The sequence below is a fragment of the Pithys albifrons genome, chromosome 13 (assembly GCF_047495875.1).
Source record: "Pithys albifrons albifrons isolate INPA30051 chromosome 13, PitAlb_v1, whole genome shotgun sequence".
NCBI classification, from domain to species: domain Eukaryota; kingdom Metazoa; phylum Chordata; class Aves; order Passeriformes; family Thamnophilidae; genus Pithys; species Pithys albifrons.
In genome coordinates this window covers 8,962,784-9,106,962 of record NC_092470.1, presented here as the reverse complement: position 1 = coordinate 9,106,962, position 144,179 = coordinate 8,962,784, and the positions used below count along the sequence as shown (strand labels likewise).

The 144,179-nt window shown below is 37.7% G+C and overlaps 1 protein-coding gene across 3 annotated transcripts; it reads right to left on the bottom strand.

The window, feature by feature from the left end:
• Nucleotides 1-43,128: 43,128 nt before the first annotated feature.
• WDR72 (WD repeat domain 72) lies at nucleotides 43,129-139,355 on the bottom strand. Of its 3 annotated transcripts, XM_071568734.1 has the most exons (21): nucleotides 139,256-139,265; nucleotides 139,053-139,131; nucleotides 131,454-131,615; nucleotides 130,322-130,428; nucleotides 127,267-127,345; nucleotides 124,507-124,681; nucleotides 123,931-124,007; nucleotides 122,102-122,221; nucleotides 120,047-120,192; nucleotides 119,600-119,696; nucleotides 116,982-117,123; nucleotides 116,444-116,689; nucleotides 115,688-115,908; nucleotides 114,911-115,106; nucleotides 104,013-104,218; nucleotides 89,749-90,569; nucleotides 86,542-86,633; nucleotides 86,317-86,399; nucleotides 81,273-81,384; nucleotides 49,424-49,522; nucleotides 43,129-44,675 (listed from the first exon to the last, which is right to left on the bottom strand). In XM_071568734.1, the coding sequence occupies exons 3-21, from the start codon at nucleotides 131,604-131,606 to the stop codon at nucleotides 44,620-44,622; spliced, it is 3,228 nt and encodes a 1,075-aa protein (XP_071424835.1). In that variant the 5' UTR covers nucleotides 131,607-131,615; nucleotides 139,053-139,131; nucleotides 139,256-139,265; the 3' UTR covers nucleotides 43,129-44,619. The 3 variants fall into 3 exon arrangements, with proteins under 3 accessions (XP_071424835.1, XP_071424834.1, XP_071424836.1); XM_071568733.1 differs by having other exon boundaries at nucleotides 139,053-139,355; XM_071568735.1 differs by having other exon boundaries at nucleotides 123,931-123,989; nucleotides 139,053-139,355.
• Nucleotides 139,356-144,179: the final 4,824 nt, after the last annotated feature.

Here is a 144,179-nt window from a genome sequence, read left to right as displayed (position 1 = left end):
TAATAAATCATCACACACGGCTCCTTTAAGGTGAGTCATAAGTATGGTAACCTAGGGCTGTATTCTGAATAATGGTAGTGAACCAGGAAGCAGAAATACTGGTTACACAGCTTGAATTAGTGCATCCCTTTCTGTAATCAAAAGTGCACTACGATAATTCTTCAGAAGCATGAATATTTCTTCTTATTGTTTTCCTGCTGCAACTATAAAAATGAGTACTAATGTCCAAGGGCTGTTCCCATGGGAAGTTATTTATTCATATCCCACTGAAAAACATTGTAGGCCATTCATTATCAGTTAATCAAATGAGCTTTTGTAAATCTCCTGTAACTTCATCCCCACCTAAAAAAAGAAGTGTTCTATTTTCAGCTTTCTTTTGACTTCACTAAAAAGCAGAGGGAGATTTCAAGCATTATCAAGTGTAGATCCCTAGCTGTAACAAATTACAACCAAGAAAACTATTTTTATACATCAGGCAGAGGACTAGAGGTGTTTTTTCCATTTTGTATAGGTTATACATTGCCTTCATTACCATAGCATCTAGGCAGCTCTCATTAATACATTAGGTGACATTAACTTGCCACATGCAGTTGGCTCCTCTGAGCATCTCCGAGGAGAAAATTGTGTATTCAACACGTGCATGAAACATGCGTTTTTCTTGGTTAATTACTGACTCTTTACCAAGATGGTAACAATAATCTATTCATAATAAAGCATTTCACGAAGTTTACATCACACCCTAGTTTTAGAAACAGACAGAAAATCCAATCATTTTCTAATTGAGCCCACTTTTTACAGAAATTCCCCAAAAATGTAGCTTGCTGCTCAGAGTCAGCTGACACACCTTAGATTCATCTTTAGATGTTTCTTGCACTGCAATAATTGCAGTAACAATCTCTACAGAGAGGAGAACCCATTATTCACATTTACAGGCTATTTAAACATTGTCAGCATTAGATAAATGACAGCATGTGCTCACTGCTGTACATGAGCCCCAACCCCACTCAAGGGGCCCAAGTCTCACTGTCTAACTCTGCTTCAAGTCAGAGCACTGTGGCACTGACTTAATCCAGCAAAATATTCAAAACATACATTTCAATTTTGGGAACTTTATTCAAATCTGAAGGCAACTGGTGACAGAAACACCCCAGAAGATTGATACGGTTTGAAGCATGTTATGTATGGCTTTGCTGTTCAACTTGCAAGTAATTTGTAAAGCGGGTCTGTCCTGACTATGAAACATTGTATCAGTGTGATTGGAATCAATAGTTCCTGCACTGTCATTTGTCACATATTTACAAGCCTGAAAAATAGTTCATTTTGTCCTGATCCTATAACTCAAAAGATTGAATCAGAACCCTGGAGGGATCTTGGAGTGCGACACATTCATTACTGGTCACTAGTCTTTGGTGACGCTACGATCATCGCAGCACCAGCAAGGGAACATGACTTAGAATTAAGCCAGGATGCTCCTGTATGTGTTATCTGCTTTAGCATATCAAAACCTTATTGTTAAGTGGCATCTGTACTGTTTTATTGTAGTTAACTTAAAACACCATACTCACTTGTCTTGTAATTTGCTTTTCAGTTTTAATTTCCCTTTTTAGAGTAGCTTCCGGAATTTTTGCCTCAGCTTTTTAACATATTCCAGCTACTGCAATGGTTTTAAAGACCAAACCTGAGTCACAGAATAGTCAATTTCATTTACATTTTGTCTTTAACTTCCTTTGTATCCTTCAAATCAGCTTTTATGTAAAAATTTTAATTTAAAACTTTCTTTCTAGAAAGATTTTTACTGCAGACTCTACATCTCCCCATAATGCTGTACTCTGAAAGCTTGGCCCAGTATCTGTTCCTCCCCTTGAGTCTCAAAGGCTAAAAATCATTTATAGCCTTAAAGCAGTCTGTGGTCCAAGTTAGCAGTTCATTGCCACGAGGTAACAGTTTCCCATAGGAACAATCTCAGATTCACTTTCATGTACTATCTCCATGTTCTGTGAACTGCCAGGATCTCTACACTAACTGAACAGCCAGCAGAGACATTCTGTACCAACCTCAGGTTAAAAAGTGAAGCCTGCTATCTCCCGGGATGTCTTTGTCCATCTCCTGCTGCTCAGCCTGGAAGCCACTCTCTGCCCTCTTCTAGTCCCCAGAACAGGAGGGAACAGTAAAAGTGCCCCTTACAGAAGGCATAGCTTCCCACATTTATTCAGCTAAACCAGCAACCACAAAGGAGGACTCCATTTCCCCCAGTCCTCTCTCACTCTGCATATTTGGGTAAGTATTGCTTATTTGACAAAAAAAAAAAAGCCTGTAGCATGGTCAATAATGTGAATATCAAGGTTATCAAAGTATGAAAGGCAATACTGAGAGCCTGTGCTCAATCACTGGATATACATATGGTCTCCAAACACACACATGGCCTTGGGTGAAAACATTTCACTGTTATATAGTTTCTGGCAAACCACAATTTCTGATAAAACAGTAATTTTAAAACATTCAATCAGATTTAGTGACTTAAGTATAATGCAACAAGCCAAAGTGACAAACACAGAAAAAATGCAGAGTATTACCTCTTGGATCAGATCTAAAATAAAAGTCCAGCTCTCTGTACCAACAAAGTACTCAGTTATCATTTCAGAGAGAAGTTACATGGAATCCACTCTCTCTACGAATTAACAAAACCATCAGGGTCAGTTTTCAGACTATGTAGCTTAAGAATGAGACCCTCGGTTACAGTAATTTTTCTTCCCAGAGTATGAGAAACATGTGCCACGGAGGCAATAGAAGAGGCAAAACCTGAAGAGTGGATTAATAGAACCTAAAATACAATTTCAGTAGAAAAAAAATCACCAAAAATACAGCTTCAGAAAAGCATTGCTTCACTTCTGACTGTTCTTCAAAACTGAAGCAACATTTCCAATGGTGCCTCAGGAGAAAAACCCCTCTGATCAGAACTGTGAGCCAGGACTCCCTAGGCAGACACTGCTGTGGCCCTGCTCAAGTTCAGTTACACCAGGGCAGAAACTAGCCCTTTATTTTTCTGGTTCTAACTGTTAAAACACATCTAAACACTGCCTTAAAAAGGTTTGTGAATTCAGTTGTGACAATCACCTTGGTTTTCAACTTTTACTGGTTGTAATCAAGAGGTACATAAGGCTGTATAACTTTTTTTTTAACAGCATTCTATAACCCTGTAGTAGTATTTTGAGTGCAAAAAGGAAAAAAATAAGCAGAAGTTTACACATGAAAGCTACAAGTGAACAACCCCTTTTCCTGCTCCCACAAATTTTATTCACTTTGCATTGTCACAGACATAAAAAGACTCTTCAGGGATGGTAGGGGCAATGAATAAAAATAAATGAGTCAGAAGAAATGTACTCATAAATAAGAAAAGAGCAGAGAGAAGCTAGTGCAATACCTAGACTCTTATCAAGCAAGGCAAACTTCCCGCACTTGGAATGGAGTAGAAAAAAGAAACCATCATGAAAACAAGGTCTGCCATTTCACCCCATTTTCCCTCCCATAAGGATAGAGGAGAGTGGTCCCACCTTGCCTCCTACCTCAGCATTTCACTCTGCCTTTGCATTGTTCATTCATTCTCAAAACACCCCCCTAATAGTCCAGGGTTTACTGCACTCCAGCCCTGCCATGGGGCTTCCCCCTTTCCTTCTCAGCAATGTTACCCACCCAGTGCCAGTCCTACACTGGCACCGACTCCTTCCCACCTTCTTTACAATACTTACCAGCTGACTACTTGCAGCTGCCTCTTCTTGTACGTTTACAGACTTTAACTTCTGTCTTGGTAGGCAGTACATAAAATTCTTCTTACCACATATCTTCTGTCTCTCTCCTTTCCTTTATTTCAGACTTTTAATCTCCAAGCACATGCGCTCACCCATCTCCCTGCCCCCAAACTTCTGGAACTCTTTTTTCCTTATACCCCCTTGTATTTTTTGATGGATGTCAGACATACTCCTCTTAGCATCTCCACCACCCCTTGAGGCCATCTGTATGGTTTTGCCTTCTCCTTTTGCTTTCTCCAGAAGCAACAGAGCAAGTCCCAGAAAATATACAAGGTGACTGTTACCAAATATTAATCGTAAGAGTTCTCAGGTGCTAAAATGCTTCTAGCTCAATAGGTAAAAGTGCCACTTGCAAACATAGAACTCCTTGTGTTTCTGCTAATTCTGTAAAGCTCCTGCCATACTTTTGTATTTTACAGTGATAACAATGATTTCCTCAAAACCCCATTATGTCCACATTAAGTCCTTTCTCTTGCAGCTGTAGTAAGAATGGAGTGCCAAGATAAGGTCTATTTGTTATGCAGGAACCAGATGACCCAGGTTTCCCTTTCTGGTCTAACTTAGGGAGTCTTAGGCAAACTGGTAGTAACCTACAGGCCACAACATGCTTCTCAATACTGTGCAACCAGTGCTAGACATATAATGAAAAAATTCAGAGCTAATAGGTCACAGAAACAGAAGAGGGTAAATTAAAGGTATCTAAAGAGCTGTGAGTTTGTCAAAGTTGATTTTATTCATGCAGTGATGTTCAGGACTCAAAATCAAAGCAAGTAGTCCTTGCTTTGCCTGTTTCCAGGGTCTCCCTTACCCGTTCAAAGCACATTTACGCATATCCTTCTTGTATCACTTATCATTTGTCAGAAACATTAACAGGGTTTAGAGCCTGTAAGCTTTTCTTAATCATCACTCGTGTTAATCTGCACACTTCCTAATTCTTCATCTGTTAGCCTTAAACATCTGATGCAGTTTAAGTAAATCTCCACCATCTTCATTTGCCTAACCAGATGCAAAACAGTTAATAACTCTTCTGTTTAATATCTTATCCCTTAATCTGTACTACAGCATCAACCTCTAAGAAGATCAGGTTTTTTAATATTTGTCTCCTGACTTTACAGTGAGCAAGAACTCCAGCAACAGGTGAAATGCTTGACTTTAATTATACCCCACTGCTTCTCAATCTCCTTGTCTTTGCTTTTCATTGGAAACATCTGAGAAAGTAAAAGAAGGAAACCAAAGCATGAGAATGGTACTGCAGCTCAGGAAGCGCTCCCTGTATCTCCAGTACATTCTCCAGGTTCTTAAATATTTTCCAGCATCAATTTCCTCACTGTTTTTCATCATGGAGTTGCACACTCCTTCATTTTGGGAGGATTCAATTATATGAAGCAAGGCAAGGGTGAGCACCCACAGCACCCAAAAGATCTCTTACCTGGGTCTCAACTGCTCTCCCCAGACAGCCCAGCAGGCACCACACACCACTCCGACTCTCAAGTGTCCTTATGTAGTCAGCCGTGGAAAGGGATAAGATGCCTTTTATCCATCCTCTTTTGTCAGTGCAGCTCCTTGAAGTATTCCATTTTCTGTCTTAGAGTCATTATAGTCACTAAGCTCATAAGTTATGCAGAGAGAGCTCTGTCTGAAGGACCAAGGAGCTGAAAGGCAGCTGCTCAGTTGTGTCACGATGGCCTGGCAGGGAGATGAATAGCCTGGGTCAGCCCCATGGCCTGGCAGGAGCAGACAGGGCTTACACAGCCCTCCAGAACAAGCCCTTTGGCTGCTTCATGTAAAGGCTTCTGGGAAGCACTGGGGCAGGACCCACACGGCTGCAGCAGCCCTGGGTCATGAGGCACTGAGCGCTGCACACACAAACCATCTTCCCACAGTAAAAAACAGCTCCCCAAGGCCACTGCCAGCCATGTCCACCCTCAGGGGGTTTGGCAGCCCCAGGGGCACACAGACTCCCTCACCCCACTGCCAGGGCTCAGCCTAGGCCCCCTGCCAGGGCTCCTCCTTATAGCCTCCCTCAGGTGCTGAGGAAGGGGGAAGACCCATGGAGGCCAATTAGCTCATTGGCACCTCCTGACAAGGTCTGCAGGTGCAGGATGTTACCCCAGAGCCACCTGAGGGGAAGGAAAGGTTCCTGTCACAGTTCACACAAGATTTAATGCTGTGGCTACAGAATCTGAAAATCAGCATACGGACCCCACACCAGACAGACATGCTGTAGTGCATTGGGGTGGGAACGGGGTCACCGAGACCCAATAGTACCCTGACACTGCTGAGCCCAAAGCCCAGTCCCAAGGCAGCCCTCAGGGCCTCATAATGTGTTCTGGGGTGGCCACGGGCCTGGCCGTGCCCCCGGCACGCTCTGGTGGCGCCATGTTTGTGCCAGGTACCGATACAACACTTAAGCTCTGTCTTAGATGAAGTGGAGATTTGATCAAACTACCAGTCCATTCACCAGGGACACTGTATGTGTAATAGTGACAACATATTGAGCTAACTTTAATAATTGCTCTTCTTTAAAAAATCTTCACTTTTAAGATATTAGTCTTTTGAAAATACTTGAAAATGTAGAAATGTGTTGGTGGGGGGACTTCAGCTCTGCCAAGAATTGAGGCTGATCAGGACACAGCAAGTGCTGGCTGTCTCTGAAAGATATATTTTATCCAGCACACAGCTTTCAGGAGGCAAAACTCTGTTCCACCTTCCTTGAGAAGGAGAACTTTTTAAGGCACCCTTTGTCATCTTTATGGGACAATAGGAGCAGTTATTGCAAAACCATTCTAAAAATTGCTGAAGATGGCTTCTTATATTCTCTTTGCACATTCAGAAATATTTTTTCCATAGACCGTTGTCTCTTATTTGGTATCAAATCATTCAATAATAAACTAAGCAAGTAGGAAAGAACATTAGTTTTGTCTGAAATTGCCAAGAAACATGGAGATTCTTGACATGAGAAGTAATCTAATAGAGATACACATACAACACACAATCCTCCATAGGAAAATGTCATCAATTCTTGACACAGAAAATATTAATACTTTTAGTTACAAATAGATTCTCAGAGTTACTGCAGACATAGAAATCACCTACTAAATTTTTTTCCAATTGAAAATTTGTTTTCTGTAATGTCTGATGTGATGTTTTGGATAGGAGATGCTTGCACCAGAGGAAAAACCTAGAAATGATCTCCCATGGCAATGATGTATCTGCATAAAACTTCATTTTATGGAGAAGTAGAGCACTCACATAATTCATCAAATCACAAATCATTGACAGGTCTTAACAATGGCAATCATAGAGCCAGACAGCCAGAAATTCAACACCCCCAAGCTAGTTAACACCAACCTGTGAGGAAGATGTATTACTTCCATCGGTGCTTTCTCTCAGTGGGAACCATTTTCTTTTACTAGCTTTAACCATGATTTCCTGTTCTTCACATCTGAGGAAGGTTTTACAAAATATTTAAGGAAATCAGAAGCAGGGGCACTGCTGTGCCCTGCCCACACTCAGTCTGGGTGCAGCGGGGGTTTTGACTAGCCTGGGATGATGGGAAGAGGCTGTGACCACTCCACCAGTCCACTGCAGTTCTTCCTGACTTTAGATTCTGGTCACAAGCAGCCCCTCAAGGGTGCCAGCAAGGGGTATTTTGCTTGCTTCTGCACCTCCATTATCTTCTTATGACCACAGTGATAAAGCTGTGATCACTGTCATCATGGTATAATTACAAATGGCATGATACATGCTATGGGATGTCTAGTATTCGCAGAGGTAAAGAAAGGGCTTTCTTGAGATGACCAGATAGGCTAAAATCAGTCAGGTATTTTTTCTTTCTTTGCAACATCAATAAAAGCACAGCCAATGGCATTCAAAAGGTAGATTGTATAATGTGTCCCAACAGAATGAGTAAAGGTCATTTTCACTAAGAAAGGCCAATGTGATTGAGTGGCCTGTGGTCACCTGGGCAGATAAGAAGCTGTGGTCAAGGGCTGTGGCCATAGTGCTAAACACTAGGGTAAACCTTGAGGTTTGGGAAAAGGAATGGGCAGCTCCATGCCCGTGTTCATCCACGGTCAGAAAATGCTACAAGGCTCTCAGTTCAACCAGCCTACTGAGCAGAGGTACCTGCTGAACTATGAGCTGCACTTTCTACATGTATATGACTTGCAGACAAGGCCAAGTGTCATGGCAAACCCGCTCCCTACGTAATGCATTTGACGAATTCTCAAACACCGTTTTCAAAGTGTGGATTTAGATAGAAAATTCAGTAAGTCCAGTGGAGGGGACATTTTCCTCTTAGCAGAAGAGGAGGTGATTTGGTGTAGCAAAGCCAGGACTCAGAAATTTTTTTTTTCGTAAGTAGTAAACTAGAGGGGAAAAAAACCCCAGAGAACAAAGCAAGCTGCAGTTTATTCTACAGCATGAACATATTTTATGATGAGGAATCCACCAGACTTTGGAAAGCAAAACAGGCATGCCCCCTCCTGATCATCACTCAGTCACACAAAAACTCTCTGTGAGACAGGTAATAGACTTGAGCCAACAGGACACTGAGCACTAATGGAGAAAGGGAGAGAGGAGCCTGCCACAGAGAGGGTACCACAAAGAATTCCACAGGGTGTTTTTGAGACCAGTGTATATATAACACCACCCAGCCTCCAGTTAGCTATTAGTAAAATAGAACTTTCAGAGCGTAAACAGCACCTTCTCAGAAAGTTTTTTGGTTGTTTTTGTTTGTTTGTTTGTTTTTCTTTCCATACCACAAGCTCTCCAAAGGAAGTAAACAGATAAGATAAGAAGATAAATAAAAACAGGGGTTCATGCCAAGCTCCAATACAGGTGTTGAATGAAAGCTGGAAAAAGCTTTGATAACTAAAACAATTACTGCTACTCATGTGGCCATTGTTTCTGTATTATCTAAGCATTGCTTGCTTCATTGTAGCTTGAATTAGGGAAAAGTAACTCCCTGTGGTAGGTAGGTTTATTAACTCCAAGACCTCAGGAGTAAGTTGTGACAGAGCCAGCATTCACATCAAGGCTTGCATAGCTCCCAGCAATGGCTTTTTCTTAAGATTATGTTTCTAGTGCCAGTGGAGGAAGCAAATCTGATCCTTATGTTCCTGTTTCCCTCTGCTTTGCAGCCTTCTTTGGGAGTTTGCCTTTCTCATGTACTCGTATCAGTTGCACAGTAGCTTGCATTTTATAGAGCAAGGAGAGATTCAAACTTTTTACAGTGCTGACAGTCTGTTAGTCAAACTGCCTCTTTCAGTCAGAACTTTTGAAAATGTTATGTCTGATGCTGATGAGACTCTTTTCCCCACCTCTAGATCAATGATGAAGGTGAGAGAGATCCTTGGATTGTCAAGTCAGTAATGTGAAAGAAGTCTTAGATGCAGGAGTTCATGCATTAGTTTTTATGTAGAGTTCATGCATCTGCAGTACTGAGTTGTTTATTAATAACACACTTTATTAGGCCTCATCTGAGTAAATAACATAGGGGAAAGCTGAGATATATCTTCCCCTCCAGGAGGTATATCTTCCCCCTCCACTCCATTTAACATTCTCCTAACACAAAGGGGCTTAGCACTCCTGTTTATACATGGTTCCTCACTTTAATATTTGTCACTTGACTATTCACAGTGGGGATTTTGATACAAATCGCAATGCTAAACAACACACGTGTTTTAAATAGAGACGTGCTCCCAACAGAGTTGCAGCCAGGAAACTACAGAGAGCATGTTCACTGAATTTTTATAAGCACATATCTCAGTCAAACAAAAATACAAGGTCAGTTATCTACTGTTTCTGAATGTCCTCAGTTTTCAAGTTAACCACTTATTGCTCAGATCACAATGCAGTTTCAGCATCTCTATGTACCATAGTCCTCTCTCTCCTCATATGTATCAGACTTCACACGTTGTTACTCAGCCAACTATATTTTTCCACTTGAGAGCAGACTAAACATTCTAATGCTTTCATGCATTCCTTCTCATGAAGTAGGCCAAGCATTTAATGAATTTATGATAATTATAGTGAATTAATTGAAAGAAATAGTTTTTGAAAGACTGAAAATGCTAAACCCCCCTCTCACCTCCCCTGAAAGACAAATACTTGAGTTTATATCAAAATAGAAATCTTCAACATACAGGCAAAACTGTAAATCTCTTGAATAAAAAAGTGCTTCCAATATTTTCCCTGAAAAAAGCAATGTCCAAACCAGTATATATTTTTCATCCCAATTCTTGTTTTGTTGTCTCCAGTCTGCAATGATGTAACGCTTCAGTGTGCTGGCTCAGTCCTGGGCCTCTCCTAATAGGAACTGCCAAATATGCCAAATAGTGGCAATTACATGATGGCTTTGTGATGTGGACCATTGCCCATTAGGGACTCATCTTTGACAACCAAGCTGATTTAACTTAGGATCTGAGGATGGATTATACAGACCTTCCAAATACAAAGGTCTCTGCTGTTAACACAGTTTAATTGCTGTTATAAACATAAACACAGGCTTAAAATTGATTGTATTTTCTTATGGTTGATATACAGGATGCAAAATAGCTGGATTATCATGACTACTGGCTTAAACTTGCAAAAACTCCCAACTGACATTTAATGTTAAATTTTTATTATATTTAGTATCCAGTGGAAAATTTATTTAAAAAGATATTTACTACTTTCTCTCTTTATTCAATGTGTTATTTAGACTATAGACATATTATCTGCTCACTTTCAGAATGCCTGAACATCCCAGTACTCAGCCATGGACTGCCAGACCAACATTCCTCACAGAATGCACCCTGGGTTTTCTAGTTGTCGCATATGTTTAATTTAATTACAATTAATGAGTTACAATTTACCCTAAGGGAAAACTAGCTTTTGTTGACAAAGAGGTGTTTAGTGAATGGCATTCAAATTCTTGACCTAGACCTCAAATTAACAGGCTGTCCATTAAGAATGCATGAGTAGCTTAAAAGACTGCATTTATCTGTCATAGTCCTTTAAGTCCTCTGTGATGTCTTAAAAAAGACAATCGTAACTGCACAATACTATTAAAATAGATTCAAACATTACTTTTGATGGTATTTGTTTTCACTGCAAACATTATTGAGTTCTACTGGACTACCATCCATAAAGACACCCAAATGAATTAAGTTCTTGCTTTTAAACCCTGTTCTACTTCTATTGCTGCACACCTAAACACTGATGCCACTTTCCTTCATGCAAGGAATAAAATTCCAGGACTCCAATGATGCAAATTATCAGATACTTTCTTCTCTATTACCTAAGCAGAAGGGATCTGCACTGATGTATTTAGAAGAGGAAGTGTGGGCTCAAGTGCAATAAAAAGGCAAGTCAAATTTCATAGCTAAGTTAAGCAAACAACCAAGATAACATATCCTTGGAGATTCTCATTCTAACTACTGTACCACAAAACTGTTTTTTCAAATCTATTTTTTTAGTTGTTAACAGGGTATAAAAGTTAAGAATACCAATTCCAAATGAAAATGGTTTTTTATGGCATTTCAGAAATCTATATGGTCAAATAACAATATCCAAGTGTCTTTATGTGATGCAGTAAAAGACACAGCCTAGTTCAGCTTACATTTAGCTAAATAATACCAGTGTCATTCATGTATTATTTTCTTACTTCAGGACTGGGTGAAACAACTTGGAGGCTCACATTCTACGGAAAGCAAGCACAGCAGGAGGTACTCTATGACTGTGTAGATAACTTTGCAAAATCTTTAGGGTTAAACTGTAATAAGCACTAGAGTAAGATATTAAAATGTAGATTTATACAGTTTAACAGTAACTGCTAAATCAGTGCAAAATGGCCACACATGGGACCATTTGACAAAACTGATGTTTCTGTCTCTAACCTGTGCCTAGGGCTGCCAAATAGTGTCAAGTTTCTCAGAAATATGGGTTTCTGATTTAAAAAAAAATACTAGTATTTTAGATCACGCTATTAAGTGGATTCTCAGAGCCACAATTTCTGACACATTTCTCCCTCATTCTGCATCTTATTGCTCAGTCAAATACACTAGAAATATATAAAAATAAAATGATAAACATCTACGTAGATTCAGGCTGCTCATGTGCTATGGAAAAGTGTTGCTGAATTGTCCAAATTTGCCCACATTTCTCTGAGAGAATATGTGACCCTGCTGGTGGGGTTTTCTGCTATTTGATTAGTAGGAAACAAGGAAGTTAAATATTGTCATAAGTGAAGGCTTGCAGGGAACAACCATTATTTGCACAATTGGGCAGAACTCCTTTCCTGCAGGATGCTACAAAAGTGCCACAGGAACAGTTCCTGCCTGACTGAACTGAGAAAGGCTTGGCATGCTGGTTGTGCTCTTTCAAAAGACTGAGGTGTGCCTGGTGCTGGTACCTGTGTGTGCACTCTGGCTGGGGCAGGTGTGAGCCCAGTGAGGGCAGTTGGCATCACAGGGAGCTGTGTGCCAACATCATCTCTCTCAGTGGGGTTCTGCATGGGCACAGCTTATCATCTGGACAGAGATGATCACAGAGTCTTGACACGCAAGTTATTTATTCATCCTGGATCAGGGGTATTTCTGCAATTCAGTGACAATAGATGTACATGTGGCACAATCTGCTTGACTGTGTCAGGTATACAGTTGATCCTGTTTTTCAGAAAAGGAAAAGGGACTTTATACAGCAGATGGATCTTTCACCAGTATTGAAGTTCCTTTCAACTTCAGTAATTTCAAAGGATTTTATAATTTAGAAAGTTATCATGAAACTCAGATATATTCAAGTCAAATTTTCCAAATAAGGAAATCTGATGTGCTTTCATATCAAGTGCTCAACCAATAGTATTTTCCCCCCAGTATTTATCCATATATATCCACAATTTTCCTTTAATTTTAATCAGCCTAATGATGGATGAAATTAAGAATCCAAAAATGGGGGCATTTTTGAAAAATATAGCAAAGTGTAAAACTTCAACAGGTAATACAGATCTGTCAATTTGTAGACTGACAAGTACTCTGCTAAGCCTGTGTGAATGGCAAGAAATAATGCAGGAAAATGAAATAATAATCACTTTAGCTAACTGAAAAGAGCCAGATAAGAAAACAGCAAATTGTGATGCACAGGATACAGGAATTTATTTTCAGCAAACTCTTATGCCTAAGGTATATCAAATCTTTCTCACATTTGTTAACTGGAAATTACCTCATTTTTCATTGGCATGTTAAAATACATTATCTCATTAGGATATTGCAGAGTATTTGGGAAAGGAGACCTATGGAACAAAATTCCATCCCTTCACTTCTATTTTCTACATAGTCTTGCTTAGAGTACCACAAATTAAAGAGGAAGTTCAGACATTCTTCAGTGTGAATTCAACGATCTGTAGGAGTGCATTGTGTTTTAAGCTCACACAAAACTGCCGTCTACATTGGGGAACCATTCCAAGAAATCTCAGGTTAACTGTTCTCTCAGGATATCCACTAAGAATCTGTAAGTGTCTGAATGGGAGCCCTTTGCTATTTAGATAGCAAGAGATAAGATTCTTTCTTTAAATATTAGCTGTCAAACTGTGTTATGTCTTATTATGTTTCATCAGATTGGCATTCAGCATGATGAGGTTTAACAGCACATGCTGATAACGCACAAAGTGTAACATAACTTAGGAATAAAATTAAAGGGCAGAAGACTATTTTCAGCTCAGATACCTGCTTATCATTGGTTTGAGAGAGAACACAATTCAACCACAACAAGAAATTTAATTTATGTTTGCAAAACTGCCAAGTTCTCTCTCACCAGCCAGCGAGATTTGAACAGCACCTGCACAGACTAGAGTAGAGTTTGTGAATATTTTCAATCAGTGTATTTGCACAGTACTGTCAAGGTAGGTATGTCCTGTAGTTCCCAGAAGAAAAAAACTGCCATTTGAGAAGGATTCTTTACATTACAAGTTTTGAATGGGTATATAAGGAACATGTGTTTTGTGTCCAGTACAAATAATGACAGTTTGAGAAGAAGCAAAGAGCAGTTTCTAAACTGTTCAACCAGTCTACAGAATCTCTCTTTTATTCTCCATTCTAAGCATCACAGATTATACATACATAAACCCTTTTCACAAAGAAGAAAGGTTAACAGTCCACAGAGACAACTTTTGAAAGTGAAAGAGACTGACAGCTGATTTTAAGTCTGTAGTCACATTCTCCTCCTTAACCTGGGTTCCAGAGTTGTAAGAACTCAGTTGGACCCAATTTCTGGTACACTTCCATGCTAAATTTTATTTTATCCTCATTTTGACTGCTAATTTATTAATGTCAGATTTTTTTTATTGCCCTCCCATTCTCCCCTAAACCTCAATTACAGGTTGCATTCCAAAAGATGAATATTTGTGCATGGCTGGGAATTAAAATGCTGACCTTCAGTATACTTTTTCCCTCAGTGTTTTTCCGACTATCTGCTCTGCACCTGACAAATGAGGCAGTGAGGACCCTCCATATTCTGTTTGGGGTCTATTGGCTGAGGAACTCTTGGTCATCCTACCTGCCTGACGTCTAGGATCATGATGAATTGTCTCCAACTCTAGCCTCAGATTGTTTTTTAACATTTAATTTAGTTTCTTCCTGTGCTTGGATGAACATGGCCATGTTATGGATTTCTGCTCTAATGTACACCAGCAGGTTGGAAGAACAAGCCTCAGCAAGCTGTGGAAATAAGAGAGGCTGGATCAATAGTCAAGGTCACGACCCTGGCTCTGATTCTGTACACTGTCCTGAGATTTTCCCCCCTTAAAAGCCTCCGACTGCTTCTAATGTGGATTCAAGTGCATATTGAGAGAGAAATTCTTAAAAATCAACCCTCCAAAAGGGTAGGTACAGCAGGATCCTCTTACCTTTTGCATCTTACATACAGAGCTGACAAGGAGTCATTTGGTCGAAAAATAATGACTCATTTTAAACATCATCCCATGCAATCTTTTTGATAAAGAGATAAGTCATGGCAAATTTTGTCATCTAGTGCTGTAAAAACATTCATTCGTTCACTCACTCATGCATTCATTCATTCATAGAGTGATTCTGACACAACTATAAAAATTTCAGATGGATATTAACCACAATATACCATTTTAATGAAGATGCATAATTGTTATGTAAGCTAGAGAGCAAAAAAACACTGATTTTACAAGCATACCTTCATTATAACAAATACAAAATGCTGTCATGAAATGTTGTGATAAAGGAACAAAGATGCTAAGTCATTTATTGAGCCTGCCTTTGTGCTGCAGACAGAGCTTTGAGTCTTCAAATATACAACTGTAATGCAACAAGGGACATTACTGAATGGGTAGTAATTTTCCACTGCAGGATACAGTCATGCTGAGATTTAGTGCTTAAAAAAAAAAAAGGGAGTGAGAGAGAGAGAAAGACAGAAAGAAAAAAAATGATTGCAAAGGTATTTAATGTATCAAAACAGCACGCCTCCCCCAATCCCTGATACAGATAAATTGTCATATCTGTTAAAACCCAGCCCACAATGATGTGCAGTCAATACAATAAACAATTCAGTCTCCAGTAGAGACGAGCAAAAGAATTTCTCACATAAAGAAGCAACCTTTTTGTTGTTTCTGCAAAAGAGGGAAAAGAATTACTTTTCACTTGGCCCTGTTTCTGACTTTCACTTAGCAGAACAGAAAGCTGTATATTGCCACAGAGGGAGAAAGCTGAAGGTCACTCAAGAATTCAGCTTGTTGCATCACACTGCCTTGGCCTGAATCTGATCCGCATGCTCAGCAGCAGGGTGACTGCGGAGCACAGCAACAAATACTAAAAAAATAAACAAGTTTCTTCCAAAGGCTCCCCAGAGCAGTTGAAAATTGTTTACATGTAAACTTGGCCTCCTAATCAAAGGAATGGGAATTTGTAGTGTTTCACATGGTATAAATCAGAAGTTTGTGCAATGTGAGAAAGAGGAAGATAAGTGAGCTTTATGAATTGACATAGTAAGGTTGTCCAGAGGTATTTAGGTGTCTCATGGGACCTTCAGTCAATGTAAATTAGATGTGTAATGGTTTTGAAAAATCTCACTCTATGCCTATTGCATGTTGCAGTGCCAAATCTTTTCTAATAATAGTCAGTGAGGCCTTTACCCATTTAAAAAGAAAGATAGAGGACTCTGCTTTAGCTTTTGGATTTTCCTTTTGGTTCCAACCTCCAACCTTGAATTTAGGAATTTCTCTTCTACATGATGAGAACTAAGCAATGACTCTTCTCTTGCATAAGACTTTGCCCCTATATCCCTGATGGTAGGACCACCCCTTCACACTCCTTAAGCAATAATTTGATATTTTACTTGCCCCAAATGCACCACTGTCTATCTGCAATGTGTAGTAAAAGTATGCAATAATATTTCACCAAATCTGATTTTACAGAATGATGAGATATGACTGGATGAGATGAATGAGAAGAAAAAAATAGAAGTCAATTAAAAATCCTGAAAGAAATAAAGCCTTATTCTTACAAAAGGGGCCAAAATCTGCACTATTTAAAATAGATAAACAAGAAACAATATAGACTGTGCAATACTACAGCAGGATACAGAGACAGAGGTATAACATTATTACTGCTGTTGGATTAAAGTTTCTCTTTCATTATGTCCCATTTATGCTGCCCCATTAGCAGCCAGGCCTTAGTAACCTCACAGATGTGATAGGAACTAATTTACATGGATTGACATGGATATGGACTGCAGTCTACTGCACTGGAGCTGGTCACATTACTACAGTCCAGGACACCCCTGTGAGAGACCTGCAAAAGGCTTTGCTCCCGATTTTTGAACATTTTCTAAGGCTTTCCCTTGATTTCCCTTGGCAGTGCCACCCACTTCCCCACCATCTTTCAGGGCAGCTGCTGTGCCTGGTGGCTTGTTTCTCATTTGCCAGTGTATTTTGTTTCAGTGATTCACTCGGCTGCTAAGAGAAACAATGTTTTCTGATAACATCCCAGGGTGGCAAACTGCCCATGAAGAAATATATCTGGAAGAACAGGATATAAAATACGAAAAGTTTTAGTCCTTGATTCTGGCTGGGATGTTTTAGTCAGCCTCAAATTTTCAGAAGCAACCCTGCTGGGTTGGTCTTTTGCATGTGCTGTGCTTGACTTTCAAGGCTTAATTTCCTAACGGAGTGCGTGCCTTGGTAACAGCCACGGCCACATACTTGGAAATGATGTACTATTCCCTTTTTCTAAATATACTATTTCTCATTATATCACTTTCATTTAGGGAAGTGACCCTTGCAAACAGAAAGACTTGGGAAAAAATTCTGTCACCCCAGCTGAAATTTTGATCTGCAAAAAAGTTATCTAACACATAGAACTTCCAGGTTATCAAATTTATATGAGAAAAGGGTGGGTTTTACCAATATCTGTGATTAACATTCACTTATCGAAACTTTCTGGGTAAAATCCACATCTGTATGGAGAACTGCAAGGGCCTAAGAATTACCTGCACACTAAACAGACTTTTTTCTCTTTGGGATGTTGTCTAGCTGGGCTTTTAGTGAAAAGCAGTTAAGATCTGCTATTTTCTGCCAGTCTTAAAAACTTGAAAATATCTGCAGATGTTAGTAAGGCAGCAGCATCTCTGTCTCCTCATGGGATTCTCAAACTATCACCATGTAGGTGTGGATTCGATCCTTAATAAATAGAATTTTTGATGATGGAAAAATATCTGAGAAAAACTGGAATTGAACAAATTCTAAATCTGCACAGATAGGGAAATATAAAGGAAAAGGAAGAAGAAATAACCTTAGTTTAGTTGAAACAATCCAGGATTAAAGAATGCAGATCCCCCGAGGGAAAAAACAGGCAAATATTAAGGATGGGAATGGCAAATATTTTTACTTTCCTTTATGGACATAGCATAGGATGTGAAGTGAAGCATTGTAAAGCAGCACTTTCACAAGTATTTTTTGCATCAGTATGTACCAAAATGGTTTTTACTTTTCCAGAATGTCAGTTTCTTACCCTTTCAGTTCAGAGTTTTCAAAGCATTTGTCCCATTTCGACTGTGAATAGCAGTTATTTATATCTCAGTTATGTACAAAGAAACAATGCCTTTTGTAAAACATTTGCTAGTTGAAATTTACCTCCTGTAAGGGCTGTTGAAACTAGGTTAGAGAGATCTGGGATCTAGATGACTTATGGTGGTAAATTTGAGCTGAATTAGAAAGAGTCAATAAGATTATTATTTAATAAGGTACATATTCATCAGTGGGGTTTGTTTTGTTTTGGTTTGGTTTGTTTTTTGGGTTTTTTTTTAATTTTTCTGTTGGGGAAAACTGGGTAGTTTCCAGCGCTCCCAGGAACTCTGAAGAGTTGCACTTTGACAACTGCATTCCCTGTCTTTTGGGAAACTCCCTAGGAAATTGTTTGATGTGGAAATGTTCTGCTGAAGAGCCAGAGTCCAACTGGGTCACAAACACAGTTATCGATCTGGAGGCACGAGGCCACCCAGGGCCCTTCCTCAGTGACATGTGAGTGACTCACTGAGGGGAACAGGATTGCTCAGATGCAGCTGGTGGTGCAACCTGCCCTGCTCACAACTGGAAACAATTGCACAACACCACACACTGTCCCAGAATGGCTTTGCATTTACACAACATGCTAAGGGTTAGCAGTAGTCTCCCTTAAGGAACCTGGGGAACATCAGGTAGGAGTGTGTACTATTCTTAACCCTAAGGCTTCCAAGCATATGGAGCTCCCCTGTACTCTTTTCCTTGTAATTTCAGCATCCCAGCAGACTGCTCCCCTTTGCCATCCATTCCCCATCCTTCACTCTCAGCTGTTATGGATGTTTGTTCCCAGTGTATCATAAACTCCAATTCACATTTCCAAACAGTTAACAAAGAGTGGCAAAACACAGCCCATGTTAAACATGGTTGTCAGTCCCTGAGATCAAATTAGGCTGCTATTGGCTGGCCAGGGATATTTCAGTGTTTTTTGGTTCCTCCTTTCTCTGAAAGAGGACAGCAAGAAGCACCAATAATGGCACTGCTGGTATCAGTGTCACCTCTGAGCCAAACTTTTTCATTCTTATACTTTTTTCTGAAGTAATAGTTAAGAGGAGAGCTCAAGAGTGTGCCCGTTCTAGGAAGAAAAGGGAAAACCTAACTCTAGAATCTGTTTCTGACTCTCCAGTACCTTCTCTTTATGCTACAGAGCTTGCTCCATCTGATGAGGCACAGTCATATTAAACAAGTCTGCCTCTCTCTTGCTTACTCCGCCAGAAAGTGGTTCTTGCTTTTTCACTGCACATGTCCTTTCCACTTTTATTGGCAAGTCTTTCCCAACACTTTTAAGCACAGTGCAGAATTCCTTTTGTCCTTAAGGTGCACTTCCCTTGACACTAATTCTGCATGTGAATATTGTGCACAGGGGAACCTGTGTGCTGTACTTCAATAAAAGAGCAAAAATCAGCAGCAACCTCAGAAAACTGAGCCTGTCTATTGTCTGATCTACTATGCAGAGAACACAAAATGCAAAAGTCCTCTAATACAACTCTAGTTGTGTAGAAGGCATGGCCTTGCTTCTTTTTGCACCAATCTAATCTACTGAAGTAAAAAAAAAAGTAAATATGAGAACTACGGTTTTATTAATATGATATTAATAAAAAGTATTTTCCAAGTTAAAAGGAAATAATTACTTTTCTTGGCTTTGTCAAAATTACTGTCTCAAAAAAAGCTCTTGTGATTTTATTTCCACATTATTCTTGTTTCATGACTTTTTGCCTCCTGTTTGTGTCCCTGGTGAAACAATCACAATTTCTCCATCTGAACTGACCTCCGTCTTTCTCCTGAGTACACAGGAACTAAGCAAAGAGATCACAAGATTAACTCTCCTGACAAATGCACAACTTCTGGATGTTGTGAACAATACATACATAACATGCAAGGACGGCCAGACTTCTAAATCATTGTTCTCTTTAGATGGTAACATCATCTCAGCATCTTAGTTAAACTTTGTTCTCCTGTATTCCTTACATGCTGGTTTCTTACATATATTTCCCTATTTATAAGCAAAGGAAAGTCTGAAAAATGACCTGATTTAAAGGATAGCAACCAGCTCTAGCAACCAGTATCCACCAGCTTTTGAAGACATGGAGGGTATCATAAATATATGAAGAAATGCAGCCAAGCAGAAACCATCATTAAGCCATTAAACTGAGTAAACGCTGTCTCACTTCTATGAAAGCAAGAGAAAACTTCTTATTTACCTGATACGCTGTTGCCATCAAGACAATGGCTGTTCTTTATGTCTGTCTTTAGGCATCAGACTTAGATCAGACTCACAGGGAAAAAATGTTCACGTTTTGTCTTTAGTTCCTTGTCTTCCTCACTGTAAATTCTAGAGACACAACTTTGACTGGGCACAATTCCCTCGTCACTCCACAGGCAAACTGAGATGAGGCCAATTATGGGAATCTTTCATCTTATGGAAGTGAGATATCAAAGAGTGTAGTTTTGTAGAAGCAAAAATTTCTAGTGAGGCATTATCACATGCATTACACTCACACCTGGGACTGGGGACATAAAAGATCAATGCAGAAGGTATCAAAAGGTCGGTTTTCAAGATTTCCTGAATATTCAAGGATTCAGCACAGATTTTCTTCTGACTATTGAACAAAATTAATTTAAATGAAAAACTCTGCTTTTGGACTGGCTGGTCAACTTCCTAGACCTCTACTTGCCACTCTAGAGAGCCAAAGAAGAAACTAACATTAAAAAAATGCCTATTACACATTTAAATAATTTTTAGACAGAAGAATTAGCCTTAAGTAACTTCTAGTCTCATCAACCAGTAACGCCTGTATGTCCCTTGAAACGGTAGTTTAATAAAAAACCTACAGGATCATAGAAGGATAGAAGAGATTCTCCTTCAGAAAAAAAAAAGAGTTGTGTTAGGCAATCACGCCTAAAAGAGTTGATTGAGAAGTAGGGCTTTAACTAGAGCAATTTTTGAAAAGGAGAAGCTTGACTGAAAGCTACCGATAGAGTCCTGAATGTCCCCCAGTAAAACAAACAGTATGTCCAGGAAGAATCTGTACTTTTGCAGAACTTCCTAAAGCAACTTCAGGCTTTCCAAAAGCTGGTTTTTGCCTCCTTTCCCTCTCCTTCTCTCACCCCAGAAACACACACAGAGACACACAGAACAGACAGGAGAGATGTTTGTGAAAACTGCAGTTTCCGCAATCAAAAGTACAACATTTACTGCGGCTTTTATCAAAGATTTCAATTCCCTCATCTTAAGGAAAATGACCCTTTTATTTTGTTGTGGACATAAAATTATGGCTCAGGGAAAATTGGAAGCATTTCTGTTGAGGGAAATCAATTTTCTCACTGCCATATATGATCAACATGTCACAGCCATCACCTAGATAATAATAGTAAAGTACAAGTAAAATGGCTGGTAATACTGGCTTCAGAAAAAAAAAAACCAAAAAAAAGAGCAAGGTAACACCTTTTTCCCCCACATGTTTACCAAAAAAAAAAAAAAAAAAAAAAAGAAGAAAGAACGCACAGCCTTTCACCTGTGATCATAGCCTTTCAGAACAAGAGTGTTTTATTTGGGACATTGATAGTCTGAAGTGTTGATGAAGCCAATGAGAAATTTGGTCTTCCTGGAAAATAGTCAGCACTTTGTGTAAGCAGTGCTGGGTCCTTTTCAATCAGCTTGTTAATGGGTGGCTAATAGTGAGCAGAAGTGACCAGCGTGAGATACCCAGGAGTATGCTTATGTAGAGGCAACACTCAGAGCACAGAAGCATCTTCTTAATTTGGATACTACAAACAAAGAAAACATCCAATTTGACCTTGCTGGGGAAATGTTAATGGCTTCTGCTCATCCTCCCTCTGCCACTTAGCATCTCTCATGCCCCACCTTGGGAAGCTTCCCGGCACAGTGTGCATTAGCAGAACTCTACCCTTACAAAGCCCCGGCCCAGACAAGGAAAAAACATTACAAGTGATTAAATGGTCTTTTGATGTTCACTTCAACAGACGTAACAGGTCACCACAGTTAAGCACATCTCCAGTTATGCCATAGTGGGATCTACAAGGTAAATCAGAACTCTATAAACAAAGGAAATCGTTGGGTATTTCAAGTTAAATTTTAAATGGTGTCAAGCAAAAATCAAGAAACTACATCTGCAAATCCTGGGAACTGCAACCCTGGAAATGAGAACAGATACCAATGCTAATTTAATTCATAATAGTAATGTAAACATGACAGAATCCTTCAAATCCTGGTGACAACTGATAGTAAATAATTTCTAGGACTTAAAACAATAATCTTCTCTGCTCTTCTACCTATGCTGTACTTTAAACTTTGCAAAATCTGGAGATGATGTCATTCATATCTTGCAGCAAGAATGGCAGGGGGCTTACAGAACAAGCGGAAAAATCAGTATAATAAGGTTTGTCTTAAGACTGAAATGGAACAGAAAAGAAAATTAGGGTTAATTCACCTCCCACAGTTTTTGTTGATGATTTTGGACTTTGTTACTGTTCCTACTGCTAGATCTGGAAAGATCATTTTTATTAGCTGGTTGCTCTAACATCCTCAACTGGATATAACAGCTTTTAGCTTTGGAAATCTAGCAGGTTGTGCATTCCTTTGAGTTTATGTGAGATCCAAGAGCAAAATCAGTGATATCAGATTGTCAAATGGGTTGGGCTCCTTGAAGGAAGATACCATCAAACTGGCCTCTAGGTTTTTAGAACCAGTTAAGCACTGTTTGATGTAGCGCACAGATGAATAATGAGAGAAGATTTTCCTTGGTTGTGCCTGACCCATGCCCTCAAACCACCCCCTCCAAATATGTCTCAAGCAGCAAGACTATGTAAGGTGATGTAAACTGGCATTATTGTATAACAGGAGATGAGAGAGAAATGACAGCACCAGATTGTGGTCACTTTAAAGTATATCTTTTCCTGACATGTCTGTGTCAATAATTTCTTTTGGAGAAGCCTCCATTCACAAACACTCAACACAAGTGAAACTTGTGCTTTGACTGTCACATTCCCATGAGAATTCCTGTGAGTCATAATCAGAGAAAGGACCTGATTTGTATTCTTATTAATGACAAAAGAGATTTGCTACTTAGGTTTTCAGGCAGCAAAACTGTCTAAATAAGACACTCTGGTAGTTACATTCTTTACTAAACTGCATAAAACAAAGCACGTATTTATATTTTTTGCAGGACTTATTATGAATTTTATGAAAGTCTACTATTGTCCTCAGTTTGGCAAAGGATTCAAAAATAGAATGTGTGACTCCTAAAATGCTTAAAATCAAGCATCTGCTTACTTAGATGAAGAGCTCTGTGTAATAATTGATGAAGGTTAAACATTAAATCTTCCAAGCCTATCTATTCATTCTAAGAATATGCAATGTCATGACATGCTTCAAATTTAAATACAGTCTGGAAGTGTATTTCTAAGGAGTAAAAAGTATAACTGAAATGTGCTAAAAATACGGTGAAGACCTTTCAAATCCTTTTTTAGCCTTTAATCCATTATTTAGCACTTCATTCTTTAAAAGAAACCTGCAGAGCTATATCCTCTGAAGCACAACCTTGAAACAAAGTGTTTTTGGACACGCACAGAAAGCATTAGCAGTTTTCATTGCAAAATGACTCCTGTGTGCCCATATGTCCTGATCCCCCAAGCCATACTTCAGGGTATAGACTTATTCATTCAAAAGCACTTCATCTGATTTATATCAAAGTACCTGCTCCTGTCTACACAGACTAAGTAAATGTCCAGCTCAGACAGCAAACACTGTTGTCTTGAAATCTCTCATTCTGGTGTATTATCATACATTTATCATTATGGCGTTTCATACCCACATACCCATAAATATTTGGTTTTGGTTGTAGGCAGACCTGAGTGTCATGGAAAGCTGACCTACAAGTAAGTAAGAGGAAAATCTTATCTGTGGCCTTGGAGAAAAGGAGATAAAAATGAAGGGAAAGTTTGAGTAGTGTGAACAAACCTTTTTTTAAAGGTAAATTAAGTAAATGTCCTGTAGTCAGTTATTAACTTCACATGGTTAATGTGGCTGTTTGGTCTAGAAAGGTTATCTGCTGCAACATTTCTTAACATTTTCATAATGTTATCAAGAATTAAAAAGGTAACATTTATCAAACGTTCACAGTGTCTGTGAGCGAGAACAAAGAGCAGCCACACAGTTGTGATAATGCCCAGGCTGTCAGTTAGAAGCCAGTCCAAATACCTTGGAGGTATTTGCTCTTGGATGATGCATTCTTTGTCATGTAAAAAGGTAACTTTTCAAGGTACACATGTTACTGATTAAGTTAAAGTCAGAAAATCTTATTTCCTTCTAATTATTTCTAAAGCCATATGCAAAAGATGGAGAAGGATAATCAACAGGATGATCCAGATAAAAAGAGCCTTAACATGAAGAGAAATCCAAGGGCCCAATCCTCCAAATCCTTCTATGATTAGTCCTTAATCTGCAGTGAGATTGCTCATGAGAAACAGAATTTAGAGGACCAGATCTTATATCTCCCAACTGCATTTTTCTAAGAAAAGAAGTGGATTAAAATCCAGACCTAAAGGCTCATTGTGTCTGGCAATGTCATAGAGACAATGGCAACAGCCATTGAGTCTAAAAGACTCGTCCCTTTCCAGTAGGTTCTGATTTGGGCAGATAGGACTAATCCTCACTGCAGTGAAGGGGCAATTTTGATGATAGCACTTTGTGTTAAAACCCTTACCCCAAAGCAAGTGAAGCCATGCAAGTGAACCCATACATGTGATCATGCTAAAGGCAGCCAGAAGGTGGGATTCCCAAACCTTTTCTTTACACCAAATAGCACAATCTCTGATTGAAAAACTTGCTATCATTTCAAAATAAGAGAAGGAAAAAATAAAAGCTGGTTGCTCTGCCTTTTCTTTCTAACATTTCCATCAATGGCTATCAGTACTGGCAGAGTGTTGGCAGTGGCTTAGGGCCAAGGCTGACATTGTGTTCTGATTTACATTTTACATTACATTACATTTTACACTTACATTAACAATTATCCTTAAGTGGGGACTATTCCAAGAAACTGCAATGTGCAAGTTAGAAAATGGAGAGGCTTGGAAAACATGGAATTAAAACAGCCTTGACTTGACAACTCAGATCTCTCTTAGGTTCACCTCCAGCCATTCGTTCCCCCATTCAGGTCTGGGCAGTACCTGGTATGCCTGTACTAACAGCTCCCGTCCAGACCTATTGCTGGTCAATAATAAATAACTTGGGAAGAGTAAATAGGTGCACAGAATTGCTGGTTACAATCTCTAACAAATTAAAAGGCATCAAATCAATATGATGTTTCAGTGGGACTCCACACTTTCCAATTCACTCAATACTTCCTAAAATTATAATTTCACTAGTTAATCAGGGATTACTTAAATTATGTGTTAATGGTGGCTTTACAGTCAGTGTATATCCCAATAAATCCAGTAAATCCTGCATCAGGAAGTGGGACTAGAAGGATGAGAGGCACCTGTTCATATTCCTGGGTGTGCAGGTACATACAAAGGCCACAGGGTGGATTCTGCCCATCTGTCCTCGGCCTGCAGCTCCTGTGATGGGAGGACTGAGCAAACAGTTTGGCTTTGCCTCTGCAGCAGGGACAAGAGGCATGGACAAACTTACTTCTACTTGCAGAGATCCCTAGGACTCACCAATCCCCTCATTTCTCAGGAAGGAAAACATATCTCTGCTGTACATTTTTTTCATTTCCCAGATTTGCTGGTATTTTAACATAAAATACATCAAAATTATAGATGTCACATTGTTTTCTTTCTGCTTTGGAGAACATGTTACTTTGCTTTCTGATGTCCTGACTCCTTTGCAGACTATAACACATTTTGGAATAAACCTATTAATGAGACCTGTACACATTACCAATTGTTCTCAATTGTCCATCCCACATGGACTATGAATAATGCCACTTAAAAATCCATTAAAAAGGAACTTCTGAATTTTCCCCACTTTTCTGCACTATTCCTCTATTTTTATTTCCATTGAGTTAACAAATAAAATAAAATCTTTCTTCTTTTGGACCATGAGGGAGCAATTAATACTACTCTTTTTTTCCACTGCACTTTGACTATGTCTTTTCATTATTTCATCAAGGCTAAGTAATCAATACTTTCATTTAGAAATAAAGACAAAAATATTATCAACAACACAAATGTCATTTTCAGACCTGCTGTATCACACTTGCTCAGGAAAAGTGGAAGGAGAAACCAACAGCAGCTCCAACTCTCTCCTCTGCTATTTAAACTTCCAGGGGAAAAGGCACTGAGTTAGCAGCATGCAAGGACACTGTTCCAATATTGGAAATCTCCCAACCAGAAAGGTGTATTTGGGGCCTGTTTCCCAGACCTCTGCATTAGCAAAGTCCCTCAGTGCTGTTAGATGGCAATTACACCTTAAGCAAAAAGATATTGCAGATCATTGATTCCTGCAAATCTCCTCTCCCTTGAAGTAGCAGCACTTGCTTATGAATGAAGATACACACACTTTCACCTTGAAATCACATCAACCTGTTTTGTCTATTTAGTCCTGGAAGGACATGAATTAGATGTTCCAAATTGGATGCATCTCATTGAAGAAAAGCGGTTTGTTCCTGAGCGCCGCGTTCCAGCAGGCGCGACACGCGTGTGAGGAGCTCGGCAACATGGCCAAGAGAGACCATTTGTGGGAGCAAGAACCAAGCACAGAGCTCTGTGGGGCAGGTCCTGTGTGTCACGGATGTGACCACTCCCAGCCCCACCCTGGTGGGTGAGACCCAAGTCATGCCAATGCTTCCCATCTGGATTTTGTGTGGGAAGGATTCCTTTGGGGAGGACGCTCACAGCACCCTGTGCTGCGAAACTGCACCCCGACTGACAGGGAAAAAAAGTTGAATTAAGCTCTTCTTTGATTTTACAGAACATTGACTTCTGCAAATGTGACCTTAAATTCAAATTGATTTGATCTTAAATGCAGGAGATTTCATCTACCTTCCAGGCAAATATGCTCCATATGTTAAATACCAGTAAATATATTTAAGTTCTCCATTGTCTATGAATGGAATACAGAGCAGCTTTTCTGTAAAGACCAGATTCTCCCTTAGCAGCAGAAGATTTAAAAGGTCAGAACTGGTAATGATCACCTGAAAACAAGGGCTTCCCTGAAAGCTGTTATAGTTTGCATTTCCAGTAGGTCCTAAAGCCCAGGGCTTTTACAGAAAAAATCAGGTGAAACACTACTTTGGGGGTGGGGTGGGGTGTGTGTTTGCGGTGGTGTGTTTTGAGGGTTTTGTTTTTTGTGGGATTTTTTTTGGGGGGTGGGCTGTGGGGGTGGTGGGTGGTTGTGTGTGTTGTTGTTTTTGTGGTTTTGTTTTTTGTTTTGCCTTGTGGTTTTTTTTGTACTGGTGATGCTTCTTTTTTTACCTTCTGAAACTCAAATGTTATTTTTAGGAAATAAAAATTAAGCTATTTCCTCAGAGTTATCTTTGAAAACTGCCACAGGTTCAGCATTTAAACTGACTACTACTGCAAGTAACGGTAAGGAAATAACTCTTCATTAATTATCTTATAATTACTCACTGTCAGGTTTTGTGTTTTTTCTTAAGGGTATTGTACTGCTTGCCACCTGAAGATGATTTCTTCAATAATTTTGGCTACTTATTCATTATGCAGCCCTCTGATACTGTTCTGGATAGCCTCTGTTTTTAGTTCTTGGATCATATATCCTGGGGAAGGAAAGTGATTCCATTCTCTCTTCCAAAGATAGATTGCCCTTGAATGCCAAAAGTTGGCAATGGAAAAAACCAACAACAAACAAACCAAAAACAAAACCCCAAACAAAAACAGCAGCAAAGTGCTCATGGCAGAAGGCTTGATGGAAGCTTTAGGGGACTAATTCTGATATGTTTACTTTATTTTCTTTTTAATGGGTTGTCAGCTGAGGAGAACAAACAGCTCTTCCTGCATCCAGAAGCATAAGCATTTACTGGTCCAGATAAAGCACAGAGAAGAAATATTGTTCAGGGTGTACTATAAGTCATCACCATGCCTCTTCAGGTAAAATGCTGAAGTATTTCTGTTGTACAGTTTTCACTATGCTGCTTTGTGCTGTGCTGCTTGGTACTGGAATGTACCATGGTCATTGGAACAATGCAGAGTTTAATATGAACATGTCCTCTCAATCTTACCCTGGAACAGCCTCTCGGGTAAAACTATTCCTGATACCATTAACAGAAAAAGCACTTCCCTTGGGAATAAGATGTTTGTACTTCCAGTGGAAGGGCACACACTCACATGCATGTTCTGAGCCCTCCAGAATCTAGGAGGGTTTGGGGAATGTTTGAAGAGTCAAGGATTGCAGTGTCCCAACTAACAAACACACACTGGGAAGCCCTGCTGTCTCTCTCTGCCTAACCTGTCCTTCCTGCACTAAAGAAACTTGCTGTATTTTCCCCTTCATGATCCATATCACAAGTAAACCCTTGTGTTTTGACACTGGCATTGGATTAAGCAAATGGTACACGTGGTAATTACTTTCCCAACTTTTCAGGATATGTTCATATGTTCCCCTAGTACCAACATAGGGGATTATTTTCAAAATTTCTGGGAAAGGAAAACACATTGATACTGTTTATCTGTGTTTCGTAAGGTTGTCAGTAAAAGTGCAAAATTACATTTCCCCATGCCCACACTGAAGCTGTCTGGTAAATGTACAGCTGAGCTGACATTCGGTGTCCTTGTCATGAATCAAGTCTATGCCTTTACAGAACGTGGGGTTTACAGCAGTGCTCTGAGTTCATAGCTGAAAGTAGTCTTACAGATCCATGTTTCCTTTATGTATTTCAGATTGATTTAAACCATAAGCCTTTCTTTGCAAAGAATTCTCTAGAAAGTAAACCTCCTAATCATCTTGTATGTTCTGGATTAGCTCCTCAGCTCCTGCAGCAGGTTCCACTATGATTGTGTGTGCGTTGCTGTGTAAAACTGCAGAGAGGGAAACCAGAATGGCAAATAAATCTCAGTCCCCAAAATGACTATTCTTCTGGTCAGCTTTTGTGGGACTCTTGAATTGGTCAGGGAGGAAAGTTGTGGGCACTGCTTCTTTTTATGACCTCCAATACCTATTTATTTGGCAATTCAGTGGGTCAAACACTCTGAGCAGCCTTTGGTTGTCTGATGTGCCTTTGTGGTGACAATGGCATTACCCTCAAAGGCAACCCAAGGACAGTCCTAGATTGCCACTGGTTGAGCACATAGGTTTTGATGGTAGCCTAAGCACATGCTGGTGCCAGGCACTGAGCAGGAACAATAGAGATGCCAGGTGTCAGCATACAGGGAATACAGGGAATTTCTGGAACCCTGTCAGACACAGCGAAAATACAGCCAACAGCAACCAGGGAAACCAAAAACCAGCTGGGTAACTCTGGTTTTCCACTGTTCTATGGATGTGAGAAAGGTAAGGTTGCCATTTTACCAACAGCATGTCCAATAATTCCAATCCCAGATTCTGCTCAGACATAATCATACATCTATATCTGTTAATGATGTTTTAATTGCATATCCTTATCTCATAAATACTGAAATATTTGTATATAGTAATAGGTGCTAAAGAACACATTGAATTTCAGTTTGCCATCAATTTCAGTTTGCTATTTATATACAGCATATGGATTTCAAGTTTTCCCTTGACACTGGCATTGTTGAAACAACCACTTGATCTATTAAATTTTTTGAGTAGCTCTTTAAATTATAAATAGTGCCCAGTTGTTTATTTCAAGTGCTTTCAGTACTCCAAATGTGGTTTAATTGTATTTGAAAACTGCCAAATATCAATGCTGATCAATCCCATCCCATTGATCTGTTTATGCAGTTAAACATGTAGAATATCAGATTCAGGCTCTAACATATTTAAATACTCCTCTATTGATCAGCTGCTGCCATGATCCAGCACAGATGATGGCATAGATGATTACAGGAAACTGCCTGCTCTGGTTTGCTCAACCAATACCTCTGTCTTTCTAAAGGCACCACAGAAAAACTGCTCCAGAGCTCAAAACCAGTTGGTGACTCAGATGGACACAAACTTGCCATAAAAAAATGTTCAATTCATGGCAAGATTTTGGCATCTGATGTGAGAAAGCACAAAAACACATAATGAACAGCATGGGACAGTACATTAAAATCCTGCACCTTGATGCCTGAATGGGACAAGAGATGAGTTATGGAGCTCAGACAATCGTCCAGGGCTGTTTGTTCAGCTGAGGGCTAAAGATCTGAACTTATGGCATGGAACTCTCTTCCATAGAAGATACAGGAGGAAAACGCAGTAATTCCAGATCTTGCAATGATGTTACTTCAATGTTTTGGATTAGTATGTGATCCTGATTAAAGAGCTCTACCAGCAAGTAAAAGTACTTTGCTTCAACTCAAAACACTTAGGAACAGATTTTCCAGACCTAAATAAATGTCCCTTTTATTTTTTAGATATTTTGAATATCCACAAAGAAGCTGATCAGGAAACAATGACCTCCTGTATTTGTAGTTCAGAACTAATGGAGCACAAAGACAGAGTGCATGGGGAAGGATGAAGTGTTTGTTCCCAATGCCACGTACAGATCAAGAGCAGATATCAGAGCAAAATCACACTCTGGCAAGTGAGGATGTTTCAAGGGAGCAGTTAGTTCTGTGTTGGTACCTTACTGAGCAGAGGGGAAAGAACCTTCCCTCAGACAGTCACAGCTAAGTGAAGGCAGCAAAAGGCAGAAGGAGATGAGGGTTTAGATCTTGGGAAAAGAGGAGGAGTGGGATGGATTAAAGAGCAAAATTGCTTTAGAGAATTGGCAGAGCCTGTCTAGGTCAGACATGTATCGTTCCATAAAGTGCCTGATGCACACGACAATATTGCAGAGAGAGAGGAGTGATGCAAGGAGGAGTCAGGAGCACAGGCCTCAGAAAAAACCCCAGCATTGCTGTGGGTTTATGAGCACACTTAGGCAGCTCAGTAAATCCTTCTGAGAGCTGAATGCTTTATTTCTTGGGCTCCTTTGGAGATCCCAGCTAGCTGTGTAATACTATGGTGAAAGCAAAAAACAAATACTTATAAATTGCTCTGTGGTGTTTCAGGTGAGTGAAATGCTTGGAATGCAACCACCCATCATAATTATTATTGTTCTTTGTCAGCTAGTAAAGGTGAGTAAGAAATTGTCCTTGTCAAGTTTTCTTCAAAACTGACCCTTGCTTCAGGCCTTAAGTAAACAGCCTTCTCTGGGAACAGGTGCACGTGGTACTGTCGTTATCAGATATGTCCATTTTCCTGAACTATACACAAGACAGTGTTTGAACAAAGTTAACTTTCCAACTTTTCCTCATATGCCAAAATAAGACTCAAACTATAAAGGTAACCTACATACACGTTATAAGATTATATTAACTGCTTCTGAAATTAGTTCATATGGCCCAGAGATGAAATAAAATACGTTTTCATTATTAGTGATAATTATTGTATTGTTTACAATAATTTTGGAAGAGAATACTGCACCTGCTTTAGACTCAGGACTATATAGCTGATGACAGTCTTTGGCAGGATTTAAATATTTCAGTAGCTGCTGAAAATGAATTTTGACAAAGGTATAATAACAACAGCATTTTGCAAATTAAGAAATATGAAATAAGGAACAGTAAGGTCATGTTGAGTGTAGACAACTTCCTTCTTATCAGAAGTCAGGCATTGCAAGTAATACACTGCTGGTAGCAGCAACTTGAACTCATCAATATTCCTAAATTACTAAGAAGGATCTAGTTAATCATTAGTTTCTTTACGCCTTCTGGCAACCTTGTAAAGATTGCTATGAGTTAATATAAATCTCATCAAGTTCACAAAATGTCCTATGACTACTGGAACTTTGTGGGAAACACTAATAACCAACCTAGAGGTTACAGTACAAAAGGTTGTTGAAGGTACCTTGGTATCTGAGTGTGACTGACAGCGTGATGAATGATGATGGCTGGGCCCGCTTTGAACAAGTGTTCTTCCTCCAGCAAAGTCAAACAGACCTTGCAGAGGAAGTTATGGAATTTCCTTTCTGTTAAGGCAAGTCAGAGACTACAATCCATATGCCAAAACTTTAAAACTCAGAATCCAGCCTTGGAAGTGGATGATTCTTCTCAAAAGAATCTCCCTGGAGCTCTCATGTCATTGCTAAAATCCGGGCTAAAGACTGTGATACCCCTTTGCTCATGAGCAGAGCGTCGCCAGCAAAGCCTAGTGCAGCATTCAGAGAACATCCCGCCCTATCCTGTCTGCCAGGTAAATGCAAAGTGTCTCCCCAGGACTGGTATAAAGAATATTTTACTGGGTGTGCTCAGCAGATTCTTTGCAAAGAGCTTCAAAGCAAGCAGAGAGCAGTAAATGTTGTCTTTGTATGTGGGAATTTGAAAGCCTCAGTTAAACTTCACCATCTATGTTTAAAGGCTTAACATTCATAGGATTTCTCTTATTACAGACAATACACACCCAAGCATTCCTCAAGAAATGTAAGCAGTGTCTCATATAAAATGGGAAAAATAAGGATGGAAGTGGGTAAAATATGCAGGAAGCCATCCTATCCCCCTATGGCCTGAAATTTGCTCAGGGTATTATACACGTGATTAGCAACTGTCTGTCAACTAAAGGAAAAAAATTGGAAAATTTAAGGAGGATACAGCTTTTACTGTAGATGCAGTAGTCCAATAATAATGAAATATAAAAAGCAACATTATAAATTTCAGCCTGAAAGATGAAGTATTTGAAGACAAGGAAAATAAGGGGTAAGATTCTCCTATTTTTAATGTCTTGGCATGTTTGCTAAGACCTGCCTTGTAATGGGTTAACATTTCAAATGCGAAGCCAAATCTGTCAATTGTATTGTTGTGGTCTGATTGTCAGGACCAAAATTAGACACATTTATCTTTAAGATACCTCTAAGAGTGCTAAAATACATGTATATAAAAGTATAGAAGACTTTGGTAAGGTGGTATTATTGATTATGACTGGACATGGGCTAATACACATAAAGATTGGTGAGGAATGCACACATGCAGTGGGAAGAGTTAAGCATTGCCACAACCATCCTTCCTGCACTCCCACAGCTGGCATTTCCTAATATAACTGCTGTCTTCCCAGTCACTTTTAAAATAGGATTCAATATGGAATATACAATAGTGGATATAAATAAATACCTATACAGACACACACTATGCATACACACAAGACTTGACTCAAAATCCTTTAAAATCAGTAAGCCTGTTTTAGCGGGGTCACAGCAAATGTGTTTTTTAATTTAAATCTACAATCTTAAATTTTAATGCCTTTAAAAACCCCACTAAATATTTGAATTGAGCATCTCTAATAGGAGATGTTTTACACCTTCACATACAAGTTTCAGAAACCAAACATTCATCATAAACATATATAATTTTATCTCTCTGGCAGTTGACTTTTCTGGATTTATGTTCAAGATAAACTCTGATGGTCTGTTTGCACTCTGGATTCTTAAGATGCCACTCAGAAAATCTCATAGTAGATTCACAGTTATTGCAGTTTCTTTAGGCTTCACTCTCCAATTTATCCCTATTTCAAAATTACAGTGAAGATTCTTAAGAGAAGAAAAAATACATTTAAGCTCTTAATATAATGACAACTTACATGAATCAGTTCTAGTAAAGAAATATAACAACAAAAAAATGTAACAGCTTGGTTTTCAAGGTCAGTAACTTCTGAAACACTTGTGATTCTCTTACTTGTCTGTAGCTGTGGAAGAGCAGAGCCCACTGTATTCTCAGCAGTAAAGTGGTTCTGTCTACTGAGCTGATTTCCCCACACATTCTGTAGTTCAGTGGTGACAGATGTCCAACGTTTCCCCAGGTTTAAAAGAAAACAAACTCACATTCTGCCGGAGAAGAGTCAAGATCACGGAGGGGATGAAATACAAGAAAAAATAATAATACTGCAGTGGAATAGACCCAGATGGGATCTTGACTTTTTTAAAGTGACGTATTACAAACATAAACCTGAGTTGGAGAGATCAAATCTGTACCAGCAGCAAGAGCGGAACTCTCCAAAAATTCAGCAGGGTTCAGATCTCCTGACTGGGCTTGCTCCCATCCTTCTGTGAGATGAAAATGTAATAGGAAACTCCAGAAAGAACATGTATTTTCAGCTCCTTGATTTGATTAATATTGGTAGGGCACTTTCAAGATTACTCACATTGCATACCATGCATTTCTCTTGAAGAGGATTCAACCCACTTCTATACTGACTATTATCACATCCAGGAATGCACAAATACTATGCTTAACATACACTCCATCATTCTGTGCATACCCTTTTCATGGAGACTGTCCCATCATTTTATCAATATATGTAATTTCCCATACCTGGGAATGTTACCTTACTCTAATTTACCAGTACAGACCTGTCTCTACAGTCACCTTACACTGAGGGTCCAGTAACACCTGCTCATTGAAATGCACAGATACAGTACTAAGACCATGAAAAAGAACAGAAATACTTCACTCATAAGGAAACACAGGTTAGTATTCAGTTTCACAGTGTTGGGCTCAGTAGACCAAGGCTGTCAGATAAGCACAGTTGCAGATTAGTTAAGCCCATTTTTTCCTGTAAAATTTTAACCATTTGTTTTCCCATATTACTTACTTTCTCAGAATAACTCCAGACACAATAGTGTGATTTCATTAGTAGAATTTCATTCATTGATAGTATTTAACTGATAATTCTGAGAAGAGAAAGAGAACAGAAGTGGGCTTTCTGGGAAGAGAGTGTCCAATGGCAAAAGAGGATGAAGTATCTGCTGTTTTTTGCTCTAGATGCCACTGCAAGGCTTTACCCATGGGCTGTCACAGAGGATCCTACAATAGCTTTCACAAGAAGAGTTCAATGCATTTCACTTAGTTGTCACTTTTCTCAAAAACAGTGTTGTGCAATGGCATTGGTGTGGAATAGAAGCTGAATTTCACTGTGGAGAGAGCTACATTTGAGTGGTGGGTGAAGCGATCCCAGCAGACTTTGTAAAGTACTTTGGGATTCTTACAGATGAAAGGTGCTATATAAATGTTGGGTATTGTTATACCCCACTTGGGAAAAATGTTTCCATTTATTCCTTTGGATTTACTGTTGAGCATTTAGAGATAATCGTCATTGCAGACAATACCAGTAAGAGCAGTATTTTGACCACTGCAGACTGTGCAGATTGCTCCGTATTCCACCTGGCTGTAGCAGGAGGGCACATACTGATAAAAAGGAGGAATTTTTTGACAATGTGATTACAGAGAACTAGCTATTTTTCATATTATATGGTCAAAGTGCAACTGTCAGAGTTATTTACATGGGTGCATCATTTACAGCCCAGGATTATTGAAAAGGCTCAGCTGAAAGGTAAGCTGCTTGCATGAGGATATGCCAAACAGCACAGTACAACAGCGCCCTGCAGTAGGGCCATTTGTTTTACTGTGTTACCTCTCTATACTTGTCTAAGTTCTACTCATTCATTTTATTAGTAGATTTTATTTAAATGCATGACAGATATTTCTAACAATGCTTACCAAAGCACTGGTTAGAATTTGTTAGAGAGATACCAGTGTTTATCCTAACATGAGTGCCTTTGGAATTTGGTGTTTTGATTGGGTTTTGGGAAGGGGGGGTGGGGGGGTGGTGTGGGCATTTCTTTTTAGCATAACAGAGTTCTGCATGTAGTTCAGTATTGATTTTAACAGGAGCGTAAAAGGCAGAGGCTTTTGCCAGGTAGATGAATAATGTCAGCTGTGCTGTAACAGATCAAATGGTCTTTATAGTACTGGAAAACAATCCTGCCCCAGCAATTCTCTCAACTGAGTAACACCTACATATAAAGACCCTCATATTTCCTCTTCCTCTTCTGCTTCCCAGGTCTCTCCTCTCAGATATCTGTCTTCCATTTGGGGTATCTCATTAACCTGCAGGCTCTATCCGTGCCTCATTATCTTCTCCTGAACATCTGAGAGAGGCAGAAGCCAGGCTATATTAACCCACTGATTGCTGCTGCCCAAGTGGTGTCCCTGAGCCCTTCTGGAAATGGCTTTGGCTGAGTAAAAGCTGCTGGAGGATGTGATCCAGGGCAAAATACTGAGTAAATACATAGGAGGAGTAATCACTGTGGAGATTCAGTTTGTTAAAACCTTGACAACACCTTTGTGTGGAAGGGAGTAGATTGTACCTGTAAGGAACCTGTGCAAGCTTCCCTCCTACCCCCAATGTCTTAGTACAGAAGATGTAAAAGCAGTTTAAAATGTACAGAACTACCTCCTCCTCTTCCTGCTTGACAGCAAGTGCACTTTCCTGGCTAATCCAGAAAAAATTACCCCGCCCCCAAAAGGCTAAATGCTTAAGAAAACTCAGTATTGCTGATGTTCCTTTTATAGTCTCATAGCCCACTCAAAAATACCACACATGTGGGCTCAGTGCAGTGGGTACTGTATCCAACACCTGCAAGATTGTACTTAAGATTATATGTATCCTATGGAACTTCCCAGAAATTCCCAGTCCTCCCAGAGTATTGACTTTTACATCTACCTTCAGTGCACTGTTCAGAATTATCATAAAAAGACCAAAGTGCAGCTTGAAGGTCAGTCTGATCATAATTTGGCCATGCCTGGTGTATTTACTCTAGCTAATAGAGTTTATTTCTTCTTATTTTTCTCTGTTGCTGCTTTTACCTTGTTCTTTCCCTGTGGAACTTTAACCACTGGCTATTACAGGAGGAGGAAAAACTTCAAAATTCTAGGAAAGGTGTGACAGATTTTTCACACACAGAAGGAGAAAAACAAACAGCCAAATAGCAGAAACAGAGTTGAGCATCTATAGATTTAGGGATTGCAAAAAAGTGGAGTAACACTGTGTGCTACATGTTCCATGTGCTAAGCCAAACATTAATACCAATAATATCTGCTTAAAGGAATTAAATAAAAGAAGGTATTTTTAAATTATACACTCATGTAGTTAGTCAGAGATGTGGATTAAGATATGAGAAAAGATATTTCTAAAACCTCCTACAAAACCCTACATAAAGCTAAAGGTTTACCCCAAGAATATCACCAATTCTCCTCATGCACAGAGTCTGTACAGAAGTAACCAAAAGCACAGAATATCTTTCAAATATCAAGTGACAGTCTTAACTATTTACTCGAATAAACATGTATGCATAGTAAGAGACATGTTTGTCATATGATAGATGGTAGATCCATCTAACTCTTCCCAGAGATTTCTTTATGGAAACCACCAAAGAACCTCTGTAATTTAATCACTAGCTACTGCAACTGGCTGGCTGCCTGTTAATTGCTTGGACAATACCCAAATTGTCAGACCAAAAGACCACCCTGTGATTCATTGGGCTGTCACTTCGTATAACTAAAGCAACAAATATAAGAAAGAGTGCCTGGAATGAGTCTTCACTTGTGATGTCTTCTCTGATATTTTCTCAGTATCCAATCCATTAAAATTGTTCATCACCTTATTTAAAAGCTTGAAATGTTGTTGCTGCAAGTCTCAAGTTCCTAAGGAGCAGTTATACTCCAAGGTGATTCTGCAAAAATATCTCTAAGGAGAGCCATATTTGGTAGTTCTCAAATTTTCTGTATCATATTACTCAGGGGATTTTCCTGCTTCAGACTAACAAGTTTGGGCAGGGATAACAAAACCCCACCAATATTTTTGTTACGCAATTTTGGTTGTGCATTTTACTTACAAAATGCTCTGATCATCCACACAGCCGTTTATATATCATTACAAAATTTCTGTGAGGTAGGGCCTGGCATGTATTGCCATTTCGCAGAAAAAATACTAACACAGACATAGTTCTTTTAAGTTTCCAAGAGCTTTGAAATAACTTTTCTTTATAGGTCATGAATAATCAGCACTAATATATATTCTGAATGTAAATGCACGTTTGATTGCAAGGCACAGAGCTCTCCCATAACTACAGTGAGTGTCTTACCAGTGAGACAGAGGAATGCTGCAAAGGTATTTTCTATTACTTGAGTGATGACATAATTTTGAAAATATAGGGAAAAAATGTGGATTTGAGAGAACTTGAATCAGCTTTCTGAAAAATACTTGCTCACTTGAACAGAATCTAAGACTGATTTAATGGATGCTATGAAGTGAGAAGAAAAACCCATCAAATCTCCAAAACATATCCTGTAAGCAGCTAAAATACATTTGCTCTCCTCACGCCTTAATCTGGAAGGCACTTAAGAAGGGAAGTGCTTTCCCCATTACCAATGTCCTATGAATCCTACCCAACAACATGTAGAAGGGAGAAAAGCTCTCTATCCCAATGCTTGGATGTAATGCAGATCCTGTCGCTGCTCTTTCTCATCACCATTGAATCTACTTTTACTGTTGTCACAAATTTTATCAGCCAAGAATTCAAACTTTCCCTTTCCTTTTTTTTTCCTTTGCCTGAAGCAGTAGTTAAGGTGAAGGAATGCTGTCACTCCAGGACAAGTATCATGACACCTGTAATGCAGTTTTGGTCACAGCCCCATTAGGCATCAGGAGCCTGTTTGGTCACAACCCACCCACTGAGAACAGCTTGGAACTGTGATAAACAGTGTGGAATTCTGTCCTCTGCAGGTCCCCTGCCTGACTGATGACTGGACACTATACTGGGCCAAGGGTTTCTACTTCACAGCACACGGCAAGGGCATCAGAAAGACACTGGTTCCTGTTTCTCTCCCAGCTTCTGCAGAAGGCTTGAACAGAGGAATAGAGGAGGACCGAATATAGAGGAACAGGAGGAATGGGTTCCTCTAGGAGAGAATATAGAGGAATAGTAGGAAGAGAGGAATAGAGAGCTGTCCAAGTCTGCAGCTGTGGCAGTTGAATAAGGATGGTTAAGTGCCACAGTCTGCCCACTTTCCCAGTTCCCTTAGTCAATTCCATACGCAGTGTGGATTAAACTTCCACCAAATGCATCCTCAGACAGGATCCTTTGGAATGTGAAATGCTGTCCATCAGATATTTAATCTCCTTCTTACTTCAGCTGCTACTGGTTAAGAAGCACTGAGAGAGCTAGTGCTAATCTGCTTTGTATGACAGTTTACTAAAGCACTGCCATTTGTCTCCAGCATTTAAACAGTATTTTCTAGTTCAAGGCACTACCATCATTATGCTTTTTATGCTAGTTTTGCCATCTGTGCACAGTCACATATGTAACACCAGCTTTTATCTCTGAGAGCCTGGAGATGATCCCACAAAGTCTCCCTGAGGTTTCAGCTGTGCAGACACTAAAGCTGCCAGGCACCTTTGATTCTGGGGCTCAGTTTTGTGGCTTCTCTTTCAAAATCTCTCTCTACTTTTTAGCCAAAGTAAATGTCAGTGCAGGCAATTCTACACTATGACAAGGTGAAGATATTTGGACCTTCAAAATGTTATTTTCCAGGATAATTCATGACATTTTCTATAAAGCACTATTATTACCAGAGTCTGCAGCACAAAATTCTACACTGTGTATCCCACTATCTATCCTTACTCTTTGTATCATCAAAAAGGTTGCCCACAGTCAACAGCTTTCCTGCCCAAGTACCTGCTGGCTGCTTCTCATTCTGCAGGAAATTACACATGGGGACTGCTGTTGGAAATTCTGAACTTTCAGAAACATCCTGTGTGTCTTGCAACCTAGTGCATGGAAAGAACACAAAAAATAGTTTATAGAAAAGAAATGTGTTAAAATGTACAAAACCCCCACAAAATGACTATATTAATATAGACAGATATGTCTTATTGTCTTTTAAACACCAGTATTATGAAGTTAAAAGCTTCTTTAGAGGTACATATTACTATACTGATATTCATCTTGAAAGTAATCATGCTTTCAGTTCATTCTCAGCAATAATATTCTAAGCGTGGTTTTTCAAATAAACTCAAGGAAAGCTGGAGTGAATTTCAAGGCTTGAGTGCTGCTGCCATCTACATGGCAGGAAGACTATAAACCAAAACAAACAACAAAAATATGGATGCTACATTCACTGGGCAGAGCTGTAAGTCTGCAGGTCAGTGTGATTATAAAAAATAATGTTCTGAAACTGAACAGAATGCTTTATTAACCTGAGTTTCTGTCTGGAAAATTTCTAGTGACTTGGGTACAAATTCCCCAGCTCCTTATCAAAAAGATAACATGATATTTTGATAAAATTTGAAAATAAGTAAGAAAAATATTTACTCATGTTGGATATTGTTAACATTTTTTCCTGATGCATATTTTGCTTTCAAATGCTTAAAAAAAAACAAAAACAAAAAACCAAGGAGGGAGTAATGTACTTAATGAAACTACTTACGTATACTACTTATTCCAGTGAAGTTATTTTTCACAATTGTCTTATTGAGACTGTTGCAGAGGAAGAATAACAGTTTTCATTGCTTTATTTGCAAGACAGAATGTAAATTCAGTCTGCAAAACTCTGTATTCTCAAGTTAAGTCTTCCAGAAATACATGAAACAAATATATAAGTGCAATAAACTTGTACTGTGTAAGAATTTTTGTCAAATGCACACTCTAACAAACTCTGCAGATGTTTGCTAAGCTGCATAACTTTCAAGATTGTTCAGCAACTCGCACTGCTCCCCCTTGCCACGTTGCTTCACCTTTGTACTCACCACCAGAGCAGAGCCAGGACACTCAGGTTCAACAGAAGACACAGAATGTACCCTCGATGTGACGTGCACAGCTCCAGGGCACACTTTAGACCTTCCAGCAGGTGTCATTCAAGAAACAAACTTCTCATGGACCCCAATAAGACAATCGTGGGTTATTATGTAAATTTTATGTTGAATTTGGGTTCAGAATTACTTCTTCATAAATAAGATTGATGAATTTTCAATTTGGGGATTTATGAAATCAAATGATTACACAACTCAAATGCTAATAATAATGCTGGGATTTTTGTTCAGCAGTTCAGACTGCGTATCCTATGAGGAAATAAAAAGGGGAAGACCAGCCCTTGAAATTCCTCAGCATCCCTTCCTCACGCAAGAATGGCCTGTGAAATCCAGCAGAAATATCCATCACGGGAGGCAGACTTTGCCTTCCCACCAGGAATGTGCATGCGATGCTACTGAGCACTGGCACGACTCTGAGCACTGTGCCAGAGCTCCCTGCCCATCTGCCTGCAGAGAACATGCTCTTGAAAAAGGAGTGAAATCCTGGCGAGAGAGGCAATGTTGCTTCCTGAACCTGTCCCGTTCTTTTCTGAATTTTCAACACCTTGGCTCATTCAGACTTATAAAATCATTTCCCTTGCTAGATTGCTTGTGTTGCCTTCTAGCTCTGTGGCACAGGAGTTTTGTTAAAGTGTCTATTTTAAAGCAACACAGCATCTCTTATATATATTTCAAGGCCCATGTCAATATGCTTTCAGAACATCTTTCACTGGACTGGGGAAGGGCATTCTCAACAAAACACGACCCATAAATGGAAACAGTTTATTACAATGATCAAACTAAAAATATGTAGCACAACAGATTTCAAAACATAATGTTTGGATTTAAAGCCATAAATTAACAGTTCAAACTTCAGGGAGGTTTCCAGGCAGAAATCTAAGCCAGTGACCACTAAGCAAGTATGAATTATTTGGAAAACTCAGAATCTCTCAAATATGAGAGACATCAATGAGTTTTGACTTGGGATAATACTAAAACAGTAAGTGCATTTTAACTTTTTTTTAATAATACAATGAATTATGCACATAATGTAAAAAATGTGTACAGGATTTGAAAGGTGAAAACATATGTTCAAGAAAGACTCCTGCATATAGCACCCTAAACCTCCAATTTTCTGCTGATGTATGTGTGACTGTCGCCCATTTCCACCCTGGACTGCCTGTTCCTCCTCTGCTCTTTGCACCAAGGCCAGTACTTGTCTTGGCACAGCCTGGTCACACAAGCACTAAAGTGCAAACACAAGTGAGGAGTCATAGAAGGATGTGGCTGGAGCAGGGAAAAACCCCAGCTTGAGCCATACAGGCCATTGGAGCCCATGAATTCTGGATGGAAAAAAAAATCCAAACCAAACCAAGACACCACGCTCCTTAAGCAGTTTAGGTATTTGTGAATTTTTTATCCTATATCTAAAATTTAACAACTGCTCTAAAATATCAGCATATTACTCCTTTTGGTAGGATTCCTTCAGCAAAAGCACATATTCCTAATTACCTATTTCCACAACAGAAAAATATATTCCTAATTACCTTGCAACCTCGTTGTAGAATCAATCTCCACAGGCATGAGTGCAGTGGCACATCACACCACATCAGTATAGAAACATTCCTTCACTCCTGCTTAGAAACTGCTGCAAGTTCATACCTGGTTTTGTATTCAGCTCTGAAATTGTAACTTTGTTGCAAAAAGATTTTTCTAAGTGAGAGTTCATTGTGAGCACATATTATAAAGTTGGTTGTTTGAAAGACATCCAGAAGACGTGGGAAATATATTTGCTTTACTGGGAAATAAATGCACCTAATAAAAAAAGTTCCTGCCTTACCTTACTTCTACTGTAATTATAATTAGCACAAAGCACGCATAAGCATGTGCCAAACACCAATCAGCTCCCCACAAACCATTCCAGAGGGCTGGCTGTATTGGCAGTGTGCTGATGTGCACTGCTTTGCAGAATTAGAGACAAGCAATCAAATATTGTGTTGCACAAATGTAATTGCTACTACAGCCGTACTGGGTGTTATGACAATGCCAATTCCTTGAGCTATGAGACCTCTTGGAACACATCCCTTTTTAAACTATCTGGCTGAAAGAGTTTTAAAAAGATTTGTTGCCTTGGCACTGAGAGCAGAGCTGGCCCAAGTGAGCAGATGCTGATGCAAAGCAGTGATGCTTGTTGAGAAGGGACTTCAATGGCCATGGCAGATGCTGCGACAAAGTGGAGGGTGGTGCTTACACGGATGTGGAGCAAAGGAGAGAGCCAGGTCCGTCCTCTGTTATTTGTTTCACTATCTGCAAAGCTCCTGCAGGGTTACTAAGTTCCTGTAGATATATTTGCAATTTTATTTTTACCTTCTGATTTAGCCATAAAAGTTAAGAGGAGGAGAAATGTCAGCTGCAGAAATGTTCTGCTCTCAGTTGTGTTGTACAAGCACAAACACATCAATGATATTATTCCACATGGCCAGCACAAGAAGTGGAAGAATGAAGCCACAACACTCCACATTCAGACTGTTTAATTCAAATACAACCATATATGAACTAAAGATACATTTTAGGGAGGAAAATGCCTTATAATAATAAGGCAAGTTGTTACTGAAAATACCAAATCTGTGAAAACCATTGACTTTTCTGTTGAAGGATGCAATTTTTCTGCGTGGTATTTACAGTTAAAGAAAAATAATGTTAAACATCTTTATCTTCTCTAGATTGCATCCAATTTTAATGACATATTCTTTAGCTGAATAAAATATGAGATCCAACCTCTCATAAGGCCCTTCCACTCAAAGTTTCTGAAGACTTCACTGTCATAAACCACATGTGGGGACATGGACTCATGCAATCTAAGAAAGTAGAAGTAAGAAGGTTTCATATTGAACCAAATGCAAGCCATAGTGTGGCAACAGAAACCTGGTTTTATCACTTCTGCATGAAGAAAGAGGTTCATTACCAGAGAATCTTTCCACACTGAAGAAATCTCCACTCTCCCAGTTAAGGCAGCTTATGGCTAAGGTGACAATTAGGAAGGATAACATCAGACCAGGATTTCCACCATAAGGGGCAGATCCAGGAAGGCACAGCCTTGAGTCCTTTTGACTTCAGTAGCATCCCAAGCATTGGCACTACAGAGAGGCCTCTTGCTGCTCAGAGCAGCCACTATCTGTCAAACCAGCCGAAATCCCCCAGAACATGAGGTGATAAATTAATCTAATCAGCTGCACATATTCTATAAACATAATGATATATTTTTTTAAAGAGGAAAAAAATGTATAGCTGCTTTCCCCACTGAGCACAAATATACACTCAATGAAGTGTATCATTTCAGAAGAGGACTCCAATGGGCTTCTTCAACTTCATATTGGTCCTGTATTTCTACAGATGGTGATGGCAGTATTTATATAAAAGGGAAACTTACATCCTAGACATGTCAAGATTTGCTATTAATTTCCCATCCTCTCCTGTGCATGGAACATTCTTTGTATTTTAGTTATTTCTATATATTCCATGTTTAATTTAAAATAAGCACTTTGCCTTTAAATGGAAACATATTTTCTAATTATTTGAAATGCATTTGGTTGCTCTCGGTGCTAAAATGCTATTGGTAATAAAAATCAGAAGCAAGGAGAGAGAAAGGTTTAAATTTGATGGATGTAAAACAATAGTGAAATTGATACAATTGTTTAATGGTCCATCAAAGTTGTAAGATTTGGGATCACTACATAAACAAGTGAAATCTGAAAATGAAGAGTTGGTATTCTCTATGATAAAACTACCTCAATTTAGTTGAATACAAGTAAATCCATTAGTGATGGAAGTGTGAATTAAAACAATAAATCAGTCAAAAAAAGCTGAACTTATGGAAGATATTTCTTCTGAAAATTAATTGTTAAAGGTGTACCATAATAGTTACAAGAAGGCAGTTCATGTCCATGTCACATAGGCCCCGTTTCTTGGCTGTCCTTGTACATCTTCTTTCGGCTCAGCGGGTTTTTCTAACACACCTTACAGGAGCACACTTTAGATATCCAGGGGTGTGGCTTTGTGTCATCTGGAAAAAAAATGTATTCAGCTGGCTTAATGATTTTACAATTTGAAGTAATAGTCAACACTTTTTTTACTAAAATATAAGTTATTTTGCAACCTTTTCATAGAGTAACAAAACCTATAATTTTGGTAATGGAATAAAAATTGTCAGCACCCTCGCACTACTGTTAAAAGAGACCACAAATCTACCTCCAGAAGACTGTTAACATTACAGAGGTGACACTGTGCTGATTTGAAGAACACTCTGCAGTGGATGGAACTTGGAGATGGTAAGTGATTACTCAATAATTATAATTTGCCTGATAACAACACAGTCCTACTTTTGGTGCTGTCTTTTTTGGGACACTGTGGCTAATAAGAATGTGCTGTTCTTTGTACATTTTCATTTCTATTTGCTGCAGTTCTGCCTCTCACAGACTCTGTTTCAAGAGCAGTGACAGATCCTACCCATCTCTATGCCAAGGTCTGTCTAGGAAAAGCAATTAAGCAAGAATGCAAAAACTGCTTGGACTTCCCCTATTACCTGTTATGCACCCAGAGTCACATTCCGTCCTGAAAAGTGAAAAATTGGAGAGGGAAAAATTTAATAAGTGCAATGTTTTCAAAGGAAGGGATGGGAGAGATCACGAGCTGACTCAAGCAGAGACTGCCTGGCTACTGAAGACAGAAGCATATGGGGTTTAACCATTTACATGATTTCTATCTAAAAGATGGAAAATGCTCTAGACTTTCCATCTACAGCTTCCATTTCTATCTTCCGTCAGGAAGAGTCATTTTACCCCTAATACCAAGTGAACTAATAGTCTCTTTCCTACTCTACTACAGTATCTCAGGGGAAGTAAGAGGCAAAGGGGCATCTGTGTCTGCCTTTGTCTACACTGTTTCATAGGGCTTGAACTCAAATCTATTACTCTTCCTCATAACAGCTGCACTTGCAGAACTCTCCTTAGCAGGACTGCACCACATATGAAAGCTGAGACACCTCAAGGTGTGCCCAGTCATGCTACAATCCTCTTAGATTTTGACTGACACAATTCAGAAAGGGCACTTTCATCCCCCTTCAAACGCATCTCAAACAACTCCCTTCGGACAAGATGATCTGACTCTGGAGGTGAAAATTTTCCACCGTTTGTGCAAGAAAACTCAGGTGAACAGCTCAGACCTAGAAATCTAATATACACATTCATGTACACCCACTTTCAGACTCTTTTTCAGTTTCCCTAAATGTGGAAAATTTGCCTGCTAAAATAGAAAACTGCTGGTAATATTTATGTATATAAAGATGCACTCCAAGGGATAGTGAATTCTTTATGGTGGGGTTGATATGATTAAAAGTCAAGTTCTAGAAAAAGCTGTTGCAATTCTTATCTGATTATTATGCTCAAGGCCAGAGCAGATACAAGTTTGGAAAGCCAAGGCTTTGCATGGCAAACAGAAGTAGTCCTCAGCATGTGGGGAAAAATGGCAGTGATAAACCTACTATTAGGCATCTGGGAGAGAAGCCCAGCATCTCCTCTGTGTGGGGGCTAAAATACACATGAGCCACTATCACAGATAATGGCAGCCTGTAGGCACATGAAGGGAGCAACTAAAATCCATTTCACTTAGACAAGAAACTGCAGTCTGATATTTACCTGTGTCCATCACATGTGAAAAGTGTTTACTGTGAAATATCCAAGAGAAAAGTGTAGGTTGAGGGGTTTCATTACCTATCTGAGAGTAGTTCAGATCACACTGAACTCAAGAAATCACAGGCAAATCTTAGATTGGTGTCGTGGGTAGTCAAATGGATTCCTGCTATTTGTCTGAGTATGTGTCTTTTCTGCAATTGCTGGAGGCCACATCCAGAGCAGTGAGAACATGAGCAGACACACAGAAAATGTGAAAGTAAAAGAAACAGAGTAAGATTGATGGGATTTTAGAAAATAAAGATCATGGTGGAAACAAAGCTCAGCTTAAGGCCAAGGGTAGATACTGCACCTTTCCCCACTGAAAAACAGAACGCACAGACAGACGTGTTAGCAGCTGCTCTGCAGCCTTCCTGAGTCTCGAAGAAGATATAATGAAGAACCTTTCTAGGAACAGTTGGAATTCCTGGCAGGTATATTGTCATATTTTCACCTTTTCCTCACCAGAAGAGCTAATCAAATAAATATATTTGTTAACATCCCTTTTGCATCTGTGACAACATCCTGTAAGTGAAGTACAAGAGACTCTGAAAAACACATATACAGATTTATTAATAAAAACTCATAAATTAAGTTTTTCAGTTTGCCCAGACTTTGAGTATGTGTAAGAAAGACTCTAAAGTCACAAGTTTCAGCAAACCAAATCCTGACTTCTCAGGCATTCTCAGGTTCCATGATTCAAAGTCAAAGCACCTGAGAAAATCATAGCCAACTGAATGTCATATTATTGTTTCAATGTTTGCTGCTAAAAGTAAATGTTAAGCTTTAAGTAAATGTATTGTGTTACCAAATCTTTCCTTTCAAACAAGCACTTCTGTCAGAAGTGTCTTAATTTCTTATCACAGAATTTCATCCGCACAAGGAGCAATAAATAATTCATGTTCCCGGCTCTTTGTTGTGTGTCCCTGAACTGCACAGAGCTGGAAGGCTGACAGCTGTGTCAGGACAAGCACCAAAGATCTGACATGACAAGTGACTAACAAGTTTCTTTCAGTCTATAGTGAAAGAAGACAATGGCATAAAGTGCAAAAACGAAATCCTGAAACAAAATGAAACTGTTTCTTTCTCTTTACCTAAGTGTTTGCTATGAGCTTATTTCCGACCCATAACCTCTGGTCATTTTCTAGTACTGCCCAACCCCCTTTACTCCTCACATTCGCCTGGCCATTTACGCCTGTCCACGGATCAATATGAGCAATTCTTGGAGAAATACGATGTCTCCATGACAACCAAGCCACAAATTCTCAGTGGAAAGCAGTGAGACCAGTAGTGAAATCTCCTGAGGTTTTCAGACCTATAAGACAAGATGTCTTAAAATGCAGGAATGGACAGAAACAAAAGCCAGAGTAATTCATTGTTTATTACTAGTTTAATGATGTCAGATGGACCGACTGGAACTCAGTTTTTAAGTTTAGATGCTTTATCAACATGTATTTTTGCCAGTCAATATTCAACTCTTGACAGGCTTTTATTCCTTCCATTACTTCGTATAGATATGCAGAGTGCAGACTTGGATATACAAGTCCCCATCCAAACAGGTACACTTGGCCAGACAAACAATTTAAGCTTAAAATTAATGTTATCTTTAAGGTACAGTAATTCTCCCCTGACCACTTTGGTGCCACCTGCTTTCATTCTTTCTCACTTCAGAACTGATGAAATCTTGGACAATCTGCATTTTGGGCCATAGCTGTTACTGAGGGGACTATGGACAGATTCTGAAGGAGGTGCCATACACCACAGATTGTTGCAGTGAAACTTGGCTCCTTCCTGAGCAGATCATCTGTTTCTTTCCAAATCTCATGCTGGTTTCCACTGGACAACACTGAGTCCAAGTCTATGTGGCCTTAAAATGAATACAGATTTACAATTCATTGGCTTCAATTATTGTACCATATACTGGTGTTCATTTCTGTGGAAGAGATGAAAAGGGAATGTGGTTCAAATCAGGTATGTGACAGCAGTTGAACTCCCAAGGAATCTTGGAGGAGTGGAGTGTGCTGAAATATAATCCCCCAGCCATGGGTCCTATCTGGGTTCTGAGATGACTTTGGGGACCTGACATGGATTTCAGACTGCACCCTTTGACTGAAAATTAAATCTCAGCAGTGCTCCTTGGGGAAGGATCAGGGGACTGTTGGCAGCTGCCCCCTGTCAGCACAGGCTGCAAGATTTGGAAATCTCTTAACTAAGCTGACAGGCCGCAGAGACGATGAATCAAAAATATGATACACGGATCAGCACACAAAGATGCAGGAGGTACAGAGAAACCAGATAATGCAGGCAAGGAAAATACCAAGTGAAAAAAGGTGTTTAACTCTTTCCCTAATGAGGATTATGTACAGGTTATGTGCATGGTGGATGTGGGTCAAGCTCTCAGTTTGCTTAAAAGATCTTAGTATTTAGTCACACAATGTTTTTAATCAGCTGTGACTCGATACAATTTATATTTAATTGTTTCCTTTTGGGATTCATTTAATAAATTTTGTAGATGTTCCATAACGAGAAAGATAATGAAACTACATGAAGATAAATCTTTCGGTCACCAAAAAGGATGCACTTTATGGATGTTCCTGTATTTAGCTGAATCAATGTTAAGAGTCATTAAAATGAAATAATGATTGTGAACTGATTTAAAGGGAAGAATCAAGCTATTTAATGCCACCAATTTGCTTTCCTCCAGAGATGCAGTGTTTGGCTATCCACTGCTACATTCAGCTGCAGTATATACAGTACTTCTAATTTTTCATAATCTCAGGCTACCTTCAAAGGGTCAGACACTGTACATATATTAAGTAAGCAGTGTAGTCCAAAAGTAATTATAATGAACTAGTAGTGTCAGCTTTCTTTTTGGTCATAAAGCCTTTATCCTTTCTAAGACCTGAATTCCTGATGAAAGAGGAAAGGATAACAGCTCCACACTGTGACCCCTGGAGGTGACCATTAATTTGACATTGCAGCTGCTAAAAAGGAAACAGCATTACAATGTGCTTTTTTTACAGACCCAAAAGCTGTGTCAGATTTATCGCTTGATACTTGGTGACTGTCTTTAAATGCCTCTCACCTGGACTCTCAGACTCTTCCAAGACACATCTGTCAGGCGGATCCTCCACATCTTGGAAGTTTGCCGAGCTGGAGCTCTTGTCATGCTTCAACACGCTGACTGCAGCAGTAAAGAATGAGAACACAGGGAGGGAGAAATGGAATGTATGCAGAAACCAACACTTCCTGATTTTCTGCAGAGCTTTTGATGCAGAAGACATAATTTGTAAACACAAATAATAGATTGAAGAAAACCCAGAAACTCAAATCACTTATATGCAACCACAGGGCAGCTGAAAAATCTCCAGACAAGAACTCATGCAGGGTGAAGTTTGAGGCATCAGCCTCAATGAGATTCCTTTGAGGGAGAAAACCAGTTTTACTTATAGAATCCTAAAATAGTAAAATAAATTAGAAGTCATTAAAAAATGCTTGTCTGTTTCACCAAAGAAGCCAGTAAACAACATAGAAGATCAATTAGGTGGTTTTGTAATTACTGGAGTCATTCACCGGGGAGAGAAGTGATGTTCCTTTTAAGATGAAAATATGTTGAATGCAACAAGCTGGAATGGGTAAGAAAGTAGTGATAATTCTGAAGTGCAGCAAAACCCATGCTGAGTTGTGGTTTAGAGATTACCAAATTTAATGATGTGTTTCATTTAATTGCTAAAAACATTTTCATTTCAGAGCAGAAAAATATTTTCAGAGAAACAATTATTTGTCTATATGACTTTTGAATTCATTTAGCATTTGAACAAATCCCACATAACTTTTTCTGAGCAGAAGAGCTATTTCTCCTGTCAATGTCCATTTCCCACTCTTCTTCATACCTCCATATGGAGCCACAAATGCAGCTTGAAGAAGAAGTATAATTATTAAAAAATATATTCTAGAATAGCACAGCAAAGACTAGATCTCCATTTTTGTCCCAATAGAGCTCTTAGTTGATCTTATTTCCTAGAACAATAGCAGTGACTAAAAGCCACTACTTTTTTTTTCTAGTGCCTAGAAAACTAAGCAAGGTTCCAAACTTCCATGTGGATGTGGATACCAATGACTCTGTGCAATCTCAGTGTACTTTTGTCCCTTTTTCAAAACTTCAAAATTTTTGTGGGTTTTTTTAAACCAAATGAATATTTGCTGAAGGATCATGTAATTTAAACCTCTATTTACATTTTCCCAAACTATGAGTGAATCAACAAGGCCTCAGGGCATTATGCAGACATGAGGAGCTCAAAAGACACATATTCCACTTCAGCACCCTGCGCTTTCCATGGGTTTGCAGCTATTGATCCCAGGTCACCAAAAGGTTCCATCATTCTTGACTCTCGCATCTGCACAGAGTCTGTTTGAAGCAATCAAGGCTTCAATAAAATTGTGGAATTAGATCCTTGAAAATGTAATATTAAAACATAATAAATAATGAACTCTATTATAGTGACACCACGCATTTCACCTGGAAAAACAAAAAGCCACTAAATTTTGCTTAAAAGATCTGTCCTGGATTGCAACGAGCCAGTACCTAAAACCCTGCCCAGGTAAAGCAGGAAGTGTTGACACGATAATCTGCATGAGGTGAGTTGACAGTGAACTAATACAATAACAAATAACAAATGTTCTTGTTCACACATGAAAGCACTATGACATGTACAGAAAGAATGTATTCAAGATATCTGTTCTTTTCTCTGATTTTAACAACACTGCAATGATTTTCAAATATACTAATTGAAGGCCAAAGTTGCCACAGCAAAAAAATTAAAACTGGAATATACAAATAAATGTATTATATTTTAAAAACATATTTTTTGTCAAACTTGTTAGAACTTTTCTTTTTTCTAAAACAGTTCTTAGCACAGTGGAGTCAGCTCTGGTGTGCTGAGTGATAGACTGAGTCATTCCAGCTGCATGAATTTAAAAGTCAGAACTACTCTGAAGTAGAGCAATAGGAAAATTTCCAGCAGAGCATCTTGTGATAAAAGACAGAAAAACAAAAAGTACAGCTTTGCCTTTGCAAAGAAAGCAAAACATCACAAGAGCTGTCTGTTTTGGTCACATAGCAGTGACCAAAAATCAGAATCACCCTTTCAAAAGTAATTGTATATTTTCAAAACTCACAGTGAACGGAGGAGGGTTGGCACTTCCACAGCCCCAGCATCAGTCCCAGATAGGATCTGGCAGGGACTTCCCTTGCTGGAAGTCTGTGGTGCCACAGGGCTAGAGGAACCTGCTCAAGTGCTCTCTTCCTGCCCCAGCCCATGTCACTGTAAGTCACATAATTTCAGGGAACATGGTGATTTTACAACAAAGCAGCACTAAGCAGTGCTTTAGGGAAGGCATCAGATCCAGCTGAGAAGTAACAAATAAAATACAGTTAGAAGCAGGTCCGTACACAGATGAGGCACACCAGCAGGAAAGTGGGAAGTGAACAAGATAGAAACCAAGACAGGACAGAAACTAAGACAGGACAGCAAGATCCTTGGACAAAGCAGGAGCATTTCCAGTATCTGAGTAGAGATTGGAGAGATTTGGGGAATTTTGAAGACCAAAGAAAAGACCAAAATGAGAGAAAAAGAGATCACAGGTCACAAGCAGAGCTGATACAGCTGAAAAATACCACAAAGCACCAAACACAGTAATAGATGGAATTGAGGGGTCATTAGGAACAGTTTGAAAGGAACGGAAAGCATGGATGGAAGGGGTTCTCATGGGGGCAGATGGAGACTTCTAGACAATTTGTGTAAAATCTGCCAAGAGAAGTTGTGTAAAAGCTGTCAGAGAAGGCAGTTCAGCAGGTGTAAGAGAAGGGAGGGAAGTAAATGTTTCATAAAACCAGGACAGAGTAGGATCAGGTCACTGGTGCAAGCAAGGGACGTCTATCTTAGCACTGCCACTTAGAAACACACAAACCTCTCTAGACAAAACCCAGGCAAATAAACTTCACAAGACCCTGCCTTAGGAAGTTACATAATGAATGTATGCAGTGAGCAAGAAAGGGACCAAGGCAGAGACCTTCAAATCTCTTTTTTAAAACATCACATTATATGCTCAATTTGAAAAGGAAGGTTTCTTAAAAATATCATCAAAGAACAAAGGGAATTGAAAAGTTAAAACCAGGAAAGTACAGTCTGGCCTAAATAAAGAGTGAAAGTAATAAATGCCATTATGTAATCAAGACAAAAGAGAAAAAAAATCTCAACACTAACACCTACTTTACTCTATGTTCCCTTAGGGGAATAGGATTTTATGTACAAATATCAATAGGAGAAATATTGTTCTGACTTGCTTATACTAAGGATGTTGATGGAATTTAAGCTGTTTAAACATAAACAGTGTGATTTTTATTCAGAAGACACTCTGTCCTACTTTGGTTTTAAATGGACCTTAAAATTACTTTTGGTTCCTTTGGAAGATAACCTCTGCAGCCAAAGTGACACAAATGGAGTATAAATGAGGCTCAAATCTGCAAGTCAGAGGAAAAGTTAAGAAACAACCATTGCTGATATTTTAACTCCAATAACATTTTCTTTCTATTCAGTGCAAGGTGATTTCAATTATTCCACAGGCAGTAGGGATTACCTTTGTTAGCATGGCAGTAAGGTAAAAGGACACATTTCATTGAGGCAAATGACCTTGAATTTAGCATATAAAGATGACATAAATCTTCATTGTACAGGATCAATCTTGAGAATTGTAGTATTTTTTTGTGATGCATCTTAATAAGGTGTTAGAAGTTGTCTACTGAATTCAATACCTATTCTCTTACATTACTGAAGCAAAAAAAGTCACTAAAATATGTATAGGATTTAGAATAGTAAATGATTGTATAACATCATAATATTTTGTGAAACATTTATCCACTTACTTTCAAAGCATTTCAAACAATTCCACAAAATAAAACCAAATTATTTCTGAAAAAATACCACAGACTGATTATTGATCAGTCTTTAAAGAATAGTCTTTGTGCAAACAAACTGTTGGATGATCAGCCTTGGTGGCACCAGTGCTGAGCACAGCACAGGGATCCTTCTCACGTTTCAAGGTGGCACTCCCTGGCATGAGTGTTTGCCCAGAGCCTGGTATGGTGCCTGCCTCTGTTGCCACACCACAAATGCTGGTGACTCATGTTCAGCTTGTGATCCAGATTCTTTCCTGAGAAACTCTTACCTTGCTTTTTCTTCCTCATCCTGTCTCTTGGCAGAAGATTAATCCTACCTCAGTCTAGATCCTTGTTTTCATCCTTATTGAATTGAACCCTATTTTTTCCCCGACCATTTCTCAGGCCATTTAAACCACTAATTCATCTCACTGACAGAAGACATCAGTTGCTGGTCATTTCATAATTTTTAGTGTCGTTTAAAAAACCCCTGCACTGATGTATGTAGTTGTCATTTAACTGAGGATGGCTGGTTGATATCTTCTGATGATTAAATATCACACTGGCCCAGTTTTCATTACATTTTGATTTCAAAAAGAAAGATTAAGAAATTAACCCGGAGCAACATGTTATTATTCTGCAGCGAATGCTGAAGCCTATGGAAGCTGGAACTGTCCTTGAACTAAGCCAGGATGGAAAGAGTCAAATGGGAAGGTGCTGTGTCTGAAATCCATGACAGTGAATGCAGAAGTAGGACCCAAAGTGACACTGCAGAGCTCAGTTTGCAGAAGTCCCAACCCATGTGCCTGGGGAAGCCTGAGCAAGCTCTTGCACTCTGAACTCATACATAGAGTTCATACCACTCACTAAGTGAATTGCTACTAAAGAAATTTCCTCCTGTATATGTGAAAGGTTTTAATATATCAAAAAAATCCCCTGAAATTCCATTTTCCTCTCTCCCTATGTCTGTGAGGGCAGCATTGCTCCAGACAGAAAAACTGAAATTTTTAGTGATTCTTTTCCCATAATACCTTGAAGTTTTATTCACCCAAAGGGACTTCCTTACTTCTCTCAACTAAAATATAACGGCATGTAACAAATTATGCTCTCAAAGGACATCCCATTTTTGTTTCATTAGTGAAATGAAACATTCACTCAATTTTAAAGCAGTTGTCCCACTCTTAGTTGTGATTTATACCAGATTCTGTCCATGTATTCTGTGTGGTATATATTATAAAACACCTAACTAGTTGAATTTGTCTCACTGGGTTCTGCTGCAAGAAATAAAATACTTTCCCATAAAATCCTACACAGCATTTACTGCACAGCTCTGAAGCACAAGCTTCTGTAAAACTGAGGAAGATTTAAAAAAAGGAAAAAGTAACCCCAAACTCTCTTTAAATAATTCTTCTATTGTTATACACTGTTTCTTCTTCTTGATGTCCTCTCTGGCTAGAAAGGCTAATTTTCTCTTCTAAATGTGGGATGTTGTGCTCTAACTTTAAACCAAACATGATGTTAGACTGAATTATTTGATCAACACTATTTATGCCTCTCTCAAATTTTTTCAACCAGTAATTGGGAGACAATGGGGGAAAACAAGGTTACGGAATTAGTAAAGAAGTCCAGTTTTCGAATCTGTTAGTTACTAGATAATTAGTCTCTTTTTAGAGAATACAGCATCTCCTCAGCTGTCCAACTTTCTGAAAATATCTCAGAATCACAGAATATGCTGAGTTGGAAGAGACGCACAACAATCCTCGAGTACAGCTCTTGGCCCTGCCTGGGACATCCCCAAGAGTCACACCAAGTGCCTGAGAGCATTGTCCGAAATGCTTCTTTAGCTCTGGCAGCCTTGGTGCTGTGCCCACTGCCTTGGGGACCCTGTTCAGTGCCTGAGCACCCTCTGGATAAAGAATCTTTTTCCAAAAAAATACAGCAAAACTCCCTCTGGTTTCTGTACATTAGACCAGTGGTGTGGAAGAGCACACACTGCAGATGGGATTGCCTATCAGTGTATCAGTAGCACCTACAAAACCAACAAACAAAGAAATACTTCCTATTTAAAAAATCACATTATTGACAATATTGACATTATTATTTTCATGATAGTAGATTGATTTGGAATGCAAGAGTAAAATCGTTAGTTAGGCAATTTTCAGAGGCCTCTGGTTCAGCCCCTTTCTTCAGAGAAATTCTCTCTGTAGATTGTCTCAATTTGCTTTCTAAACCAAAATGAAACAAAAGCAGCACAGTTATGGCACTGACACATCCCTGTGCATAATATGAGTGTTATAGTTCCATACTCTCCCCATCTCTTGATCGAAGCTGTACAAATAGCTTAATCCATGGGAAAAAACTATACACAGAACCTCTTTATTAACCTCTTCTGGCCAGATTATTGTTATTCTTTTGCATTATGGTCTTGAAGACGTATTACTGATAGGGAGGTAAAGCCAAGTGCAGCACAGCATGACTCTGCTGAATGGCTGCTGTAGGAGAGTGGAAGTGCTTATTTCCAAGATATTTCTGTGATGCTCCCTACTGTTAAAATGTTATCTGACTTTAAAAGATTTTCAGTTCAATTGTAAGCAGTAAGTAAACTCAAGCAGCACAGTAGTGTATACTGAAGAGTTTCACTGGCTGCTCAAACAGGCATTATTCCAAGAAACTAATGTTGTATAGGACTGCTTCCTGGTGGCTGAGACCTCTGATTGGCAAAAGACAGTGGACTTTTCAGTCAGCAAGCTAGTTACCCATGGATGTGGCTCAAGGCTGACACACAGATTGACTGGTTCACACTAATTTACTTCACACAGATTCCATTTATCTCCTAGAAGATCCCCTGGCAGCAGCTTATAATGGCATATCCTAGGATGCCTGCCTGCATGAGTTTTAAAGCGGCAGAGCTTGATGAATCTAAGTCCAGAAAACAGTTCACAGATTGAGGACTAGGTGCAATCAAAAAACATCAAGTAGCACAGCTGGGACTTGCTGGCTTGCTTGACTGGTTTGAGCAGCTGAGCATTAACTACGCTTGCTTTCCTGCTGGCAGCCCTGTGTCACCAGGACAAATCGGAGCAGCACCCGGCAGAGCAGAGCAGAGAAGAAAAGAAAGGAGAAAACAGAAAAAGAAAAGAAAAGAAAAGAAAAGAAAAGAAAAGAAAAGAAAAGAAAAGAAAAGAAAAGAAAAGAAAAGAAAAGAAAAGAAAAGAAAAGAAAAGAAAAGAAAAGAAAAGAGAAAAAAGAAAAGAAAAAAGAAAAAAAGAAAAAAGAGAGAGGAAGAGAAGAAAAAACAAAACAAGAAAAAATACACTGAAGAGCATAGACTATTGCATTTATGGGTACTACAAAGAGATGCAGGAATAACTCATTAGAATATTTAATCTCTATGCAATTCATGGATTATTAAAGTAAACAATGCACTGGTTAGGAAATTTTGAGGTTAGAAGTCTGAAAAATTTTCTTTTGATCATGGTAACAGTTCCTAGGAAAAAGACCTGAATAAAACTAAAGTCACAGTAATTTCTTTCCCATTGAAAATAAAACTATGGTCAATCTAGTAATTCATGTACAATGAAAAACAGTTACCAATATAGTTGATTATTCATTATAACAATGTGAGGTACATGTCAATACGTTGCCTTGCCTCCACAGAGACCAACAGACTTTCATGTGTTCAAGTTTATAAATTGCATTTTTAAAAGGACTGAAAATAAAAGGACTGAAAATAGAGGTTTACACTATAGCTCTCCAAATTCAGATAGACAGAAACTATTCTTTACAGTACTTTTCAGAAAGGAAGCAAAAATTAATATTATTAGGGAAAACAGCCAGCAAATGTACTGTGAGAGATCCAAAGCACATTTAGTACTTAGGAGGTTAAAGACTCAGCTGTAGTGCTAGTTGATGAAAAAGTAGGATTAAGGCTTTAGTATGAGTCTTGACATGATCATGTTGTCTGCCTGCTGTCTTAAGCTTTGAAAAACAGTTGGGATCATCTTCTTATAAGCTCCAACTCAAAGATGTTTAAGCAGTTCCAAATCCAATTAAACAGAGGTAAATATAAGGAAGGGTCCTACTGAGCCAAATCATCTTATTTTTTTAATGAAAAACCGAATAATTGCAGGTTACACAACTCCTTAATCTCACTTTAAACCTAACAGACTGCTGCCTTACAGTGCACATGGCAAGTCCAGTTAACCCAAGCATTCTGTATTGGTGTGCTTAATTTTGATCATTATCCTTTATTATGTTACTTGTAATCCTAAAAGCCTATGATTGTGTCCAGATATTTGGCAAGGATTGTACCTGGATATACAGGGATTCCTCTTCTAAGAGTAATGGATTAATTGGATAGCACTGTGTGACCAGTAGCTGGTTTGCAGTGAAACTGCTGTGCAGTTTTTAATTTGTGAAGTCCACTTCCTTCTCCTGTGCCCTTCCTTTAAGCAAATTACCTTTTGGAACATCAGCAGTGCTGATGGAGCATCCTCTCTACTCCCATCAACATGACAGTGCCATAGAAATAACACTGCCCTATACAGTGGGCTGCTGACTAAAATCCTCTCTGTAAAAATTAATAGAATATATGGAAATCTTATTTTTCAGAGGGAATTGCATATGCAATTAAAAAGTGGCTATCTTATGAACATGATCCAACCACAGCATAATTATTTAAAGGCTTAAAGCATTAGACCATTTGTTCTCCACAAAAGATTTTTGAGGTGATCACATTGTGCCAAGGTATGTATTTTTTCCATTACTACACTTAATACCCTGAAAGCAAAAAAACCCCACATATGTAATCCTTCTACTTTGTCCTATAAATATGCACAAGGACATTCTCCAAGGATGTAAAGGCAAAATCTCATCAGGGACTACTTCAAATACAAGCTCCTCATGTCGGTAAGAGCAAGAAGAAAATTTAAATGATCAGGAGCGAACTGTTTGCAGTAGTCGTGTTACATTATGCATGATTCTTGGCTGCACAGGATTTAATTAATGATTTCCAGTTATATGGCTAAGATTTGTAGCAAACTGGTGTTTAAAGCAGCAAACTAGCATGTCACATTATAATTTTGTATTTTTTCCCAAACACCAGTTACTAGGGGTTGCTGTCCCTTTTATTTTTTTGTGGGGGGAAATCAGTTTTGTATATATGGACAATGATTCTGGGCTGTGTTACAGAACATGAGTTTGATTGATTTCAAGGCAGCTATTCTCCTGATACAATTGAGAAGAAAATCTGGACTTCTATTCTATGAATTAATAAGCAATATTTACTGCTGAGTATAAGTATCAGAAAGGTGCATTGCTGAACTGATGGATGATACATAATTATATTGCTAATGAATGTGGACCATCTGCTCCAGTTACCACAAAACAGACACATTTTTGGGAAAATGACTCTTCCCTTTAAGCACCACTGGATACACCTTCAGAAAACGAATGTGGCACTCCCTCAAATGGGTAGATAAGCAAGAAGTGAAGTACTTGAAGGGTAAAAGATGACCCCTGCCAAACACTGCACCTTCACTCAAGTTTGTTCTTCAGGCCATCACCAAGATGTATCTGTAAGTGGACAAAAGAGCTTGGACCCTCCACTCAGTGACAGGTAATAAATAGGCAAGACAGATAGCACAGGCACTTCCAAGAAGATGGACATCTAAGGAGGTGACTGACAACTGTCTCTGTGCTGCAGAGGCTGTGTGAAACTACCAGTGCAAGGAAGTAAAAAGCACAGTTCCAAGAAGTGCAGATAATCTGCTGTTGATAGGTGAGACATTGTACAAGACTTTGTTCTTCCTGGAGTTGGGGACCACAGGGGGGATGAAGAGCCAAGGAGAACATGAGTGGGAGCTCTTCCACAGGCTCTTTGATGCATTCAAATGTTATGTGTGAGCATGAGGCAGAAAGAATCCAGGTGGAGAAGTGGTAGGGTATTTTTAAATATCAAATTCCACATGGAAGTGTCCTACCTGTCTCCTGCAAGGACTTCAAATCTTATTGTTGGTATTCTTTTTTACTGGTTGATTTGCTTCTGTTCCTATATGCTTTCAACTACCAACTTGTCTGCACAATCAGAGGTGAATCTGGGGACAGTCATATATATCCCTCTACATATGGAAGGATAAAAACAAATTTCATGTTTCAGGAAACAAAACTGCCAGTTCAGGAGGTCACTGAAGGTTACACTCCTGCTTATAAGATGAGTGAAGTGGAAATGCCAAAAGGCCTCCTACACAAAAAGGTACAGATGTGCAGCAGGACCTTGACTGCAGTTTCAAAAGCACTGTGCAATGGCTGTAGCATAATTAACAGAAAGCACAGCAGTCTTGCACAATAAATCACAGAATGCTCACTCCCTTCTCAGGGTGCTGAGTTCACTGCTGTGTTACCTATGTGCACTTTTGTAAGACCAAATAGAGCAGCTCTTGATTTACCACAACCTGACTTTGGCAAGGTGGCCAAGATGAAGCATTAGAACAGATACTGCAGAAGTAAGATGACTTTCCATAACTTCACTCAAAAGAGCAGAAGGCAAGTTCTCTTCTAACTGGCACCCTGGACTCTGCTTAATCTTTTCCAAGATAACCCAAGTAAACTCTAAGTCCAAAACAGAGCCTCAGCTGTCTTATCCCAGTGATTTGAGCCCACACAGCTGGAGCAGCACAGTTCACCTGCTCTCAGTTGTTCATTATATACACAAAGCCCACCGAAGCTCACAGGCATCCCAGTCTCTGCAGACCCTTTATCACAGACAAATGACAAATGCAGGTGAGCTTCTAGCCTTAAACTGCTCCCATAGCTGATTTCTTTTTTTTTCAGAGGGGAATAGCCTTCCTCTGGCAAGAGAGCTCCACATTTTTACATTCTATAGAACCGCAAGAGTTCTTGTGGCATTATGTGAAAGAATACCTACAGTGCATGTGCCCTATTGGACTTGGAGAGTGTGCAAACAGATCTACAGTTGTGTAAGGCATTTGTGTGTTAATTCGCTTAGAGGCAATCTTTTTTCCCAGCAAATACTGAAAAGCTCAAGAACAGAATTAAATAACTCTATCCAAGAGAAGTGTTAAATTCAGGATTAAAAAATTGGGATCACTAATCATTAATTATATTATATCATTAATATAAAACACATTATCTATCTGACACTTTCCATAGTTGCATTCACAGCTGTCACTTCAGGCTCTGTTCCCAGGAAATTAGCAATTCAGAGCTAAAGAAAAGTGAAAATGTGGTTTAGAAGAACCACTCCCTTGATTTGTTTTAGCTCATGAAGACAGTCACAGAATGCAAATGAATAATTAGGGCTCACTTTCCTTCTTGAGTTATTTATTTATTCTAAAAATGACATCCCCAAAAGAGAAAATTTCTTTATTAGTTTTTTTTGGGAGTGCACATTCTTTTGGATGTATATTTATTTTCTTTACTTTTGACTTCTCAAGGAGTTTCACTTAGCACTCAATGTAAAGACAATGAAGGAACTGTCCCTTGTCTTTGTTCATTTAGTTGTAGCACTTAACCATAGTAAAAATGATTGGCATGTGTAAAGATGTGTCAATCTCTGAGCAGTTAAATGTTTATTAAAAGACAGAGATAAAACTTGTTTTTCACTACTCTATTCAGTACTATTTTCTATATGTCTTTCTTCTCATTATGTTTCTGCAAGTATTACTAAACAGTGGCTTTTCAATTCTAAATAGCAGTCTTGGTTTTATTCACCTCCGTCAATGGTATGTGGTTCCCCACGTTTCTGAATCTCAATTTTAGAACCTTTGAAAAATATTTATGCTGCTATGGAATGTACCACTGGCCCTTCTGGATACACACCTCCTGCAAGGTGTCTTTCATGGACACGTAACATTCACAATATGCATAGGGAGGAATGACAAATGCCTTTTTGCACTTCCACTGGGATACGTGCTGGGGTGTGTCACAAGCGTCAAGACAGAAAGTGTTTCTCCAACTGTCATATATGGAGAATATTTATTGTGCCATGATTATAACAGAGTTTGCATGATAAAAAAGGCTGGTGTAGGACCTGGGGTTAACTCACATACCACAGCACATGGGGATGTCTCTAAAACGTTCAGAGGGAATACTGAGAAATCTCAATACAGCTCATCTGCACTAAAAATAGATTACTTCTTTAGGACCACAGTGTGTGGGTAAAAGCAAACAATTATTATGTATAAAATTACAGAATACTAGGAAAATACAGGAATCACTTAGGCACTGGAGAAACTGTTCTTCAAATTCTGCACAGGGCTAAATATTATCCCACATTTCATTAATATCAAATGGCTTTCTTTAACTTCCAATTAAAACCAACCCAACCACAGAAACCCTAAATGTGCCATCAAGCCAGCTCTAAAGAGTACAAGATTGTTCTTGGAGCTAAGGAATTTGCTGAAAGAATGACTGCACCACATTACAACTCTCCCCACAACATGCGCACTTGCAGCTTACCACAGGTAGAAGAAGCCACCTCATTCCAACCAAAAGTAATGTACACCTTGACATCTTATTTTACTCTGTTGCTGGAAATACCAAAAGAGAAGAACCAGTAATCTTACTGATTGTTGATCTGTGACAGAGCTACACTGACAAAGACAACAGAGCACAGGTATTTGAAATAGTATAAAACAGCATTCACAGTTTGAGTAATTATCTATATGAATACAGATGTACAGAGGGGTTTTTTACATAACTTTAATTTAGTACTACTTGTTTATAGTAATTCTCTTCATTTATGTATATGTGATTGGCCATATTTCAGATGTGTGTATATTCTGTTACTTAAGGCATACGTATTTTACAGTAACATTTAAGAAACCATAAATTTATGACAGATTACTGAAGGAAATCCATTTCTATAGAAAGCTGTATATTTGCAATATATTGTTGAAGTTTATATTGCACTAATACTTCACTGTGCTTCCGAACATTAATACAGGTTATTTGTTTATTACTACATCAAGGTTATTCATCATATGCAGTGTCAGAAACCACAAGCTGACATTCATATTGTCTGTTTCAAGGGCAGGACCAATGTGACCTTTGGCTCCTTCTTTTAAAAAGGATGAAATCATTCCAGAGGAATAATGCTGAACTGCACAGCTCCCTTTAGGAATCAATCTGCCATTTATGGTTTCCAATTTTCCATTCTGGAGTATGGCTTGTTAAGATCTGATGGCTAATTTTCTCTTCAAAGTTTAGTGTTCTAAAATCGCAAAAATATGTTTTTTATTGTACTGTCATTTATGCTTGCTATTTCACTCATCATAGAATGAAAATTTCAGATCATGAGTTCTTTGATAATTTTGGCAGGCTGATTCTCGATTGTGTTTGGACTAAAATCATGCTGGCCACTGATTGCCTCTATCTAGAGCACATTTCTAATAAAAAATATTTTAAAACTACTTTAGACTCAGTGCTTTTTCTTTACAGAACATGTTATAATCTTTGAGAAAAAGTCTTCCTATCTATTGCCTTTTCTTGCTTTGCCATTCTAAGTTTTCCTAAATTCAACTGATACCCATGTGCAGCTGAAGGGGCAGGATAGAGTTACCAGTAAAAAAGGGTCGAATATATAAACAGTAACTATGCAAAAGTATGGGAGCAGCAAAAATGAGAGGACATCAGTTAACTATGGAGCTCTCCCTTTGGCTGTCTCTGTACTACACCAGGGGAAATAGGCACAACTGTACTAAGTGTGTACGAAGAAGCAGATGGGAAGCTACCTGTGTTACTGCATGAGGATGACACAACACACTCGTGGTCTCGAAGCACACGTGTTTGTACAGGCATCTCTTCCAACTTCATCCACCTCAAAGCATGTACATTTTTGGAGAGGGGATGAGATTCAAGTGAATTGGTAATTTTATTAACTGTGCATGATACTGATTTCACTATAAAATTCAACCAAGGAGAATGCAGCATTCTTTGACCTAGCTGATAAAAGGTCAGAAAGCAATTTTGAATAATAAATGAGACCTGCTGACCTCCTGACCCAAGTGTGGCAGGGTCAGCAGCAGCCCTCTCACCAGATGCTGATGGCAGATATACACACGCAGACAGCTCAACTAATGAGCTTCCTGGAGAAAGGTTTTAGATCCAGTGACATTGAAGTGCTATGCAGTGTATAAAACAAACTTACAAATAATCTGTGCCATAAAAAATTAAAGTGATATTTACAGTGAGGTGCAATATGACACACTTTGTAATCCTCACTACAATGATTATTTTATTGCTTCTCCTAGGTGGCCTTTAACTAGAAAATATAATACCTGACTAACGTTTCCTTTAAGGTCTTTTCATGCTTACATGGTTCCCACTCAGTGGATGTACTTTGAAAAGATATACTTTGATAGTGCATTTGTTTGGCACCTTATTTAATACACATCAACACAAACTACTTTTAAGGTAAATTTAAATTTATTTTATTTAAATTCAAGCTAACATATTTCTTCCTCAGTGAGTAAAAGACAAGCCTATGCTCGTCAAGAGTATGCAAGGCCAATAACTATTTTCTTCTGATCGCTTCATGAACATTTACACTCAGAAATGAGCAGCACAGTAGCTGGTTCATGAAGAAGAGCAGGCAGTGTACTAGAATTCATGCTCTCATCCACCTTAGATTTCATTGTGCAAATGTCCCAGGGCCCCTACTGCATTTCAGACCTCAGGAACCCTGAGTTTGGAGTCGACCCTGGGTGCTGACCCTGAGTTCCCCAAACTGCCCTCTCATGACTCAGGTACATTCCTGATGTGTGTATGAATTTGCAGCAATGTCTGTATGTTTGTGTTCTGCATGAATTAGCAACATTAGGCCAAATTTCTAAATGTTATTTTTGAGATATGCTTTGTAGGGAAAGATAACTGAGTGGGTTCTCTTCATCTGCAAAAACTTCACTGTGAATACAATTAGATACAGGAACCACAAAACCTAGAGTACCTTTTCCCTGTCCCTCTTAAGCCACCATTATTACTTTTATGGAGGATGTCTTTTAGCCACTGAAGTCTAGAGACTACACTAAAAACACTAAAGAAAAGTTATTGTGCTCTATTCAATTCCTATTTATTTCCTATTTATCTCCTCTTTAAGCTAACCAGCTTTTAAAATTACACTTTTATTGTTAATTTTTTCTAGCCAATCTTTAAATTCTCCTCTATTTAATCCATACCTTTTCAGAGAGCCAGAAAAAAAAGAGGACATGACCTCCCCAAAAGGCCCCAGAATCAATGTACACAATAACTTTGTAATATTTGCAGTGTTATTTAATTCTTCTTATACCTTCACAGTGCATCAACTCTTCTGAGTGCCACTGTACAACTTCTGACTGATATGTTGCCCCTGACATTTATAGATGGAATTTACCTACCCAGTGGTGACCAGCATACCACTAGGGAGAGAGCATCTGTATCCTCCTGAACCAGGGGCTGCCAGGAGCCATTTAGATCTTTTTAATCAGTGCTGATTAAGGCAAGTCAGATGAGTACCCTCAAATTTATCACTGCCTCCCAAGACCTTCGAGCAGGCAATAGCTTGGGGAGCTGGTGTGAGGGACTGGCTTGGCCACACATCTGCCCTCTGCACTTGGGAGGACTTTGCAAGGAGAATTACCCTCTGTCTCTACATAATCTATCCCAATTTTTCACTGAGTCAAGTGTGTGCCCAGAATACAATTTTGGGATTTCAGTACTGTGTGTAGATAGCAATTAAACTCATTGTTGGTGAACCCAGCTCCTAAACCTTAGTGCATTCATTTAGGGAGCCAGTAACAGTAACCAGTTCCTGCACTTCAAGCCTGCATGCAATTGAAATAGAATTTGATCATTAATAGATTAGATTATAAAAGTTGCTCAAAATTCTCCCTGTAGCTTTGCTTCATGTATTTAAGACAGCAGCACCTTCCACTAGCAAGGAAGACTTCCCTTCTGCACCTTTGCATCAGCAAAATGTATTTAATCTTGGTGCTTTGTTTTCTGCCCTGACATAATTATGTGTATTATTTTAAGTCTGCTAGATTTCCTTAAAAATACTACATTCAATCTGCCTCCCAAGGGCTTCTGTATGTCATAGCCATGAGAATACAAGTGATTTCATAAGTCAGAGTTGTTCACAGTAGTTTCATACCCATTTTCCCCCAACAAGACCCCAACAAGGCTGTGCAGCAGCAGAAGCTTCAGCCTAGCAGGGTCAATCTTACATTATATAAATCAGCTGGGTTTATGTTAATTATTTACATAATTGGTGAAATGGTGTGAAGGAAAACAGTGCAATCCAGAATTAAATGCACACTTTTGAGATATATATCTTAACTAACATCTGAAAACACTTTCACCAGAGAGATAGAGAAGGAGCTCAAGAAATCCACCCAGTGGCATCACCTGTGAGCAGAAACCCTGTGGGGCTTTGCTCAGCAGGGGAAAACAAATGCAAAGGACAGTGTGGATCTCACTCTGGGCTTGCAAGGGTGGATGTGTGGGAAGGAGAAATCAGAAAAGTTACTGTACCTAACTGGTGCTGTAACAGGAAACAATTCTCTTACAGAAAATCAGCCTGGACAGGGACCACACACTACAATTGTTAAACAAATCTGGCTGTGTTCTGATGTACCTCTGCCCCTGCACTGCTGTGGTCACACCTAACGGTGGGGTTCTGTTTTCCACTGCTTGTCCTGCTTTTCATGCAGTACACCACCACCATTCCAGTGTATTTTTCATTCTGCACATTTATGCAGTGACTACATCCACCAAAGGATCCATTTCACCTCTGTGCTCTAAATGAACAATGTGTAAATTAGTACTGTCCACTAAAAATCAACATGCTTTTCAGACTGTACAATATTTATTCTTCTTAACCTGGAATAGAGTATTCCCACAAGCAATTAACAAGCCTTATGCTCTTTCTTCTCCTACTAAAACTACTACAAAGAAAACTTGGAAACTAGCTCTTCATCTTGTTATCTTTTATCTAACTTTGGAGCAAATCAAAGCCCTAGCTGCCAGTTTTTCAGCACAATTACACTTGATAGGAGCCATGTTCATATACCCCAGAACAGTTTCTGCTATCTGTGCCTTTTATTTTCTATTAATTAATTTCATATGCCATTTTCCCCTGAAAGGATAATGTTTTACTTTGATGCTGAATATGGACTACAGTTTGACAACTTGCATGAACTAACCAGCTGAGGATTTTCTAAGCAGAACCTGAACATTATCACAGTCACAAACATACTGCAATCATTATTTGTTTTTTATTTCAAGCAAACAGTTTCTCTGCATATAAGCTCCAAGGTGTCTAACACAGCCCAAAGCATAAGGCTTTTACTTATATTCTTGTTTAGGACCTTAATTACTACAACATATTTTATAACTTTCTTATCAAAAGTCATTATATTTTCTCAATCCTTAAACTACACTTAATTTCAGTCTTCTCTCTTGCATTCTGTAAAACTGTGCTAAAAATTTATGAACTACACGATTGCCTGGGGAGTGTGTCCAACTAAGAAAACTCTTCTGCCTCCCCACATTTTACATATTTGTACCCATATCTGACTTTTAACCTTTATAAACCCTTAAGTCCTTTTTATATTGTATCAGGAGTGAAGCTCATTTGCAGACAGCTGCACTATGAGTTTCCTCACCCTGCCCTGCCATTGACCTACAACCTGATCTAAAAGAACCACCTTCTTTCAGAGTGAAAAGTTATTCATTTGCTGTAATAGCTCTATTTTGGGCCTTCTCAGCAAAACCAGACAATTGTGCCCAAATAGCATAAGGTTTTGCGATACCAGCTGTGTTTACATACACACTGAAAACACCAAGAATGATTCACTTAGGACTGGCTCACAAATCAGGGGCAAGAAAATTCTGGCCTTCATATGTACTTGGCTAAAAAAACAAGTATCAGAAATTTATACTTCTTTTTCACATAGATACCCTTTGATCTTATTATTTATACTATACAGTTTATTCCCTGAGTACAATCTAGTTTTGTAGCAGTCCATTGCATTCAGGGCAGCTTTCAAATTCTGCCACTGCCAAAGGACAAATCAAAAAGAGATAATCAGAGACTCCGGAATAATAATTGAAAAAAAAAGTTTCTGAGAAAAACAATTAGTTACAAGCACTACGAGTTGAAATTCAGTTCAGCTTTAAAGAGACAGTTTAGAAGCACATGGTACATTTATCACAGCTCCACAGACAAGTTATTGAGCTGTCTGTGAAAAACAGAGCCAAACAGGAAAGCTTTCAGCAGAAAGCAGTGGTTGAGGTCCTTGATTGATAGAGTTAGATGATGCAAAGCTGTCTGATGGGCCTTTCTGCAAAATAAAGTGAAGGAACTCAAGGTCTTTCATGACGATCTCTGACCACAGATGAACAGCTACTTTATTACAGTGCAGATTGAGGTTGCACCTTAGTCCATATTCTGCCACTTCTGGATGCACACGGTTAACTTTACCAACAGTCCACACTGTTTAACATAAGTGTCTGCCATCTTCACACGATTTAAAAAGGGACAGCAGACTGCAGTTAAAAGCTTAACCTCCTTTCTGTTTAACTGCAGGGATTGAAAAAATACAATCAGTTTTATCACAGGTTTTTTATTGCAGTGATGGGGCTGATTGTTCAGGGGAAGCTGCCTCATTTCAAAGACACAGCAAAACCCACGTTGTGCACAACAGCCAAACTCTACCTGTTGTGCTGCCTCCCTCGGAAATGAAGTCATTTGCTTTTTCCAAAATGTAAATCCTATCTTCCCAATGACTCGAGTGTGGTTCCATTCTTCACTGACACAATTCTATGGCTATCACGGAATCCCTCTCTGAGAAATCTGAGGATAATTGTACCACTTCTTATGCCCATGTTTGCCATATCTAGGAAACATTCCTTTTAAAGAAAAGATACAACACTACTTGACCAATATAAAATGTTTAAAGTCACCTGAATTATCCTGATTTTTTTATACTGTGAAGCAAGCAAACCTTGACATTTAAGATCAATGCATGGGCTTGAGCCCCATGTTATTCCTGGTATTAACACAAGTATAAGAAGCTAGTAAGATTTTTCTCACTGCTTAGATACCTAAACCCTGTTTTACAGGGATTCTGGCCCTCTATCTGTCCACAAACTTCCCTCTAGATGCCAACAATGCAGTTTTAGATGAAAGTTTTAACTTCTCCGGGGTACTTCCAAGTTAAGATGGACAGTATGTTTTCACTGTTATCCAAATCAAAACAGATGGTAAGAAGAAATAAAAGACATGACTACAACTCTGTTCTGTTAACACTTCCACACTGACTAATAGTTTTGACTTTAAAAAGGCAGAAAATTCCACAAAGAATTTTTCAGAGTATATGAGCTTACTGTGGGCCCCATTTTAGTTAAAGTTCCTGTTGCATACGTGGCCCATGGAGTTGCTAAAAGCACTTCCCAGAAGTTGCCCTCATTCCCTCTGTTCAACTGTCCTCCAAGGAAAAACATGTTTTCAGACATTTCAAGTCCTTTTCCCTTTATTGTAAGTCTCTCTCTCATTAACAAGGCCAAAGTAGTGCCCCAAACTGAACAATTGTTGCAGGTCTCTCCGAGATGAACTCCTCTAGCCCAGTGCATTTTATATTTGAAATGCTTTAACTGATCCCTGCATTCATCCGTGGCCTCCAATCTGAGTTACTCTTCAGCCCCAGAGCTCCACTGTGAACACTCACAGCAGCACCAGTTCCAGAACACCCAGGGCACATCCCTCCCTGGGAAATGTCACAGGAAGCAACCACAGTGGCAGTGACTGCAAAACCTCAGTTCTACCACGGATATGCTCATGTATTCATACACCATTGAAAAGAATTATTATTTTTCAGCTTTGTAACATTTTCTGCCCTGCAGGCAAGAGATGAGCCTGGCTAATACCAACACAGCTCCTCCTGTCTGACAGCCTTGGTTTTAAATCAGTGTTAATCACTACTCCCCAAACTCTTTCTCAGAATAGCTTTTTCTTTCCATTACCTTAGTTTAATATTTACTTTAGAGGCTGCTGCCTAAATAGTCTGGTTATGGAATTCAGTGTCTCAGCTGTCAAGGGCTGACAAGAGGAAGCCTGCCCTGAAATTCTGACTTTGGAGTGGCAATTTTTGAAATGCATTTACAACTACAATTCCAGCACCTCTCACTAACTGCCCACTTCCAACATGAAAAATGTATTTATTTTGGTGCTGCACCACAGTTACCTAATTAGGCCAACGTAACAAGTGTGGAACCAGTAACTGATCAATTAAAACAAAGAAGTTGAGACTAAATTAAATAGTAACAGCAGAACAGCTGCCAGAATTAGTGTTCAAAATGTGTAGTTCTATGAGCTTTTCAATTAAAAAATGCATACACAAAAATGTGATCATTAATGACATACTATATGAGTATTTTACAGAGTTTGAATTCACAGAACTACTTAGCTCCTTTTTGATGTGGTATACAGGTATGATGGATTATGCATTAAGCTCTCAACTTGGTTATTTTACAAAAAAATACCCATTTTTACAAAAACATACACCAGTAGTAGTTTTAAATTATAGTATTTTAAACACCTCACTTGATATTATTTGGTTGGATTTATTCTGACTGACAGCATACATGCTGCAAGTCTTGCAGGATTTTTATGCAAAATGAGATTTATAGAATCATCCAGGCTTTTCCTCCTATATCCTATAAAAGACTCCTCAGCACTGTACCACCTCATATAAAGGAAGATGCTCTCAATTGTCTGGACTTGCTACTGGTCTAACAGAGCCAAGGAAAATGAAAACAACACAGTGTTATCAACAGAGACAGCCATTGGGCAATAAAAAAGATTTCACTCCTAAACTTTAAAGTGATGTCGTGTGTTTCTAACCACAAGATCTTATACAACTTCTCAACCATTCAGTATTATCTCAAAGTAGTGTTTCCCTCTGATTAATGTTAGGAACACTATGTTTTGACATACTAAAGGCTAAACTTTAAAAAAGGATTGCTTTATTTTATCTGCTACGTAAGTTTAATCTTGGAATAAAAACCCTTTAAAAACAAAACACTGTCTGGTTCATATAAATAAAAGTGTTTTAAAAACATGTATTGACTTTTCCATGTTATTAAGCTTTTTAGATGAATCCAGTTGTTAAATGGTTGTTCTAGTAACTGGCCTGTCATCTGGAAATGTTCTTAGATTGTTTTTTTGACACAATGTCCCTGCAGAAAGTTGGGCAGTGTGACACAGGGAGCACAGGTTTGCCTATCACACTGATTACTTGATGTAATAGTAAGCAAGCTTAAGTGAACTGTGTGTCTTCAATCTTTCCAATCACTTAGGGATGGGCACCAGAGGATACCATCCATCATCCATGGCCTGAAACATATGGTGCATCAGCAATCTTAGGCTGACCTAAATGATAGTAAAAGCTGCTATGCTGTTCACAATAAGGAATTGTTGTCCACTGAATTACAGGATTGTGATTAGATTGCTAACATGGCCAACTTGATGTATAAGTGAAGTGTCCAGGAAAGATATTCCCCAGGATCCTTTGAAGATTAATTTATACCCTTGAAATGTGCACCAATCACAGAATGAAAAAATATGTCAAGATATTTTTCTTGTGAACAAAAAAAGCGCTGCAGTGGTAACAGCTATTAATTTATTTTTGGCAGTTTTAGCCTAGAGAATTCAATAAACAAGGTTCTTAAAGGTTTTTTTTGTTGCAAGTTTTTTACTGCTTGACTTCTAAAAGCACTGAGCTCTACAACAATATCTTTTATAAGAGGGACAGCCCCCCTGCTCACATTCTACTCTAAAATCTCATAAATAATTTTAAGTATCACACAGCTGGAAAACCACCAAAATTTCTTCATTTTTGTATTACTGTATTACTAAGTAATGGACACAAATATACTGCAACATTAAGCATCTATTTTTAAGATAAAAAAATATACACACTTGACCACTGATCCCAAAATTATCAATTTTGTTTCTCCATAAATTAGATTATGCTTGCCATGTTATTCATTCATCAATTTAGGAAAAATGCATCACACAGCTAAGGTTTAAACTGCAATATCAACTTTGGTGGGACTGGGGGCAGGAGGCAGATAGGAAAAGAATAAGTATTATTATTCCAGAATAGCTCTAGCCCTCTAACCCTTAAATCCTTTTTAGGTAGTAGAAAACAAATGGTGAAAGGCACAATTTAAGCAGCACAGTCAAAGACTAAAAAAGAACAGTGTTTGATAACATCTATGGGCTGTTTTAGAGCGCAAGCAAAAAGCAGCATCCCTTTGTGCTGGACATTCAAGACCCTCACAAAAATCAGCTCACTGCAGGCTGAGGGAAATGACTACCTTAGAAGTCACAGAACTTTAAAGAAATAGTTTTGCAAAGAAGTTTGCTCTGTACAGTGCTCAGGAGCAGGCCAGAAACACGCTGGTTCTCCCCCTGTCTGTCAGTCTGTGTCCCTTTGTGACAGGCCAGGCTGTCCCTGCACATCGGAGGGAGCTCTGCCCACAGTGCTGTTAGGGCAGCCCTTCCGCTGCCGCTCCTGCTTTGGTTCTAGCCTGCTCATCACTGCAGAAGTCCTTAACCACATACAAGACTTCTCCTAAAACACTGCTAACCATGCAACTGAACCATTACGTTTCATAACCTTAAAGCATAGTTTTAAAGTCATGGTCTTTTTTTGGTGTTTTGTTTTTACTATTCCTTAGTACAGTCTGTTGACAGCAGTGCAATTCATATGATATTCTATATATCACACCTAGACATGGATAACAATGGCCACTTGTGAAAGGGGCTCCTATTGAACCTTCCAAGAGACACATACTAATTCAATAATTAATTCTTTCCTGTGTATTGAGGGTGGCCCTAGTCTTTGAAGATTGTGACACACCTACTTGAAAGGTCTGTCTAACATAGCAAAGCTCTACTCTTTCCTGAAAACACAAATTAAAGCCAGTGCCTCCTTAACTTATATAAAAAAGTAGATTGACTTTTCAGTCAAGACAAGGACTTCTGTTCATTGTCAGCATTAAACTCTGCAGTGAGGTGAGATGCAAAACACTGACAACATTCCACTTCCAAAAGAAACAAATTTTTTAGCAATAGAACTCTATTGGTATATAAAACTGAGCTGGCACACTTTGATTATGTCAGATTTATTTTCTTTCTTTTTAAACTTACTTCTGAAGCTGAAGGAAAAAGGAAAGGAAAAGGAAACCCAAAACCTATTCAGATATAAGGGTGGCAGAGAAGAATGCACAGATGAGCTATTTATTGTCAGGAAATACCTCCAGGATTCAGATTCCCACTTCACCTCTACACAGAGCTATCTGAGCATCTCCCACTAGTGCAGCAGGTGATGTGACTATCATCCATCATATGAGAACAATACAGGCACCTGGGCTTTAGGGAATTAGCGATAGCTATCGTAAGTGTGATATAAGTTGAATTTTTCCAAGAGTAGGGAGAAAAAATCTTCTGTTGATACACTTGGAATTTCAGAAAAAAATTCCTCAGATAAACCAGAAAGGTTTCCATATTCTTTAACATTTGAATTGCCATTTTATTAGCAATATAACTGAAAAACTAAAGCATAATGCTGAAGCAAGATAGGATATTTGGTATACCTAACTTTGGTCCTTTAATGAAGCATATACTGAAATATTAGATATGAACCTGGCACGAGAGAATAGTGAACAATTTGCTTAAGTTTCAGAATTTGGGAGTCATCATGTGCTGATTAATTCTATGCAACATCCAAATATGAAATACTACTTCTATTAATGATGTTTATCTGCTTTGAAACAACACTGATGATATATTTATATAAAAATAAAAGCTTCTGGAATACATGAGACACGAAATACAAATGGGTTTATTAAGACTTCTAGAAATGTGTGCAGGTGCACAAGGGCACCCAGAGATGAACACGGGTCCCTCCTGAAATTTAACAGTTCTTCTGAGATACATTCTACACAGTGATAGATATATGTACCTCCAACTGGTTCAATATTTTCTTGATAAGCTTGGTAGGCAAGGAGGGCTCCTTTTGAGCCATTTCCATTTTTTGTTTGCTGAGACAGATACCTTGATCTCATTATTAGAGACAAGCTCTGCTCAGCTGTGTTAATCTGCAGTGTGAGTATTAGCTGGACCCTCCACTTCCATACTAATAAAGACTTGTATAAATAAAGTAGTTCTACCTTTCAGGGTGTTTTTCCCAAAACACATAGTGGAAAATTTCCATCTTACTGAAAATTATTAGCAGCAGCTTGAAGTAATTTCTCTCTGCAAGGATTTTTTTTAAACAAACAAAACTATTAAAACATTTAACTTGTCTTACTGCCAGACAATTATAGTAATACTGTTAGTTCAATATTTGAGTGAACCTATTTGGAAGGAAATTATAAAATTCAGGGAGTCCAATATTTTGAAATTCAAGGACAGAAACATTTCAGTCAGTTATAAACCAGGCTCTCTACCTTCTAAAACTTTAAAAACCACAGGATTCAGAATTAGGAGGTACTTTGCTTCACATGTCATTAAGAAAAAAAAAACTTCAATAAATCATATTCTGGTTAAATGAGAGAAGTTTAACCAAAGCATGAGAAAAATTGTTATCTGGACACTGTAGATTGTTGTGCCTTCCCAACAGCCCAGTACAAACCACAGGGAAATGCAGTCAACATCTCTCAGCAAGATTTTGTTGCCTGCTATACAGCCCAAAGAAAATATTGCCAAACTATTTCCAAGCCAGGCAGCAGTATAATCACACAATATGGAGAAGACAACTTCTGCCTGGGGATCATGCCCTTTACCCACGCTGCTCCCGAGCCACTCCTTTCTCAGAAGGGCTGCAAGCTCTACAGTAATTTTAGGGTAGGACCTATTTAAGCCTTTCCTGACTTTCATGTACCCACAGTATCATACACGAACACTGAACAGCAAAGAAATTAATGAAAATAGTATCAGGAGGTGGGAGATTACAAAATGCAGCACAGAAACACTTTAGATGGTGTGTTATAAATATGATTATGATATTCTGATCCTGTGTTGTTATCTCTGGCTGTTAGCACAGGGCTCAGTTTCAGGACTAATAATGGACTACACACAAGTACTTTTCCCACTCTCCTCAGTCTGCTTCTCATAAGGGACCCACATACTAGAAAACCTCCAGCACAACAAAATCCTGGAGAAAATGTTACACTTAGAACTGCACTATTCTATTTTTGCTCCTTTATTCACAAGCTTTTATAGAAGCTGAGTGAGTGAAAAAGGACAAGCAGTAAAGCAGGAAAACACCATTAAAGCATGTGAGTTCCTTAAGAGCGTGGACAATATGGGGGGCAGAATCTGAGCAGAGAATATTAATCAGTCTCTAAGCTAAACCAGTGGAAGAATAAACTTCAAAACGTAACCTAAGCAAGATGAAAATGATTTTATACAGACACGGATTAAAAAAAGTCACACAAGAAATTAAATCATTACTTTGTAACTTAAACACTTATTTTCCATGGTACGTTTATGTCTCTTCCAGTTCTATAGGTTTAATTGTGTACTGAATTAGTCATAAGAAAACCAGGGCTCTAGTTGAACTATAAAGATTACAAATTATATGCTATTATCAAGTCTGAACAATGTGTTCAGCTGAGAACAGCAATATAGCCAAGGAGACATTCCGGCTAAGGAAGCAAGATGTGACAAGGAGCAGCTCTAAAAACAAACAAACAAAAAAACCCCAAATCCCCAAACCAAAACCCCCCAAAAACCCAAGCTAAATAAACAAAACCTCAAACCAACTAACCAACCCACTCAATCTAACAGTAGAAGACAGAGTCTGTGTCAGTAACACAGAGTACTTGCAGTTACTCCACTTGTTATTTTGAAACCCCAACTGAGAATCAGCTTTCAAAAGTCTAAGATTTGTGTTGCACTTTGCCTGTACTGAATGAACTTCTAAATGAACAGCAGGGACTAAAAATGACCCAATGATAATTTTATACGTCTATATTAACAGCTCCTCCCCCCAAAAAAGAGTATTTACCTTTAAAGATCTAAATAGGACGCACATTAGTAATTCTTCCCATTCAGTAAACACTGGGAAAAAAGCACATAGAAAACAAAATTGCCTAAAGTTCATTGTGCATTTGAGTTTAGAATACACGTGATCCTTACTGCCTCCTTGACCACTGAATCCTATCCTTCCTAATGTTTTGGAGGAGTCTGAGATGGCGCCTGTAGAATTTGATTTTGTGTAAAAATACACACCAAATCTGATTTCTGCTACATTAAGGAGTCCTCTGGTAAAATATCTGACATATGGAATGAAATAAACTGTAGTTCTCAATCAGCCTTTAAGCTCACTTCCTTTAGTACTTGACCACTAATATTAAAGACTACTGGATCAAACTACACTTTTAAATGGGTATATAGGACATGATACAGTGTATAGTTAAACTGCAGGTTAGATGCTAAAATACAACATTGATTTGTATTCTTTTACTGGAAATATTTGTAATATGAAACTAGGATACCATAAAGTAGTTTTTAAAGCATGTTCAGTACAGAGGACAGCTACAGCTGTCACCAGTTTACACTTCAAATCCATTCATCAAACAAATGCTAGGTCGACTGCTTTGCTGTTTCACAGTCTAAAATGAGATTACAGATTAATCTAATTCTCATTAATAGTGATGAAATGATGATTATACAATAATTTCTTACACTGTTTATTGGTAATGCACACAAAAAATTGGCCTGCCAGGGACAGTTTTAAAACAGCCTGAGGTACGTCTAATAGTTTAATGAATTATTTTATGTGTAAGAACTTGCCCAAACCCACAAAATTTCACTTCCATCTAACAATTTTGTTTTACTGGATGAAATATTTGCACTACTAAGAACAGATTGGACAGAAAAAGGAAGTTTCATTTTGGAGAGAATTTTAAACATTCTTATTTCTTGATAAAGAGGAAGTCAATGATGGGAATGTAGAGGAATAAAACAGGCTGGAAGAAATCCAGGTGGGAGATGTAACACACAACACGAGAAGAGGGTTAAACTGAAAAAATGTGAGAGATGCCAGATAAGGAGATATCTGAAGCCAAAATTCAAGCCAATTGAAAAGTAAAAACTGCAAGAAAATATGATTAAAATGTTTGGTTCAGATTGCTCTAAAACTAAAATTCAGGAATACTTCAAAGCACAGAGGACTAACATAGGAAGAGGGACAGTTTTGATAAATTTGATATGAAATACTATGAGTTTTAATCACAGGCACTGTGAGTCTCAGGAGGACATTTCAGTTTATCCATTTTGGAGGAATCATCTAAGAAAACAATTCCTGAAGCCAAAAAAATGTTTGATTTGTCTTTTTTTTTGTTTGTTTGTTTAAATGCAGAGTCAGAGTGTACATGTGGACTAACAGAAGTTTTTAACAGGATGAGAATATGAAAGAACATATCATAGACAGAACAACCCTTCTCCTTATCTGCCCTTCCTTGACAAAACCTTCAGACCTTGCAGGGAGGCAGGAAATTTCATTTGCTACAGAGAAAGGCAGTCACAGAATTACTTCCTAAGAGCTGAAATAAAAAAATTGTTTGCAACTGGACAGATTTGTGAAACCCAGACAAGAGCAGTGTTTGGAACCCTCTGCCCCAAGTCACGGTCCCTCTGCTGCAAAGAGAAGCTGTTCCCTCCTGCCTTCCATTGATTTGCCATTACTGAGCGGATTCCCCATTTTAACAAAACATATTGTTATATTCTAGATAAGTCTTTGACAATTCTTTACACTAACCTATGGAATTCAATTGCCACCATTAATTTCACTCTGGTATTTATCAGCAGAAGCTTTTTTCCTGCAAGAACCAATTTATTTAATTGAATAGTTTAAAGGGCTCCAAAACCACATAGAAAAGATGAGGTTATAGCTAATAGCTTTCAAATATACTTAAAATCATTAGCATTCTCTTAAAGTAGGAATTTTTAAGTGCAAACCAGAATTTATTGCAAGCTACTCTTAGTGGTGTGATTTTTCACATTTAATTTTTTCACAAAAATAGGAGGCAGTTCAAATAACATTCTATATTTAGGAATAAAGGCTGCATTTTGTTGTCCTTTCATTTTCCAGTTTTTGGCATTCCTGGAATATTGCATACATCAGTACCTCAATTTAATATCTGAGTATTAAGTTCTTAAACATATTTATCCCCACAATTTGCTCAAAAAGTAAATTCCATCCTTCACATTTTACAAAAAATTGAGGCACACAATTCCAGCAGAACTCATAAGCTATAATGATGTTTCAGATAAGATATTTTTGGCTCCCTATGATTAGAAGGAGGAGGCATCAAGGGACGGCACATGGGAAACTGCTTCAATGCAGTGGGTACAGAGAGATCACTGTCCTACATGCAAACTGCCCCTGGAGTGGAGAGCATCTCATTTCTAGCTCTTACCCTTGCAAACATTTTGAGATTTCCATGGAAAAAGAAACAATTTCTGCAGATGGCTCACTGCAGAATGCCTCAAGATACAGGCTCATATCAGCTACAGGAGGGATTTATCCAATTTCTTTGTGTCCAATGACCAGGCCAGTGAAGAAGAACTGTGGCATTACCATCACACTGTGTCTGATCAAAGAAGTGCTGCACATGGCTGGGTATGGACTGGTTATGTATGGCATAAGATCAAATAATACAAATAAAAAAAGAATGCCAGGAAACATCACTCCTCAGTTTTACACAAATAAAAGAGGATAAACAAGTTCTCAAGAACTGAAAAATAACTGCTTGTGATGCACATGACAGTGGAAAACAAGACCACACTGACAAGCTGTTAAATGGTTCTATTAACCTGAGATTATCAGTGTGTAGAAAAAGGCAAGAAGGGATTAAGTCCAATATACTTTTTCAGAATTATTATGAATGTCAGAAAAATTAGGGGAACCTCAGCTTCTTTGAAGCAAATCTTGCAGAAATCAATGGTAAGGTTGCTATCAGTATGTTTGGAACAGGTCCAAAATTATTATCTCTGACATTAACATAAAGAAATTGCAGCTGTTTGCATTTATATTTCCCTTTAGCAACAGTGGGAGAATGTACTAGGACAGAATACAGGTAGCCCTTTCTCTGGCATGCTTTGCATGAATAGTTGGGTTTTTTTAATTCCTTATCTTTGTTTCTGGAAAAATATATTTTGATTTTGGCACCTTGTCAGTTTGTTGATGGGGCTTTTTTGTTTTGGTTTGGTTTTTAATTAAAATAAACAATTCTGTCTGTAAGGAACCACTGAAAAATATGGCATTTTAAATTATTCATCAAGTGAATCTGTTATCTACAAATTATCACCCTTATCAATGAAGGATGCAGGAGCTTCAAAGGAGTGAGGAGCTTTCTGAAAAAAACAACTCTATAACATACTCTAAACTTTAAAGACAAAAACTGAATGTCAAACACTGAAAGTTTGTCTTTTTAAGAAAGACTTCTATTGATTCAGCAGAAATTGTGGAGTTAAATAAGGTTAAACATCTCCAGATTAAATCTCTTCCTTCCAATTAAAGGAAAATGCAATACAATGCAATGAGGACAGCAGCCAGGAATCAGATACTTTTACTTTGGGTCAGAGGGCATGAACCTGGTCCTGAATTATGACTTAAAAACCTGAAACAATATTTAACCTTTACCTTGAAACTGCACATGACAGCTACTGTACAACCCATAAATACAGAGTATTTAATATAATAAAGATGACAAACCTATCAGATGAATGACTAAACCCAGACATAATTACTGGTCTCAGCAATAATACTGGTTGTGGACTTACTTACTCCTGCATGAGTTTTTAATAACACATTATTATAATTTCTACATATGATTGTATGCCACAAATAGTTTTACATATATCAGAAAGCATAAAAAAATTTGTTCAATTCTTTATGTACTTATCAAGTTTTGCAATGCATATTACAAAACTGTATAAGCCAAACCAAGACTATTTCTGCATTTCTGCTATTTACATACCTGGATAAATAATGCAACAAGCTAAACATAAGTGGAAATGAGAACAAAGAGCAAGCTAATGTAATATCAAATACTCACCTCTTTTCCAATATCCTGTATGTTTTCTGCCTCTTTCAGACTACATTAAAATGCTGAACAACATTTCAAAAAAATCCACTCTGCTTTACAGGACATATTTATGCAATTCAGATTATGAAGTATGAAAAAAATTCCTAGCCAGTAGGAATGCTTCTGCAAACTCTGCTCATTCTAGTCAAGCAATTTTTGGTTGTTTTTAGAATAACCATCAAATAATTAGGTTAAGAATGAAAGCAGAAATCTGTTATTAGAAATGCAAACAAGCAAATTCCCCCTTTCAGAGAGTAGAAGTAACTTCCCTGAATTCATAGCATGTTTAAGCCTTACTACTCAATTAGAATTAAACAATTGGCTACTGGAATCAGAGAGAATTCCAGCACTTTATACATAAAAGAAATGCTTTTTCATCTAATATAGAAGATTTTGAAACAAACCCGAAGGCCTAAACACATCTGGAGTTTGCAGATATCTGCATTTGTAACTTTCATTTAGTTTCATTTTAGCTGCAAATCGATGTCAAAACACTCCATTGAAATACATGCTGAAAGATCAGGAAATTGGAAATTAAATCCGTGAACTTGACAGCTGGGGATTTTATATTTACAGTGCCTCTTGTCCCAAACCATATGAACAAAATGATTCAAAGCCATCTTCAGTGTAAGCAAATTATAAACTCAGACAATTATTCAAAGTGTTTTGTATTCCAGCAGTCCAAACAACAGAGACACCACTTTGTATTGTGGCCTGAAGGAAGTACCACTGATCATTTTCAGTATGCTGGAACATGGATATTGGTAACAAATTTTCATGACAGACACACACACTCAATGAGATAATAAATTAGTTTCCCAAGTGAAGGCTCACTAATAAGATTGGATCTAAAATTTAGGTCACTTAATTTTAAGACTCAGCTAATGGGCTAAAAAAAGAAAAAAGAGTATAACTTCATAACATAAATTCAGGTTCAATCTTTTTAACCATAAACATTAACACTATTGTAAAGTTGCAAAGAATAAGCTTCTTGTAAAATGAAATGATCTAATTGTAAAATGCATTTGATATCTCCTTGTAGGGAGGTTATTTCTGAAAGAAAAATAAAATATTCTGTATTACATTATGAAGTTATAAAATTTAAGCAATTAATTCTTAGTGCTTTGTAAGGTCTGATGTCACTGGAAAGATAAATTTGTAACATTTCTTTCCAGTACGATTTATTGATTCTTTTCCAAGCAAACTGCTTCCTTTATTTGCAAATGTATTTACAGCACCAGAACTATCATACAATCAAATAAACTTTACCTTTTCCTCTTTAGTATTCAGAGATGATGAGAGAATGTGAAAGTCCTTTAACTCCTTGACAACCATATGAGAAAAGTCATATAGCCTGATAAGGTTCTAAGGCCATTGGGCTTGTCTCACACAGCAATAATGTATGACAAACTCATACTCCTAACTTGTTCTGATTACTAGAGGAAGCTCTTTTAAAATAATATACCAACAAATTTTCCACCTAAAAGGCAAAGAAAGTTTTTGAGAGGAACATTTTACAAGGTCATGTAGTGATAGAAAAAGAGGTAATGTCTATAAACTGACAAAGGGTGGATTTATTTTAGATATGAGGAAGAAATTCTTTATTGTGAGGGTGGGCAGGCCCTGACACAGGCTGCCCAGAGATGCTGTGGCTGCCCCATCCCTGAAGTGTCCAAGGCCAGGTTGGATGGGGCCTGGTCAAGTGGAAGGTGTCCCTGCCTATGGCAGGAGGTTGAAGCTGGATGATTTTTCAGGTCCTTTCCAGCCAAACCACTATGATTTTTAATGTATTGCATATCCTACTTCCCAATGTTTGGTAGTGTCCACAACTTACCATTTCCATTCTCTACCATGGCCAATGACTCGCTGCAAAGTGTCGCCCTTCGCAGGGGATTAATAGTCCTTTGAACTTCTGCCAGCAACACTGCTTGCATTGCCTCAGGGATCTGTCAGAAATGCAAATTATTATTGAATGATAGCAGTACTTCGATTCTTTATCTAAGTATTTGACAATTTTAACCAACTAGCACAAAATCTTAAGACTGTCCCAGTGAATGTCATTAGAAGTCGAAACATTAATAAATCTTTCGGACAGTGATATCAATTGCCTCACATAAATATGGAGGGGAAAAAGTTAACTAGATAGCAATAGAATGGTCTAAGTTGTCAATAAGGGCTCCTTCCCAATAAATATTAATTTTCTTTAATGCCAAATCTGGAATCAGTCACTTACTGCATCCTTGATTTCAAGGGGTCCTGACAATATATGTGTGTAAAGACCACGGTGACGACTGCTAATAAGGGATACCTTCATTTCTTCTGAATTGTGCAAAATTGTGTGACAGACTGAAAAGTAACTTAGGGATTTTTTTGAATTTCTGGCATCTCATCTCATAAAATGATAGAATTTTTACTTATCAGTGGTGATGCTCTATTCCTCCAGCTCAAACGTAATACCATCATATTTTTTTGTGTAACACAAAGAGAAATACCATTCCTCAAACTCCTCTTGAGCAAACGGAATATCTACTGGAGTTCTAAACAGTCTGCAAATGGCGCTTGCACCACAAATGGGTGTTAGAACAATGCAGTGTGGAGATGGTATGACAGTTATTACTTTCCTTCTCTCTCACCAAGAAGTTCCAGGAGAACTAAGAACATTAACCATGTAAGATGCTTATAAAGCACATGAATATCACTGACAATTGACTCAAACTTTTGCAATTCTTAGTTTAAATTTCAGCATGATGCAGAACAGCAGCATGCATATCTTCTCTTCATTTGGTATTTTCTTCAGAAAAGGAATACGATCTTTCCCCCTTGGGAAGGTATTAGTTCTCAAGTCCAAGAAATTTCCTGAAAAACAGAGTGAATCTAAAATTTCCAGGACAGTGTACTCCACCTCAGCTTAAATATGAATTTAAATTGAGAATGAAAATTTAAGCTTATATGATACCTATATTATAAAAAACCTATTACAAACATTTAAGATTAATATGAATTGAAGCTGATATGTGGGATCCCTCAAACTGCCTGGAAGAGATGGCTTCATCTCACTAATGAAGTACATTTCCTCAACCATATCTCTAGCTGCCCTTGTAAATTCAAATCATTAACTGGAACAAAGACTGTGCGTGTCCTTTGTGACAAAATCCTTTATTGCAGACAACTATACCATAGTCAGGTTCACAGTGTAAGAGTTCACTGCAAGTGAACCCAGCCCTTTGCAGTTCAACATAGCACAAACCTTCATCTTGTTATAATAGAACATCATTTTGCAGGGGAAACCAAAGGCAGTTTCCAATTCCTGACATCTATACAACCCTGAGCTTTGGGGATTACAGATCCTGTCTTGACAACAAACTCTTACAATATATCTACAATAATTAAGAAAGAGTAGGAAACACATACATGTTTTCATTGTCCTGGGGAAATTTTTGACACAAAAAAATTTCTTACAGAGGTACACAAAAGGAATTTTCTAAGAACCTGTCACTAATCTGGATCACACACTCATTACCTGTATCATTGCTGTGTAAGCCAGTCAGGCAGCCTTTGTAACAATTTCCTCTAACACCTTAAAACAAAATAAAAACCTAACAAATGGCACAACATGATATTATTGTAGAACAACCGGTATGTGTCTCTGCATGCTCCTTATCCCTGTCTGCTGAATCTGCATTTCCACAGAGCTCATTGTGGCTCCACATGTTTAGTTTTGTCCTCTCACTGCATCTTCCCCATGAATTCATATACCTCATCTGTCATTCTCACCAAGTTTAACAATCTCCAGAAACTTTTCTTGTTTCTAACACAAAACAAAAAATTGACAACCTTTTGGTTTCTGTGATCACTTCCACTTTATCTTTAGTGTCCTTCTGGATATACACTAGTTGTCTTATTGGCTACTAATACACGCTTTTGTTTTTGCCCCATAATTGTAAATGCTGTTGTAAATACTGTCTACTTTTCAGTTGGGATTGTAAAACATGACAGAAATTATGTTGCTTCTTTGACTGAGGAAGTATAAACAGCATATGTCCAACTATAAGTACTGATATTAAGGAGTGAAATGTATTGTTTGACTCTGCAGCAGCAATACTAGAGAATAATTCAAAAAGACAAGTGAACAGAAGTTGAGACAGTCTGTACTGTTACAGCTATACTAAGTTATACTGGCTTTTCTTTCTACACTTTATCAATTACTTCCAAGGATTACTATTCTCTTCATAATGAGTGGGTTTAAGGAGAGAAGTCAATAGACATCACTCCTGGTTATCGCTCAGGCCATAACCTCTGCAGGGCCCAGCCTTGCAGAAACTGCCTCCCAGATGCCTCCATAAACAGTCACCTCAGGGAGCAAAAAATACAGATCAAAACATCAACTTGAATTATCCAGGCTTCCTTCCTCTAATTCTACACAGTAATTGTCAGGACAATCGTTTAGATACTTATACTGAAGCATATTGGCTTCCGGTAGAGTCAAAGACTGTAAAATCAAATGTATTCAGAGGTTGTCAGACATAGTACTCTAAACTTGGGCATCAGTTTTAGCTTATCAGTATCACCCTCTGCAATGGCCTTAACATGAAGTGGTTTATCCTTTGGAACTAAAGTCCTTTGTAATATCTCTCAGACTCATGTCACCCTTTTAGTCAAAAAGTCTCAACAGTACAGTATTTTTAGTTTTTTTTAAAAAATTAAAATATAACCACATCCTTATCACAGATATATCTAAGGAACAGGCTATTTTAAATACAGAGTACAGACAACTAAGGGCAGAAATGCAACCACTGTTTCCCCATATTAAATTCTTCAAGGTAAGCTTTTTTAAATATGTCTATCTGAAAAGATGAGCACACCTAAGCACTGTGGAAGGAGAGTGTGACAAGAAGTAGCTGTATTTTACCTGAAAGAACAGCAACACATATGAAGAGAACCTTTTCTTTAAAATCATATTGGTAAAAGAAATGACTAGGAAAATATTTTTTAAATATACACACTTTAAAATTTCAGACAAAGACCTCCCTCAACCCTTCGGTTTTGACAAGTCAGTGGATCCCTGATCAAACATCTGCAGCAGGTTTTTGCAGTTTCCTTGTTTGCACAGAATGTGTTACAGCACCGTAAGGAGATGAGGAATCAATAAATGGTAACTCCTTTGGGCCATGTCTGGGAGTCAGTATCCTTCACTCAAGATCACAATAAAAAAGTTGTTTAAAACAGGTAACTAGTGATGTTTTTGGCAAGTGTACATGAGCGCTTCATCAGGCTGCTCAGGACTAATAAATTGGCCATACATCTGTGTTTGTATAAGTAGAGTTAACAAAACTGTCCTATTGTCAACAAAAACTTTAATTTTGTATAAACCATTAGTCACTGAATATGCACAGCTACTGTCAACATCACAAGTCTTGAATGTTAAAAGGGTTAAGGCAGTGTGGCTGCAAACAGTCCAAAATATGCACTACAAGGAGGCCTAAGAGAACTTTTTGCAGCTACAAAGCTATGCCAGAGTGATGTTAAAATTTGGGAAGCACTGATAGCATGGTACCTGCAGTACCTGCTGATTTCAGTGTCTTAAATTTGAAATTTCTCAGGTGAAAAAAAATGTGAGGCAGCTTATTCCACACCTTATCTTTCTGCACACTAACCTCCTGTGTTAGGGTAAGACTATTATCATTGTATACATTGCTAAATACTCTGGAAAATATAAATCCCTACATGTCACATAATCAGCTATGCTGCAAAGACAGCTTTCATGAATATATGACTCCTCTCTAAAGAGTTTCAGGGGCTGACCAGGTCAGCAAGAGATTATATGCATCTCACATGACAACTGCAGCTATTGAAACTGAGGTCCTGTATTCAATTTTCTTATGAAAAGGTTTCAAAAAAAGGGAAAAAAAATCTTATTGGAAGAGAAAGGGGAGAGAAAAATAATGTAGAAATAATATGAAGACCAGCAGACAGTAGGGATATAATAAACAACTGATAAGCTCAGGATGAAATGCTGAAATCAATGGAAAGTGAATATTTTCAGAAACCACTTCTGTCGAGCAGAACACAGGAGTATCACTGCAACAGCCCTGCATACTTCAGCTCTGGAAAACATTCTTTGCACTTGAAATGCAGTGCAGAGTTGCATTCAATTTCAAAGGTAACAAAAGTATGTAACAGGTATTTCCCTTTTCTGGAATAAAATCCACTGTGGTCAGTGCAGAATATCCTGAGTTTTGTATTCCTGTACATGAACTCCCTCAAATAAACTACAGAATTTTATTTAAAAGCATATTTCCAAAATGAAAAATAGTCTCTAGATTTCACTGTTCAGACTGTTTTACCATTATCTGTCAACTTTCAAGAAAGTTATTTCTCAAGATTTCAGATTTTTCTGTAACAATTTGTATCATCTGTCCTGGGGATCCGTAACTTCAATGTCATTCTTAAAGAGCACTGTAATAAGTAAGGACTTGGGATTAATTATTTCCCCTTTATAAATGCATTTTCTGTTTCTTCTATAATAAAGTGGTATATGACACTACCCTTGTTACGACCTCATATTTTCCTGGAGCATAAAGTGGCATTTGTGATCTAAGTTACAAGTGGTTACTAGAGAACAGATCACTCATTTCTTAAATACATGCTATGAACAAGATCACCTAAAATTAAAGATCAGTAGGACAGTTACTTTGCCACATGTAAACATGTACTTTAAGGCAAATACTGTAATAATAATCTGCTTTCCATAGATCTGAATGGCACGATTTATGTAGCAATTTCACCACTATTAGGTCCCATTACTCATTCCAAACACTAAGTTACACCAATGTTATGTAAGGATCCCATTGCAACAGCTGACACGGACTATTTCCTACCTTTACAGATTCCTCACTCCAGCAACGCATCAGTTTCAGCAATGAGATGCTCCCAAAGTCTGGGCAATGATTTCTGCTCTTACCTGAAAAACATACATGTAGTGTATGAACTGGCAATACAGAGAAGTACATAGATTAAAAAAGAAAAAGTGAACAGGGTACTCATAGTCTGCGTGTGCTGTTCCCTAACCAACTGTATAAACATATCTATATCAACATACTTACTGCTTGGGAAGTCTCCATGAAAACTGGGGAATGCAGGTGTTGCTGCTTCTACATTTCGCCATTTGTCATGTCCAGATTCTGATTTCTGTGCACTAAAAGAATGTGAAACTATTAGGCAAAACCTGAACAAAAATGTAAAAAATCTTACATCTGAAGGTAGGGTTTGGGTTTTTTTTAAGGTAGTTACTCTGCTATCAACTATTCCCAACCACAATTTAGTTTCTTCTCAGAGTCACTTGCATTCTTTTGCCCACAACTCGGCATTGAAACATTCAGAAGTACACAAAAAGTGAAAAGCACCATCCATGTGCAGGACCTTAATAGGTTTTGAGCCACATATAAAGTTTTATGTTGCAAAAAAAAGAAACAAAGAAACAAATTCAGATGGGGAAAAAATTATTTAAAATATTTCCACAAAGTATTTGTGTTGTTCTGTGATTTCTAAAATGTGGCTAGAAACTTCAAGGAAACTAGAAGTGTTTTTAATGTTTTCTTTTTTTCCCCTACAGTGGTAAAGAATTAAGAATATCATTATTATACTTGGAATTTCAGTAGATGGCTACAGTTTAGGAGATTAATGTGTGTATCTACTGATCTTTAGCACTTCTTCGCTAACTCAGCAACATAATCCTTGAAAACAGAGGCTATGGATGGAAGAGAAAGGAAGTGAAAAACCTCTCCAAATCCCTGCACTGTTTTAAACTACTTCTTTTAAATACATTGCTATAGCAATCCTGAAAAAAACACATTTGTATGTAATTTTAAAATAATGTATTACACCTTTCAAACTCACTGCAATCAACAATAAGTCATAATATTTCAAAAGGCCTTCTTACAATACCAAACAATTCCAAGTTTGGAGCTTGAGAGCTTTAAGTTAGAGACACATATAGGAAGCATTTTATGGGGTTTTTTTAAAGAAGTGTCTGAAGCATGGAATTCTTTCCCAAGGTTCTAATCCACTTCTCCCACAGCTCTAATGTATTTCTCCCACTAACACTGACATAGTAACAGCACCTCATTGGTTCCATCCAAAGAACTTTGATTCTATGTGAAAATGATGGTTCTTGAGTACGGTGGGATGTTATTAACAGTTTTACAGAGATTAGGTAAAGGATTTTATACTGTTTCCTGTCTCAACTGCTCTTATATTGTGGGGGAGGGGAAGAAAGTAAAGTATGACTGACATATCTAAAGTTTTAAAACAGTTCTTGAAGGTAGAGGAAAAGATAAACTCAGTGCTATTATGGGACAGAGCCATAATGAGAAAAAAATTTCCTGTCAGCAGCAGCAATGAGGAAAATGCACAGGTGGCTGAAACCTCTGAGGTCTGCACTGATGGAAAGACAGCAAATACAGTCTAGTTCTGATCAAGTTCCCTCAGAAAAAACATTTAGTCCTCCAATAACACAGAAAAATTATGGCTGCTTGTCTCATTTCTGAATATGGAAGAGATGAATATAGGAGGTACAACATCAGCAGTAGGCAAGTGTTTGCAAATATAACCAGAAAAAGAATTGTGTGTTGCCTCTATATGCACCCACAGCACTTGTTGCTTAGGAACTCCAAAGGAAAATATGGAGACTGGGGGAGTGGGGAGGGAAGACAACAAAAAACCCCACCAAAATTCATGAACAGACCAAAATTCCAATAGAAAAATTGAATGGATACAACTCAAGTGCTTTTATTTAGATGAGGCCATTGGGAGGCAACAGCCCATGTTAGAGCATGACAAATGAAACCAAACTAAAACTTAGCTATGAGACAGCTATAACAGGCATAATATTCATCTCTGGAAAAAGAGGCAACTCAAACCAAAATATATCATGTAAAAATTCCAAGTAAAACATTTCCAACTTTTTGCATAAAATTAATTATATTTTTGTAACAAAAGTTTATGGCTTTTTTTTTTGTACAAAAATCCACCTATTTCTACAAGAGATGCCAGGGTTTGTGGCTTTACACATCCAGAAGAAAACTTAAAATTATATAGTACTGTTTTGACAAAAAAAAAAAAATACCCCGTGCAGTTGTTTCTTGTAACAACTTTAATATTTGTAATTTTACAGGAGATCTATTCCAAAGGCAGCATATGCATGTCTGGGAAAAATGTTTGATTCTAGTATGGTGATTAACTTCAATTAAACAATGACTTTCCAAAAGAGTACTGGAATACACAATAGAAGCACAAAGTACTTTTTTGCATGGAAAGGAATTCAGGTTCAAGCTGGAATCCTGAAACAAGCTTTCATACAAGACCTTGTGTTGAATATGGACCAACAGGCAATGTGCTCAGCAACAAAGTAACTGAGAAACTTGCTTTTGTCCTGTGGGATGGTGCACATGTCTTGAGAGGTGCTCAATGCCTAGAGCTTAATGGAAGACACAGATATTTGCAGCATCTAGATCAATATTTTCTGTCCCTCCTTCCTGCCTCAGGGCAAGAGAATCACCGACACTGGAGTTAATTGTCCCTAAAATACTAAATACAGACCAACCTATGTTGGCCGAACACAACAAATCTGTGGACAATATCTGTTGCCTGATTAGCATGCTCTATTTGGCTTGGTCAAATAATGTTAAGCATGTTATTTTTCCTTTAATGTTGAAAAAGCATTTAGTCAATAAATTTGTTTTGAGCAACATAAATGCTCTTTGGGATGGTTCTCACAACATAAGGGCCGACGAGGCATTCATTTCCCAGTAGCTGCTATTATTACTGGGGGCATTGTGCTTCAGATAGTATAACTGGGACAGACTGTTCTTGTCCCTTATGTTTTATTTATCTGTGAAGTCAAGGGTTTCATGGTATAATGCTTATAGGGACTGGAAGTTTAAACACCACAAATGTGCTTAATGCACATCTCAGAACTTGCCTAAAGATTCTACTTGTTTTATTTCATTATTCTTCTTAGTTTAAACTGTAATGAAGAGTGCTGTCTGGAAAAGCAGCGTGTGAAGCTGGATAATTCAAGTTCTTCTTATGGTGAAAACAACTCTTGCATCAGTTCCCATCTGCTGATCAGAAAAATGTAAAGATACCTAATTTTATCCTGATCTCTTATTGTTCAAAGAACATCCTGTTTAAAAGCTCTAGAGAAGAATATAAACTCCACTGGGGAAGTGTATATTTAAGAAAAGTTTGTCTCAGGATTTTTAGTTTTTGTAACCACTATGGAGGAAGACACATAAGGAAAAGGTTCTTACCTTTCACTTTCATCTGTAACTGCTGAAGGTACGTTAATTATCCTGTTGATGAAAGCTATTCTCCTAAATAAGAACACTGTTTCCAAATCCCTTGGTCCATAAACATTCTCACGTCCTTCATTTCCAGTTTCTCCTTCAGTTGCAGCAAGGTATTTGTTTGATAAAGCAAGCACTCTTCTTGAAAATAAGTTGAAAATATGTTTGTTTTGGTGTTCTCCTAGCACACCACAATCAGTACAGTTCCATCCTGGCAACGTTAGTGATAAGTGGCTTTCATCCGACACAAGTCCAAAGGAAACCTGACACTGAAGCCTGAGGATGTCCAAGTGTCTAACACAGAGATTATCTATTTCTTTATCTACACCCCATGGTAGGAGACACGACAGAAGCAGTTTCGCTGTGTCACTGGCAATGTTCACATCGATGCTTCCCGAGGTCTGCATTTTCTTCTTTCTTGAACTCTTCTTTTTCTTCTGTCTTTTCATGGCACCACTTTCTTCCACCGGCCTGGGTGCATCATTACCCCTACAGATCTGGTTTGAAGAAGTAGCATCTACCTGCCCATCCACTGAAGGCATGGAGCCAGCAGTTTTGATTCTTTTTAATGTCAGTGCCCTTTTCTCAGCAGTACTTTTAGCTCTTTCTAGAGAGTATTGGTTGTGGAATGATTTCGATGACTTTACTCCATGGAGTTGAGATGACAGCAGAAGTTCCTCAAGTTTTTCCAGATCAAATAAAAGAATATGAAAGCTTGCACTGTTCCATTTTGTCTTAACTGGTAAAATAGTAAAGGGCTGTTGGATGCAGCTGGTATCAGTTAACTGAAAAAAAAATATTAAATGTCCAAACACAAATCACAGCATTTTGTAATTTTCAAGATATCAACACAGACTTCCCTATGGAAGAGATGAAATCTATTAACTCCATTAAGTTCAACTTAATTATATTTATTCACTTATTATTAAGGAGAAAAGATTTGCTTCTAAATAGCTGAAGATACACCTTTATACACACAAAGACTACAACATGGGCCTCTTAACACCTTCAACCACACAGCCATGCCATAGATTGCATTTTTCTACATTTGCTGATATTTCTTTTGCTAAGTCTCATTCCAAGCTAAAAGGCTTTGTGGGAAGTTTTAAAGCATACAGCTTTTGTTTTATCAAAATAAAGCTAGAGAAGCAAATCCTACTCTGTTGCAAAATTCTTGCAAACCCCAAATGTCTGCATGCCTTGTTGCAATTTGATACCTGTATGGGATAATGACTGAGCCTTTTGCCATTTGAAAACATGAAAAGCTATTTAAAAGTTACTTCATTCCGAGTAAGTCACACATACTTTATCAGCAACAGTAAGGAGCTTTCCCAGGAATCATCATGCTGCACTACCAAGAGGCATTCCATGAAGGTACTGGACAGATCATCCAATGGTAAAGTTACGACTGTGCTCAGTCTGCTCCACCTTCACAAGCAAACACGTACAGAAACAGCACCAAGGAGCAACTTTTCAGCTCAGTAATACTTTTGCAAACAATCATGCCACCTTCTGTATCATAAGTCATATAGATTACTATGTAAGTTTGAATTTCCTAGATAATTCCTAGAAATATTCCACTAACGCAAAGATCATTCTGTAAAAAATAGCCAAATTCTAAAAGAAACTACCAAGTGTTAGTGAACAGGGAGCAACCAGCTGTAACTGGAATGCAGTGTTGATCACATCTTTCTCACAAACCACTCCTTTTACATTAGAAATTATGATTTTATAGGTTTAGCTCTTCTATAATTGTTAATATAGTAGTACAAATAACACAAGGAAAGAATCAACTCCATAACCTGTAGTTATTTGACTATTTAGTTTTGGGTAATAATATAATTTGGCTTTTTGTTATTTGCTCCTATCAGATGAGGATGCACTCTAAATACATAATCTCATTTAAAGATCTCCATAGGGAGTCATAAGTAAGAGATTATAACTGCTTGTTCAGGTTTTCTTTTATCCCTTTCCTTTTTAAAAAAAAATACACTGTAGTTAAGCACTAGGATTATTTTAATCTTTAATTATGCTGTTTCCTAATACATAGGGAGAACCCCATGGAATGCAAACACTGGAATTCACAGGCTACCTTTGACATTCATAAAAGCTATTATTATTTGGCCTATCATTTTTTTTCTATACTCTTGTATTTGGTTGATTACCATTTGAAAACCTTTAGTAAAATCACCATGTTAACAAAAGGAAATACTGTGACAATGTCAATCTGTTCAGACATCTGGTGATGCTACTGCATGTGAAGTTTATTGGCAATATGAAAGCTTATTGACATTGATCCTAAAAGCATCTTCCAAGTTATCTTAGCTCCCTGGCATAGGCATTTCATTCCAATGGAAGAAGGTGGACATCTAAAGCTTTACACATAAAATGCTATTTAGGAAACATGGACAAGTTATTTTCTGTAACAGAAGATGAGAGAAAGTAGAAGGAAACCCATAAAACTAAATACAAACTAGAGAGCTGGGAATAGTATTTGATGGTGGATATTGAAAAGCAGATTAACAGATATTCATATTATATATTGTACCCTTTTGTAGCTTAACCATTTCTAATTTTAAACTTTATTTTTGATGTGGAGAACTTACTGTAAGTTTTAAAGAAGCAAGAGCTGGCTACAGTCTAAAATATCCTCAGAGTCATGAACCTCTTGTGCTTCACTGACCCACAGCAGAACAAGCTTTCTATCTCCAGGAAAGAGCAGAATTCAGGGAGCCTTTGAAATGCCAAGCTATATCCATGCATGGCATGTATCTCCTGGCAACTCTCTAGTTTGCCACTGAAGATGTTTGAGCCAGGATCAGACAAGGGCTAGAACAGGCTGGGCTATTCCTGTTGGAAGAGACCTACAGTGATCATCTAGTCAAACTGCCTGACCAACTCAGGGATCCTGTTGTTAAGTACAGTGTCCAAATGCCTGTTAAATATGCTTTTGAAGCATTGAACATCCTTCTTGGAAGCCTGTTCCAGTGTTTGACTGGCCTCTTCGTAAAGCAATGCCCAGTTTAAACCTTCTGACACAGCTCTGAACCATTTTCACATGTCCTGCTACCAGGTAACAGGGAGATGATCTCAGCACCTCTCCTCAAAGCCATAGAGAGCAATGAGATCACACACCTCAACCTCCTTTTCTCAAACTAAACAAGTCTAAAGAGCTTAGAAACTTCACACAGGACATTCCTTTAAGCCCTTTCACCAGTTTTTTCCCCTCTGGATCACGGATCTTCCCATTCTTCAAGGATGTGGCAACAAACTTTAAAGACTCACTTTAATTGATTTCTTCTGGCATGTAATTCATCACTGCTCCACAAGTTACAAGCCTATTCTTCTACCTCCTTTCTTCCTTTACCAATTCTTAACTTAACATCCAAGGAAAAATTTCCCCATGTCTATGGGAAGGGGGCAGCAGGGGGCTAAGCTTACTGTGGCCCCCAACTACATCAATACATGCCATTATCTTTAACAGGTTTAAGACAGACATATCACATAAAAATTTCATGGGAAGTACAATTCAAGTGTTATTTTACCTAGCTGCCTTTTCATCTCTAAGGGCTTTTTTCCACTGGGATCCAACTTGTTCTGGGAATGCTATTCCACTTAAAATACACACTTCCATTAGCTGGCAGGGATTCCCATATCCTTCCAGCTCTTCGTATCTATATATTTCCTTCACGCACCTGAATTCTTTACCAGATGTGTTCTATTGTGGGTTTTGTACTAAAACCAGATTTGACAAGAATGATCTTGACATTCATTTCACATAAGGGAAATAAAGTGGCAAAATCACAAGGTAGATTTTTAGAACCAGACTCAAAATATATTTAGACACCACTTTGATACCATTGAGAAGAAGTTGCTCAGTTCACAAAGCATAAACATCTATGGAAAACAATTTCTGTAGAACTAAATGGGACTTTGCTTCCAAACTTTCAGCCTTCTTTATCTATTGCACTCTCACTTTATCCCAAACATAAGAGGATCAAAGTGGCAGAACATTGGTCCCAATGTTCCCAGTGACTGCAGAACAAATCCTCCTGTGTAAAATATAATTGTGAGCTGTCCTATTGATTCTAATGAGGTTTTTTTATATTATGTAGTATTTGAGGGGTTTGATTCTGTTCCTTTGAGCTTTATCCTGTGAGAGTGTATTTCAATCCATTGACATTACCAAAGTTCCATCTCCACCTTTTTTCCCTACTTGCCACCTGCAAAGGCTTAAGAACGTATTAGACAGAAATTTAAGAACTTACTTTAAAGTGAAACTTCAGGTAGATTGGGCAGGGCAGGCAAACATGTGAAGCTTAACAAAAGTAGTGCCCAAGAGATTGGAAGGTTGTTTCATTAATAGAGGCTTCACTGCTGGGCTGTTTGTTTGGGAGTTGTTTGTTTGGTTTCTTGGTTTATTTATTTTTTTTTAATATGGGGAGGTTTTTTAATTCTAATTTGCCTGAGAGGTTTTTTTTTTAAGATTTATACTTTTCTATTTTGACAGTCATTAGACTATCAGCTTTTAGTGGAGATCCAATACAACAGCCCACTCAAGTAAATGCTAAAATCTCAGCAGATGAGTAAGACTTCTTTTAAAGACTCATTATTTCATCATTAGATATACTTACTATAAAGAAACATATTAATCTGTAAAATACCATGATCCTATTGTTTGCCCAATGAAGACATCCTGTGAACAAAGGACACACACTTCATCCTTCCAAACAAGAATTTTTAAGCAAAACTCAATATGGAGTCATTAAAATCACTGCCTCTTACAGTCCTTAGGAAGTTTCATATTCATATGAATATTTCATATGATAATTTCTGAAATATCACAATGAAGTTTAATAATACAATATCAATAGGTTTATTTCAATGAAATTAACACTTTCATGATCTGTCTTTGCTGTAATCTGACTTTACTACAAAGACAATAGAAACTTTACAGACTATTTTCATGTTTGAATCACTCCTCATTACCTCTGCACCAATCAATAATATTGACAATATGATTATTTAGGTTTTTAAAAACTAAATTGTGGAGAATCCAATTCATAGAAATGCAAGAAGAGGGTAAGACAGTAGAATTTGTCAACCAAAATTTACTGATGGTTAGGAATTTTCTCTCTCTTGATCAGACCAGACACTTTGTTGTCAATAGAAGTGCAGAGTTCAGAATTTCTCAGAATCTCAGCCCATCATTGGTCTGCCTCTGAGCTCACAAAACATAAGCATATCATACATCTGGTTGTAAAAGTTATTTAGGTACTTCTACCCTGTCTCTTACATTTCTACTTCGTGGAGCTCAAAGAACTGCTAGTTGAAGTGTGGTCACCACACCTAAGAGTCTTAAAGATTATCATATTGCCAATGATAGCTTTGTTCTATTCCCCATCATGTTTTATCTTTGATGGTGGGAAGAAATGGATATGTTTTGCTTTTACTTAGTTTGGGTTTACATTTTTTGTGTGTGTTTGGGTTTTTTAGCTACAGAATAGCTTAAAAATTGTCTTTACTTTCACAGACATTCTTCTCTTCAACATTTTAAAAGAAAATAGTAGTATTACACATACATAAGGACAGATAATGTTTTGGGAACATATTTGCAGGTGCTATCTTATGCGTAATTTTGCAAAATAGGAAACTTGTATTTCTTTCATCTTGTCTCAGAAAAACACATAAAAATGACTAGCACAGTGTAAATTAAAGCATTAAATTTATTTCTAAATCCTCTGAGCCCTCGGTTGCTAGAGATGGTAGTCGATAGGAGCAAAAAAAATGCCTCCTTGAAATGTGCTTGGTGGACAGCAGCTTGATGATTGGCAGCACAAATAGAAGACAAACGAGAAAGCCTTCAATCTGCAGCTGATGCACAGGAAGAACATGGGGAGCTGAGTTTACAATAGAGAAAACATTACCAAGCTAATGGCACAGGCAATCGTTTGACCACCATGCATCTCTGATAGCAGCAGGGCATCCATTTTCAGTTAAGTGTTAGAGTACCTTTTTGCTTTCTCTGACCACTGCAGGGGTAAAACAACCCAGTGCGTGAAACCCACTGACTGGTAATAAATTACTATATTGGATACTTTTTGTTTTCTTTCAGCAACGACTTGACTGTGTATTCTTGCTATCATTACCAATTAAAGTGGAGATCACGTTAGCAAGCTGTATCTAACTGTATCAGCCCCACGCTGCAATTGCTTGGCGAGTACCACAGGGTCAAGGGGCTCCTCTGACCTTTATCAGCTAAGTCTCTCTGACCACTCGCTATTGGAAGCAATCTCAGCTGAACAGATGGACACTTTAGCAGACTCTATAAAGCTCAGAATATAAAGATAAATGGAATTTGTGTTGGGACTTCAAAGTGGTTTATGAGCATAAAATATTGTTAGCAAATTCCCCCAAAATTTCAGATTTCAAATAGCACATTTAAGCCTAGGCCAAGAACACAACACCTCTACCTGCAAGGAAACTGTGGGGTTTGGCTGTGGTTCCTACGCATAAAACTAAAAACTGGATGTAACTTACATGTCTAGTTAGCACCAAGTCAATTCTGACTTTAGAAAGCCTAATTTAATTACTTTGAGCATTAAAAGACAATCAAGAAGAAAAATTAATATAGCCTTTGCCCATGACAGTCTCACAGCACAGGATCAAACAGATCATTCAGTGGAAAAGTACTAAAACTGTTGGACAGTACAGACCAGAGAAGGTTTGGACATTCATTTCAGGTTTCTCTATCTTATATTTCTTAAAGCACTTGCTTTTGAAGTATTGCAGCAAAAATTCTAGTCATACAATACATGAGAGAAACTTCAAATTCTGTTAGCAATGCTTGAATAACTTATTAGATATAAACATGATCTTTCAATCATTTTTATGTATTTGTAACTGAAAAATCATCTATTGTTCAACTAACTTTGAATGGTGTGTTACTTGAGGTAAATCCCATCAGCGAACCTTCCTTCTTTAGTTCATAACCTTGCTGCAAATACACAGCTGTCTTATTTTCTTATTCTACTGAAAGGATGAGCAACCCAGGATATGTGCAAAGATGCATTTAGTTAAAAATAGTTACACAAACAGCAGGTATATGATTGAAATAGCACTTAAACATACACCAAACAACAGTTTTAAAAGAGCCTGGAGAGGAAGAAAGTATGCAAATTATTGGCTATACTTTCATCACCACATAAAAACCATATGCACTTTCTATTGCAGTATTAGCTCCTATCAGCAGTCCAGCTATCACACTCCTGTGTCTAACCCTGCCTAACTCCTGGAGCTTACAATTTAGGGAGCATGTGAGGAGTTTATCACTGAAGTATCCCTGGGCCCTCAAAGTGTGCAAACAGGCCAGGCCACCCGCTCCAAAGCAGTGCTGGCCTTGTGCAGAGGGGTACTGTCATACAGAGCCACGGTGTCACTATACCAAGGGCATTCTTCACCTTTACAAGTCACTTCAGCATAGGACAGAGTCCCCTCCAGGGGAGCATTCAGAACTTTTTTTCTTATTCATTTAATCTTTTTAAACTTCACATATAAAGAACTATATGCAAAAGCCTGGAGTCAATAGTAGTGCCCCAGTTTGCTTTCACAGGCAATTTATGATTGATCTGAGGCTTCATCACTTGGACAATACAGTCCCAAACAAATGCCTCAATTCATGATGAATTTTCCTTTATGAACTAGTTTATATAAACTGCTTTGACCTTGTCTTTCATTACTTTTAATATATTATTCATTACAACATCTCTGGTCATACCACTGAGAATGCCCAGAACATCCTAAAAATCCACCTCCCATAAAGAAAAGGCTGTATTTTTCGAGTTTGCATTGCCAGTGTTGATCTATGAATTTAATTGCAGCAACTTCTTTCATTCCAACACTGTAATCTTTCTCCCTTTTTTCCTTTTCAGTATCCCAGTAGAGCATTACTATCTTCACAGCACTTCAAACAGTAACTGTAGCATCACTCCTGAGGAGTCTGGGGCACAATGTAAGTAACTAAGGCAAGGAGTCTTCAAGCTCAAGCTGTGTGGTGAATAGACTAAGGACTGAATAAACCCCCTTTTTACCATGTGTGGAAGGCCACTGGCAGGCAGATTGGCCTCCAGATGGATCTACTGGGCACAAAAATTTTAATTGTTCAGAAAGAACTCCTAACACATCTATTGCTCAATGCAGAGATCTGGTATGAAGACTAAGAGTTTCTCAAATTTTGTTTTCAAGTTAACATTATCTCTCACCCCATCACAAATACCCAACTTAAATTTTTATTGGATTTAATTCAAGTGTATATATAAAAGTGTTCCTGGAGACAGATCATAAAAAGCTATCAAAGATTAACAGGCAAGTAAAGCTAATATACAGAAGTAAGTTCATCATAGTTTTCAATACTAGGAAACAAGGTGGTTTGGTTTTGTTTTTCAGAAAAATACTTGAAGAAATATATACAGTATACAGACTATTTCACACAGACAACTTTTGCCTTGCTTTAGAACTCATACCTGCCTGAGTACAATTTCAGAAAGGTAATTCTAAACAAATACTCTTGACAAAGTCTTGTCCCATAATTTTATCATACAAAGAATATAAAAGTGAACTAAAAACCTACTCATCTCAAAGTAAGATCCATTTCTGACATGGACAGTCTCTGTACCATGAAAAGCTTAGATGGAAGGAAAGAATCAGGTAGGGTTTACATTAAGTATTATTTACACAATATCCAAATACTCTGCCTATGTATTAATATATTAACTTATTTTGAATGTAGAAGTGAATTTCCTAACCATATCTGCAGAAACATTTCGGGCTCAGTGATGGATGGTAGGAAAAACCAGCACTTAAGAAGAAAAGCCATAAGACAGAACATCTCCAAACTTTCCTTGTTCACCAGCTAGACAAACAATGCTACAGGAATTCAAAAACACAGACTACTGACTCAGGATTTAGGAATTACTACACTGAACAATCTACTGGATGAACGAATGTTAAAATATCTGTGAAAATAATGCTGAACACAGATACTGCCAACATGACTTTAGAAGGAGAGTAAAAGCATGAAAATATTGCTTTGTTCTAAGAAGGACTGATACATATAAAAATGAAGTTAGCAATCCATGGCTGACTGCTGACTCCAACTGAAATTACATATTTGCCCTGGGCTGTTCTGACAGTGCATTTCCCATCTTGGATTGTAAGAGTCCCATACAGAAAATTAACATAAAATTTCTAGATCAAATCACAAGGAAAAAAAAAGAAGTTGTAGGATTAGATACTTCAATATTAAAATCCTGTGCATCCTAGAGAGAGACACCCTTGAAAACTCAGTATTAGGCAAACTGGAGTGTCTTCAGATCCCACAGCATTCCAGGATGTGTCAGGATGGCAGCAAAGTTTCAGTACTCATGGATTTCAAACTGTTCTCTCCTTGAGGTCTGTTTAATCTTACTGCATGGGCTTCCAAAAGGACAACATTGGCAATCAACCATTCCCAGATGCCTGCTGGGATGGTTCAGCCTTTCCCATATGAGCTTCCTTTTTGCTTTGAGGTGATCAATGGCGAAAACACCAATCAACAAATTCTTGACTTGGCAGACCAATGCAAAACCTACAGGAACTGTCAGCAGAGATGGTATGTAGTCAAAGCTATCAGTATCTCTCAGGATTATGATTCCTATTGGCTGGTACAAATTTTATCTTGTAACTCTGAAGTTATTGCTTGACTGTAGTTATGGTGCTACCTTGGTCCCTTGATAAAACACTTAGCTGTGAAACTTGACAGGAAATGTAGTACTGAAATGCTTTGCAACTGAATTAGAGAGAGAAAATGTACCCGTAAACATCAAACCCTTTTTTTCTTCACTCATTTTCCTATTACAGTTACTTAAGATAACTACTTAATAGAGCCACTGAACACTCATTCCAGAAGAAATACCCTTGCAGCAACAACATAAGATTACCAACTTGAAGGAGAAATATTTTACTATTTTCTGTTTTGCTTTGTTCTTAATAATCCACTTCACACAAGTGATCAAGATCTGTAATTCCCCATAACAATGCTCTAAATATTATAGGAGCAAAGAAATTAAAGCAATCCATGTCTACAACATCATTGTTTATGGTACCACTCTTGATTTTGTATTTAGTATTATTTGGTATTTGTGCTTGTATCTCATTTCCATTTTTCTATCAATTTTCACATCAGTGAGATTTAACTAGTAGTGATTTTCCAGGCTTCCAATAACAATTTTATTTTCAAATTGCTTCCTTTGCTATACTAAAGCAAATAACCACTATTGTCCTACAGTTTTCATTTGTCTTTTACTTATTCTGTGCAGCAACAAGGTAAATATTTCTTTTATTATTTATAATTTCTGGGCATTCTTGTCTTTAAATATTTTTGTTTAGAGCAGAATATATATGCAATTATTTAAGTGAATACCAAGCTCTTTAGAACTGCTATTTTAAGAAATTGCTGAGTTAATATATTAAGCAATACATATACTTTAACACTCCCATAGAAGTTCACATGTAAATAAACACTTTTCCCCCCATCTTTGCCTTGTTCTACATACACAGTAAAAATTTCCCTTTTCTGATCTAGCTGTTGAGTAGTATAATTAAAGAGTTCAAACTTTAGCAACTATTGCACAGATTTTAGAAGCTGGTCTTCCTCCATAATTTTTATCCAGAAGATTCTAATTACATTATTGAAATAATGGGAAATATTGGTCCATGAACAACACAGACTTGTATCCAAATTACTGAAGCTGAAAATCTAGGAAACTTTCTAACATGAATGGCCTCTGCAACACCAGGAAAACAATTCCCAGACATATCCAGCTTTTTATGTTCATCAATGAAATCTTCATATAATGCACTGAAGCATTTCAATTTTTTTTTTTAAATCAGCTTTTCACACAGCTCCAATTTTCAAATATAAGTATGACTTAGAGGTATAACGAGAGCTGGTTCCACACAGACACCATGAGCACACAGTCCAGCGTGTAGTCTCTCATAATTAAGAGCAGTGATTCAATACCTATTGCTACTGGCCAGGTATCATAGCAACCTTGTGTCACTGGATGCTGCTGGAAACTGGTCAGCACTAGCAAGACTGTGCTGCAGGAAAATCTACAGTGGCACTACAGATTGTCAACATCTGTGGGGGTTGTTACAGGGAGAACAACAAAGAAATCTGCTTTAAAAAACCCTGCAACTTGGAAAATTGACAGGGATACTGCAGTGGCACTACAAAAAGGGAAAATGTAAAAACCACAAAGAGGAAGGAAAGACCATTTTTTTGTCATTAGTTACACAACTTATGCACCCATATCCTCATATACATCCTGAAAACTGAGAGTTGAAATAAGGCTGCATTATCACATTATGTATATCCACAACACGGTACTGTCTTTTACTTTTTAAGTACCCATCACCAACATGAACCTGAAAATAAATCAGCCTCACTTTCAAAATAATATTTAAACTTTCACAAATGAACTCCAGATAGTCTTGTATAAATCTGCAAAAAAACCGCCAAAAACAAACTAAAAGAAGAAAGACAAAAAAAGGGGGAAAAAAAAAGAAAAAACAGGTTACTATGAACAAGAACCCAATATTGATTTTTCTGCGGTGCAGTAAAGCATCTCCATTCTATTTGGCTGCTGTCAAAGCCACTCTTTAACAGCTGGAGTCAAATTGCACTATTTACAGCAAGAGCCCTTGTCAAGTGGACCATAAGTATTCTAACAATACACTATTCAAATGGCACTTTGCCACACAAATTGCTGACTTGATGAATACCCTATGTCAATGACTAAGGCCAATATAAAAGTTTCATTTTTATGAGAGGTTTAACATTCACATATTAAGTAAAGCTTTCTTGAAGAACTATTAAGCTATATATTTTGGATCTTTTGACATTAAAAATAATTAAAATCTGTTTAAATATATCAGGGGGATTTGACAACATTAATATGGAACTTGTGTTAACTGCATTTGTCACAGTCATCTGTTATTGGTACTCCCACTGGCACGTGCTGCACAATAAAAGAATTAAAATGGTCAAAACACCATGAAATCAAAACATTCTGCCTTTGTATCTGTGATTTACATGATGGCAAATGTTTTGAAAGAAAGCCTTTGAAGCTGGACTACTATGTGGGGATATTTTTCTTCTCAGGATGGAGCAGAGAGACAGTTATTTTGTCTTAAACATAATATGAATGGTAAAACAAAGTACTCAGAAATAGTAAGAAGAAATGCTGACTATTACTTGCAGTCTTCCTGTGGATCATCTCATTGCACAAAAGGATCACTCACTGGTACAAGAGCATGAACATCTACCCTCTCGTTTTTTCTGTTCCATAAATCTTCTGAAATTGAGTTCTTAAAATATATGCTAAAATTGACGATGTCAGGGGTTTTTGATAGAAATATTATTAAGAATTTAGTAGCTTGTTAAATTTCTAATATACAATTTGCCAAGGGAAGAAATTTATAATGAAATACTCATTCTTTATTAAAACCTTTTGATAATCTCAAAGTTTCATGATAGTTTCATCTGTGTGGTAAGGATATGCTTTTATTAATATGGTATGGAATGCTGAAGTCTGATACCAACAGTCCTTTCAGTAATTTCATGGGATCTGAATTTCCAGAGTCCCTTTCAAGATGCTAAAATGCACCAATGCAAAAGAGTCAATGCAGTATTTTTTGAAAAACATAAAAAAAGTTCCCTGCACAAAAAGTAAGAAAAGCAGCAGACTTGAAAACAAGCCTTCATTTCAGCAATAACAAAACAGTGCTAAAAAAAGCTGCAGAGCCCCACAGTCCTTTTGTGTAGCCTGCTTTGGGCTTCTGGAATAGCATTAAGGGGATGCCCATTGTTATGTTCTTCCCAGGTTCAGCCACACTATACATATTTAGCCTCCAGCATCTCCCACACCAATCGACAGAACCTTCTCTAATGCAAATGGAAGTGGAAAGAAGCTCTGGATGCAATGAGTGACACATTTTTGATGAATGAAAAGTGGTTTCCCAAGTATGAAACTTAATTTATTATGAAATTAGACTGATCTAACAGGCCCACTATGAAAAATTATGTGAAATTTAAGAAAAAAGTTTTTTTCACAGAAACAACCTAAAAGATATCAATAGCATTCTCAATAAAATTTTCATTTAGAAAGGATAATTACCAAACAACATTTAAACAAGACAATGGAATATTGTATTCAGAAATCAGAGCAGCCAAGATGTACATCTGATCAAGAAAAGCACTAAAAATTATTACAATTCCACTGTGATATTTCTTCCAATTTAAGATCATGATAATTCCCAAACATGTTAAACTCCACACTTGAAAACTTACAAAAAATCTATTTTCCCATATTCCATAAGCAACGCATTTTCTTTCAGACAACTTTGTTAAATCCATGTAATTTTCAGTTTAATAGATATGCCTAAAACTGCACTCCAAACAACTCCCAAAACTTTTTTCTTTTGTTCCTATTTAAAAAGGCAAGAAGAAACTATTCCCTTTAATAAACTAACAGGGAGACGAGATTCTGTGTCAATAGTCAACCAGTGCACCATCTGCCCCACAAGATGCTCAGCAGGATTAGGCTCTAATAAGACTTTTCAGAAAATGGGATCAAAAAGAACTTTAGAAATCAGAGTAAGGTTAATAAAAGGTCAAAGAAAGATATTAAGAGTTCAACCACAATCGTTATAAATTCAATGTTGTATGTAAATTTGCAGATAAAATGAAGAAAATACCAGAAAATTCAGGAACTAGACCTTGAATTAAGCTGTACTTTATCAGACAGTTTTGAAACATCCAGTACTTCATTTACTATAATTAATAAAGCCAGAAGAAGGCCAGAGACCATTCTCAAAGCTGAGTCCACTTATGAGCTGAGGGAAAGCATTTTCATCTTTGGTACTTGTGGGAAAACAGTTTCTGTCTGCATTGAGGGCTCAGGAATAGATGATGTGACTTCTGGTCATTTAGGAGGGTAGAATTCCCCAAATCCATTGATTAAAAAGTAGTGTTTGTCTATGAAATAGGGTTGAAGGCACAGAACTGAGCCAGTCAGAAGAAGCCTTTTTAAAGCCAAGCCACTCACACATATCAGTGAGGGTGAAAGGGTGAAGAATTTGGGTGACAACTCACTAGTTTTGAGAAAAGCTCTACTCTTCATTCTTACCTTACGTGAGGATTTTTCAGTGTGAGTAAGGTTATAAGGGCCCATGCCATGCTTGTATGAGCTAGAATGTTTGTATCCAGAATTCTTACTTCTTTTGGACTCTTGAGATACAGGAAGTAGAGCATCTGCCACTAAGTATTCCGAATCGTCAATGGCAGAAAGAATTGCCCTTGCTGTTTCACCTGTTTCATGTCGTTCCAGTGTGCCTAGAGAAACACAAGAGAAGTTGTAACTTCTTTAAGGAACTACAGTATTTCGTACCTCTGTGCAAGTATCAGAGTGTTGACATAGTACACACTTCATGTGAGCAAAAATATCACAAAACATTTACAGGTGAGGCAATGAATTCTTCATTTTTTGAAACATAAATTGCAACTTTACACAAGGGTCTATTCTCCAGTATTGCAATTAAAAAAACAAAGCTTAATTTTCAAAGAAATCAATGCAAGAGAGCTTTGTTTCACATCACAAGCAACTCCAGATATTTTGTGCATGTTAAGCGAGATGCAGTTTTCAAAAGGAGCCAAGAACCTTCCCAAAAATACCACTTGCCTAAACTGTTCAAAAGAGTCGTTTGTTTTCTTCTCACAAAGCCCTCCCAGAGCATCATTAACAGTGTAAACAATAACACATTTATCTAATATTTTAGTGCTGTCCTCTAGTGTTCTGGATTACAAATAGCAAGAGAGCTCAATATTTTCATTCCATTTCTGAAAGCATCTGAGGTAATGATGGTTTGTAAAACCTGAATATACATGTAGCTTAGTCATCAGGGATATGAATATATTGTTTAAGAGACTATTTCATCACTTGTGTGGCTCTAGGGAATCTGCTCCCTACAGTTGTAATAGCCAGACATATTATTTCAGTAACAATTTAATACTATTTTTAGCAATAGTACTTTATTTATAACCCATATTAAAGATAACTAAACTGAGACTAAATATATTTGAAACGAGCTACTATTATATACTACACATTTCCTATAGGAATTAAAAGAAATTGTTGAAATAGCACGTTTCCTATAAATATCGGAGATAAAGTACATCTGAAGGATTTTTCAAGTATTGAATATCACCTCTAACGTGACATGTTTTTCCCTTAAGTTTGAATTCTTTCTACCCTCAAGAAATACAACATGAATTTTCCCTTTCACTGCTACAAGAAAAAATGTGTAACACTGAAGTTCTATTGGTAACACCTGCTAAAAATATTGGACTGGGATTGAGGGATCTCATACAATAAGTGTTTGTGAGTATATGTGTATATAAAATCTCTTTATCTGAAATTATTTCTCTGAAATTCACCCATCTCTGTTCACTATAGTATCACCTCTGTTACTCCTATGACAGAGTGAATTCAGAGCAGAAAAAAAAAAAAGGCAAATTCGGCAACTAATTCTTTGTCCCTCACAAAATTCAGCTGAATACCAGATTACTGTAATATTACACTGAAGAAAAAAAAAAAGATCAGCCCTAGTTGTTTTTCCTGAATTTTCTTAATCCCTCCCCAGGCCTTGCAGCCAGTGGCAAGGACAATTACAGAATTGGATATTTATTGAAAGGGAAAGTAAGTTGCCCAAAGATCTTCACAGTTAGACTGTCTACAAATACTTGAAAAGACAACACTGATATAAAGATCCCAACACTGCAACATTTCAAGAACATAAGAACAATGTTAGTAGATGCCTACAAAGGAGGATTACACAGTTCACACTGGACATGAGCAAAGACATCCTTAAAAGTAGTATAGTGTTTGAAAAGTTAAGTTTGGAAATACTAGTCAGTTAATATTATTTTGGCCTCTTTACATATGTAATGTAAACATTCAAGCTATCAGCATCCCTTGTTTTCCCACAGAACTCTATGGATTATTCAGAGCAAAGGAGAAAAAAATCACCAAGGAAGCAGTTGTTCTCCCTGCTGTTGAGTGTGGAGGACTAAGCCTTCTCTATCACCTTCTGTGGCAAGTTCCCTATGCAGGGAATACTGGTGTGTATACACATACATATATCCATCGTCATTTTCTGTAACACTGGTTTCAGAGTAATTCACTGCTACAGTTCTTAAGTGCTTCAGAAAGACCACTATCATAATATACCTGTGAAATTAGTGAGGATCATGTTCTTTTTATGGGCAAGGATCTAAGGCAGAGATTACAATAAATTTGCAATACACCCAAGGATTTGTGGGGGAATGGTGCTAAATTCCAAAGACCTGATTATACATACTCTTTAGTACTAGACAATCTCAAAACAGGTTTTGAGAGCTCCAGGTGCATGAGTGACTCACACCAACCATACCTCAGACCATGATGTGGGAGAATCCTGTGGATGTGTAACAATATATTTTAGTTCAGGTTATCATACTACAGTGGCAAAAGAGGATACAACTACGTTTCCAACAAAAATTGAGACCAGAGTTGTCTGGCTTTGTACCCTCCTGTATGTACATATACAGGCAGGAATCAACTTTAGAATATATTTAAGACTTGCATTATTCTCCATGTATCAGAGCTCTTCTGTGGCAGCAGCCTCAGACCCAACTTCTCACCTTCTGGCTGAAGGAAAAAAATGTAGTTGACAGAAAAGGAAACAGATTAGAATGAGTGTAAGTTACAGAAAAAGGTGACAGCAGAATTGCTCCTTGAGGCAAGGGCGTGAATGGAATATGTAGGTATTCTTGATGCACAGGAAAGCAAAACTGATATTTTATATATTTTACACACATACACACACATATATATCTTATTTTAAACAGATGACAGGTTTGCTTCTATATCTTAAGGAACTATGTATGCAAGCCAAGAAACCACCAAACAGGTTGTCAGGTTACTGAACACTTCTGCTACTACCAACCTCTAAGTGTCACTGCCAGGACCATGCCATACAAAGAAAACCATTTCTTCATCAACTGAAAAAATGTTTGTGTTCATACCTGTCCTCTCACACTGAAGAGTTACAATCAACTTGGTCTTTTAATTTTTATTTTTAAAGCACATTTTTAGAGAGCAACATTGACTAGCCCTGGACAATCACCTTAATTTCTTACTGACAGAACATTATGATAACCATAAAATCAATTTGAAAAACTTAGAGTTAAATCTTTAAATCATTCATATATAACATTCATGACAGCTATTTCAAATCCCTTTTAAGCAGCACCTTCCAGAAGATGGTTACTTTCTTTAAAAAAAAAAGTGCTTGCTTGCATATACTGTCTAATCATGCTCTCTGTGTGCATCTATACATAGAGGTTTGTGTGTACAGCTGGACTAAGTGCATAGGAAAATGTGTGTGAAGATGGTGGATGATCATGAAAGTACTATAAAGCATTGATATTATATGGTGAAATTTACTCTTCTAAAGAACCCAGAATACTCATTTACAAATTGAGTAGGCAGCAGAGACAAAATAAAGGAAGAGATATATATTCTGTGATTCCTAAATACATCTTTCAGAGGAACAAAAGGGAGCAAGGTGAGGGGGAAGGAATTCAAAACCTGTGTGTATGACAAGTGGTCAGAAAGTCCACTGCAAACAGTCAGAAGAATGCTGGGGCAGGGTGGTTCTTGTTCAGACACAGTTTTTCCTTAGGAATATGGTGTCTGATATTAAAGGAAATTATTGAACAGAAGACAAAGCCTGTACAGGAAAGAGGACAAATAAAGACAACTCTCAAATTTGAAGTATTTTAAACACAAAGGGGCCCAAAATATCTCAGCTGGGGAGTACAAAATAAGAACAGGTGAATGGGGAAAGATGGGGTGCCTACACAGCAGCAACACCACTGCTATGACCCCCTACTATACATACAAAACACAGGAAAAGAAAGTCTTTATCTCTCTAAAGCTGTGACCATGGCAACCAAGTCTCAGGAACAGACAAGAGTGGAGTATTTCACTCTCCTGGGCAGCTTTGGACCATCAGATGTGACTGGCTAGAGACTGTTACAACATCTTATTCTTCCTCTGGACCAAGCAGTACAAATTGTGTCTCTTGGTGTTAATACTGTCCACACAGTTCTCTGGGTTCTGCTCTCACCAAATGATACATTTTTACTGGGGAAGTCGCACATTTTCCTGCCTCAACATGAGGAATTCACTGACATCACATGGCCTGTCATATCATCAGGCTCCAGTGTTTTCTGTGTGCTGTCACAGCTCAAGCATCAAAAATCCTCAATATTGCTGTGCTGCTGTGACCCAGGAACTCGGCTGAATCTTACAGCAGAACAGTGGTCTGTGAATGAGGAATTATTTCAGAATTGATTTTATTTAAAAAGAGCATGTGGTCAAGAACAAATCCTCTCCTTTACTAGCAGCCATAACAGAAAACTCACTTTTCAGAACAAGTATCATTTGTAACGTAAGTTAGTTTATTTTCCATTATGATCTTCCTTTCCATAAATACCCCACACTTTTTCTATGCTGTTAGAGTGAGGAATACAGAAATTTCACATTCCTTGCTAAAAAAATGCTTGAATTTTACAGTTCTACAGTCCTGCTCCAAGACAGTGGTCAAGCACTTTGCTTGAAAATTTTCTCCAAATTGCTAGTGCTACCATTGATATCAAATGGCCCAAAACACATGAACAAACACTGCATTAAGAATATATATTTCAACCAATATCAAGATGAAACTAAATGCCATCTAGCAAATAGAAATGGGGTAGATTGCACAAAACCCAGCCTAATAAAAGCTAATAATATTTAAAAGGATTTTTATATGCAGGAACAGATTAATAATGGAGATGCTCTGTGACTACAGCACTGGATACAGGAGCATGCAGACCGTCTTGGCAGACTCTCCTTACTGATTTTTGCATTTGGAAAATTTCTGTCATGTTCTATTTTGTGTGTTATTGACATTTTTCAGAATAGAATCAGCAAAGTACTGTCAAAATATCCTTCAGCTGAAGAAAGCAATGAAGAACAACACAAAGAAAACAACTGAAATATGATTTATAATGCCACTTTACATAGGTAGGTAAAAAGAGAAATTCCCTAAGGGAGCCAGTCCTCATTTCTGATGCAGGCACAGCACCCTGAAAAGACATGAAAACTCCTCTGTTCTCTCCCTCATTCCATCTAAACTATTCCAAACAGCAAAGAACAATAATCCTGGAGCAGGAATTGTTAAGACAGTAAGTGTCGCAAACTGGGTTGAATGGAAGAAATTGCCAGTTCTGAACTCTGATGTGTGAGCAGTTTCTGTCCATTCCTTTATTAAAGTCTGAAACATAGAATGAGAATCTGTCCTTTATTGTCTGGAACAAAAGACCTCCCTGGTACAAACTCTTCTGACTGCACTGACCAGAGTAATTAGTTTTCATTTCCATTTTTTAAATATATATATATAATCTTAGTTCATTGTTACTAATAAGTAAGAATGAAGGCCAACTATCAACTGTAGGAACACGTGCTTTCGAACAGGTACATATAGCTAAGGTCCATATGTGTTCCACCTAATGTATATGAAGCACATAAATGCATGTGTGTGAACACATATGAATTCTCATCCATATAGAAGTGTGTCCTCAGATTCTGCAGACTGGGCAAAAGATGACACTGCCATTTTTTTTTGTACCCTGAGACAGACTTTTCCAAGCTCCACTACCTTTTATTGGTCTACATCAATAAGTATTTACTGAACGATGACTCAAATTTAGAGAGCTATGAAATATTCAAGTACAAGCTACAGATTGACCTAAGGCTTATGCATATAAAATATAAGATGTAATTTAAAAGAACAAAAAAAGCAAAACAGTTAAGTTTTAACTTAAGGTTGACACATTAAAATAGAAACAACACAAAAACCCAAAAACAAACAAAAACACACACACAAAAAACCCAAAACAAACCCAAATGCTGAACTTCCACAAAGCACATATATGCTTAAGCCTTTATTTAATAAATCACATTTTCAAAATATGCAAACTAATATTTTCTCATCCTTTTTATCTCTTAGAAAGCGATGTAAGTGTCAGCACACAACATGAGCAGAGAAATAACTGTAAAATGGCAATCTTCCATCTTATTGTGTATTATTATTTGTGTCATACCTTGAAGTTCCTCAGAGTTGCTTTCTTAGAGAAAGTCTGTCTAAAGCAGAATGTGCATTCACACATGTACCCGACTTAAGAAAAATCTGTTACTTAAGCAAAGTTCTTACCAATACTGTACTGCATAAATCTAAAATGAAGGAAAGCAATGCTTTGACTTTGACCCTGGCTACACCACAGCCCCCACCAGATGAAACAACTACAGGATTTATCAGCCAGGCCACACTCACCCACTCAGAGCTAATTCTGACCAATGACCTGAAGAGAAAAAGAGAATGATGGAGAGAGGGAAAGCAAAAACGATAGCCAAAGAGACTGTAAAAAACTAAATTTTGCAAGGACAAAGATCACAAGAGTGTAATTATTGTTACTTCTACAATTATCTAGACAGAAATCTTAGTTATGACAATTTACTTGGATATTGTTCTAATTTCATTAAAACTTATTTCCTCACAGCTACTTGATGAAGTCTAAGCCTTAGTTTTCTAAACAGTTTAAGCACTAGTTTCTTTACAAGTTGTCAAACATACTAAAGTAAGGTTTACTTGGAAAAACACCAAAAAAACCAAAAAAATAACCAAACCAAAACAACCCTCCACAAATTCTGCAACTCATGTGATACTTAAGTGTTGATCAGAAGCTTAGAAGACTTATTACTATTGGCACCAATTATAGAAATATTGGAGCATGTATAGTACAAATAAATTATCTTTAAAAGTGTTTGAAAATCTTCCAGCCTGTTTGACCATCAATATGATCACCAATTTGATCTATAACATCACTATCTGCAGAGTAATTTCATTTCCTCCATGGCAAGCACATTTCTGTAAGAGCAGAGGTTTTATGCAACATTTAAATTTTACAATGTGGCATTAACACAATCAGAAATATTTTCAGACTACTTCTGAACTCTTGTCTACTTTTATAAAGATTTTTTTTGTGATCATACTAATGTTAGACACTGCATATTTTATGAGGGCTGACACTCTCATTAAAAGCCTAGTTTGTTTTATCAATACCTGTGTAGGTTCTCAGTGCTTGAGGTAAAGTTTTCTATACTTGACAGCTATCTTAAGGCAGGATGATTTTTTGTTCTTAGCACAAGTGTTTCAAGGCATTTATCATTCTTATTTCAGTCATGACACACACAGGTGTTTCAGAAAAACTTGGTGCCTTCAACCTGGGCTCACGGTTGAACACTGGACTGCTGTGCCATGTGCTGCCTGTGCTGAGCCTGTGCCCACCACAGTGACAGTTTCACTGGGAGCACAGTTGCTCTTCCTGCTTGCTCAGGCAAGAGAGGTCCAGATAGACCATTCCATACAATGACAGAGTCAATCTTACTGCAGTGAAGGGAAGTGATAGTCTTGCACTTATCTCTACCAAAAATTCCAAGCTAAACACAAGAGTATCAACCTAATGCTATGTCTGCAAAAGCAGGTAATAATAGCAAATAAAATCTCTGAAGTGAGGTAATAGGTACTTTTATGCAAACTTCTGCTACACTGCATACATTAAAACATGTTTTTTAAAATTATGTAACAGCTAGAGTATTGTAATAATAATTCTATAGAAAGCACTGTCACTTTCAGGATTCCTGCTTTGTTTAGATGCACAAGTTAGAAGGCAAGAAAACAGGAATGTTTCTGCACTTAACAAGAAAATGATATAACTTTTGTTTCTAAGCCATCAGATACTGTGATAATCAAAATGTAGTGTCAGAAAAGGATTCAAGCAGAGCATAAATAGGGAAAGCAATACATACTAAACAGCACGGATAAAAGAATATTATATGGATATTTATTTAGTAATTGTTTATTATTCTTTGATGATTTTGACCTTTTCTATTAAGAACTGTAAGCATGCAGTTTTGACTATTCAGGAGATCTGTCCTCATCAGAAATACTCTTTAGGCATATATTTCAATTTTTTTTCCATGTTGGAGCTAATGCTATGTAAGACAGTTCTGACAATTTGCATTCCCCAGGAATGTGAAAAACACAATGTAGCCAGTATAAAGTTCAATACATGTTATGATAATTGAACACTAAATTGAAGTTTTATTAAGTGATATTATTTTTACTTTAAACCCAAACTAAACACATCATAGAATAAAACACAAAACTCACAAGGCAAAAGAAAACAATGAGAAATTAATAGATGAGTCACTCTGAAAGCATTATAAACTTCAAGGAACAAATTCTATTAAACCAGTACTAATTGAAAAACACTGTATCATAAATGAAGATTGCTACCTTTGAGCAAGGAAGATTGCTAGGTAAAGTCTACCCACTTTTGCCTCACTCTCAACATATTACATATAAAGGTGGGTTGGTAGACATGTTGCCATATGTTGTACAGAGCAAGAAAAAAAATCCATTGATGCTTTTATTACCACATCTTATCATACTGATATTTACCTTTTTAAGAAAAGCAAAGATACCAACTGCTTAGGAAAATGTAAAAGCAATACAGATAACAGCTAATTTCCTTACTGAAGTGGATTTCAAGTGGTGGCTATTGGAAGAAATATTCTGCACTTTAATTAGAATAAAATTTGTTATTGATTTTCATATTTGTCTTCTCGCACACAAGTTTGCAGCATATCCTGTATACATGCTATATTAATATTCCAAATGTATGATTAGATCAATATTCATTGTCATGGAAAGATATTCCACTGTAATGGAAATTTGCCGTACCCATATATTAAAATTTAGGCAAAATAAATTAAACTACACAGGTATAAATTCATAGCTTCTCTATTTTTTCCTATCTCACTACCCACATGTAAATGCAATAAGAACATTTGAACTTAAAATAATTTTACTTTGCTGTGTAAATCAAATGAATAAAAGAATGGGATTAAATTCATCTTATTCTAGGCCTGTAAGAGCAGCAGGTGATCAGCTTTGCTTCCACACCTCTCTCCTCTTCAGACTTGTCTTGTAGTCAATGGGTAAAACTCCACTTGAAGTCAACTATACTCCTGACATTTGGCAGTTCAGCATAAACTACGCTGAAACAGCTGTTTAATTGGAATACATACAGCCTATTGTACTCAAAAATCTTTGCAAAAGATAACTATTTTACATGGTCAACGGAATCCCATGAAAAGAGAATACAATTTGCACATTAAGCATTATTGGCTTGGATTTTAATCTGTGAGACAAAGTTCCTCCCACCCATAAAGTGTAAAAATCCTATTATGAAAGCCTGTGTGGAGACAAACATTTTTAAGTCTTCAGAACATTTTCTGTAAAAGTGAGAGCCTCTGGCACAGGAAACTGGACAACAAACTGTTATGCATAATGAAGTGTCCCATATTCTCAAGGTTCATCCTTCCTACCTGGTGGAAGGACAATTGGGGAGTTCAAGTGGTACTAGGCATCTAAACTTTTCTGAAGTCCTCTGTCAAATTCAACAGAATTATTGCTGACTCTACAACAATGTAAATATTGAAATATTCATAGAAATTCCTTAATCCATAGCCTGAAACTACAAACAGACTGGCAGTTTTCCCAGTCATCCATTAACTGTAGTACAAGAACACTGTTCAGATTAGGTTTTTTTAACTGCAAACAATGATCTATGAATCTGACACAAAATCAAGCCCTCCACTATAAGTTAAAGAGGCAAAGCCTCAGCCATGGAAGCAAACTGCACAGCCAGAAAAAACAAACAATTCTTGACTATAGAAACAAAACTCCTTATCTTTTGTCACTTTCCATAAGGAAATTCAAGCACAAGGCTTCCACTTTCACCCTATTCAGCTGAGTCAGGGACATGTTCACAGGTAACCCCATGGGCAGGGGGTGCCCTGTGTGGTTGCCAACAGACAGAAGACATCCTGAACAGCTGCTGTGCTCCTGCAGAGGTTGGCCTGTGATGTGCACATCTTCCTTACACATCTGAACAATGCTCTGTCTGCCTGAGTGGCACTGAAGTATCTACATAGCCCATGATCTGGGTCAGGGCAGTTTCAAGGATCAGTGCCATGACCTCTGGTGTTCTCCTGCAATACCGATGTAATTCAAGATTAAAGCAACTACTGTGTGTCCTACATGGCTTTCTCAGGTGTTCACCCTAGATGGCACCTTTTAGTCACCATTACATAACAGGAGTGAAAAAAATTAATTTAATTGCTACTGTATAGCAAATAACAGCATCTTTTCCTGTGTTCCAGCTATTCTTAGAGAGGTGATGATTGTAGCACTCATTCTTCCTTGAATAACAAAAGATACAGAAACTTAAAAACACATATTTAGCATGTCCAACCTTTCTGAATATGTAGTTACCCATGTGAGTTAGCATTACACTTTCAAATCACCTGGGAATCTACAGTTTCACCTGAAACACTCAGCTTTACTTTTCCTGACTACACAGCTGTGAACTTTGCAATTGTCTTCCACTGTAAACTGTTTATCAATTAAATCAAAAGATTTCTCAGATTACAATTCTTCTATAGAAAGCAGAACTTTGTGTTCCAATTTGGGACTGTGTTCAGAGTGAAAGTGTCATTCTTTTTAAAAAGAAAACAGAATAAGTTCCATATTTATTCATAGCTTCTAGAAATTTTCTACTCAATTCACTGCCAAGTCAGCTAAACTTTCGACTGTCAGGATCTGACTTAAGCTGTTCTATTTTGCTCCTCGCATACATCGAACCAGAACAGAATTTTATTTCTTGCTTGCTTATATAAACATTTAAACTCTCCAATTAGTACATTTTAAGTGTTAATATTTCTGTTTTGGTCTTCTATAAATCATGCTTGTGTAACACCATATGACAGACAAACAAACTTTCAGGAAAGTGAACACCTCTCTGTGTTATTACCTGTTTCAATTTCCCAAATATAAACTGAGTTGTCTTCACATCCCACAATTAGCAGATTTTCAACAGGGTCAAATTTTATCTTCTTCACGGGAAACAAATGCTTTCTGGCATGTAAGAGACATACTCTCTTCTGAAGGTGCAGAATTGCTACGGAGTGATCACTGCACACACAGCACACTATACTCTGGTCTCTTACCTGCAAAACAAAACCAGTTTCACCTTTGGAACCACATTGCCAACCAGAGCACTTTAGAAAGCCCAGGGAAAAAAGTTATCCAGTGATTTGTTTTCAAGAACATACTCATTTTAGAAAATTATGTCCTATTTCAGCCAACATCTTCAAGGACTACAAAGATGTGTCAGGAACCAAAATGAAAATACTGTTGGTCCAAAATGTAAATGCTTAATCTAATGTTTTCCTTTCTTACTAAGTTCAACTCCTAGCCTTACTGAGTACACTTTTTAACTCCAAAAGTAGGATATAATCAGATTAACATATAGGTTGATAATAATGATACTAAAAATGGTGATTAAAATGTTAAGAGTTTCAACTTAATATGTCACTGAAGTTACAAACTTGTAAGAACCCAACTCCCTGAAATTAAAAGCAACTTTCAAAGAGAGCAAAGAAGTGAGGATAAATTAAGAATAAATTGCTGTGGACTAACGTATTGCCAGATAGTGTTTTCTTTTCTCTTGCATATATATAAATACACACACACAGGTATACAAAGATAATTTTTCTTTTGGGACATCACTTGTTATGTTTCTACTTACTCTATAATTTTCTGGAGATCTCAAGAGCTCTGTCACTGGACCAGACTGCAGATTAAACTGGTGTAAGATGTCTCCAGTAAATATATCCCAGCAGATCACAACAGAATCCTGGCCCCCTGATAACAGCCAGCTTGGATCAAATCTTACTGATTTGTCATGTGGATAAAGTAAACAAGTGACTCTGCTGCTATGACCATTCAGAACCTTGTAAGGTAGAGTATCTGAAACAAGATGGTACATAAATTACTTTTGTTCTTTAAGAGTTGGGGCTCCATATTTTACAGAGTATTTCCTAAAAGTCAGGATATTCAAGAGACTAATTACAACCATCTTTCACATGGAATCAAAGAATTTTGGACCTGTCCCTAAAAGAGAAAAGGAAGGTCTACACTCTGAGCTTTATCTACCGAGATGTCCCTTTTATATTCCCTTCAGTGGAATGACCTTTTAGAGAGCAAATTACAAGAAAACTACTGCCCATGTCATGTTATGCCACATCTCTCACTTCCAGGTAACTCCATCACCACAGCTATTCCCAGACTCCTAACAGTGGAAAGCATCTTGGTATTACTAAACTATGATCTGCTACATCAAACACAGAGAAAGAAAAAACCCATAACCTTGCATTTTCTCATTCAATCTCTACCAACCCTATTTTTCAGAGAATTTTTAGAGGATTCACTGGAGGGGATGCCAGAAGAATGCAGTCTTCTGTGCTTGACTGAAGTGAATCTTAACGAAATTGTTAAAACTTACCTTTAAACAAAGACATGTTTCCTAAAAGTCTCGCTCTTGCAGTTTTTAAGCCTAATGTTACAAAAATTTTCCCATTTTCGCATCCACACACAAGCTTATCGAGCCCAGGTAGGTACACAGATGAACTGACAACTGCAGCTCCAATTCCATCCTCAGATGCACAAAGATGATCAATAATGCCCTCTGACATCGAATGATGCCGATCAAAATTATCCTGAAGACTCCATGTTGCTGTAATTGGGATCTCTGGAGGGTGGGGCAAGAGAATTTTAGGTAAAACAAAATATAGAAGTTCAAACAAAACAAAACACACATTTTCATCTCTTTATAATTTGCCTTAACTTATCCTTTCTCCAGCTTAGGGATGGAAAGTCAGTGGCTGCTTTTCCTTTTAACTACAGGCAATCATCACTCAATGAACACATGAACATCAGATCTTTCTAGTCTGAAAAAGTTTTCTTGAGAATTTCAGTTTTCATGAAAATTGACCTCAAGACATAATAAAAGAGGTGGCAGCAAGGTGCCAAAAGTGCCAAACCTTTTGGTGAACCATCATATGTTGACACAGGGACATCAGGAACATGCCACAAAGTGATCCTTCCTGAAGCTTCACCAGAAAAAAGAACCTTATAGAAGGGCTCCTTTCTTTCATTCATGAAGCCCATGACAAAAGGAAAACTCTGCCAAAAAGAACAGCAAATCAGTATTCTGAAAGAGCTGATAAAATTATGTAATAACTAATTACAAATACAAAGGATTTTTTCACCAAAAGATGTAAAAATATGAAATAAACTATGGTTGATCCCTCAGCTGCCACTAAGTCCTGCCCAGAGCAAGCCTACTCTGCCTGGTGCGAGCCTCTCAGAGACCACCTCTGCTTTGCCACTATTCTTGGCTAAACCTACATCCCAAAAGGAAAAGTGGAATGGAAGATCTCCCCAGGCTTACTGTCTCTAAATAGAGAGTCTGTCAATAGCAACACCAGCATATATAAAAATTGGCAGCATAAGCACCAAGATCAGAAGAAAGAGAAAACAAATGTAGTAGAACATTGATGCTTTATTAAGTTTGTTTTGATGCAAAGACTATCAATAATAGCAGCTTGAATTACTGCAAATAATGAAAGGTAAGATTAAGCTTTTAAATAGGTAATAGTCTGTAACACCATCATTCAGTCTTGAGGTGCTGGAGCGTTTCCAAAGAGCAAGGAAGCTCGTGAAGGGTCTGGGGCACAATTCTGATGCTGAGCAGCTGAGGCAGCTGGACTTGTTCAGTCTGGAGAAAAGGAGACTCAGGAGTGACTTTACCTCTCTCTACAACTACCTCATATGTTGGTATATATTTTTTAAAAATATTGAAGATTGGAAGTCAATTCCACTTTAATCAACATAGTGTGGTTCAGCTGGTAATCTGAGAATGGAGATCACAACAGATCATCATTTAAAGCAGGTTTCTGGTCTCACAAATCTGCTGTAAAATTATTCAGGTAGTAAGGCAAGGATTAAAAGAGAAATGTTAAAAAAAGAACAGATCACATTTCTTTTTTTTAAGGCATACATTTTGGGGAAGCATATATGAACTTTTTATCACCACTGTAACCTTATTATTACTTGCTAACCCCTGTGCTTTGTCTGTTTCTTTTCCCTCACCTTTCCTGACCTTTTAGCATCCTTCAGCACTTACCCCCTATGTGAAGTTTAGATCACAGCATTTAGGGAAAAAGCTGAATGGCTTATGCTATTTCCCTTCAACTGAAAATTAAATCTGTCAGGCTTCACAGGATTATATAACAAAAATGCTTTCCAAGGGCCTACATTTGTCAGCAGAAAGAACACAAGCAAACCTTTCACAGGTTTATATTTAACAGTGTTTGTAGTCAGGCACAAATAAAAACGTTTCCATTGCTTATCTTCAGAAACTCTTTAAAGACCTGTTTGTGCTGTCACACAAATACACAACAATACATCAAACTAAGGCAACTTCAGACAGGAATTAAATCTACATCTTCCAACAGCTACAGCTTCATAAATGGTATTAGCAATAAGACTTTGCAACAAACTAGAACCAAAGCTACACAGAATAATCTGTTGTAATTATTTTGGTTCATTTTTTGCCAAAGAAGCCCTGCCATGTATCTTTCCTGCTCACCAACCCCAAACTTCCCCATTATAATAAATTTTCTACTTTTTAAATCAATCGGTTTTACTTAACCTAATTCTCTGAGGTCACACAGAGCATTACCCAAGAAGTGAGTCAAATCACAGGTTCTCCAACATGGTTGAATTCATTTGAGATACTTTGTCTACACAGTAACTTCTAAATTTGAAAATGGTGTGACGTGCTCTGCTCAACATGAATTCTCAAACAAAAGTATAAAGATCACCTACTTTTTCAGCTTTCCCCTTTCTTAACTTTAGAGGCTTCTTGAAGCAGAGCTCATGGTTCCGAAGAGAGCCCCATGTGTCTGATTTTATGCACTGGGGGTACTGTCAGTCTGCTGACAGTGCAACAAAGTTAGGAATGCAATTACGTCTCTGAAGAACCAAAACAACAGTATTCTGGATAAAATGGCACAGAGTGAGACCCCTCCAGTTCAGGAATACAAATGGGAAGCAATCTGTTTATGTAATTACACTGAAACATGAGCTCATTTCTTAAAGCAAAAGCTAACTTGCTTACATTCTGCTGGTGGGTTGTTTTTATTGAATCTTGGTTCTACGGTGGGGTTTTTGTTGTACTTGTTGTTGTCTGGGTTTATATATTTATTATTTTACCTTTTTTTCTTTTCTTACAGATTTGAAAGTAAACATTTCTAAAGCTATTTTAGACCACATCTGTACATTAAAAAAAAAAAGCTTTTTTTGTCAAAATTAGGAAAAGAAACATCAACTCCCTAAACAATTAGCCCATCTATAGTTGAAGACTTTTTTTCCCTGTGAAAAAAAACTAGGTATAACCAGAATCCAAGACAAAATACACTATGAGCATCTTCAAGTTAGTATGTAAAGATCTTAAAATCAAGGAATAAGCCTTAATCATTGTTTTCATAGAACATTTAAATCTGCTGATAAATTCATCAGTTTTTGAGGGATTATTCAGGTAATTGCAAATAGACAAACAACTTTCAAAGCTCAATGCAAACCTTTGTGAATTTACCTTATTTTCCTTCATACCAGTAAAGCAGAGTAAATGAGGGTAAACAGTTTCTTTCAGCACCTTCCCATCAGCAGGATATATGCTTTTAGAAAGCCCACTGCATGATTTAAAAATACAAGCTTTAGAAAGTCATCTTTTTTAGAAAGCAGAACAGTAACATCCAAGATTCACAAGTTCAATTAAAAGTTACCAAATAAGTAATTACAAGCGACTTTTTGAAATCACAGCACCAGCTGCCCAAGTTCTACATGGCTAATCTTATTCCTCTGTCCCCTGCTGTGTCAAACAAAGACTGAGGGCTGTCAAACTCAGGGCAAATCTTCGAGCGCCAAAGCGGTTTTGTTCTGCTTTTTGATCATTTGCAACACGCAGAGATTTTCCATAGTAACCCTCCCAAAGTTCATCTAGTACCTGAACTTTTTGTGTGAATTTCCCAGCTGAGCCCACCTGTTCAGCAGCTGGTAGATGTAACTGTGGCCATCTTCTGTCCAGATGATCAGTCTGTAAGCTGCCAGCACTTCTCCCCCAGCAAAGCACTGACCACTCTCACAGAGCTCAGTACAAAGCAAGGAGAAATCACAATAGTCATAGACCTAAAGCCCAGAAAAACAGTAAAATATAAAGGAACAGTATTGACATGCTCATTTTAATTTAAACTGGTTTGGGTCAATGGATCAGTAGGTACAACATGAGTTTGACTCTGTAGCTGGACTGCTCCTATAAAAGCCAGTTTTCACACTAGCGAACTACTGCAAAGTCAGACTCAAACCAGACATTTCCAAGGTAAAGACACTGACAATTCAAAACAAAATAAGCAGCATTCAAGTCCTGTGTTAGAGGAGCAAATTTTGGATGGGATATACTTTGCTACTGCATTCATTATTAATATGTACTGGCTAGTAATTTCTAATAAAGAGGTAGATCATTTACCACATAAATATGACACTGAAGACTCCAATAGAAGGAAGGTATGAATGCTTCTGTCTGAATTCTTGAAAAGATTTTCTGCTGGGATAATCACATTGCAAATCTTAGCAAAGTAGTTTTTTATTTTCTTCTTTGAGGAGCAACAGAGGTGGGGTTTTGTTTGTTGTAGGGATTTTTGTTTGGTTTCGGGGTTTTTTTCAGATTAATTGAAAGTAAAGAACATAAAATTCTCCTTGCTTCAAGAATTCTCTTTTCCATTTCAGATTAAAATTTTGAGTTGTCTGTTTCCTATGACCCTCCTATTTTAAGTCAAAACACGATACAACAAGGACAACCTGGGATATTGGCTCCTTGTTCATGTTCTCAGTAGCTTCATGGAGAGAATATTCATAGATACATTTTTGTAATTTCTCCCAGCAGTGTGAGGAAATAGATCTCAGAATGAGAATTTCTATGGATTATTAATAGTTAATGTCTATTCATTAGCTAATTTGCTCTATATTTTTATTATTATAGAACTGGTTTGATGAGCCACTCTGAGCACATACCTGAATTTTTCCTATGGTACCTGCCACACACCTTTCTATTTAAAATATGATTATGATATTACCCCTTAAAACCGAATATTCATTGAAACACAGCAGCTGAAAATCCAAAAGGACTTATGCATCTAGAACACTACTTCAAGAAGCAAACTATAAGTATTCACAAGCATAAGGGTTGTATTATAAAACACATACATCTCATGTGGAAAAACATTCTAGAGAATAACAAAACAATGCAAGTTCCAGACATTTTTCCATGAAAAGCCTGTCCATGTCATACATGAAATTTTCCTCTAACGCTTTTGTACCAAATTTAAATAGCCCAAAAGACATCTCAGGGTAGCCTACAACTGCATTATTCAAAGCTGACTCATATGTATATGAAATTTTTGCCTCACCCCAGTCCCAGCAGTGGTGCTTGGAATAGGTACATATGTTGCACTAATCACTCAGGCTTAAAAGAAATTTTATAGCATTGGGAAAGATACATACAGAATTTTTACAATAAACTTCAGTTTAAATGCATTTAAATTTGTATTCTATAAAATTGTTGCTAGCTTATTTTAATGTTATTATTTTCTTACAGCTACAAGAAAAAAGCAATATAGTGTAGGGTCTTCAGTTTTACTGGTTTCTATCAACAAAAAAAAGTCCTTGGTTACCGAGGACTTGCCAACTGTGATCACTTCTGTTGCACTTGAACAGTTTTTTTTCATCTTTGTCTCCCTTTGAAATGCACTGTGGAGGGGACTATAATGCAACCCAGAGGTCTACAACTTTCTAATACTTAAAGTAATTCCCCTTCTATTCAGCCAATTTCATGTTAAACTCTTAAAATAGAAATAGATGAATAAAACAGAAAAGTTTACTCTCATTCAGGCAGTTAAGCAGAGAAGGGTTAAAAGGCACTATTATATCTGACAATTGGTGAAAACTTTAAGGACAAAAACAAGTATCTGTACGTAAAAAACATCAGCTTTTCAAAACACTGAACAAAATTAAAAATTAAGTATAATGTTCAACAACATACCTGCCAGCACATGGAGGACACAACTAGAAGAAGCCTTTCTGTGTAAGTACAAAATCTCACAGCTTGACAACTGACACAGTCCAGAGATTTGGATTCCTTGTCGTACACACTTTGTTTCTCCTTTACAGCACAGAAGAGAAAATGCCAAAAGGTTTGTCCTAGACACCTGAGTTTTTACTTTTAGGATAGAAACAACCCACTGAAAATAACTTTCTGTTAACAGACTTTCAAAGCAACAAAAAATTCTTAATTAAAAAAGAGATAGAAAGACAACAGGGTTCACAACTATCATGCAAAGGGAAGACTTTCAGCATGGCTCAGACCTTGATCTCACTTAAAGCAATAATGAATACAGAGAAGGACTAAAAGCAGGTCTTAAGTAGCATTTGGTGTAATAAATATCTACTAAGTAGTTTTCAGCCAAAAAATAGCTACAACAATCTATAAACAGACAGTATGAGATTTACAAAGGTGGATGAATATTATATTTTCCCACTCATCTTTATTGCAACAAGGACAGTCAGAGGTTGGTGTTGCCATAAGTCTCATTTGAACCTAACACGTTTAAAAAGCAGTGAAAAAAATAACTATTTTTCTTAGCTTTGCATTGCTGAACATATAGATTGTTAAACTATATATTTTCGTAATTGTATGAATATCAGACTCATCAACATCATCATGCTCCAAATTATGCTACTGGAATTATATTCGGTATTTATTCAATCACTTAAAACTTTTGTTTCCTGTTTTGAAAGATACCAACAGTCCCCAAACCTCTCAGAGAATAGGTATGTATGATTGGAATTATAGCTATAAAACTGCAAGCCATTTTCTTACTACATCTTGTAGGTCTGATTAATTCCAAATAAATCCAACAATATTTATTAAAATACTGTTCTTTAGAATATAAACTAACTGGATTGTTACTAATTCTGCATCAGTCCCTTCACAAAAGGGGGCCCCAGGCAGGAAAAAGATGGCACCAATACCATATGTTTCTAACATCAGTTCTTAGAGTCTCCAGAATTCTTACAATATGACAGTGGGTTTTGTCCTAGGAATGCCAAAAAGGTACAGACACACCCCCAAGACATTTCAGAACACCAACATGGCATCAAACTTGGCAGACTCCCCTGAGGGTGCCAATTCTACCCATTAGCACCGAGTGCTGCCCATGCTCTGCAGGCACCGACTGTGGGACAGAAGCTCAGAGGGCTGTGCTGCTGTTTTGCTCTTCCTGTTCCACAGTACTTGGCTGTGCTACTGCAGACCCTTTGTGAATGGGGCTCTCAGTATTTCTTTTCTAGCACTTGCTCATGTCAAGTGATAGTTGCTGAGAACATTAACACAGAAAAGAATGAGTTTAAAGATAGAGAGAAAGGACACTTGACACAGCAAGAGTCTTCTCCAAGTGAAGACAGCATTGTGAAAGGCAGACAGAGGAAAAGCAAGTCTAAAGGACCATTTTCAAGAAAGTAACCAGGGTGAAGAGGGAGGACAAAGGCCAATATTGAAAAGCTTTGATTTTAAAGGGGTTCAGAGGCATTATCAGGAGAGCAGGAAAACACTGCAACTTCAGCATCATGAAATATGGAAAGACAAGAAGCCTGGGCAAAAGACTGTGCAGTTGTCAAAGCAAGAGCTGTCCAATAGCCAAACATTTTAAACGATGCTATGAGGATGTATTTTCAGAATTCTGTAACAAAAGTAATCAAATCTGTTTAATATAGGTCCAAAAGTTTTAAATTTATTCATATTCTGCTTCAATGTAGCCTTTAATTGAGACTATACTACATTGACATTATTGCTGTTTCACATCTCAAACTGACCTGGATGCTGTTCAGAGAGGATGACAGGTCCCACACTTTAAGAACTCCAGTTACAGACACTGCAACCAAAGAGTCCTCTGAAAAATTAGCAGTGAGTGAGTCAACTTGAAGTCAATTCAAATACTATCAACCTATTCAGCACTAAATCATGGATTCCGTAGGACACTGCTTAGATGAAATATCAGTTTTACACAAAAAAGAAGGTAACTAGTTGTTTATTATATTCATTATTTGCTTACATGTTTTGTAATGTATTAACAGAAGGCATAGAACTGTGGTTTAATGCTGTTATTTCCCTGATATAACAAAACTAATTAGTACTTAAATCCAAAATTTAGCTGTGTACAGCCAGTGTAGAGGATGTTTATTCTTCTCTAAGAAATGTATTAAGTGAAACATGACCAACATTAGAAGCCTTAAAAACACCTCATGTGCTATCAATGAAACATTGAAATCTTATACAGAACAGCTCTGTAAAACATGATTGGATATTAAATCAGATAGGATCGTACCACAGTTATTGAAATATTTTACCACAATTTCATTTGCCTATATAAATGCATCTAAAGCATATACCTTGAATTCTTGCAGAGTGTACAATACACATACACTTTATCCAATCAGAAGACTGAGATGATGATAAAGTGTGAAGAACATGCAAAGTCTTAGCATCAATAATAAGAACATCTTGATATTCTCCACAACAAAGGAGCCAGCCTTCCCCTGTCATCCGGAATGAGCAGTGGTAATACTGTATGGGTGGAAAGCAGAGAGTCAGCACACGGAGCTACATAAATGCCATGAGCATTTTTCACATTTAGCATTTCATACTTGGAATTGCTATCAACTCTGGTAGCATTACTAAAAATCTAGTGCACATGTGAAACCATACACAATTTTGCTCCCAACACAAGCATGGCACACAGCTCAGTAAGAGGTGCTTCCTACTGAGAGCAGTGTCTGCCCTGCCTAAATATTAGGATTTTTTTGTAATTAAATGCCCTAGTGTTCAGAAGATTCATTCTTTCTCAGCAATCACATAAAGGAAAAAAAGACCACAACAAAACCAGACACATAGCAAAGGGAAGAGATGACAGTGGTGCAGAGGAACTATGATTTCTTTTTTGCTACATGTTTTATATGTGCAAGGACATTTGCATTATCTTTGTATCTGTCTGTAATTTTACACATGATAGACCCATAAAACTGTGACTCATTTACAAAAAGTTCTCCATATAGTTTTGCTTATACAATGATTCTCAGTTTATCTGTTAACAAACTGAAGTCTGAAAACAAAAAATAGGAACAACTGGCAATAGGATTATTATTACTACAGATATTATGAATAATCAGAGGCAGAAACGCTTAGAATTTACAATTACTGTTACTCTTAAATTAGGCTTGAACTAGAGGATTTGTATAGTCAATTATTCCTCTGAGAAAATCCCACACTGTTTAAAATCCACAAATAGTTAAGTGTTGGTCATTTCAAATGGCAAATACTCAGTTTACGCTACTTGACATCTGCCATTCACAACTGAATCATCTACACTGAACAAAAGGAACCCACTAGAAGAGGTACATTATTAGTTCAATTGAAACCTACTAAAACATTAACAATAATAAAGTACCAATTTCAAATTATGATGCTGTTGAAACGGGTGCGCACTAAATCTTCCAGACAATAACATTCTGTAGGAAATTATACTCTCATAGGTACTGCTACAGCACAAGCAACCACTCCACATGGAACAACAACAAAAAAAAAAAAACTACAATTATAAAAAACAAACCAACACACAAATCCACAATTTATTATAACTATTCAAAAGCTGCATTTTAAGAATAATTGCACCTCCTAGGAACACCTACTCATTTTCCTAACAAAGTTCTCCCATTAAACATTCCTATTTTCCTTTAGCTATCTTGCCCAAGTTATAAAACAAAAATAATTACCTAGTCACAATAAGGTTTAGCTCACCTCTAAAAGAGGAGAAGCATCCATTTTCTGAAAGTATTTGCTACCCCTACTTGAAGGGTAAGAATGAATGTTGTGCCTCTGATCTTCACAAAAAACCTCCCCCTGTACAGATTGCCAGCTAATCAGCCAGGCCAGGTTTACCTACTTTCCTGCAGAACTCACCCATAATTTCAACTATTAAAGTCTGACTACAAAATAACACAAAACAGGTCATGCTGCACCTCTATTAAATTATAATTGAAGTATTGGAGGATTTGCATATATACATTCATTCAAAGTATATACAGGTTTTTAATCTGTGCAGAAACAAAAATGTAGAATAACTTCTTAATGTATGCTTTTATACACAGTGCAAAATAGTAAAGTTCATTTTCCATAATTTTTGTTGCTTATTAACCCAACATTTTTCCCTTTTCCTTTGTAATTAAAAGCTGAACTATTATGTCAACCAAAGCACTATAAGGACAAACACTGTTTTTTCTGGAAGCTTTAAAATATTTGGATTCAAAATTTGCCGATAGGTTGGAGTTACACAAGATCTCAGACTTCCATAATTTGCAGGCTTAGTTCCACCCTAGACTTCCTCACTGAAGAAAAATCTAATTTTAAGTAACAGTGGAGCCTTGAGAAATAAGCCATGTCTCTGTATCAAATCCATACATGTTGGGCCCCTCAATCACATACACACTTGTATTCCAAACACACTCCCACATTCCAAAATTCTGATAGTTATTATACATGGGTACAGTTGAAGGCAGACACATGACATTATCTGAAGTAACATTTAAAGCCATTTGGCCTCTAAAAATACAGGGATCTCTTCCAAGTTCTGCAATGAAAGTGTATTTTTGAAGTGGTGTGAAGAGTAGGCTTTTGGATGTCAGGAGTTAAGCATCAAAACCATTTAAAAGTTAAAAAATGAGTCCTTCAGCAGATTGTCTCAAAATGTTTGGCTAAATTACTTGTACTTCTAAAATATGTAATGAAAAGGCCAACATTACAGTTGAAGTCTCTATGCAATTTTAGCATAAGACAAGAGTCAAGATAAAGACCATTTCACTTGGCTCCGTGATGCACAAGCAAAAACAATCTATTGCATTCCAAGTATTTGCAGATTAAAAGTAATCAGTTTGATTTCATTGAGGAATTCAGAAGAAACACAGAAGTCTCAATTCTTTTCTTAGACAAAAGACAAAACTGAAAAAAGATATAAAACTACTTATACTGTGACAAGGTTTTTTCTCCTGGGTTACAAGCTATACATGTAACACTGTATGTTTCTGATAAATATTACATTAAGAAAGAAAAACTCTTGTAAAGAACAGAGAAATCCCAGGAAAAGTTGCTATACTTACATGGATTGCTGTATGCCTATAAGGAAGCTTTGTGTTCTCAATGCACTGTCCACTAGTGACATTCCAAACACACATCTCCCTGCCAAAGATAACTTCATATTATTCTCTGTCATTTCCACTCAATTGGCTGGAATAATTTTGTGCCACCAAGTTTTTCTTTAGTGCTGTATTTAAGTGCAGTTTGGTCATTTATAAAGCTTTTTGTTACAGATTGCTGGGTAAGAAAATGTTGTAGTCATTAGCAGGGGATGACATACAGTATCTGTTTCTTTTTGTTTTGGTAATTACACCCTGCTGCCTTGCAACCAACCTGGCTTTGAGGCCAGCTCTGGTCTACAACAAATGGTAGGTATACTGCCATTACAGCTCATCAACACGTCACTGTAACTATCTGTCATTGCAACTGCATCCTCCTGAAAGTGATTCATTTCGCTGAACTTACACCACGCGTTTGGAAAAGCATCATGCATCTTCTGCAGCACCCGACCTCAGTTCTTGAGAACAACTTCTGGTAAGAAGAAACAGTGCCATCATGAGGCTGTTCCCGGAATCTCCTATTGATGCTTGACAGCCTGAATACCTGTGCGACACTCCAGCTGCACTCGATTACATTTAAGGCTGATGTTTGAGAAAGACACTTTAGCCCGTTTTTCTTATCTACACATTATTCAACATGCAACGGGCCTGGAGTGCAAGAGACAGGATCAAATTAAACGTTGTAAATGAGGCTGTATGAGGTATGTTATCAGGGTTCAGTAACTGACTGTTAAACTTTGATGCTTTTAGATTTTATTAAAAAAACCCCAAGCATTATTTCCACAGTTGAAACATTAAATTTGTAATTTCTGACATTACATTGTTAGATTTTGTTTGTATGAAGACTTTGAGAATGCCTTGGGGAAAAGTATTTATTACATCAGAAGTACTACTTAGTGATCTACATTTTAGTCTGCTTTCACATTTTATGATAATCTGAAAACATTACTTAATTTATATTTTTCAACTGAGCAACAGCACTGAAACCTATAAATCTGTAGCACTGCATCAGAGTTGGTAGACTCAAAGTCATAACTCAAACACCATGCTTATGCTGTTTCTTAAACATTTCAAGGTAGTGATTTTCTCCTTGTTTATATCAGAGTGACCAGTAATTTTACTGCTTTAGCTACATTACCGTGATACTTACATGCAAACATGTACACATAAAGCCAGAATGTAACTTCAGCTTCTGAATAACGTACCTAATTTACACTGTGTACTAACAAGGAGTAATATCACACATTGATCAACATATGCATAAGCTATATGCATGCACAGGATATCAGTGATAATTTACAAATCACTATAGGTTAATAGACTTCCATGTTAGAAGTACAAGAATAATGTTCAATGTTCATTCTTCTGTGATTAGTCAGTTACACAAACTCTTAAAAGATTCTGAAGTTGAACAAGGAAGAGCATCATAGAATCATCTTCCATACAATTTCTTCCACCTTCACTACAAGGAAATGGAAGCTTGAAAATGGCAAAAGAGAATTATTCACAAGCCAGAAAATGCAGTTCGACAAACCCTCCATCTCCTGAAGAATAGGTTTCCTATTTGTAATTATCTCAACTTCATGTTGCAATCTTGCAGGGATTAGTGATGGATGCTTTGCCCTTATATAATACAGATGAGAAGTCAACAGTAATTTGGTAAAAGTGGACATTTAACAGGACTGGAAGACGATTCAATCCCACCTGTGTATGTTCCAAACAAGTTCAATGATCCCCTTCAGAGGCAAAATCTTTAGAATGAGAACATCTCTGTATGGTATACACTCATTTGTTTCTTAACACTTTCCAGAATGTTTTTTTTATTTGAAATACACCATCTTTAGTCTCAATATGATCTAGAAACAGCACTGTACTAAGAGAACATCAGAACTGAATTAAAAAGTAGTTTTATCTTGGAATCCTTGAGCAGCATTCTAGGAGGGCAATACAAAACCAGTTCTATAGACTTCTCACCCTCCTTTCCATACATAAGCATGAGAACTGTTTACCACTACCTGTCTGGTGAGGCAGTCTAATCTCTCAAAATGAAAAAAAAAATGTTTCAGGCTTCTTAAAGTTATCCCTTTCTTGTACACTCATGATTAAATGAGACTCAGAGATCCTAGAAACTGGAAAGGATAAATAAGCTCCTCAGAGAGAAAGTAGTAGCCTTAAAGTGAAGCTTGAAGAACCACTAACAGGAACTGTTCATGCAAAGAGGTTTTAAAAGAGCTGTCCTGTTAATTGGAAAAGATGAACCCAAAAATGAGAAGAGAATGTAACTAAGCAGTAAGACAAAATTGTTTAGGAAAGCCCTTAAGAAAGTAAGCAGCTACTCCTCAACACTACCTTCCAGCAGCTGAAATCCTGAACAGATAGGCTTCGGTTCCCAGCTGCAGATTATCAAATATTCAGAGAGAAAATATTCTTGAATGTTAATGTAGAAGAACTGCAGAAATTAGTTTGACTCAAGTGATGGGCCAGGTCCTGACAAACAAATAGGAGAAGAGCTGCAAGATCAGGACTCTTAGAAGGATATACTCCAAAAGAGCATGTCAGATTTGAAGAAAGACAAGGAACATATATGCCTTTTATTCAAGGGCAGTCTTTTCCGTGCTTCCATATGTACTGACTGAGGAACAAACCAGATCAGAGCACATTAGTCTCTTTTACTGGTTCAGTTCTCAAGATGAGTTCAGGAAGAAACAGAAAAGCACCATGATATTAAAACACTTCTGAACTCACTGACACGCTCCAATAGACCATTAGCGTCCCTTTGAATTCCTTTTTTCTGTCTACTAACTGGGTATCTGAATCTGCCAAACCTTTCTGTTGTCCATGAGATGAGCTCCTAGTTGGACTATTGTATATAAGCAATGTAGTCACTATCCTAAGTAGCTGCTGCCATTTTCATATCATGGAATTGGATTAAAACATTTCTGCAAATGCATCATCAGGCCTACACCTAGAATACAATTGATGATTTAAGAAATAAATAATTGAATATTCAGTTACCTACCCATTTTCAGTAGCACTTACTACATATGGCTGTTTTTCAAACTCTCTTGCTTTTGTCAAACAAGTTACAGAAGCAGTATGGCCAAAGAGGATTTCTTTAGATGAAATCTAGGAAAATAATACAGTGGTGTAACAAACATAATTTCTGCATGGTCTAAGGATATATAAAACCAGAGAATACTTGTACATATTAATAAGTACTTGTCAACCTGCTTTATATTCTTATGTTCTTCAGTCATGTTTCTGAAAAGTACAAAGATGTGGATGAATTATGCAGTTTACATAAAGCACAGTTTTTGTATTCACTGTAGTCTAAAAATTGCACCTTCTGAAGAGCATATGAAGCATCAAATGTTATAAAACAGGCAACGTGCAGAGCACCTCTTGCCTACACCCCACAGCATGAGAAGTAGGAACTGATACCAAAGCTTTTAAGTATGTTTCATACCACATGTTTAATAACCCCTCTGATTAGCTTCACTGCATGCAGAGGTCTTAATTGGAAAAGGTAGCCCCACAAAAATGTGAACTTTCAGGCTATATTTGAGTACAAATGGGGCAACTAAACATAAAATATTATAACCATAGTTATAGAACCACAGGATTAAAAAAGTAGGAACAGTTCTGACTCTGCTCCATTCTCAGGAAAATAAATATGAAATAATCAAAGCAACAATTTGCATCTTAATTACACACAAAGTATCAACTTGATCTTGCTTCTTCCATCTTTCTAGATTTTTCCCATTGTTAACCTGGCAGATAGCTCTGGTTTTGTGAATAGATACCTTTGCCTTAAATGACAGGCCACACTCTCAATTGATACACAAAAGAAAGAAAAAAAGACTTCACAAGATAGGAATCATGATAATTGTATATCTTTACTTGCTGTCATCCTTCAGAGCACAGAGTCTCAAATTATAATCCACAGCTCATGCTGATCTATGAAAAAATTTTCAAAGTCTGCAAATAATGGGATGCTCATATAGGCATTTCATTTTTTGATTCCTGCATTTCTTATAACAAATATCCCACTATCTTTAAAAACTCATCTAAATAAATGCAAGTCTGGATAATCCCACTGTCAATAATATAAGACAAAACTCCAATCTATTTGGCAAACTGTGGACACAAACCTTTAAGTCTGATGAAAGATCCCAGAGACATATCTGTCCTTCTTGACTCCCTGTGACTATGGTGTGCTGGTCATCTGTGACCATGATGGCAGTGATGCTGTGAGAGGGAGCTGCTCTCCCCCACACCGCCACAGCTGGCACCGACACCTTCATAGTCAGCCCCTGAAAACACAAACAAGCCAGGAGGACCCTCAGTAACATGAAATTTAAGAAAAAAAAACCCATAAGGGCAATTTTATCAACATCTGAAAAGGGAAGCTATGAAACATTGCTGTAAGAAGTTGATGAGGCATTGAAACACTATTTGTGTTGCCAACATCATACTTACAGTTTCGGGGCCAGTACTATGACAATACTGAACTATCAGCAACAGGAATTATGTGGTGCTTCACATAAAGTGGTTTAGCTCTGACAGGCCCATGGAACTGTTTCTTCCTGATTCTGGTTGGTGGATTACACCATGGCTCCCTATTCCCTCCAGCCAGCAGTGCTTCTCATCCTCAGCAGCAGTGAAATGCTGGAGCACAGGGATGGCACAGGAGCTGGATGTCCACAGAGTCTGTGATCCCCAGGAGGACAGAGCAAGAAAAAGGTAATAGGACTGGAAGGACAGAGCTGGTGGTGGGTCAGGGAGGAGGAGAAAAATGAGGCCAAAGACAGCAAAGCACTATATACTCAACCATTGTGGCATCTCCTAGAGAGTTCTGAGGAGACCAGTCTCTTAAAACACATTGCTGTTTGGTTGTAGTGTTTCCCCACAAGAAATTCTTCATTAAAAATCCTTTTGAAGCTATTTTAAGAAGTAGTGAGAGGTATCAGGACATTTTAATTGGAAGATTTAAATTGAGAGTAACTTTTAAGTTCTGCTCAAAGAAACTGTAACCCAGCCCAACAGTAGCTGAAAGCAGGGACACAGACACCAGGTATCTTCATTACTACTAAAAATCTTAAGGGACACAGCACTAAAGGAACAGTCTTTCCTCTGGACAAGAATATGAGATGAAGGGCTCAGCAACTGAAAAAAAGGGCTGCAAAGCCTGGTATGGCAGACTATCAAGGTACTGCCACACAACCTCAGACGGAATGCCAAAGGCAGAGAAGGAAGGCTCTAAGAAAAATGGAAGTCATAAGTTTATTATGTTAAATCCCATTTAGCTTCATTTTAAAGCTCTTTGTGGATATACAAAAATTACTGAGAGATGTTAATGATCTCAGCATTAGAATTTGACTTTTCTACAACTTACTTTTTAGATCTCCAGTCATATGAAGTAGTACAGTTACTGAGAACACTGAAGTCCTTTTCTCTTGCAGAAATAAAAGCTGTTCTAGCCAATTTAATGATGTTTTCAGTTATCAGTAAAAAAGTTGCCATTTTCAAAGGGCTTGTAAAATAGCAGCTGCCAAAACAGTTTGATAACTCAGATTCTGAGTCTTTAAAATGCATTTGCTTGCATATCATGTAGTCATTTATATTTGTACTATGGGACTGTTCAATTAGTGTAAAACATCATAAGGAAGCAGAATTCAAGTTTGTACTGCAGTGAATATTAAGCCATAAATTATATTTCTTGTAAAGGAAGCATAGGATCAAGATCAATATTTTTCACAGAAGATCTACTGCTGAGCAAGGGACAAGTAACAGAGAATTCAAACAAGTTAAAAACAAACAAAAAAAATTATAGAATTAGCTAATGTATAGATGACCTATTTGCAAAACTTTAATTACCCATGAGTCACACGAATTAATAAACTACAACTACAAAAAAATTGGTTATAAGAGCATTTAGACTGAAATGATATAATTTAGTACATTTTCCTTTACATTACAACTGAAGAACAAGGGAAAGAAAGCAGAAGGTATGTGAATTATCAAGTTAATAAAACAGTAACTTTTTTCCCCTCTTTTGCTTTTTGTTTAACTTTTCTTTTGGACTAAGGTATTTTGATGCACAAGTAGTTTGAATGAAACCTTTGCTTCTAAGCATACCATAACTTCACTAGAAATAAAGCATATTCACATGCACACACTTCATCTGACAATTCTTGGCTTTATTAAATCTGTTAGTAACACTGATGGCACCTGGAGGAAAGTGTTTTGAAACAAAGTCAACAGATATTCATCAGACTGTTCCTTTAAAAAAGGTAAAAACTGTTTCCACAAAGTCAAATATTGCCCAAGGCACATCTGAGCTGCATGAAGCTTATCAGCACATGTAGAGTTCCTGCAGCTCTGCCCACTCAAGCATGTCTGATTTGCAGAATTAACCCATAACTCAACTTGAAAACATGTTTCTCAGTCCTACTCCCCATTTCTCCCTGCTTACAGCCTAATAAGCTTATTTGTCCTGCCTTTATGACTACACTTCCAGAGAGTGCTCTCTCATTCTGCAAAGTTCCCTGTTCTTAGTTAAAACCTTGTCAGCTCATCTCACCATTGACTTACCACACCTCTACCATGCTGTCTCTAGATCTGTGAACATTTCTCACCAAAAGCACACCACAAGCCTCTGTTAACCTGGAAAACTATCCAAATTTGCTCAGCTTCGAGGACCTTGGTTGTACTAGGTTAGAAATTCAGATCATTTGTGTAGTATTAAAGTTTAATTTGGAAAGCTAAGTACACCACTTTTTATTCTACAGGAGACATGAGCTATTTAAAAGTCTAATCAAAAGCTTTAAGGGGACAGAAAGCCAGAGGTCTGACCTTGAATGCCTTACTAAGCATATATTAATGCAAGGTCTTTCCCTCATCACTCAGCTTTTTTGACTGGGACTGGTCAAGAACTGAGGAGAAGGAAAAAGGTCAGATTACACCATAAGGAAAGAGGGCCATCATAACTTAACATACAACTCCCATACTGTAGGCATATCTTGACTCTGCCTCCTCTACTGATCTTAAAATAAAAGGAAAAAATTGCCAGCTTCTCTGTGAGGCTCATCTCAGACCTTCCAATCACTGGCATGTAATTACTGCTTCACCTCAGGCACACATCCCTTCCCCGTGCTCCATCTTCTCAAAATAAAAAAAATCCTAAAGCAAGCAGCTTGGGAACATGCAGGTTAGAATGTAAGAATGGTTTAGGTCTCAGGAGCATGGTCACACGTGCACTCAGTGTGATATGAAGCAGGAAATCTGGGTTCTGTTTTGCCCCCACAGAAGTCTGCAGAACACACTCCCTATTAGTCCTTGCACTTTCATGCAATGTTTGCTCATAAGCATAAGGGAAGCTTTACCACATGAAGCATTCTCAACTGTATTGGACTATTAACTACAGTAGTAAGAAACAAATCTCTTAAGAAAATATTTGATTTTTCAAAGAATTAAGAAATACCAATTCTTAAATATCAAGGTCCTTAAAATTCAGAATTGAACTCCCCCCACAGAGACCTAACCTCAAACAGTTCCCATTATAGAACACTGGTTGTGACAGAACCTTCCTTCTCATCACTACAACCTGTAACAAAACTAATATGAATTTATAGCTTATTTATAGGAGAAAAGACCCCATATAACAAAATATCACCTTACAGGTAGCAGTCAACTGGCTAAAAAAATTATTTCTGAATTTGCAGTCATACTTATCTCACATTTCCTATTCATTCCAAATTGTCAATACAAGTTCAGTTTTTCTGAAGTTCAGTTAAATGTTTAGCAATCAATGACAGTTTAAAAAAAAAAAAGGAGAAATTGCTTTGTACTCCTGAAAAAAATTAAAGTATTAGTAGAATTTAACTCTCTGTATTGGAATAAATATGTTCCCCCCCACACATCCCTTTAGATTTACCACGGTAGTAAAGGAAGAGTGAGGAAGTAAAATTTAGTCAGAGTCTTGTAGGTTTTCAAAACAAATTCTTAAGGTTTGTGCTTGTCTGATCTCTCATTCTCTGGTTCCCTGTTTTGTTTTATCTGACATTCTCTTACTGTCTAGATAAGAAATGTTTATTACTAAGAGTAAAAAAAATATTGATAATCTAATTATTTCTCTTAAAAATAGCTTTGCAGTCTACTGATCCACTCTATACCCTTTCACAACTTTTTCAATTTACTTTATGATGTAAACTGCACAGTCTCCTTAAGGATGTTGTATATTATCTCTTGTAACCAGCAAAGATAACATTTCCCAAATTAAAAAATTATATTTACCAACTGTCCACAATGGATGGCAAGTCCATCTAAGAGTCATAAATAATATAATTACAAGATATTTGACAGAAGTATCTGAAGTATAGAAAGGGAAGGGCCAAATAAATTGCACTAAACACAGCATGACAAGACAATGGTAACAAAGATATTAGAAATGATTATTAGCAAAAAGTAAAATAATGGCAGATTTATAAAGAGAATTAAAAGCTAGTTTGTAATTAGTACATTATACAAGACAACGAATAACTGGCTCCTTTAGGATGCAGAGTCTGGTCTCTGTGGCCCCAGCAACAAAAGTATTTCTGGATTTCAAATATTTTACTTAATGTATCTAATCAGATAGTTGTCAACAAGGAAAACACTAATAATCCATATTTCTGTCCTATGTCCCAATTTCTCACATTTTAACACATTCCACCAGAACTCTCAGTATTCTCTCTGCAGTGCCCCCCCGGAGCCCCTGCACTCCCACTGTAGGATGTGAGGGGCCCTCCCTCCAGGCCTGTGGGGTACACACACCCTCCTCAGCAGAGTCACTGCTGAGTGACACCAGCCCTCCCCTGGGATGGGATGGTCCGGCTTCTGCAGTCCAGGGGAGCAAGAGCCTGGCACCAGGAATCGATACAACCCATTTTAACTAGCAACGGCCACCTAGTAATACCTTGTTTGTATTTCTTGAACGAGTGACACAAGAAACACTTATTTCATTCCAGACAATAATTCACCACAATCAGAAGGAGCACAGTAAGGGCAACACCATCTCCCAGCTGCTGATTACATCAAAGGTTTGCAGCACAAATTCAATTTTATGATGTTAATCTCAACCTGCCACTCAGAAATTTTCTCTGAGGGATATGATTTTTTCTCTGGATTTCATTTTAAGAATGATTTTCTTCTTCTACAATCAATAAAGATATGTTTTCATCAAAAGACTCTATCTTGGCAGAATTCAATTGGCCATCTCAAACCCTTTTGGTGACACAATATTAATTAAAATAGTTTATGTTGCACCTAAGCTGGAAAATGGGGCAGTGAAAACATCAACAACTCAGAACACTTGTGCTTTTCTCACTGTCATAAGGTACAGTAAAATAATCTTCACTTCCTTGGAGTTCCTGTTTTACCTCATAAACTGTTACATTATATTAAGCTCCCTGGGATATGTCTCAAAATTATCTTTTGCCAAGTAGATAAATTAAAAATGTGTGCAAAAATATGAATTCTCACTCTCTGAATGCCATTAAAGCCTTTAACAACAATGATCAACAATATAGTAGCTGTTTAAACATGTTAGCCAATGATTAATGCACGAGCTAGCAAAGTTGGTTCTAAATCATATCAATGACATAGACTAAGCTTATTTGACAAAAGAAATATAAGTGTGTGCTGAGCCATAAAAGATGTTGTCTTTAAAGAAAAATCACATTTGTTTTTACTGTCTGAAATATGGTGTCTGAATGTCCTATCAACTACAAGAATAATCATCTACAGGAAATGAAACATTGCATAAGCACTGTGCAAAACCATATACATGTGAGTTATTTGCCACTTTCAAAGCCTTAGGCATAGAAAAAGTATCACTTAAGTCATCTTCAGTGGAGCTACTCATATCCAAATGTGAAATACTTTGCTGTAGCAGTTTTAATAAGGCTTCAGGACATTCACCCAGAAAGGGCCATCAGTTTCTGCAGTATGTAAGCTTTGATTTCTGTGAAATTGCATCTTACTCACTTAGAGACAGATCTTACCCTTGGTTTTTATACACATTCAGTCATGCCCATCTTTATGGAAAGCAAGTTTTCCATGTGAGAAAATGCTCCTTCTTCATGCTAGTAAATGGACAGTTCCTTACATTTTCTTAATTAAAAATTTTCTTTGGAACAGAGACACATTTATGTCCATGAAAGAGTCAATGATCCCAACATAAGCCCACAAGAATCAGAGCCTAGTAAAGTAGTACCTACTTGAACTTTATGGCCTACATAACCTGGAAAGTGTAGAGTGCAATAAACTTTAAGTCTGTGTCAAGACTTCCCATAGCTGAAAGCAAAAGCCCCTTGCAAATGAGAGGAGCTTTGATCCACTTTCATGAAAGATCACGTTCTGTAATGAACTAGCCATATTACATAATTCATTCTTATTTACTGTGTTTTAACACAAAATATACAATGGAGCAAAGACAGGTGAAATGTGAAAACAAATTTACAAGAATCTCAAACTGAGAGGCAGTGAACATAAATCAAAACTTTACATCACTAATTTTGTCTTCCTTAAGTGACCTTGAACTCATTTAAGACAAAAAACCCACTCATCAGAGAGAGGTGATGTTTTTGGTTCAGCTACACTGTACTCTGGGATGTTTAAATAACAAACAAAACTGGAATCAAATCCTGGATATAAAATAACTAAAATATTTCATCAGCCTTTGTTTTTGGATTGCGATGTAATAATCATCAATCAGGGTGTAATCAATTGTGTTATAACAAGGATTTCCAAATTCACACCAGAACATCTACTTCTTTTTCCATTTCACTCCTTGAATACTCTCAGTTACCAAACACATCTCTCTGCAGTGTTCTTTGCTATGGGCCATGCAGCTGTTTAGTGTAAACAAGTTCAAATGATTTATTATACACAGTCAAACCTGCTCAAGTAAAAAGACACTGTTTATTTTGAACCAGGATCAAGGTTCAAAACTGATTCAATGTATTGCAATGCATGGATTGCATTTCTCATTACAGTCAGCTTCTAACCTGAACACTGGGTTTTTAATGAGACAAACCTGATCTTGTCATGTAATCAATGGTACCAACACAAACCTTTTGAGCAGAACTACCGCACCACGACAGCCATGTCTGCAATGAGTAATTCCCAACAGCCCATAGTTCTGTACCACTGGCATCACTGATATGCTAAAATTCCATTATATATTAAGAAAACACTACTACACTTCCCAGGAGGGACTAAGAAAGTAATGGCAGAAACACAATCAGGCTCTAAGTAAGCCATCCTAACTAATTTCATAGTCAAGCAAGTCTCAGAAAAAATACTTCTAAGAAAAACTATTTTCAAGAGAAAATGGTGCTGCTGCAAAAAAAACCAATAAAGATGTTTCTACTCTAAAGCTTTGCCTTTATTTAACAAGGAATCACTAAAATAGCACAAAAGCATTTTTCCATTTCAATCTTAAATTCTATGTGTCTTCATGTTAATGGTTTTCTCAAAAAAAAAAAAAAACCAATCAACCAAAAGCAGTAAATAGATATACTCTAAGATAATTGATGGAATACATACATTCACTGGACTACCCTGGAAACAGGAGTTGCAGATATTTAACATCAGATATCAGAACCAAAATACAACAGTTATGTAGCTGACGCTATACACACAGGGGGCCCTACAAAACCTCCCAGAAACTTGGATGAAACTTGCCCAAGGAAGAACAAACGCCTCACCAGCCAGAAAAGGCTTCGCACCCTCCAAGGAGCCCTGCAGAAGACGATGTCAGCGCTGTCGGACACGGCAGCACAAAACCTGCCAGAGGAGGAACAGCTTTGAGGCCGCTCGGGGCACCCCCTCGAGGGGCTCGGACGGGACAGGCAGAGAGCGCCGGGCTGGAGCCCGCAGGGAGAGCGGCCCGAGAGGAGCAGCCCTTTACCTCCAGCGGCTCCCCCGCACCGCGCGGGCGTACGGTCGGCCGGCGGCAGCGCTGAGGGGAACAGCAGCGAGCCGGGACGGGTTTTATCCCACTCGGGAGCGGCAACACCCAGAGAGGGCGGTGCGGGCCGGCTCGCTCTCCCCGGCACCGCCACCCACAGCAGGGGCAGCGAACGGGCTCTCACGGGCGCTCCACTGCCCTGAAATAGTGAAAGGGAAACATGGGCCGGAGAAAAGTGGGCCGAGCCGGGCTGCAGCCCCGCCGCTCTCCCGCCTGCACCTCCGCGCTGCCCTCGGGCTATGACCGGGCGGCGGGACGGACACCTGAGCGCCCTGCCCGGGCCGTGGGACGGACACCTGAGCGCCCTGCCCGGGCCGTGGGACGGACACCTGAGCGCCCTGCCCGGGCTGTGGGACGGACACCTGAGCGCCCTGCCCGGGCTGTGGGACGGACACCTGAGCGCCCTGCTTGCCCGTCACAAACACCTCCGCCCGCTGAAAAGGCGCAGGGAGGTTTTCGCGCGTCTGCCCTTACTTTTCCTGAGTACGGTGAAGAGTCTTTCCGCCCTCAGGAGGAGGGTGGAGCGTGATTCCCCACAGGTGTAGGGCGTGATTCCCTACAGGTGTGGGATGTGATTCCCCACAGGTGTGGGACCAGCGGCTCGGCGTGTCGGTGTCCGAGGGCCGTGTCCGCAGCGCCGGGAACTTCACAATGTGTCCTTGAGAACGTGAGTTTTGTAAGCTCAGGCAGTTCTGTTGAAAACATTAAATAACCTGTAGCAAATAAATACATTAAGAAAGTGAAGGGAGGTGTCTGTTCAGCAGTCTCTCTCTTCTTTGTTCAAAGGTCAAGTCTGAAGGCATTCCTGTCTGGGACCAACCCAAACCAGGTGTACAGTGTCCATGTGAGTTCATCTGAAATACTTAATGACAGTCACATCTAGTACTGCAAATAAAATCATGAGACTCATCATTATATATATATATATATGTATATATATATATATATATATTTTCTAAAATCATGCCTTCTTAAATGTGCTTGCCTGATACTTTTAATATTTTTTTTTAAATTACATTGAAATCCCCAGGGAGTTGGAAGGATGCTAAGAGCTTTAAGTACACGTTTGGTGCCTGTGGTTTTCCTATTTTAATATCATAAATGCAGTAGATAAAGTATGCAGTGTTTTTATTTTAGTATTATTGAATTCACATTTACTCTACCGTTATTTCCCCAGGACATCTGCCTTGAGATAAACAGTAATGTTCTCAAATGTGCTAATGTAATTACAGTCTGCATCAAAAGGCTACATTTTATAGGTAAGTGAATGCAATAAATAAAAGCATGTAAAGTTTGTAACTTGCTGAAACACATTTCCTACAGATTTCATTTTTATTTGTTTTAGCAGTTTTATAGTTTAGATTTCAAAATATTTTTAGTACATTAAAAACAACCTTTAAAGATGAGACTTCACCTTATGAATTATTGTATGTAGATGAGTTATGAGCCCTGAAAATAGAACTTTAGTGTAAAGGGTGGTTTGATTAGACCGCATCAGATTAGAACATTGAAACATGGCATCTTCAGTGAAAATTTACAAAGGTGCCTCTTTTCTGGGCTTGCTTATGGGGATTATACTAATAATCATATTGAAAGCAAAATGAGGTGATACAAGTCAACTTACTTTAAAAACTATAGTACTATTTTTCTCAGAAAAAGTGAACATTGGCCCTTTAAAGTCAACAGTGATAACTGCAAGGAACATCAGCTAGTTTTTGTAGACAAAAGATGCTTATCAAGAAAGTGAAATAATTGTATCAGGCCAAGTAACCTAATGGATAAACTAGATATTGGTTCTGCTTTTTGACACTTCATGTGAGTTGTGAATTCTGCCTGTGAACCTAAATGAATTATTTTGACAGCCTCTCCTTAATCATCAGTATGTGGAGGTTTCCATAAGAAAAACCGTCACACACATTTTAGCACAATTTGACACAAAGGGAAGGTCACATGAAAGACCTCAATTGCATCTTATGCTCAGACAGGGTCAGGAAACTGTGATTCCCATTTAGTCTTTCAACATTATACTTGTTGCCTTGATAAAACAAATCACTCCACAAAAGTAGTTCCCATTAATACCATATAAACATATTTCATAGAAACACGGAATGGTTTGGGTTGGAATGGACCTTAAAGATCAGTGAGTTCCAACCCCCCTGCCATGAGCACCTTCCACTAGATCAGGCTGCTCAGAGATTCTTTCAACCTGTCCATGGACACTTCCAGGGATGGGACAACAACAAGACTCATACAGGAAGATACAATTGCAAAGATTAAGTATTCACATATACGTTCCTGGGTTTTGGCACTAGTTCTTGGCAAGAGCCTGTGTTATGGGGAATACGGAATGAACAGACTCACCAACCTCCCTGCTGTGATACCAACTTGGTTTGCACATGAAAACAAGCTATAAAAGTTATTTTAGTTCTGCTTTTATGAACTTCTGATGTTCAGAGAATATTCTTGGAATCCTTAATGAATCAGCATTAGGCCAGGGCAGTTCAGAGATGAATACACACCCAAAGGAAAAGGGTGGAGACAGTGAACAATGCAGACATGGGAAAAATCTCTTCTGAAGGAAGTAAGACTTTTTTTCTAAAGTGAATTTTCTGCATCACAGCTACAGGCAGCAGTTGTTAGTTGCTTTCTTTGGGCATTGCTTTCACAAGCTGTCACAGAAGGCTTGCATTCTAACTCCACTTCTTTTTTTAATTTTTGGTCTGACATGCAAACCACTTCATCTCATTTTATCCAAATATAATTCTTTGTCACAGAAGGTGTAAAATGAGGTTTTTCAAAGTATTTTTCAGACACTTTTGTTGAAAAAAAATTATTTTGGCTTGGTGAACTAGTGCTAGATTCAGAAATGCAATGTTGCATTACAGACTTGGATATTCATCTACTTGGAGACATTGTACAGTTAGTGTTCCCCTTGGTGGTTTATTTTTCTCATATGTAATTTCATAAAAATTATATTTACTTCCATTATGAAAAGTTCTGACTTCTACTATTGAAAAACAGTACAAAAACATTGAAAAAAAACCCTCTAGGAATGGGAAAAACTGGGCCTGTTTCTTGTGATCTGGGCTTCTATGAACCTGGACCTCTACATTCATACTTCTCATTAAAAAAAATATTGGCTCACTATTTTATTAATCATTCAGAACATAAAATAATTTCAGTCTCTTTTGGAATTATCATAATTCAATAATTAATTTCTCTAGTTTTCTTCAGCTTCTTTTGAAGATTTTTCCTCCTTATCTGAATGAGCAGCAAAGCAATTTCAATAAACTAAAATATTTATCTGGTCTCAATTAGCAATCGAGGCATGTTTCTGAGATGAATAAGAGCAATTAGTGGTTAACAACATTGTTGACAGATGTCACATACTAAAATACGAAACAGCATTAGCTTAGATTGCATTGGGGGATAGTTGTCAAGTACTGAGAATTTATTGTATTATCTTATGTATAATCTGATGAAATATTGATGAAAAAATGTCACATTTCATGTCAATGGAGCTATTGTTTTGCAAAGATAAACTATGGGTATGTTCACCATTGGCTAGACTTCTGGAGACTTAAGAATGTTGTTCATTAAATCAACAGACCTTTATGAGAATAAATGTAATTTCACAAATTGCCATCGGATTATAGGATGAGATAAATTAAGTCATGGAATTAAAGTCAGGCAGTGTTTGGTAATACAGACCTGAGTCACTTAATAACTTTCTGACTGGCTTAAAAAACTGTAGTTTATTCTTGGGGTTCCCCCCCCCCAAAAGTAAGAAACCTGTAGCCACTACATTCAACAAAAGGGGTAGTTGCACAATCTTAATAATTTTAAAATATAAGTACGGTTTTGCTTATTTATTGTAATGACCAAGGAATGCCATACACGCTTTGAGACACCAGAGGGAGCGAAGTGCAAACAGGGAAAGGCAAAATTCCATTAACATCTTAATGCTGCTGGGGATGCAAACCGGCGTTTCTTACTGTTGAACTGCAGTTTAGCTGCGTTTTGAGCTGGTAGAAGTAACCTCCTTGTTTTGTCCTTCTCATAAATACTTTGAAGGGCTTTTTTCTTGCTATAGTTCCCCACTTCACACTTTTTCCTTGAAAGATTATGTATAGAATGGATTTATTTTTCATTCTTTGTGTTTCTGTGAGGAAAAGTATGGAATAATAGATTATATTTTAAGGGGAAAACTATGAGGGAGTTTTTGTAACAACTTTTCCCAATTTTAAAATGTCTCATGATAAGGATCAAGACCAACTTTTCCAGTATTCTTGATCCTCTAAACCAGATATATTTGTTTCTTAGAGTTCCTCCCTTAATCCTTTTGTGGGAAGTGAAAACCCATGAGAAAGAAATTATTCATTCTCTTTTTCTACAGAAGCAGAATAGTAAGTATTTGGGTTTCTTATAGGTATATATTTAATGTGTATTTAGGGCATAAAGTAATTTTTTTAAAAAGAAAAGGCTGAAAGTGCTGAGTTATTACTTTTTTTAAGTACTTCCAATGTATTCATTCAACAGAGATACAGGAAATAAAGATGTTTCATACTTTTTTTATTTTTACTATAGTTTCATGACTGTTCTTGAATGCAAATATTTTAAAGTGAGCTGAAGAGAAGATTATAATCTTAAAAATAGGGATCCAGTGCACATTCGTAGAGGTTAAATGCAGTCACTGAGTGCCCCAGGAATGGAGGATTTCTGAAAGCATTAAGAAATTTGCATTAAATTTGCAGCATAAGAACTAATTGTAGACTCATAAGATTATCAGGGCTGACTGGGTTGAAAAAATTCTGCTAAATAGCAGAGTGATCAAACTAGAACTATTAATCTGTTTGCTTTGGAA

Excerpts from the sequence above, each read along its gene's own strand:
- WDR72 (XM_071568733.1), bottom strand. The coding sequence starts at position 131,606 with ATGAAGGTGTCGGTGCCAGCTGTGGCGGTGTGGGGGAGAGCAGCTCCC. Across the intron at positions 124,008-124,506 it reads ACACTCTGCAAGAATTCAAG|AGGACTCTTTGGTTGCAGTG; the intron begins GTATATGCTTTA and ends CTAATTTTTCAG. Across the intron at positions 117,124-119,599 it reads CTGGTATGAAGGAAAATAAG|AGTTTTCCTTTTGTCATGGG; the intron begins GTAAATTCACAA and ends TCTTTTTGGCAG.